Source organism: Rissa tridactyla, chromosome 27 (genome assembly GCF_028500815.1).
Source record: "Rissa tridactyla isolate bRisTri1 chromosome 27, bRisTri1.patW.cur.20221130, whole genome shotgun sequence".
In the NCBI taxonomy this organism is placed as follows: domain Eukaryota; kingdom Metazoa; phylum Chordata; class Aves; order Charadriiformes; family Laridae; genus Rissa; species Rissa tridactyla.
In genome coordinates, this window is record NC_071492.1 from 664,494 (window position 1) to 801,118 (window position 136,625).

Below are 136,625 nucleotides of genomic sequence, written 5' to 3' on the forward strand. Positions count from 1 at the left end.
GGGGGGGTCACGGGAGGTCGGGGGTGTCGCAGACACCTGAGTTCCTTGGGGGGGGGGGGTCACGGGGCTGGGGGGGGGGGTCCTGGGTACTTGGGTCCCTTGAGAGGGGGGGGGGTCCCGGACACCTGGGTCCCTTTTGGGGTGGTGGTGGGGGGGGGGAGGGTTCACGGCCACCTGGGTCAGCCCATGGGGGGGGGGGGGGGCGGCCACCTACGCCCCCCCCCGCCCCCGACCCCCTGACCCCCCCCCCTTTTTCCTCTCTCCATCCCCCCCCCCCAGGCCGTCCATTACGTCAAGGTCTTCATCATCAGCTCGGCCACCTTCTCCGTGCCGGTGGCCGAATCCTTCCCATGAGCCTTTGCGAGGGGGGGGGGGGACGACAAGATGGTGGCCAGGATGGGGGGGGGGGATGTCACCTCACCCCTGGGTGTGTCTGACCCCCCCCTCCTCCCCAAAAGAAGCAATAAACCTCCCCCCCCCCCGGCCATGGCTGCCCCGGCCACCTGGGTCCCCTTTGGGTGGGGAACGGGAGCGTCACGGCCGGTGGCCACCGGCGAGCCCGGGCTTGTCACCGGCTTGGGGACAGCGGGTCCGGACAAAGAGTCATTGTCCCCAAGGTGCCACCGCAGGGGGGGGGTGAGGGGGTGGGGGTGGCCATCGGGGCTCAGCCACGCGCCGGGGACATGGGGATGGGGGGGGGGGGGTGGGCACCAGGGAGGGTTTGGGGACATCAGGCCCCTGGGGAGCCTGGGGACACCAGGGAGGGTTTGGGACACCTGGACTCTGGGGACATCTGGACACTGGGGACACCAGGAAGGGTTTGGGGACACCCGGACTCTGGGGACACCAGGGAGGGTTTGGGGACACCTGGACTCTGGGGACATCTGGACATTGGGGACACCAGGAAGGGCTTGGGGACACCAGGACACTGGGGACATCAGGAAGGGTTTGGGGACATCAGGCCCCTGGGGAGCCTGGGGACACCAGGGAGGGTTTGGGGACACCTGGACTCTGGGCACATCAGGACACTGGGGACATCAGGAAGGGCTTGAGGACACCAGGACACTGGGGATGCCGGGGAAGATTTGGGGACATCTGGACTCTGGGGACACTGGGGACACCAGGGAGGGTTTGGGGGACATCAGGACACCGGGGACACCAGGGAGGGTTTGGGGACACCTGGGGACATCAGGACACTGGGGAGAATTTGGGGACACTGGAGATGCTGGGGAGGGGTTTGGGGACATTGGGGACACTGGGGACACCAGGAGGGGTTTGGGGACACCAAGGACGCTGGGCAGGGTTTGGGGACATGAGGCCGCGGGGGACACCGGCGAGGCTGGGGACATTAGGGAGAGTTTGGGGACACCAAGGACGCTGGGGGGGGACATCAGAAAGGCTTCGGGGACAGCAGGACTCTGGGGACACTGAGGACATCAAGGAAGGTTTGGGGACATCGGGGACGGTTTGGGGACAGCAGGACACTGGGGACACCAGGGACATGGGGGAGGATTTGGGGACATCGGGGAGCCTGGGGACATCTAGGGATGGTTTGGGGACAGCAGGACTCTGGGGACACGGGGAAAACTGGGGACAGCGAGGAGGGACTGGGAGGACTGGGGACACTGGGGAGGGTTTGGGGACATCGGGACACAGGGGACACGTGACACGGGGGAGGCTTTGGGGACACTGGAAGTGGGGGGGGGAGGGGCTGCGAGGACTGGGGACACCGGGGAGGGTTTGGGGACACCGGGGACACCAGGAGGGGGTGGGGTCCTTGGGGACACTGGGGTGGAACTGGGAGGACTGGGGACACCGGGGAGGTTGGGGACACGGGAGACTTTGGGGACACTGGGGGACATGGCGGGGGGGGCTCAGGGACCGTCCGTTGTCACCCGGCCCTGGGAGGGTGTGGGGACAGCCACGTCCCTTGTCCCCGCCCCGGGGCAAGGCCACCCCCCCCGTTGTCCCCCACCCGGGGGATGTCCCCACGCCTATAAGTGGGGGACACCGAGGGGAGCCGGGGCAGCAGCCATGGGGGTGACGGGGACACTCGCGGTGGCACTGGGGACGCTGCTGCTGCTGCTGGGGGGGTGAGGGGACGCGTGGGGACACGGGGACAAAGGGGGACATGGGACAAAGGGGACATGGGGGGACATGGGGGGATAAGGGGGGCATGGGGGGACAATGGGGGACAAGGGGACACTGGGGACACGGAGACAAAGGGGGGAAAAGGGGGGCATGGGTGGGGACAGTGGGGGACGTGGGGGACACAGGGACATTGGGGACATGGGGACACATGGGGAGAAAGGGGACATGGGGGACACTGGGGGACACAGGGACAGTGGGGACATGGGGGACACGGGGACAGTGGGGACATGGGGACATTGAGGACATGGGGACACATGGGGACATGGGGGACAGTGGGGGACGTGGGGGACATGGGGACATTGGGGACATGGGGACACATGAGAAGAACGGACATGGGGACAGTGGGGACGTGGGGACAAAGGGGACATGGGGGGACATGGGGACAGTGGGGACAAGGGGGACATGGGGGGACATGGGGACAGTAGGGACATGGGGACAAGGGGGACATGGGGACATTAGGGACAAAGGGGACATAGGGACAGTGGGGACACGGGGACATGGGGACATGGGGGGGGACATGGGGACATTGGGGACATGGGGGGGACACTGGGGGACATGGGGACAAGGCCACCGGGGGGGACCATGGGGTCTGTGGGGCCGGGGGACCCCGTCCCTGCCCGTGTCACCTCCCCCCCCCCTCCCCCCCCAGGACCCACCGAGACTGTCCCCGTCCCTGTCCCCGTCCCCGTCCCCGAGCAGCCTTGGGGACAAGCCCTGGCCTCGCTGCTCCGGCTCTTCCACCTCATCCCGGGTGGCCCCTCGGGGACGGTGGCGTCCCCAGGGCCACCCTCCGGCTTGGGGACATTGGAGTCACCCCCCGGTTTGGAACCGTCACCCCAAGGCCCCGAGGGACGTCCCCATGGACAGGGGACACGTCTCCGAGGTCCCCCCCGACGTCCCCACGTGCCGGGGATGCGGCTCCGAGGTTCGGGGACGTGGGGTCAGGGACCCGAGGGACGTCCCCAAGGACCGGGGAGGTGGCCCCGAAGACAGGGGACACGTCCCCAAGGATGGGGGAGGTGGCCCCAAGGACCAGCTCGACGTCCCCAAGGAACGGGGACGTGTCCCCAAGAGCCGGAGATGGATCCCCAAGAACCAGGGACACGTCCCCAAGGTCAGGAGACACGTCCCCAAGAACCAGGGACACGTCCCCAAGGACCAGGGACACGTCCCCAAGGAGATGGGACACATCCCCAAGAACCAGGGACACGTCCCCAAGGAGATGGGACGCGTCCCCATGGTGATGGGACACGTCCCCAAGGTCAGGAGACACGTCCCCAAGAGGTTGGGACACGTCCCCAAGGACCAGGGACACGTCCCCAAGGACCAGAGGCTCATCCCCAAGGTCCCCAAGGACCATCCCAACGTCCCCCGGGACAGGGGACACGTCCCCAAGGACGTCCCCCACACCGGGGGTGGCCGGGGACCCTGGGCGAGGGCCGGAGCGGGGCGGCGTCACCAAGCTCCAACCTTGGGGACATCGGGGACACCGGGAGCCAGGCCGCGTCCAGGGACGTCGAGGACAGCGGGAGCCACGGTATGGGGATGGGTGGGGACATGGGGGGGGGGGGGGCGTGAGGGACCTTGGGGACACGGAGGGGACCTGGCGTCCAGCCTCATCCCTCACCCTGTCCCCTCTCCAGGTTGGGGACACTCGGGGGGAACGGCGGGAAGCGCCGTAGAGCCGAGGGACACCACGTCACTGTCACCGCGTCCCCGTCCCCGTGTCCCCATCCGTGTCCCCGTGTCCCCATCCTGTCCTGATGTCCCCACCCTACCCCCATGTCCCCATGTCCCCGTCCCATCCCCATGTCCCCGTCCCCATGTCCCTGTCCCCATCCTGTCCCCATGATCTTGTCCCCATCCTGTCCCCATGTCCCCATCCCATTCCTGTGTCCCCATCCCGTCCCCATGTCCCCGTCCCCATGTCCCTGTCCCCATCCTATCCCCATGGTCCTGTCCCCATCCCGTCCCCATGTCCCCATCCTGTCCCCGTGTCCCCCTCCTGTCCCCATGTCCCCGTCCCCATGTCCCTGTCCCCCTCCTGTCCTGATGTCCCCATCCTCACGTCCCCATGTCCCCGTCCTCATGTCCCCATCCCCGTGTCCCCGTCCCCATGTCCCTGTTCCTGTGTCCCTGTCCTGTCCCCATGTCCCCGTCCCCATGTCCCTGTCCCCATCCCATCCCCATGTCCCCGTCCCCATGTCCCTGTCCCCATCGTGTCCCTGTGCTGTCCCCGTGTCTCTGTCCCCATGTCCCTGTTCCCGTGTCCCCTTCCCGTCCCCATGTCCCCGTCCCCATCCTGTCCCCGTGTCCCCATCCCCGTGTCCCTGTCCCCGTGTCCCTGTCCCCATCCTGTCCCCGTGTCCCCGTCCCCATGTCCCCATTAAAGATGGAAGCAGCGTCACCTTTGTCCCCCCGTCTCTGGGCTGGTCCCCGCGGGGACAGGGAGGGGACACCCCGGGGGGGTGCCTGGCTCGTGTGTGTCCCTCCCCACCCCCCCCCCGACCTGTCACGAGCACGTCAGGTCTCAGCCCTGCCCCCGCCCCCGATGGCAGCAGCAAGAGTGGGGCCAGACGGGTCTTTAATTGGGGACATCTGTGGGGCCAGGACAATGGTGGCTCTTGGGGACATCTGTGGGGTCAACAGGACGATGGGGACATCTATGGGGTCAATGGGGCCAGGACAAAAGTGGCTCTCCTTGGGGACCTCTATGGGGTCAACAGGATGACGGTGGCTCTTCTTGGGGACATCTGTGGGGCCAGTACGTTAGTGGCTCTCAGTGGGGACATCTGTGGGGTCTGTGGGGCCAGTACGTTGGTGGCTCTCCTTGGGGACATCTATGGGGTCAACAGGATGATGGTGGCTCTTCTTGGGGACATTTGTGGGTCCAAGACGATGGTGGCTCTTTTTGGGGACATCTGTGGGGCCAGGACGATGGTGGCTCTCGTTGGGGACATCTATGGGGTCTGTGGGTCCAGGATGATGGTGGCTCTTCTTGGGGACATTTGTGGGTCCAAGACGATGGTGGCTCTTCTTGGGGACATCTGTGGGGCCAATACATTGGTGGGTCTCATTGGGGACATCTATGGGGTCAACAGGATGATGGTGGCTCTTCTTGGGGACATCTATGGGGTCTGTGGGGCCAGGACAACTGTGGCTCTTCTTGGGGACATTTGTGGGTCCAAGACGATGGTGGCTCTTTTTGGGGACATCTGTGGGGCCAGGACGATGGTGGCTCTCGTTGGGGACATCTATGGGGTCTGTGGGTCCAGGATGACGGTGGCTCTTCCTGGGGACATTTGTGGGTCCAAGACGATGGTGGCTCTTCTTGGGGACATCTGTGGGGCCAATACATTGGTGGCTCTCATTGGGGACATCTATGGGGTCAACAGGATGATGGTGGCTCTTCTTGGGGACATCTATGGGGTCTGTGGGGCCAGGACAACTGTGGCTCTTCTTGGGGACATTTGTGGGTCCAAGACGATGGTGGCTCTTGGGGACATCTATGGGGTCTGTGGGTCCAGGATGGCGGTGGCTCTTCTTGGGGACATCTATGGGGTCTGTGGGGTCCAGGATGATGGTGGCTCTTCTTGGGGACATTTGTGGGTTCAAGACGATGGTGGCTCTTCTTGGGGACATCTGTGGGTCCAGGACGACGGTGACTCTCGTTGGGGACATCTATGGGGTCTGTGGGTCCAGGACGACGGTGGCTCCTCTCGGGGACGTCCATGGGGCCAAGGTGGGGCCCGGGTCAGTGGTGGCTCCATGGGGCGGGTGACGACCCCCGGCTGGGCTCAGCGGCTGCTCCTCGTCCCCGACGTCCCCTCACGGCCCGGGGGTGGCTCGTCCCCGTCCCCGCCCCACTCGGGGATGGGTGGCCACGGGGCCACCGGGATCCCGGGCATCGGTGGGTCGGGATCGTCGGGGCGGGGGGGGCTCTGGGGGGCCGGGGGGGAGCCCGAGGGGGGGGACTGGGGTTGGGGGGGGGGCGGGGGGCGCCGTGGGGCGGCGTTCGGACATGCTGGGGGGAGGGGGGGGGAGAGAGAGGGGTCGGGGGGGGGGGCTCGGGGGGGGCACACAGGCGTCCGGGGACAGTCCCCAGTGCCCGCCCAGTGCCCCCCCAGTAGCCCCCAGTGCCCCCCCAGTGCCCCCCCAGCGACCCCCAGTGGCCCCCAGTGGCCCCCCAGTGGCCCCCCCAGTGCCCCCCAGACATGGGGTCCCCAGGGCCATCCAGTGCCCCCCCAGTGCCCCCCAGTGCCCCCCCAGTGCCCCCCAGTAGCCCCAAGTGACCCTCAGTGCCGCCCAGTAGCCCCCCGGTGCCCCCCAGTAGCCCCCCAGTAGCCCCCCAGTGCCCCCCAGTAGCCCCCAGTGACCCCCAGTGCCCCCCCAGTGCCCCACTAGTGACCCCCCAGTGACCCTCCAGTGACCCCCAGTGATCCCCCAGTGACCCCCAGTAGCCCCCAGTAGCCCCCCCACTGCCCCACAGTGACCCCCAGTGCCCCCAGTAGCCCCCAGTGACCCCCAGTAGCCCCCCAGTGGCCCAGTCCTACCTTTTGTCGGCGTCAGCCGGCTCCAGTGCGGCACTGGGAGCACTGGGAGCACTGGGAGGGGCCCCCCCCCCACCCCCCGCCTCTTATAACCACCCCAGGGGTGGGTGGGGCCCGTGGGGCAGGGATGTGGGGCTGGGTGACCCCCCCGGGGGGGGGTTGTGGGGCGGTTGTGGGGCTGAATGACACCCCCCCCGGGGGTGGTTGTGGGGCTGGGTGCCCCCCGGGGGGGGGGGGTTGGGGGGTGGTTGTGGGGCTCGATGACCCCCCCGGGGGAGGTTGGGGGGTGGGGACCCACAGGGACCGGCCGGGCCGGAAGGGTGTGGGGGGAGGGGGGGGGGGTGTCACCCCGTGAGTCACCCCATTGCGGCGGCAGCGCCCCGCCCTATAGCTCAGGCCCTATAGACTCACCCTATGGCTCACCCGAGAGCCCAGCCCCGATAGCCCACCCCATAGATCACCCCATAGATCGACCCTAGAGCCCACCCTATAGATCACCCCATAGATCAGAACCTATAGCCCAGTCTCCCTATAGCCCACCCCATAGATCACCCCATAGATCAGACCCTATAGCCCAGTCCCTATAGCCCACCCCATAGATCACCCCATAGATCAGGCCCTATAGCCCACCCCATAGATCACCCCATAGATCACCCCATAGATCAGACCCTATAGCCCGGCCCCTATAACCTCACCCCATAGCCCCCCCCTCCTCCCCCCCTATAGCCCCCCCCCCCCCATAGCCAGGTCCCTATGGCCCCCCCACCCCATAGCCCAGCCCCTCTGGATCCCCATAGCCCCCCCCCGCCCCCCACCAAGCGGGGCCATGCCGTGGGGCTGCATCGTTTATTGAGCTGGGGGGGGGCGACGGGGGGGGAACGTGACAGAGGGGGTGGGGGGGGCCCAGGCGGACGGGACCCCCCAAAAAAGGACCCAGGTGTTTGGGATCCCCAAGACCCCCCCCAAAAAAAAAGGACCCAGGCGTCTGGGACCCCCAAGACCCCCCCAAAAAGGGACCCAGGAGTCCGGGACCCCCCCAAATGGTGTCGGGGACGGTGTCGGGGACAACGGTGGGGACGGGGACGGTGTCGGGGACGGTGTTGGAGATGGTGGACGGTGTTGGGGACAACGGTGGGGATGGGGACGGTGGTGGGGACGGTGTCGGGGACAGGGATGGTGTCGGGGACAGGGACGGTGTTGGGGACAACGGTGGGGACGGGGACGGTGTCAGGGACACTCTTGGGGACAATCTTAGGGACAGTCCCAGGAGGGGTGACAGGGAGGGTGTCAGGGACGGTGTCGGGGACAACGGTGGGGACGGGGATGGTGTCGGGGACAGGGATGGTGTCAGGGACAACGGTGGGGACGGGGATGGTGGCGGGGGACACTCTTGGGGACAATCTTGGGGACGGTGACAGGGAGGGTGTCAGGGACAACGGTGGGGACGGGGACGGTGTTGGGGACAGGGACGGTGTTGGGGACAACAGTGGGGATGGGGATGGTGGCAGGGGACACTCTTGGGGACAATCTTGGGGACAGTCCCAGGAGGGGTGACAGGGAGGGTGTCAGGGACGGTGTTGGGGACAACGGTGGGGACGGGGACGGTGTTGGGGACAGGGACGGTGTTGGGGACAACGGTGGGGATGGGGATGGTGGCAGGGGACACTCTTGGGGACAATCTTGGGGACGGTCCCAGGAGGGGTGACGGGGACGGTGTCGGGGACAGTGTTGGGGGCAACGCTGGGGATGGGGACGGTGGCGGGGATGGGGACGGTGGCAGGGACGCTCTCGGGGACAATCTTGGGGACAGGGATGGTGTCGGGGACAACAGTGGGGACGGGGACGGTGTCGGGGACAGTGTCGGGGACGGTGTCGGGGGCAACGGTGGGGACGGGGACGGTGTTGGGGACAGGGATGGTGTCGGGGACAACAGTGGGGACAGGGACGATGTCGGGGACGGGCAGGGTGCAGGCGGTGACACCTGAGGAGACAAAGGGGTCAGTGATGGGGACACGGGACCCAGGCGTCCGGGACCCCCAAGTGACCCATAGAGGGGACTCAGGCGTCCTGGACCCCCAAAAACACCCCATAGAGGGGACCCAGAAATCCAAGACCCCCCAAATTCCCCCCCCATAGAGGGGACCCGGGCGTCCCGGACCCCCAACTGACCCACAGAGGGGACCTAGGCGTCCGGGACCCCCAAGTCACCCCCATAGAGGGGACCCAGGTGTCTGGGACCCCCAGGTGACCCATAGAGGGGACACAGAAGTCCAAGACCCCCCACATTCCACCCCCAAAGAGGGGACCCAGGCGTCAGGGACCCCCAAATTCCCCCACCCAAAGAGGGGACCCAGGTGTCTGGGACCCCCAACTGACCCATAGAGGGGACCCAGGCGTCAGGGACCCCCAACTGACCCATAGAGGGGACCCAGAAGTCCAAGACCCCCCAAAATTCCCCCCACATAGAGGAGACCAAAACGTCCAGGACCCCCAGCTGACCCATAGAGGGGACCCAGGCATCCGGGACCCCCAAGTCACCCCCATAGAGGGGACCCAGGTGTCCCGGACCCCCAACTGACCCATAGAGGGGACCCAGAAGCCCAAGACCACCCAAATTTCCCCCCATAGAGGGGACCCAGGCATCAGGGATCCCCAAATTCCCCCCCCCAAAGAGGGGACCCAGGTGTCTGGGACCCCCAACTGACCCATAGAGGGGACCCAGGCGTCAGGGACCCCCAAGTGACCCATAGAGGGGACCCAGAAGTCCAAGACCCCCCAAAATTCCCCCCGCATAGAGGAGACCAAGACATCCAGGACCCCCAGCTGACCCATAGAGGGGACCCAGGTGGCTGGGACCCCCAAGTCATCCCCCCAAAGAGGGGACCCAGGTGTCTGGGACCCCCAAGTGACCCATAGAGGGGACCCAGGCATCCGGGACCCCCAACTGACCCATAGAGGAGACCCAGGCGTCCGGGACCCCCAAATTCCCCCCCCCAAAGAGGGGGCCCAGGTGTCTGGGACCCCCAAGTGACCCATAGAGGGGACCCAGGCGTCCGGGACCCCCAAGTCACCGCCATAGAGGGGACCCAGGTGTCCGGGACCCCCAACTGACCCATAGAGGGGACCCAGAAGTCCAAGACCCCCCCAAATTTCCCCCCATAGAGGGGACCCAGGTGTCAGGGACCCCCAAGTGACCCATAGAGGGGACCTAGAAGTCCAGGACCCCCAAATTCCCCCCCCATAGAGGGGACCCAGGCATCTGGGACCCCCAACTGACCCATAGAGGGGACCCAGGTGTCAGGGACCCCCCCAGATCCCTCCATCCCCCCACCCAAAGAGGGCACCCAAGTATCTGGGACCCCCAATTCCCCCCCCCCCCTCCCCCCATAGAGGGCACCCAGGCGTCGGGGACACCCAAAATCCCCCCATAGAGGGCACCCGGGACCCCCAAGTCCCTCCATCCCCCCACCCAAAGAGGTGTCCCCCCCCCCACCCCCCCCCCCACCCCCACCCCCCCATCGGGGAGGGCACCTACCGCGGGGGGAGGGGCCCATCCGGGCGAGCAGGGAGAGCAGGACCCCCAGGGGGTCCCGGAGGCACCCATGGGTGCTGCTGGTGGGGTAGGACTGGGAGCACTGGGAGCACTGGGAGCACTGGGAGCACCGGTTTTTTTGGGGGTTTGTGGTTTTTTTTTTCCGGAAGGGTGCGGGGGAGGGGATCCTCCCGCCCGTCGGTTTCGACCCAACCCCGGGGCGCGGCCGCCCACGGAGGGTGGGGGGCACCCAGGGGTGCGGGGACGGGGACGGGGCGGGCACCCCCCACCCACCCACCCACACGGGGGGGACCCTTTGGGGTCATACTGGTCTCCTCAGGGCTTATACTGGTCTCTTTAGGGCCCATACTGGTCTCCTTTGGGGTTATACTGGTCCCTCTGGGCTCTTACTGGTCCCTCTGGGCCCATACTGGTCCCTCTGGGGCCATACTGGTCTCCTTTGGGGCCATACTGGTCCCTTTTGGGATCATACTGGTCCCTCTGGGGCCATACTGGTCCCTTTGGGGCCATACTGGTCTCTTTAGGGATCATACTGGTCCACACGGGGCCATACTGGTCTCCTTTGGGGCCATACTGGTCCCTTTTGGGATCATACTGGTCCCTCTGGGGCCATACTGGTCTCTTTAGGGCTCATACTGGTCCACACGGGGCCATACTGGTCTCCTTTGGGGCTCATACTGGTCCACACGGGCCATACTGGTCTCCTTTGGGGTCATACTGGTCCATTTGGGCTCATACTGGTCCCTTTGGGGTCATACTGGTCCCTTTGGGGCCATACTGGTCTCTTTAGGGCTCATACTGGTCCACACGGGGCCATACTGGTCTCCTTTGGGGCTCATACTGGTCCACACGGGCCATACTGGTCTCCTTTGGGGTCATACTGGTCCATTTGGGCTCATACTGGTCCCTTTGGGGTCATACTGGTCCCTTTGGGGCCATACTGGTCTCTTTAGGGCTCATACTGGTCCACATGGGGCCATACTGGTCTCCTTTGGGGCCATACTGGTCCCTTTAGGGCTCATACTGGTCCATACGGGGCCATACTGGTCCCTTTGGGGCCATACTGGTCTCCTTAGGGCTCATACTGGTCCCTTTAGGGCTCATACTGGTCCACACGGGGCCATACTGGTCTCCTTTGGGGCCATACTGGTCTCTTTAGGGCCCATACTGGTCTCCTTTGGGGTCATACTGGTCCCTTTGGGCTCATACTGGTCTCCTTTGGGGTCATACTGGTCCCTTTGGGCTCATACTGGTCTCCTCAGGGCTCATACTGGTCCCTTTTGGGATCACACTGGTCTCCTCAGGGCTCATACTGGTCCCTTTGGGCTCATACTGGTCTCCATTGGGGCCATACTGGTCCATCTGGGGTCATACTGGTCTCCTTTGGGCTCATACTGGTCTCCTTTGGGGTCATACTGGTCCCTCTGGGCTCATACGGGTCCCTTTGGGGTCATACTGGTCTCCTTTGGGGTCATACTGGTCCCTTTGGCGTCCCCAGTGTCCCCCATGTCCCCATCCCACCCCTGATGTCCCTGTCCCCGATGTCCCCATCCCCAGTGTCCCCATCCCATCCCCGATGTCCCCGTCCCCTGTGTCCCCATCCCGTCCCTGATGTCCCGGTCCCTGATGTCCCCATCCGTGGTGTCCCCATCCCACCCCTGATGTCCCCATCCCGTCCCTGATGTCCCCGTCCCCTGGATGTCCCTGTGCCCCGTGTCCCCCTGGGTGTCCCCATCCCATTCCTGATGTCCCTGTCCCCAGTGTCCCCCACACCCCCATCCCATCCCTGATGTCCCCGTCCCCTGGATGTCCCTGTCCCCAGTGTCCCCGTGGGTGTCCCCATCCCGTCCCCGATGTCCCCGTCCTCCATGTCCCCATCCCACCCCTGATGTCCCCGTCCGCTGGATGTCCCTGTCCCCAGTGTCCCCGTGGGTGTCCCCATCCCGTCCCCGATGTCCCCGTCCTCCGTGTCCCCATCCCGTCCCTGATGCCCCCATCCCCTGGATGTCCCTGTGCCCCGTGTCCCCCTGGGTGTCTCCATCCCATTCCTGATGTCCCTGTCCCCAGTGTCCCCAGTGTCCCCATCCCGTCCCTGATGTCCCTGTCCCCGCGGGTGTCCCCATCGCGTCCCTGATGTCCCCATCCCCTGGATGTCCCTGTGCCCCGTGTCCCCGTGGGTGTCCCCATCCCACCCCTGATGTCCCCGTCCCCTGGATGTCTCTGTCCCCAGTGTCCCCATCCCGTCCCTGATGTTCCCTGTCTTCCGTGTCCCCATCCCGTCCCTGATGTCCCCGTCCCCTGGATGTCCCTGTACCCCGTGTCCCCAGTGTCCCCATGGGTGTCCCCATCCCACCCGTGACGTCCCCGTCCCCGAGCGCGGGCACGGACCGGCCCCACCGGCTCAGCCAGTGCCGGGCCAGGCAGGGACACGCTGGGACGCGTGTGGGTGTGGGGCCACGTGTGGGGCCACGCGTGGGAGTGGGGGGGACCCGTGCGGGGACAGGGACGGAGCCGGTGCCACCATCCGACCACTTTATTGGGACACGGAGCCGGGGGGGGGGGGGGTCCCCTATTTGTCACAGCCCCCGCAGCTGGCCTGGGATTGGCCGGATCCCGTCCCGGAGCCGCTGCTGGATCCCATCCCTGAGCTGTAGGTCTCGGATCCCGAGTTGGATCCCGCACTGGGACGGGATCCCCAAGTGGAACCAGATCCCAAACGGGATCCAGAGCTGGAGCCGGAGCCGGATCCTTGAGGGGATCCCGCGGAGGGGCCCCGGCGCACAGGGATGTAACCCCCGATCCGGGCGGGATCCCGCAGCCCCGGTATGAAGGGGATCCCGGGATTCTTGTACCCGGGGCGTCGGGTACCCCCGTAGGATCCTGATCCCCCAGAAGATCCCGATCCACCTCCATAGGATCCCGATCCCCCATAGGATCCCGATCCCCCATGGGATCCCGATCCGCCCCCGTAGGATCCCCATCCCCCATAAGATCCCGATCCGTCCCCATGGGATCCTGGTCTGCCGTAGGATCCCGATCCGACTCCGTAGGATCCTGATCCCCCAGATGATCCCGACCCACCCCCATAAGATCCCGATCCGCCCCCATAGGATCCCGACTCCCCGTAGGATCCCGAATCATCCCCGTAGGCCTCGGGGAGCCCGTAGGATCCCGAGCTGTCCCCATAGGAGCCTGATCCCCTATCGGATCCGGATCCGCTGCCCCCCTGGGATCCGCTGCCTCCGTGGCCTCCGGGTCTGCCCGATCCGGATCCGCTGCCCCCCTGGGAACCGGGTCTGCCCGATCCTGAACTGGATCCTCCATACGATCCCCCATAGGATCCCGGCACCCCTCCATAGGATCCAGATCCTCCATAAGAACCAGATCCCCCATAGGATCCAGATCCCCCATAGGATCCTGGCCTGCCTCCATAGGATCCAGATCCGCTTCCTCCTTGGGATCCGGGTCTCCCCGATCCCGATCCGGTCCCAGAGGATCCCGAACTGGATCCTCCTTGAGATGAACCGGGTCTGCCCGATCCGGAACCGCTTCCCCCCTGGGATCCAGGTCTGCCCGATCCAGAACCACTTCCCCCCTGGGATCCAGGTCTGCCTGATCCGGATCCGCTTTCCCCCTGGGATCCAGGTCTGCCTGATCCAGAACCACTTCCCCCCTGGGATCCAGGTCTGCCTGATCCGGATCCGCTTTCCCCCTGGGATCCAGGTCTGCCCGATCCGGATCCACTTCCCCCCTGGGATCCAGGTCTTCCCGATCCAGAACCACTTCCCCCCTGGGATCCAGGTCTGCCTGATCCAGAACTGCTACCCCCCTGGGATCCAGGTCTGCCCGATCCGGAACCGCTTCCGTAGGATCCCGAACTGGGTCCTCCATAGGATCCACTTCCCCCGTGTGAGCTGGGTCTCGCCGATCCGGATCCACCCCCATATGGCCCGAGTCCGTAGGATCCCGAGGGCCCACCAGATCCCGGTCTGCCATAGGCTCCCAATCCGCCCCCGTAGGATCCTGATCCGTCCCCGTAGGATCCCGAGCCGCCTCCGTAGGATCCGGCCGCATCCCCACCCAGTTGGGGGCTGAGGAATCCAGCGGGATCCTTGCAGGGATCCACCCCGGCCGTCAGTGGGACCAACTGGGAGCTCGAGTCGCAGCGGCCGGAGGCGACTGGGCCAAAGGTGGTGGGGGGGGGGGGGTCAGCAGCTGTCCCGGCTCCCAGTCCATCCCAGTTCATCCCAGTAACCCCCCCGTCTCCATCCCAGTCCATCCCAGTTCATCCCAGTAACCCCCCATCTCCATCCCAGTCCATCCCAGTCCATCCCACTAACCCCCCCATCTCCATCCCAGTCCTTCCCGGTCCCTCCCAGTTCCCATCCCAGTCCCTCCCAATCCATCCCAGTCACCCGCAGTCCATCCCAGTCTCCGTCCCAGTTCCCCACAGTCTCCATCCCAGTCCATCCCAGTCTCCCTCCCGGTTCCTCCCGGTCACTCCAGTTCCTTCCAGTTCCCTCCCAGTCCTCGCAGTCCCCATCCCAGTCCCCTGGGTGGGAAGGGAAACTCGGTCTCCATCCCAGTCCCTCCCAGTATATCCCAGTTCCCCATCATAGTTCCCCATCCCAGTCCCCTGGGTGAGAAGAGGGACCCAGTCTCCATCTCAGTCCCTCCCAGTATATTCCAGTCCCCATCCCAGTCCCCATCCCAGTCCCCTGGGCGAGAAGGGGGACCCAGTCTCCATCCCAGTCCCTCCCAGTGTATCCCAGTCCCCATCCCAGTCCCCTGGGTGAGAAGAGGGACCCAGTCTCCATCCCAGTCCCTCCCAGTATATCCCAGTTCCCCATCATAGTTCCCCATCCCAGTCCCCTGGGCAAGAAGGGGGACCCAGTCTCCATCCCAGTCCCTCCCAGTGTATCCCAGTCCCCATCCCAGTTCCCTGGGCGAGAAGGGGGACCCACTCTCCATCCCAGTCCCTCCCAGTATATCCCAGTTCCCTATCCTGGTTCCCCATCCCAGTCCCCTGGGCGAGAAGGGGGACCCAGTCTCCATCCCAGTCCCTCCCAGTCTATTCCAGTCCCCATCCCAGTCCCTCCCAGTCCCTCCCAGTCCCACCTGGGAGGCACAGGCACAGCAGCAGGAGCCCGAGGGCTGACGGCAGCCGGGGACCGGCCATGGCCGGGGACACGGGGGGACTTCGGGGACACGGGGGGACAGCGGGGGAAGGGCCTTAAATAGGGTCCTGGTGGGGTGGGGCAGCCCCGGGGGGTGCCACCTCCGGGGGAGGGGGAGGGGAGGGGCCCCACCCGCGTAAACCTCTGAGTCACCGGGATTGACCCGCTTGGCCCGGACACCCGGATACCTGGACGTACACAAGCCGATGGGGGCGGGACGGGACGGGATCCGCCCAAGGGAGCTGGTGGAAATGCTCCCTCCACCCCCACCCCGAGCCGCCCTCCACCATCCCAGCAAAGTGGGGGGATCCCAAGTTGACCGACGGAGGCGTGCCGGAGGGTGGGATGGATGGATCTACGGAGGGATTCAGAAGTGTTGGAGGGATGGGCCCAAGGCGTTGGTGGGAGCGTTGACGTGCCGGAGGGTGGGATGGATGGATCTATGGAGGGATCCGGTTGGATGGATGGGTCCAAGGCGTTGGTGGGAGCGTTGACGTGCCGGAGGGTGGGATGGACGGATCTACGGAGGGATCTGGAGCTGTCGGATGGATGGATCCAAGGCGTTGGTGGGAGCGTTGATGTGCTGGAGGGTGGGATGGACGGATCTACGGAGGGATCTGGAGCTGTCGGATGGATGAGCCCAAGGCGTTGGTGGGAGCGTTGACGTGCCGGAGGGTGGGATGGATGGATCTACGGAGGGATCCGGAAATGTCGGATGGATGGGTCCAAGGCATTGGTGGGAGCGTTGACGTGCCGGAGGGTGGGATGGATGGATCTATGGAGGGATCCGGTTGGATGGATGGGTCCAAGGCGTTGGTGGGAGCGTTGACGTGCCGGAGGGTGGGATGGATGGACCTACGGAGGGATTCGGAAGTGTCAGAGGGATGGGCCCAAGGCGTTGGTGGGAGCATTGATGTGCCGGAGGGTGGGATGGACGGATCTACGGAGGGGTCTGGAGCTGTCGGATGGATGGGTCCAAGGCGTTGGTGGGAGCGTTGATGTGCTGGAGGGTGGGATGGATGGATCTACGGAGGGATCCGGAAGTGTCGGATGGATGGGTCCAAGGCATTGGTGGGAGCGTTGACGTGCCGGAGGGTGGGATGGATGGATCTATGGAGGGATCCGGTTGGATGGATGGGTCCAAGGCGTTGGTGGGAGCGTTGACGTGCCGGAGGGTGGGATGGATGGATCTACGGAGGGATTCAGAAGTGTTGGAGGGATGGGCCCAAGGCGTTGGTGGGAGCGTTGATGTGCCGGAGGGTGGGATGGACGGATCTACGGAGGGATCTGGAGGTGTCGGATGGATGGGTCCAAGGCGTTGGTGGGAGCGTTGATGTGCTGGAGGGTGGGATGGATGGATCTACGGAGGGATCGGAGACATCAGATGGATAAGCCCAAGGCATTGGTGGGAGCGTTGACGTGCCGGAGGGTGGGATGGATGGATCTACGGAGGGATCCAGTTAGATGGATGGGCCCAAGCCATTGGTGGGAGTGTTGATGTGCCAGAGGGTGGGATGGATGGATCTACGGAGGGATCCGGAGGTGTCAGATGGATGGGCCCAAGGCATTGGTGGGATGTTGCCCAAGGCCAAGTGCCGGGTCCTGCCCATGGGTCACACCAACCCCATGGACGCCGGGGGCTGGGGGAGGAGCGGCTGGAGCCCTCCCCGGCAGAAAAGGATCTGGGGGTGTTGGTCGAGAGATGGACGAATGCGCGCCCAGGTGGCCGAGGTGGCCACCAGCGTCCCGGCCTGTCTCAAGACCGGCGTGGCCAGCAGCACCGGGGCCACGACCGTCCCCCCGTCCTGGGCACTGGGGAGGTTCCACCACTTTTCTTCTTCTTTTCCTGCTTTTCTTCTTCTTTTTCCACTTTTCTTCTTCTTTTTCCACTTTTCTTCTTCCTTTTCCTGCTTTTCTTCTTCTTTTTCCCACTTTTCTTCTTCTTTTCCTGCTTTTCTTCTTCTTTTTCCCACTTTTCTTCTTCTTTTCCTACTTTTCTTCTTCTTTTTTTTCCACTTTTCTTCTTCTTTTCCTGCTTTTCTTCTTCTTTTTCCTACTTTTCTTCTTCTTTTTCCTACTTTTCTTCTTCTTTTTTCCACATTTCTTCTTCTTCTTCCTACATCTCTTCTTCTCTTTCCACTTTTCTTCTCTTTTCCACTTTTCTTCTTCTTTTTCCCACTTTTCTTCTTTTTTTCAGTTTTCTTCTTCTTTTCCTACTTTTCTCCTTCTTTTTCCACTTTTCTTCTTTTTACGACTTTTCTTCTTCTTTTTTCCATTTTTCTTCTTCTTTTTCCTACTTTTCTTCTTTTCCTACTTTTCTTCTTCTTTTTCCCACTTTTCTTCTTCTTTTCCTACTTTTCTTCGTCTTTTTTCCACTTTTCTTCTTCTTTTCCTACTTTTCTCCTTCTTTTTCCACTTTTCTTCTTTTTCCTACTTTTCTCCTTTTTCCTACTTTTCTTCTTCCTTTTCCTACTTTTCTTCTTTTTTCCTACTTTTCTTCTTCTTTTTTCCACTTTTCTTCTTCTTTTCCTACTTTTCTTCTTCTTTTTCCACTCTTCCTCTTCTTTTTCCACTTTTCTTCTTTTCCTGCTTTTCTTCTTCTTTTTACCACTTTTTTCTTCTTTTCCTAATTTTCTTCTTCTTTTTTCCACTTTTCTTCTTCTTTTCCTACTTTTCTCCTTCTTTTTCCTACTTTTCTTCTTCTTTTCCTACTTTTCTTCTTCTTTTTCCAGTTTTCTTCTTTCTCCTACTTTTCTTCTTCTTTTTTCCATTTTTCTTCTTCTTTTTCCTTCTTTTCCTCTTCTTTTCCTACTTTTCTGCTTCTTTTTCCCACTTTTCATCTTCTTTTTCCCACTTTTCTTGTTCTTTTTCCTACTTTTCTTCTTCTTTTTTCCAGTTTTCTTCTTTTTCCTACTTTTCTTCTTCTTTTTCCCACTTTTCTTCTTGTTTTCCCACGTTTCTTCTTCTTTTTCCTACTTTCATTCTTCTTCTTTTTCCCCTGGCCTCGGGGGTGGGGTGGAGCCTGGAGTCACTCCAAAGCCCATAATTCTGCACCTGGAAAACCGGACAAAGCTTGGAGGTGTTGGGAGTTACCAGGTGCCTCCTGCAGATGGTACCCGTCCGGTGAGTGAATTTCCTTTCCGCAGGGCATTAAGAATCTCTAATTAATTTAAAGTCTCGTATAAGGGGTTCAGAAGAAACCCAGGGGGGAGGGGGGCAGTGGGGCAGAGCAGGGGCTGCAGCGGGAGCCGCGGCGTGGGCCCGTCCTGCCCTCGACCGACGGTTCCTCCCGACGACAGGGTGCGGGGGGTTTGGTGGGATTTCTGGAGCCTCCCTGGGGGCCGGTGCAGCCCTTCTTCCCCATCCCCTCCCCGGCGGCTCTAACCCCCCCTTGCCCTCCCTCTGCCTCCCTTCCCACCCTCTTCTCCAGCTGCGCCCGCAGATGGGGTTCCCCGCCAGCCCCAGGGGCCTCCTGAGCTATTTCCTGACTCTCCACGTGCTCCGCCTGGGATCAGGTAGGGATCCTGCAGGGCTGGGGGCGCTGAGCCCGCTGCGGGGGGCAGATGTGGGGCAGGGGAGGTGCCGTGGGGCAGGAGGAGCTGAGCCCAGAGCTCGGCCGCGGATGGGTTTCACTTTCCCTTGGGCTCTTGATGCCACCCCCACGTCCCTTGCCCTGGGACACCTTCAGTCCCGTCCCGCAGTGCTCCCCTAAAGCGTTTGTCCCTTCTCCCAGGGCTGGCCGAGCTGCGGGTCATTTTCGGGGGTGGGGGTGACTTTCTGGAGCAGGATCCCACTCCCAGGGAACCTCCTTCTCCTTGGAGTCCTCCCACTCCCTCTCCAGGTTCTCCAGGCTCTTTGGAGCACAGATGGGGGAACAGCGACGCCCGGGGGATGCAGCGGGCACCGCTCACGCCACGCTCGCCCCTTGCCATGCAACGCCCCGAATTAACGTGGGCGCAATCTCCGTCTCTCTGTGTCCTTCTCCGTCCCCAAGCTGAGTTCAGAGTGGTGGGACCAGATCGACCTGGTGTTTTTGGGGGCAGAGCGGCACAAACGAGGTGGCTTTGTGTCTCTGTGGTGTCCTCGAGGTGTTGTGAGGGCACAGGGGAGAAGCTGCTGAGCAGCTGCTTGGGCTCAGGGCCTGGGCTGCCAAGCGAGCCCAGGATGGGAGCTACCACTGTGCCTGGCGTTGGGAAGAGCCCTCTTCCCAGGTCCCACCAGCTGGATCCTTGCTTTGCCTTTGCCGTTTGTGCCGGAGGAGACCTGGCGCCTCGTCTGGAAGCCTCAGGGCTTCTTGGACAAGGCCGGGAGAGGGCAGAGACCTTGCTCGGCCTCTGGGTCCTCCTCTGCCGGGCTGTTTTATGGGCGATGTGGGGTCATTGGGCATCAATGCTCTCCGGTTCCTGCACACGTTGGGGTGGTTTGGGTGGTGTGAGGAGCACGTGCGCGGTCCCACAGCCCCCTCGGGACAATGGGATGTGTCTGGTACGGGGTTGGGTCTTTGCCTTTGAGCCGAGTCCATCCCTAACTCAGCCCAATGGCGCGTTCTTCCCCCAGCCATGGGCTCCGTCCCTCTCCTCTCTCTGGAGGCTCACCAGGACGGAGGCATCCGGGTGGTGTGTGGATCGGCCGGCTGGTACCCACAACCGCAGGTGCTGTGGAAGGCTGCCAACGGGCAGCGTCTGCCCTCGGTCTCCCAGAGACGTTCCTCTGACGAGAGGGGCCTGTTTGAGATCCAAGATGTCGTCGTGGTGAGCGGGAAGGGCGATGGGAACTTGTCGTGCGTGGTGAGGAACAGCCGCCTGGAGCAGGATCAGGCGTCGTCCCTGCACATCTCAGGTGCAGGATGGCAGCGGGGCTGGGGTTGACTGCGCTTGGGGGGCGGGTGGTTTGATCTCGGGGGGCTGGAGAGACGTGCGGGGGGTGGGGGAATGGGAGGGGATGCACCCGCAGGTGAGCTTTAGCGCAGGAGATAACCTGAGCCTGGCGGGCTTCAGGGGAGCATTGGGATGGCCGTGGGCTGGAGAGGACGATGTCCCCTTGAGCCCGGGGCTCCCAGCACAAGGCTTTAGGAGTGGGGTGGTGTAATCCCAGCCCAGAGCCGGCACCGCGCAGCCCCTTGCTCATTCCCCACCGTTGGGATGGGATAGAGAATGGGAAGAGTAACAGGTTTCGTCCCAGCTGTTTGCGCCCCCAAGCCCACTCGCTGGTGGGGCGGTGTGAGGAGCAGACCATTCCTCGACTGCCCAGCGACACCCAAAACCATCAGTGCGCTCCCATCGCTGCTCCTCATCCCAAATCCAAAACATCCCATCCCTCAATAGCTGCAAGCGATGACGTCCACTTGTTCATTCCATCCCAGCCAAAACCCTGACGATGAGTTAGAACTTGGAGTTTTTCTTTCTCCCTTTCATTTTCCTCCTACACAGGAGTGCAAAGTGAGCCCTTTTCCTGCTGTGTTTTTGTTTCTCAGCTCCCTTTTTCCACAACGCCCATCACTGGATGGCAGCTCTGGGTGTCTTCCTCGTGCTTTCAGTGGTGTCACTTGGCGTCATCGCTTATCTCTGGCGAAGGAAAGGTGAGTTTGTCACGGGGGGGATGGAATGGAGGGGATCGGGGTGGAGCAAGGCCGAGCCCTGGCCCATGGACGTACGTAGAAGGGGATGACAGTCGTGTCAAAAGGTGTTTTGCCTTCATTAAAGAAGCTCTTTGGGCACAGGAAGGATGGGGACAAGGACCCGGGGCGTGGGTGGGAGGCCAGGGAGCGTGGCCAGAGCACCTGGCTGGTGGGACAGTGCAAGAGTCCCTGGTGAGATGTTAGCGCCGATGAAGCAGCTGCTCTCCTGACCTCCTCTTCCTCTGCCTTTGCTTTGCAGTGGGGCTGTCCAGAGCGCTGGGTGAGTCCTTCTGGCCCCTGCCACCAGCGAAGCCTCCTGAGAAAGGAGCCCCCTGGGAGGGACGTGGCTCTGGGTGGTTCTTGATCGCCCTGTGGTCGTTGGTCTGGGTTGATGGAGCCCAGAAGGGGACTGGAGAGCACTGGGTCTGGGAACGGGGCCCAGGAGGTGACCTAAGTCATGGGGAGAAGTGGGGACCCGTAATCAGTCAGCTTAAATCAGGCTGAGCCTTAAATCTCTGCTCAAGTCAGGCTTCAATGCAGGGTGCCTGGGAGGGGTGGCTGGGGGGGAAGGGAGGCAGGGAACCTGCTCTGGGACCCACACAGTCTTTTCCCACTCCCCAAACACAAGGAGTCTGGGGTCTCGCCAGCTCTGCCTGCTGCTGCAGGAACAGCCATGGGACGAGAAGCTGTCCCCTCTCATCACTGATTGACTTTCTTTATCCTTTCCAGGGGAACGAGACACAGCACTGAGTGAGTCTCCGTGATCTCCTCTTGGCTCGGTGTCCTCTCCCGGGTGCTCTGTGCTCGGCCCTTTCCCCCTTTGCCCGTCCCCTCCATCCCTCCATCCCCTGGGGGTGGGGAAACCCCAAGGGGAGGTGCCTGGGAGGGTGGGCAGTTGGGGGACACCAGCCCAGGGATGGACCCTCTCCCCTGCCCAGACCCACTGGCCACCATCCATGGGACATAACCAGGCTGGAGGGAGCCCCCCCGGGAGCCAAGGGGTCTTTTCCCCCTCCCCCAACAGAAGGACTCTGCCAACTCCTGCGGGTGCAGTTGTGGGATGAGAAGCTGTCCCCTCTCATCACTGATTGACTTTCTTTATCCTTTCCAGAGGAACGAGACGCGGCACTGGGTGAGTCTCCGTGATCTCCTCCTGCCTCGGTGTCCTCTCCCGGGTGCTCTGTGCTTGGCCCTGTCCCCCTTTGCCCGTCCCCTCCATCCCTCCATCCCCTGGCTCCGCAGAAACTCCAAGGGGAGGTGCCTGCCTGGGAGGGTGGGCAGCTCGGGGACACCAGCCCAGGGATGGACCCTCTCCCTTGGCCAGACTCCCTGGGGACCAGCCGTGGGACATGACCTGGCTGGAGGGAGCCCCCCCGGGAGCCAAGGGCTCTTTTCCCCCGCCCCAAACAGAAGGGCTCTGCCTGCTCCTGCGGGTGCAGTTGTGGGATGAGAAGCTGTCCCCTCTCATCATGATTGACTTTCTTTTTCCTTTCCAGAGGAACGAGACGCGGCACTGGGTGAGTCTCCGTGATCTCCTCTTGGCTCGGTGTCCTCTCCCGGGCGCTCTGTGCTCGGCCCTTTCCCACGTTGCCCGTCCCCTCCATCCCTCCATCCCCTGGGTGTGGGGAAACCCCAAGGGGATGTGCCTGGGAGGGTGGGCAGCTGGGGGACACCAGCCCAGGGATGGACCCTCTCCCTTGGCCAGACTCCCTGGGGACCGGCCGTGGGACATGACCTGGTTGGAGGGGGCCATTCACAGGGTTTTGTGGTCTTTTCCCACTCCCCAAACTCTCTGAGCTCTCCTCGAGCTCTGTGCGCTCCTAAAGGAGCAGCCATGGGATGAGAAGCCGTCCCCTCTCATCACTCAGCGCTTCTTTTTTTCCATTCCAGAGGAACAAGCTGCACGGTTGGGTGAGTCTCCGTGATCTCCTCTTGCCTCGGTGTCCTCTCCCGGGTGCTCTCTGCTCGGCCCTTTCCCGCTGTGTCCGTCCCCTCCATCCCCTCCATCCCCTGGATCTGAGCAAACCCCCAGGGGACATGCCCGGGAGGGTGGGCGGCCGGGGGACACCAGCCCAGGGATGGACCCTCTCCCCTGCCCCGAGTCCCTGGGGACCGGCCGTGGGACGTGACCTTGCTCTCGTCCCTCCTTGTAGCGTGGAGAAAGTTCCTGCTTCCTGAAAATCCAGGTAATTGCGTATTTTACTGTATTTTATGGGTGGTTCTCCTCCCTTTCCCTCTGCGGGAGGTGTAACTGGGTGGCCAGTGAAGGCGCTGGGTGGCCACTGAAGGGGGACTGGCCATCCCAGGTCGTATTGGTGACTCAGACCCCCCCAGACCATGGCACTGGGCTGTATCTCGCCCCGTTTTCTTGCCGTTTCGCCCCATTCTGAGTCACCCCCTTGGGCCCCAGAGGAGCCACCACCCCCTGAGACCCCGTGCGCTGCCCAGCCCAGCCCCTGCCTCCCCGTCCTGCTCCTCCCTGCGCGGGCTGCAGCCCCACCGGTGCCTCTTCCCACGGGACCGAGCTCGGCCGTGGCCGTGCTGGGGCCGGCCCCACGGTGGGGATGGAGAGGAGGAAGGAGATGCCCAGTCTCCTGCCCCGCGGGGCAGGTCCTGTCCCCGAGGGGGTGAAACCTGCCCGGGGACTGAGCTCTGATGCTGCGGCTCCTCCTGTCCCCTGCAGACGTGGTGACCCTGGATCCAAACACGGCTCATTCCCAACTCGTCCTGTTGGACGATCGGAGGCGTGTGAGGTGGCAAAGAGAACGGCAGGACCTGCCCAACCTCCCAGAGAGATTTACCTATTATTGCTGCGTTTTGGGCCGGGAGGGGTTCCGGGAGGGGAGACACTGCTGGGAGGTGGAGGTGGAGGGGGAGGTGGGAGGTGACTCATGGTGGGGTGTTGGGGTGGCCAGGGAGTCTGTGGAGAGGAAGGGGAGCACGGTCATGAGCCCTGAAGGAGGGATCTGGGCAGTGCAGCACTGCTATGGGCAGTTTGTGTCTCTCACCTCTCCTCGCACCTTCCTCCCCCAGTCCCCGCTCCCCAGCAGGATCTGGGTCTGTCTGGACTGCGCCCGCGGGCTGGTGACTTTCCTCCATGCCGACACCGGGGTCGAGATCTTCACGTTCCCACCAGCCTCGTTCAAAGGGGAGACCCTGCGCCCCTTGTTTTGGGTAGAAACAGAGAAAACCCAGCTGTGCCTGAGGGGCAGCGCCCCCCAGACCCTCATCCCCCCTTCCCTCCCCTCCCCGGCCGCCGGCAGCCCCTGCCCTTCTCCAGAGACTCCCCGCTCTCCTCTCCTGGATCCCGCGGGAGACGTCCATCCCTGTGCCCCAGCCCAGGGAGCAGAGGGGGAGTGAGGGGCAGGGGACGGGGGCTGCCTCGGACGCTGTCTGGCCTCACAAACACCAGTTTTTGGCTGGGTGGGATTTTGGGGACGTTTTCTGGGTGCTGAGCCGTGGGTTTGGGCTCTTCTTCCCCTTACACGCAGCGTGTCCTGCTCCGGCACAGCAGGGTTGGTGTCAATAAAGATTTGTTGGTGAACACGGAGCCTGGCTGTGATGGTTCCGGGGGGTTTTTGTCCTGGTTCCTTGCTGCCCGCCAAGAGGATTTGCAGGCACCCACCAGTCTCCGTGCTGGGGAGTCCCCAGTGGGGCATGAGCCTTGTCCCCGGGGTGCCCCACTTCTGGGAGCATCCTCCTAAACCACGTCATCCTTTACTGCAGAGAAGGGTTTTCCGCACCCAGTTCCCTTCCCAGTTGGGCGTTGGGTGAAGGCGGCAGCGGCTCTTTGCTTATTTGGGGGATTTTGGCTCTGTGCGCGAAAGCGTCTTTGTCCCAGAGCGGCTTCAGGTGCAGCAGAAGAGGAAACTTCTGAACGTGGGAGGCGTTTTCCAAGCTGGGCTTGTTTCAGACGGATATTTCACAATATTGATGGCTGCTGCTGCTCCGGGGTTGGGTGTTGAACTGGGGACGGGCACCCCGGTGCCCCTCCCCAGGGCTGGGGACCGTCCCCAGGCCCCCCAGAGTTGGGTATGACCCCACTCAGCACCCCCGTACCCACCCCCTGCTATGGCTACGGCCCCCCACCCCCAATATTTTGAGTATGGATGAGGGTGGGACATCGGGGACAGCAGGGGACACGTCCTCCCAGGGGATGTGAGGTCCCCAAGTTGACAGGGCAGAGGGACAGGGCACAGCTGAGGCGTCCTGACACTTGAAGCCCCCCCCAAACCCTTCTTGTCCGCGTGTCCCTCACTCCCCACAAGCTCCTTGCTCTTGTAGGGCTGCAGGGACACTGCTGGGCTCCTCCACCATCTCCAAAAATCACGACGAAGCTGGGTTTAACCTGCTCGCACCCAAATGCCCATCTTTTCATGGTTTCCTTCTTTTTTTTTTTCCTTTTTTTTTTTTTTTTTGGATTCCTGAGGCTGATGGGCTGCCGCATTTTACTCCCCAACAGACAAATGTCCTGAAAGAACGCAAAAAACCTCCAGAGAGAGAGAGAGAGCGGAACCGGTGCGGGTGAACCACCATCATGGTGTGGTCTGGGGCTTGCTCCGGAGGTGGGGCAGGCCAGAGAGCGAAAGGAGAGATGATGAGCAGGAAAACAAGATACATTCCTTCAGCGACAATGGCCGTAGGAAAGAAAATCATCCCCTTTCGGGAAAGGAAATGCTTCTTTATGGATGCAAAACCTCGCCGAGGTCTCTGCCCCAGCACAGGCTGCCAGGAGAGGTGCAGCCCTGGGAAAAGACACCTCCACCACCTCCCACCCAGGAACGGGGAGGGTGATGGTTTCTCTTTGGCATTTTGAGCTTGGAGGTTTATTTTATGACTCTAACCCCGCTGACAGGGAGCAGCGCTGGGTGAGGAACCTCAGCTCAAGGCGTGGGGGGGGGTGGTGGTGGACCTTGAAGTCATTCCGAAGTCCATAAATCTGCACCCGGCAACTAGAAAAAGGTTGGAGATGTTGGGTGCAACTTGTACACGTCGGGTGAGTGATTTTTCTTTTTGCAGGGGATTTAGAATCTCTAATTAATTTAAAGTCTTGAAAGGGGTTCAGCGCAAATGCTGGGGAAGGGCAGTGGGGCAGAGCAGGGGCTGCAGCGGGAGCCGCAGCGTGGGCCCGTCCTGCCCTCGACCGACGGTTCCTCCCGACGGCAGGGTGCGGGGGGTTTGGTGGGATTTCTGGAGCCTCCCTGGGGGCCGGTGCAGCCCTTCTTCCCCATCCCCTCCCCAGCGGCTCTAACCCCCCCTTGCCCTCCCTCTGCCTCCCTTCCCACCCTCTTCTCCAGCTGCGCCCGCAGATGGGGTTCCCCGCCAGCCCCAGGGGCCTCCTGAGTTATTTCCTGACTCTCCACGTGCTCCGCCTGGGATCAGGTAGGGATCCTGCAGGGCTGGGGGCGCTGAGCCCGCTGCGGGGGGCAGATGTGGGGCAGGGGAGGTGCCGTGGGGCAGGAGGAGCTGAGCCCAGAGCTCGGCCGCGGATGGGTTTCACTTTCCCTTGGGCTCTTGATGCCACCCCCACGTCCCTTGCCCTGGGACACCTTCAGTCCCGTCCCGCAGTGCTCCCCTAAAGCCTTTGTCCCTTCTCCCAGGGCTGGCCGGGCTGGGGGCTATTTTCGGGGTTGGGGGTGACTTTCTGGAGCAGGTTCCCACTCCCAGGGAACCTCCTTCTCCTTGGAGTCCTCCCACTCCCTCTCCAGTTTCTCCAGGCTCTTTGGAGCACGGGGAGGGCAAAGCGACGCCCGCGGGATGGAGCGGGAACCGCTCACACCACGCTCGCCCCTTGCCATGCAACGCCCCAAATTAACGTGGGCGCAATCTCCGTCTCTCTGTGTCCTTCTCCGTCCCCAAGCTGAGTTCAGAGTGGTGGGACCAGACCGACCTCTCCTTGCCACCGTGGGGCAGGACGTTGTGCTGCCGTGTCACTTGTCCCCACGCACAGACGCTCGGAGCTTGGAGATCAGGTGGATCCGGCACCAGTTCTCTGAAATCGTGCATCTCTACCGAAATGGAGAGGACCTGGTCGGGGCACAGATACAGGAATACATTGGAAGGACAGAGTTGGTCAGAGATGGTCTCTCCGGTGGGACCCTGGACTTGCGACTCGCTGGGGTGAGACCCTCTGATGATGGCCAGTACGTCTGCACTGTGCAAAATGCTACCACTTATGGAGAAGCCATGGTGGAGCTGGAGGTGGCAGGTTTGTGGCTGATGCGGTGTTTCCTGGGGGTGGCTCAGGTGTCCCTGGGTTGGTGTGTCCCTCCCAGACCTCTGTCCCATCCTCACGTCCATCCATCCAATGCCAAAGGCCAATAGACCTTGACAGAGGGTGGGTTGAAGGGGACCCTTCTCATCCGTGCCTGCCCAGGATGGAGCACAGACATGGTGCTGGAGGTGTTTTTGGGGGCAGAGTGGCACAAACGAGGTGGCTTTGTGTCTCTGTGGTGTCCTCGAGGTGTTGTGAGGGCACAGGGGAGAAGCTGCTGAGCAGCTGCTTGGGCTCAGGGCCTGGGCTGCCAAGCGAGCCCAGGATGGGAGCTACCACTGTGCCTGGCGTTGGGAAGAGCCCTCTTCCCAGGTCCCACCAGCTGGATCCTTGCTTTGCCTTTGCCGTTTGTGCCGGAGGAGACCTGGCGCCTCGTCTGGAAGCCTCAGGGCTTCTTGGACAAGGCCGGGAGAGGGCAGAGACCTTGCTCGGCCTCTGGGTCCTCCTCTGCCGGGCTGTTTTATGGGCGATGTGGGGTCATTGGGCATCAATGCTCTCCGGTTCCTGCACACGTTGGGGTGGTTTGGGTGGTGTGAGGAGCACGTGTGCGGTCCCACAGCCCCCTCGGGACAATGGGATGTGTCTGGTACGGGGTTGGGTCTTTGCCTATGAGCCGAGTCCATCCCTAACTCAGCCCAACGGCGGGCTCTTCACCCAGCCACGGGCTCCGTCCCTCTCCTCTCTCTGGAGGCTCACCAGGACGGAGGCATCCGGGTGGTGTGTGGATCGGCCGGCTGGTACCCGCAACCGCAGGTGCTGTGGAAGGCTGCCAACGGGCAGCGTCTGCCCTCGGTCTCCCAGAGACGTTCCTCTGACGAGAGGGGCCTGTTTGAGATCCAAGATGTCGTCGTGGTGAGCGGGAAGGGCGATGGGAACTTGTCGTGCGTGGTGAGGAACAGCCGCCTGGAGCAGGAGCAGGCGTCGTCCCTGCACATCTCAGGTGCAGGATGGCAGCGGGGCTGGGGTTGGCTGCACTTGGGGGCGGGGGCGGTTTGATCTCGGGGGGCTGGAGAAACGTGCGGGGGGTGGGGGAATGGGAGGGGATGCACCCGCAGGTGAGCTTTAACGCAGGAGATAACCTGAGCCTGGCGGGCTTCAGGGCAGCATTGGGATGGCCGTGGGCTGGAGAGGACGATGTCCCCTTGAGCCCGGGGCTCCCAGCACAAGGCTTTAGGAGTGGGGTGGTGTAATCCCAGCCCAGAGCCGGCACCGCGCAGCCCCTCGCTCATTCCCCACCGTTGGGATGGGATAGAGAATGGGAAGAGTAACAGGTTTCGTCCCAGCTGTTTGCGCCCCCAAGCCCACTCGCTGGTGGGGTGGTGTGAGGAGCAGACCATTCCTCGACTGCCCAGCGACACCCAAAACCATCAGTGCGCTCCCATCGCTGCTTCTCATCCCAAATCCAAAACATCCCATCCCTCAATAGCTGCAAGCGATGACGTCCACTTGTTCATTCCATCCCAGCCAAAACCCTGACGATGAGTTAGAACTTGGAGTTTTTCTCTCTCCCTTTCATTTTCCTCCTACACAGGAGTGCAAAGTGAGCCCTTTTCCTGCTGTGTTTTTGTTTCTCAGCTCCCTTTTTCCACAACGCCCGTCCTTGGATGGCAGCTCTGGGTGTCTCCCTCGTGCTTTCAGTGGTGTCATTTGGTCTCAATGTTTATCTCTGGCGAAGGAAAGGTGAGTTTGTCACGGGGGGGATGGAATGGAGGGGATCGGGGTGGAGCAAGGCCGAGCCCTGGCCCATGGACGTACGTAGAAGGGGATGACAGTCGTGTCAAAAGGTGTTTTGCCTTCATTAAAGAAGCTCTTTGGGCACAGGAGGGATGGGGACAAGGACCCGGGGCGTGGGTGGGAGGCCAGGGAGCGTGGCCAGAGCACCTGGCTGGTGGGACGGTGCAAGAGTCTCTGGTGAGATGTTAGCGCCGATGAAGCAGCTGCTCTCCTGACCTCCTTTTCCTCTGCCTTTGCTTTGCAGTGGGGCTGTCCAGAGCGCTGGGTGAGTCCTTCTGGCCCCTGCCACCAGCGAAGCCTCCTGAGAAAGGAGCCCCCTGGGAGGGACGTGGCTCTGGGTGGCTCTTGATCGCCCTGTGGTCATTGGTCTGGGTTGATGGAGCCCAGAAGGGGACTGGAGAGCACTGGGTCTGGGAACGGGGCCCAGGAGGTGACCTAAGTCATGGGGAGAAGTGGGGACCCGTAATCAGTCAGCTTAAATCAGGCTGAGCCTTAAATCTCTGCTCAAGTCAGGCTTCAATGCAGGGTGCCTGGGAGGGGTGGCTGGGGGAGAAGGGAGGCAGGGAACCTGCTCTGGGACCCACACGGTCTTTTCCCACTCCCCAAACACAAGGAGTTTGGGGTCTCGCCAGCTCTGCCTGCTGCTGCAGGAACAGCCATGGGATGAGAAGCCGTCCCCTCTCATCACTCATCGTTTCTTTTTTTCCATTCCAGAGGAACAAGCTGCACGGTTGGGTGAGTCTCCGTGATCTCCTCTTGGCTCGGTGTCCTCTCCCGGGAGCTCTCTGATCGGCCCTTTCCCCCTTTGCCCGTCCCCTCCATCCCTCCATCCCCTGGGTGTGGGGAAACCCCAAGGGGATGTGCCTGGGAGGGTGGGCAACTGGGGGACACCAGCCCAGGGATGGACCCTCTCCCTTGGCCAGACTCCCTGGGGACCGGCCATGGGACATGACCTGGTTGGAGGGGGCCATTCACAGGGTTTTGTGGTCTTTTCCCACTCCCCAAACTCTCTGAGCTCTCCTCGAGCTCTGTGCGCTCCTAAAGGAGCAGCCATGGGATGAGAAGCCGTCCCCTCTCATCACTCATGGCTTCTTTTTTTCCATTCCAGAGGAACAAGCTGCACGGTTGGGTGAGTCTCCGTGATCTCCTCTTGCCTCGGTGTCCTCTCCTGGGAGCTCTGTGCTCGGCCCTTTCCCCCTTTGCCCGTCCCCTCCATCCCTCCATCCCCTGGGGGTGGGGAAACCCCAAGGGGATGTGCCTGGGAGGGTGGGCAGCTGGGGGACACCAGCCCTGGGATGGACCCTCTCCCCTGCCCTGAGTCCCTGGGGACCAGCCGTGGGACATGACCTGGCTGGAGGTGGACACTCACAGGGTGTAGGGGTCTTTTCCCACTCCCCAAACTCTCTGAGCTCTCATCGAGCTCTGTGCGCTCCTAAAGGAGCAGCCATGGGATGAGAAGCCGTCCCCTCTCATCATTCATCGCTTCTTTTTTTCCATTCCAGAGGAACAAGCTGCACGGTTGGGTGAGTCTCCGTGATCTCCTCTTGCCTCGGTGTCCTCTCCTGGGAGCTCTGTGCTCGGCCCTTTCCCCCTTTGCCCGTCCCCTCCATCCCTCCATCCCCTGGGTGTGGGGAAACCCCAAGGGGATGTGCCTGGGAGGGTGGGCAGCTGGGGGACACCAGCCCAGGGATGGACCCTCTCCCCTGCCCAGACCCACTGGCCACCATCCGTGGGACATAACCAGGCTGGAGGGAGCCCCCCCGGGAGCCAAGGGGTCTTTTCCCCCTCCCCAAACAGAAGGGCTCTGCCAACTCCTGCGGGTGCAGTTGTGGGATGAGAAGCTGTCCCCTCTCATCACTGATTGACTTTCTTTATCCTTTCCAGGGGTACAAAACAAAGCACTGAGTGAGTCTCCGTGATCTCCTCCTGCCTCGGTGTCCTCTCCCGGGTGCTCTGTGCTCAGCCCTTCCCCCGCTTCCTCGTCTCCTCCATCCCTCCATCCCCTGACTCCGCAGAAATCCCAAGGGGAGGTGCCTGGGAGGGTGGGCAGCTGGGGGACACCAGCCCAGGGATGGACCCTCTCCCTTGGCCAGACTCCCTGGGGACGGGCTGTGGGACATGACCTGGCTGGAGGGGGCCATTCACAGGGTTTTGTGGTCTTTTCCCACTCCCCAAACTCTCTGAGCTCTCCTCCAGCTCTGTGCGCTCCTAAAGGAGCAGCCATGGGATGAGAAGCCGTCCCCTCTCATCACTCATCACTTCTTATTTTCCCTTCCAGAGAAACAAGCTGCACAGTTGGGTGAGTCTCCGTGATCTCCTCTTGGCTCGGTGTCCTCTCCCGGGAGCTCTCTGCTCGGCCCTTTCCCCCTTTGCCCGTCCCCTCCATCCCTCCATCCCCTGGGTGTGGGGAAACCCCAAGGGGATGTGCCTGGGAGGGTGGGCAGCGGGGGGACACCAGCCCAGGGATGGACACTCTCCCTTGGCCAGACTCCCTGGGGACCGGCCATGGGACATGACCTGGCTGGAGGGGGCCATTCACAGGGTTTTGTGGTCTTTTCCCAATCCCCAAACTCTCTGAGCTCTCCTCGAGCTCTGTGCGCTCCTAAAGGAGCAGCCATGGGATGAGAAGCCGTCCCCTCTCATCACTCAGCGCTTCTTTTTTTCCATTCCAGAGGAACAAGCTGCACGGTTGGGTGAGTCTCCGTGATCTCCTCTTGCCTCGGTGTCCTCTCCTGGGAGCTCTGTGCTCGGCCCTTTCCCCCTTTGCCCGTCCCCTCCATCCCTCCATCCCCTGGGGGTGGGGAAACCCCAAGGGGATGTGCCTGGGAGGGTGGGCAGCTGGGGGACACCAGCCCAGGGATGGACCCTCTCCCTTGGCCAGACTCCCTGGGGACAGGCCGTGGGACATGACCTGGCTGGAGGTGGACACTCACAGGGTGTAGGGGTCTTTTCCCACTCCCCAAACTCTCTGAGCTCTCCTCCAGCTCTGTGCGCTCCTAAAGGAGCAGCCATGGGATGAGAAGCCGTCCCCTCTCATCACTCATCGCTTCTTATTTTCCATTCCAGAGGAACAAGCTGCACAGTTGGGTGAGTCTCCGTGATCTCCTCTTGGCTCGGTGTCCTCTCCTGGGAGCTCTGTGCTCGGCCCTTTCCCCCTTTGCCCGTCCCCTCCATCCCTCCATCCCCTGGGTGTGGGGAAACCCCAAGGGGATGTGCCTGGGAGGGTGGGCAGCTGGGGGACACCAGCCCAGGGATGGACCCTCTCCCCTGCCCAGACCCACTGGCCACCATCCGTGGGACATAACCAGGCTGGAGGGAGCCCCCCCGGGAGCCAAGGGCTCTTTTCCCCCTCCCCAAACAGAAGGGCTCTGCCAACTCCTGCGGGTGCAGTTGTGGGATGAGAAGCTGTCCCCTCTAATCACTGATTGACTTTCTTTATCCTTTCCAGGGGTACAAAACAAAGCACTGAGTGAGTCTCCGTGATCTCCTCCTGCCTCGGTGTCCTCTCCCGGGTGCTCTGTGCTCAGCCCTTCCCCCACTTCCTCGTCTCCTCCATCCCTCCATCCCCTGGCTCCGCAGAAATCCCAAGGGGAGGTGCCTGGGAGGGTGGGCAGCGGGGGGACACCAGCCCTGGGATGGACCCTCTCCCTTGGCCAGACTCCCTGGGGACCGGCCGTGGGACATGACCTGGCTGGAGGGGGCCATTCACAGGGTTTTGTGGTCTTTTCCCAGTCCCCAAACTCTCTGAGCTCTCCTCCAGCTCTGTGCGCTCCTAAAGGAGCAGCCATGGGATGAGAAGCCGTCCCCTCTCATCACTCATCGCTTCTTTTTTTCCATTCCAGAGGAACAAGCTGCACGGTTGGGTGAGTCTCCGTGATCTCCTCCTGCCTCGGTGTCCTCTCCCGGGTGCTCTGTGCTCGGCCCTTTCCCCCTTTGCCCGTCCCCTCCATCCCTCCATCCCCTGGGGGTGGGGAAACCCCAAGGGGATGTGCCTGGGAGGGTGGGCAGCTGGGGGACACCAGCCCAGGGATGGACCCTCTCCCCTGCCCAGACCCACTGGCCACCATCCATGGGACATAACCAGGCTGGAGGGAGCCCCCCCGGGAGCCAAGGGGTCTTTTCCCCCTCCCCAAACAGAAGGGCTCTGCCTGCTCCTGCGGGTGCAGTTGTGGGATGAGAAGCTGTCCCCTCTCATCACTGATTGACTTTCTTTATCCTTTCCAGAGGAACGAGACGCGGCACTGGGTGAGTCTCCGTGATCTCCTCCTGCCTCGGTGTCCTCTCCCGGGTGCTCTGTGCTCAGCCCTTCCCCCACTTCCTCGTCCCCTCCATCCCTCCATCCCCTGGCTCCGCAGAAACCCCAAGGGGATGTGCCTGGGAGGGTGGGCAGCTGGGGGACACCAGCCCTGGGATGGACCCTCTCCCTTGGCCAGAGTCCCTGGGGACCGGCCGTGGGACATGACCTGGCTGGAGGGGGCCATTCACAGGGTGTGGGGGTCTTTTCCCACTCCCCAGACTCCCTGAGCTCTCCTCGAGCTCTGTGCGCTCCTAAAGGAGCAGCCATGGGATGAGAAGCCGTCCCCTCTCATCACTCATCGCTTCTTTTTTTCCCTTCCAGAGGAACAAGCTGCACGGTTGGGTGAGTCTCCATGATCTCCTCTTGGCTCGGTGTCCTCTCCCGGGTGCTCTGTGCTCGGCCCTGTCCCCCTGTGCCCGTCCCCTCCATCCCTCCATCCCCTGGGTGTGGGGAAACCCCAAGGGGATGTGCCTGGAAGGGTGGGCAGCTGGGGGACACCAGCCCAGGGATGGACCCTCTCCCCTGCCCAGACCCACTGGCCACCATCCATGGGACATAACCAGGCTGGAGGGAGCCCCCCCGGGAGCCAAGGGCTCTTTTCCCCCTCCCCAAACAGAAGGGCTCTGCCAACTCCTGCGGGTGCAGTTGTGGGATGAGAAGCTGTCCCCTCTCATCACTGATTGACTTTCTTTATCCTTTCCAGGGGTACAAGACACAGCACTGGGTGAGTCTCCGTGATCTCCTCCTGCCTCGGTGTCCTCTCCCGGGTGCTCTGTGCTCAGCCCTTCCCCCGCTTCCTCGTCTCCTCCATCCCTCCATCCCCTGGCTCCGCAGAAACCCCAAGGGGATGTGCCTGGGAGGGTGGGCAGCGGGGGGACACCAGCCCTGGGATGGACCCTCTCCCTTGGCCAGACTCCCTGGGGACCGGCCATGGGACATGACCTGGCTGGAGATGGACATTCACAGGGTGTGGGGGTCTTTTCCCACTCCCCAAACTCTCTGAGCTCTCCTCCAGCTCTGTGCGCTCCTAAAGGAGCAGCCATGGGATGAGAAGCCGTCCCCTCTCATCACTCATCGCTTCTTATTTTCCATTCCAGAGAAACAAGCTGCACGGTTGGGTGAGTCTCCGTGATCTCCTCTTGGCTCGGTGTCCTCTCCCGGGTGCTCTGTGCTCAGCCCTTTCCCCCTTTGCCCGTCCCCTCCATCCCTCCATCCCCTGGGGGTGGGGAAACCCCAAGGGGACGTGCCTGGGAGGGTGGGCAGCTGGGGGACACCAGCCCAGGGATGGACCCTCTCCCTTGGCCAGACTCCCTGGGGACCGGCCATGGGACATGACCTGGCTGGAGATGGACATTCACAGGGTGTGGGGGTCTTTTCCCACTCCCCAAACTCTCTGAGCTCTCCTCGAGCTCTGTGCGCTCCTAAAGGAGCAGCCATGGGATGAGAAGCCGTCCCCTCTCATCACTCAGCGCTTCTTTTTTTCCATTCCAGAGGAACAAGCTGCTTTGTTTTGTGAGTCTCCGTGATCTCCTCCTGCCTCGGTGTCCTCTCCCGGTGCTCTGTGCTCGGCCCTTTCCCCCTTTGCTCGTCCCCTCCATCCCTCCATCCCCTGGGGGTGGGGAAACCCCAAGGGGATGTGCCTGGGAGGGTGGGCAGCTGGGGGACACCAGCCCAGGGATGGACCCTCTCCCCTGCCCAGACCCTCTGGCCACCATCCATGGGACATAACCAGGCTGGAGGGAGCCCCCCCGGGAGCCAAGGGGTCTTTTCCCCCTCCCCAAACAGAACGGCTCTGCCTCCTCCTGTAGGAGCAGCCATGGGACGAGAAGCTGTCCCCTCTCATCACTGATTGACTTTCTTTATCCTTTCCAGGGGTACAAAACACAGCACTGAGTGAGTCTCTGTGATCTCCTCCTGCCTCGGTGTCCTCTCCCGGGTGCTCTGTGCTCAGCCCTTTCCCCCCTTCCTCATCCCCTCCATCCCTCCATCCCCTGGCTCCGCAGAAACCCCAAGGGGAGGTGCCTGGGAAGGTGGGCAGCGGGGGGACACCAGCCCAGGGATGGACCCTCTCCCTTGGCCAGAGTCCCTGGGGACCAGCCGTGGGACATGACCTGGCTGGAGGGAGCCCCCCCGGGAGCCAAGGGCTCTTTTCCCCCTCCCCAAACAGAAGGGCTCTGCCAACTCCTGCGGGTGCAGTTGTGGGACGAGAAGCTGTCCCCTCTCATCACTGATTGACTTTCTTTATCCTTTCCAGAGGAACGAGACGCGGCACTGGGTGAGTCTCCGTGATCTCCTCCTGCCTCGGTGTCCTCTCCCGGGTGCTCTGTGCTCAGCCCTTCCCCCGCTTCCTCGTCCCCTCCATCCCTCCATCCCCTGGCTCCGCAGAAACCCCAAGGGGATGTGCCTGGGAGGGTGGGCAGCGGGGGGACACCAGCCCTGGGATGGACCCTCTCCCTTGGCCAGAGTCCCTGGGGACCGGCCGTGGGACGTGACCTGGCTGGAGGGGGCCATTCACAGGGTGTGGGGGTCTTTTCCCACTCCCCAAACTCTCTGAGCTCTCCTCGAGCTCTGTGCGCTCCTCAAGGAGCAGCCATGGGATGAGAAGCCGTCCCCTCTCATCACTCATCGCTTCTTTTTTTCCATTCCAGAGGAACAAGCTGCACGGTTGGGTGAGTCTCCGTGATCTCCTCCTGCCTCGGTGTCCTCTCCCGGGCGCTCTCTGCTCGGCCCTTTCCCGCTGTGTCCGTCCCCTCCATCCCCTCCATCCCCTGGATCTGAGCAAACCCCCAGGGGACATGCCCGGGAGGGTGGGCGGCCTGGGGACACCAGCCCAGGGATGGACCCTCTCCCCTGCCCCGAGTCCCTGGGGACCGGCCGTGGGACATGACCTGGCTGGAGGGGGCCATTCACAGGGTTTTGTGGTCTTTTCCCACTCCCCAAACTCTCTGAGCTCTCCCTGAGCTCTGTGCGCTCCTAAAGGAGCATCCATGGGATGAGAAGCCGTCCCCTCTCATCACTCATCGCTTCTTTTTTTCCATTCCAGAGGAACAAGCTGCACGGTTGGGTGAGTCTCCGTGATCTCCTCTTGGCTCGGTGTCCTCTCCCGGGTGCTCTGTGCTCGGCCCTTTCCCCCTTTGCCCGTCCCCTCCATCCCTCCATCCCCTGGGGGTGGGGAAACCCCAAGGGGATGTGCCTGGGAGGGTGGGCAGCTGGGGGACACCAGCCCAGGGATGGACCCTCTCCCCTGCCCAGACCCACTGGCCACCATCCGTGGGACATAACCAGGCTGGAGGGAGCCCCCCCGGGAGCCAAGGGGTCTTTTCCCCCTCCCCAAACAGAAGGGCTCTGCCAACTCCTGCGGGTGCAGTTGTGGGATGAGAAGCTGTCCCCTCTCATCACTGATTGACTTTCTTTATCCTTTCCAGAGGAACGAGACGCGGCACTGGGTGAGTCTCCGTGATCTCCTCCTGCCTCGGTGTCCTCTCCCGGGCGCTCTGTGCTCGGCCCTTTCCCACGTTGCCCGTCCCCTCCATCCCTCCATCCCCTGGGTGTGGGGAAACCCCAAGGGGATGTGCCTGGGAGGGTGGGCAGCTGGGGGACACCAGCCCAGCAATGGACCCTCTCCCTTGGCCAGACTCCCTGGGGACCGGCCGTGGGACATGACCTGGTTGGAGGGGGCCATTCACAGGGTTTTGTGGTCTTTTCCCACTCCCCAAACTCTCTGAGCTCTCCTCGAGCTCTGTGCGCTCCTAAAGGAGCAGCCATGGGATGAGAAGCCGTCCCCTCTCATCACTCATCGCTTCTTTTTTTCCATTCCAGAGGAACAAGCTGCACGGTTGGGTGAGTCTCCGTGATCTCCTCTTGCCTCGGTGTCCTCTCCCGGGCGCTCTCTGCTCGGCCCTTTCCCGCTGTGTCCGTCCCCTCCATCCCCTCCATCCCCTGGATCTGAGCAAACCCCCAGGGGACATGCCCGGGAGGGTGGGCGGCCGGGGGACACCAGCCCAGGGATGGACCCTCTCCCCTGCCCCGAGTCCCTGGGGACCGGCCGTGGGACGTGACCTTGCTCTTGTCCCTCCTTGTAGCGTGGAGAAAGTTCCTGCTTCCTGAAAATCCAGGTAATTGCGTATTTTACTGTATTTTATGGGTGGTTCTCCTCCCTTTCCCTCTGCGGGAGGTGTAACTGGGTGGCCAGTGAAGGCGCTGGGTGGCCACTGAAGGGGGACTGGCCATCCCAGGTCGTATTGGTGACTCAGACCCCCCCAGACCATGGCACTGGGCTGTATCTCGCCCCGTTTTCTTGCCGTTTCGCCCCATTCTGAGTCACCCCCTTGGGCCCCAGAGGAGCCACCACCCCCTGAGACCCCGTGCGCTGCCCAGCCCAGCCCCTGCCTCCCCGTCCTGCTCCTCCCTGCGCGGGCTGCAGCCCCACCGGTGCCTCTTCCCACGGGACCGAGCTCGGCCGTGGCCGTGCTGGGGCCGGCCCCACGGTGGGGATGGAGAGGAGGAAGGAGATGCCCAGTCTCCTGCCCCGCGGGGCAGGTCCTGTCCCCGAGGGGGTGAAACCTGCCCGGGGACTGAGCTCTGATGCTGCGGCTACTCCTGTCCCCTGCAGACGTGGTGACCCTGGATCCAAACACGTCTCATTCCCAACTCGTCCTGTTGGACGATCGGAGGCGTGTGAGGTGGCAAAGAGAACGGCGGGACCTGCCCAACCTCCCAGAGAGATTTACCTATTATTGCTGCGTTTTGGGCCGGGAGGGGTTCCGGGAGGGGAGACACTGCTGGGAGGTGGAGGTGGAGGGGGAGGTGGGAGGTGACTCATGGTGGGGTGTTGGGGTGGCCAGGGAGTCTGTGGAGAGGAAGGGGAGCACGGTCATGAGCCCTGAAGGAGGGATCTGGGCAGTGCAGCACTGCTATGGGCAGTTTGTGTCTCTCACCTCTCCTCGCACCTTCCTCCCCCAGTCCCCGCTCCCCAGCAGGATCTGGGTCTGTCTGGACTGCACACAGGGGCTGGTGACTTTCCTCCATGCCGACACCGGGGTCGAGATCTTCACGTTCCCACCAGCCTCGTTCAAAGGGGAGACCCTGCGCCCCTTGTTTTGGGTAGAAACAGAGAAAACCCAGCTGTGCCTGAGGGGCAGCGCCCCCCAGACCCTCATGCCCCCTTCCCTCCCCTCCCCGGCCGCCGGCAGCCCCTGCCCTTCTCCAGAGACTCCCCGCTCTCCTCTCCTGGATCCCGCGGGAGACGTCCATCCCTGTGCCCCAGCCCAGGGAGCAGAGGGGGAGTGAGGGGCAGGGGACGGGGGCTGCCTCGGACGCTGTCTGGCCTCACAAACACCAGTTTTTGGCTGGGTGGGATTTTGGGGACGTTTTCTGGGTGCTGAGCCGTGGGTTTGGGCTCTTCTTCCCCTTACACGCAGCGTGTCCTGCTCCGGCACAGCAGGGTTGGTGTCAATAAAGATTTGTTGGTGAACACGGAGCCTGGCTGTGATGGTTCCGGGGGGTTTTTGTCCTGGTTCCTTGCTGCCCGCCAAGAGGATTTGCAGGCACCCACCAGTCTCCGTGCTGGGGAGTCCCCAGTGGGGCATGAGCCTTGTCCCCGGGGTGCCCCACTTCTGGGAGCATCCTCCTAAACCACGTCATCCTTTACTGCAGAGAAGGGTTTTCCGCACCCAGTTCCCTTCCCAGTTGGGCGTTGGGTGAAGGCGGCAGCGGCTCTTTGCTTATTTGGGGGATTTTGGCTCTGTGCGCGAAAGCATCTTTGTCCCAGAGCGGCTTCAGGTGCAGCAGAAGAGGAAACTTCTGAACGTGGGAGGCGTTTTCCAAGCTGGGCTTGTTTCAGACGGATATTTCACAATATTGATGGCTGCTGCTGCTCCGGGGTTGGGTGTTGAACTGGGGACGGGCACCCCGGTGCCCCTCCCCAGGGCTGGGGACCGTCCCCAGGCCCCCCAGAGTTGGGTATGACCCCCCTCAGCACCCCCCTACCCACCCCCTGCTATGGCTACGGCCCCCCACCCCCAATATTTTGAGTATGGATGATGGTGGGACATCGGGGACAGGAGGGGACACGTCCTCCCAGGGGATGTGAGGTCCCCAAATTGACAGGGCAGAGGGACAGGGCACAGCTGAGGTGTCCTGACACTTGAAGCCCCCCCCAAACCCTTCTTGTCCGCGTGTCCCTCGCTCCCCACAAGCTCCTTGCTCTTGTAGGGCTGCAGGGACACTGCTGGGCTCCTCCACCATCTCCAAAAATCACGACGAAGCTCGGTTTAACCTGCTCGCACCCAAATGCCCATCTTTTCATGGTTTCCTTCTTTTTTTTTTTTCCTTTTTTTTTTTTTTTTTGGATTCCTGAGGCTGATGGGCTGCCGCGTTTTACTCCCCAACAGACAAATGTCCTGAAAGAACGCAAAAAACCTCCAGAGAGAGAGAGAGAGCGGAACCGGTGCGGGTGAACCACCATCATGGTGTGGTCTGGGGTTTGCTCCGGAGGTGGGGCAGGCCAGAGAGCGAAAGGAGAGATGCTGAGCAGGAAAACAAAATAGATTCCTTCAGCGACAATGGCCGTAGGAAAGAAAATCATCCCCTTTCGGGAAAGGAAATGCTTCTTTATGGATGCAAAACCTCGCCGAGGTCTCTGCCCCAGCACAGGCTGCCAGGAGAGGTGCAGCCCTGGGAAAAGACACCTCCACCACCTCCCACCCAGGAACGGGGAGGGTGATGGTTTCTCTTTGGCATTTTGAGCTTGGAGGTTTATTTTATGACTCTAACCCCGCTGACGGGGATCAGCGCTGGGTGAGGAACCTCAGCTCAAGGCGTGGGAGGGGGGTGGTGGACCTTGAAGTCATTCCGAAGTCCATAATTCTGCACCCGGCAACTAGAAAAAGGTTGGAGATGTTGGGTGCAACTTGTACACGTCGGGTGAGTGATTTTTCTTTTTGCAGGGGATTTAGAATCTCTAATTAATTTAACGTCTTGAAAGGGGTTCAGCGCAAATGCTGGGGAAGGGCAGTGGGGCAGAGCAGGGGCTGCAGCGGGAGCCGCGGCGTGGGCCCGTCCTGCCCTCGACCGACGGTTCCTCCCGACGGCAGGGTGCGGGGGGTTTGGTGGGATTTCTGGAGCCTCCCTGGGGGCCGGTGCAGCCCTTCTTCCCCATCCCCTCCCCAGCGGCTCTAACCCCCCCTTGCCCTCCCTCTGCCTCCCTTCCCACCCTCTTCTCCAGCTGCGCCCGCAGATGGGGTTCCCCGCCAGCCCCAGGGGCCTCCTGAGTTATTTCCTGACTCTCCACGTGCTCCGCCTGGGATCAGGTAGGGATCCTGCAGGGCTGGGGGCGCTGAGCCCGCTGCGGGGGGCAGATGTGGGGCAGGGGAGGTGCCGTGGGGCAGGAGGAGCTGAGCCCAGAGCTCGGCCGCGGATGGGTTTCACTTTCCCTTGGGCTCTTGATGCCACCCCCACGTCCCTTGCCCTGGGACACCTTCAGTCCCGTCCCGCAGTGCTCCCCTAAAGCCTTTGTCCCTTCTCCCAGGGCTGGCCGGGCTGGGGGCTATTTTCGGGGTTGGGGGTGACTTTCTGGAGCAGTTCCCACTCCCAGGGAACCTCCTTCTCCTAGGAGTCCTCCCACTCCCTCTCCAGTTTCTCCAGGCTCTTTGGAGCACGGGGAGGGCAAAGCGACGCCCGTGGGATGGAGCAGGCACCGCTCACGCCACGCTCGCCCCTTGCCATGCAACGCCCCGAATTAACGTGGGCGCAATCTCCATCTCTCTGTGTCCTTCTCCGTCCCCAAGCTGAGTTCAGAGTGGTGGGACCAGATCGACTTGGTGTTTTTGGGGGCAGAGTGGCACAAACGAGGTGGCTTTGTGTCTCTGTGGTGTCCTCGAGGTGTTGTGAGGGCACAGGGGAGAAGCTGCTGAGCAGCTGCTTGGGCTCAGGGCCTGGGCTGCCAAGCGAGCCCAGGATGGGAGCTATCGCTGTGCCTGGCGTTGGGAAGAGCCCTCTTCCCAGGTCCCACCAGCTGGATCCTTGCTTTGCCTTTGCCGTTTGTGCCGGAGGAGACCTGGCGCCTCGTCTGGAAGCCTCAGGGCTTCTTGGACAAGGCCGGGAGAGGGCAGAGACCTTGCTCGGCCTCTGGGTCCTCCTCTGCCGGGCTGTTTTATGGGCGATGTGGGGTCATTGGGCATCAATGCTCTCCGGTTCCTGCACACGTTGGGGTGGTTTGGGTGGTGTGAGGAGCACGTGCGCGGTCCCACAGCCCCCTCGGGACAATGGGATGTGTCTGGTACGGGGTTGGGTCTTTGCCTTTGAGCCGAGTCCATCCCTAACTCAGCCCAACGGCGCGTTCTTCCCCCAGCCATGGGCTCCGTCCCTCTCCTCTCTCTGGAGGCTCACCAGGACGGAGGCATCCGGGTGGTGTGTGGATCGGCCGGCTGGTACCCGCAACCGCAGGTGCTGTGGAAGGCTGCCAACGGGCAGCGTCTGCCCTCGGTCTCCCAGAGACGTTCCTCTGACGAGAGGGGCCTGTTTGAGATCCAAGATGTCGTCGTGGTGAGCGGGAAGGGCGATGGGAACTTGTCGTGCGTGGTGAGGAACAGCCGCCTGGAGCAGGAGCAGGCATCGTCCCTGCACATCTCAGGTGCAGGATGGCAGCGGGGCTGGGGTTGGCTGCGCTTGGCGGGGGGGGGGGCGGTTTGATCTCGGGGGGCTGGAGAAATGTGCCGGGGGTGGGGGAATGGGAGGGGATGCACCCGCAGGTGAGCTTTAGCGCAGGAGATAACCTGAGCCTGGCGGGCTTCAGGGCAGCATTGGGATGGCCGTGGGCTGGAGAGGACGATGTCCCCTTGAGCCCGGGGCTCCCAGCACAAGGCTTTAGGAGTGGGGTGGTGTAATCCCAGCCCAGAGCCGGCACCGCGCAGCCCCTCGCTCATTCCCCACCGTTGGGATGGGATAGAGAATGGGAAGAGTAACGGGTTTTGTCCCAACTGTTTGCGCCCCCGCCAAGCCCACTCGCTGGTGGGGCGGTGTGAGGAGCAGACCATTCCTCGACTGCCCAGCGACACCCAAAACCATCAGTGCGCTCCCATCGCTGCTTCTCATCCCAAATCCAAAACATCCCATCCCTCAATAGCTGCAAGCGATGACGTCCACTTGTTCATTCCATCCCAGCCAAAACCCTGACGATGAGTTAGAACTTGGAGTTTTTCTCTCTCCCTTTCATTTTCCTCCTACACAGGAGTGCAAAGTGAGCCCTTTTCCTGCTGTGTTTTTGTTTCTCAGCTCCCTTTTTCCACAACGCCCGTCCTTGGATGGCAGCTCTGGGTGTCTCCCTCGTGCTTTCAGTGGTGTCATTTGGTCTCAATGTTTATCTCTGGCGAAGGAAAGGTGAGTTTGTCACGGGGGGGATGGAATGGAGGGGATCGGGGTGGAGTGAGGCCGAGCCCTGGCCCATGAACGTACGTAGAAGGGGATGACAGTCGTGTCAAAAGGCGTTTTTGCCTTCATTAAAGACGCTCTTTGTGCACAGGAAGGAGGGGGACAAGGACCCGGGGCGTGGGTGGGAGGCCAGGGAGCGTGGCCAGAGCACCTGGCTGGTTGGGACGGTGCAAGAGTCTCTGGTGAGATGTTAGCGCCGATGAAGCAGCTGCTCTCCTGACCTCCTCTTCCTCTGCCTTTGCTTTGCAGTGGTGCTGTCCAGAGCGCTGGGTGAGTCCTTCTGGCCCCTGCCACCAGCGAAGCCTCCTGAGAAAGGAGCCCCCTGGGAGGGACGTGGCTCTGGGTGGCTCTTGATCGCCCTGTGGTCATTGGTCTGGGTTGATGGAGCCCAGAAGGGGACTGGAGAGCACTGGGTCTGGGAACGGGGCCCAGGAGGTGACCTAAGTCATGGGGAGAAGTGGGGACCCGTAATCAGTCAGCTTAAATCAGGCTGAGCCTTAAATCTCTGCTCAAGTCAGGCTTCAATGCAGGGTGCCTGGGAGGGGTGGCTGGGGGAGAAGGGAGGCAGGGAACCTGCTCTGGGACCCACACGGTCTTTTCCCACTCCCCAAACACAAGGACTCTGGGGTCTCGCCAGCTCTGCCTGCTGCTGCAGGAACAGCCATGGGATGAGAAGCCGTCCCCTCTCATCACTCATTAATTTGATTTTTGCTTTCCAGGGAAACGAGATGCAGCACTAGGTGAGTCTCCAGGAGCTTTGTCATGGCTCGGTGTCCTCTCCCGGGTGCTCTGTGCTCGGCCCTGTCCCCCCGTGCCCGTCCCCTCCATCCCTCCATCCCCTGGGTGTGGGGAAACCCCAAGGGGATGTGCCTGGGAGGGTGGGCAGCTGGGGGACACCAGCCCAGGGATGGACCCTCTCCCTTGGCCAGACTCCCTGGGGACCGGCCGTGGGACATGACCTGGCTGGAGGGGGCCATTCACAGGGTTTTGTGGTCTTTTCCCACTCCACAAACTCTCTGAGCTCTCCTCGAGCTCTGTGCGCTCCTAAAGGAGCAGCCATGGGATGAGAAGCCGTCCCCTCTCATCACTCACCGCTTCTTTTTTTCCATTCCAGAGGAACAAGCTGCACGGTTGGGTGAGTCTCCGTGATCTCCTCTTGGCTCGGTGTCCTCTCCCGGGCGCTCTCTGCTCAGCCCTTTCCCGCTGTGTCCGTCCCCTCCATCCTCCATCCCCTGGATCCGAGCAAACCCCCAGGGGACATGCCTGGGAGGGTGGGCAGCTGGGGGACACCGGCCCAGGGATGGACCCTCTCCCCTGCCCCGAGTCCCTGGGGACCGGCCGTGGGACGTGACCTTGCTCTTGTCCCTCCTTGTAGCATGGAGAAAGTTCCTGCTTCCTGAAAATCCAGGTAATTGCGTATTTTACTGTATTTTTACGGGTGGTTCTCCTCCCTTTCCCTCTGCGGGAGGTGTATCTGGGTGGCCAATGAAGGCACTGGGTGGCCACTGAAGGGGGACTGGCCGTCCCGGGTCGTGTTGGTGACTCAGAGCCCCCCAGACCATGGCACTGGGCTGTATCTCGCCCCGTTTTCTTGCCGTTTCGCCCCATTCTGAGTCACCCCCTCGGGCCCCAGAGGAGCCACCACCCCCTGAGACCCCGTGCACTGCCCAGCCCAGCCCCTGCCTCCCCGTCCTGCTCCTCCCTGCGCGGGCTGCAGCCCCACCGGTGCCTCTTCCCACGGGACCGAGCTCGGCCGTGGCCGTGCTGGGGCCGGCCCCACGGTGGGGATGGAGAGGAGGAAGGAGATGCCCAGTCTCCTGCCCCGCGGGGCAGGTCCTGTCCCCGAGGGGGTGAAACCTGCTCGGGGACTGAGCTCTGATGCTGCGGCTCCTCCTGTCCCCTGCAGACGTGGTGACCCTGGATCCAAACACGGCTCATTCCCAACTCGTCCTGTCGGACGATCGGAGGCGTGTGAGGTGGCAAAGAGAACGGCAGGACCTGCCCAACCTCCCAGAGAGATTTACCTATTATTGCTGCGTTTTGGCCCGGGAGGGGTTCCGGGAGGGGAGACACTGCTGGGAGGTGGAGGTGGAGGGGGAGGTGGGAGGTGACTCATGGTGGGGTGTTGGGGTGGCCAGGGAGTCTGTGGAGAGGAAGGGGAGCACGGTCATGAGCCCTGAAGGAGGGATCTGGGCAGTGCAGCACTGCTATGGGCAGTTTGTGTCTCTCACCTCTCCTCGCACCTTCCTCCCCCAGTCCCCGCTCCCCAGCAGGATCTGGGTCTGTCTGGACTGCGCCCGCGGGCTGGTGACTTTCCTCCATGCCGACACCGGGGTCGAGATCTTCAAGTTCCCACCAGCCTCGTTCAAAGGGGAGACCCTGCGCCCCTTGTTTTGGGTAGAAACAGAGAAAACCCAGCTGTGCCTGAGGGGCAGTGCCCCCCAGCCCCTCATCCCCCCTTCCCTCCCCTCCCCGGCCGCCGGCAGCCCCTGCCCTTCTCCAGAGACTCCCCGCTCTCCTCTCCTGGATCCCGCGGGAGACATCCATCCCTGTGCCCCAGCCCAGGGAGCAGAGGGGGAGTGAGGGGCAGGGGACGGGGGCTGCCTCGGACGCTGTCTGGCCTCACAAACACCAGTTTTTGGCTGGGTGAGATTTTGGGGACGTTTTCTGGGTGCTGAGCCGTGGGTTTGGGCTCTTCTTCCCCTTACACGCAGCGTGTCCTGCTCCGGCACAGCAGGGTTGGTGTCAATAAAGATTTGTTGGTGAACACGGAGCCTGGCTGTGATGGTTCCGGGGGGTTTTTGTCCTGGTTCCTTGCTGCCCGCCAAGAGGATTTGCAGGCACCCACCAGTCTCCGTGCTGGGGAGTCCCCAGTGGGGCATGAGCCTTGTCCCCGGGGTGCCCCACTTCTGGGAGCATCCTCCTAAACCACGTCATCCTTTACTGCAGAGAAGGGTTTTCCGCACCCAGTTCCCTTCCCAGTTGGGCGTTGGGTGAAGGCGGCAGCGGCTCTTTGCTTATTTGGGGGATTTTGGCTCTGTGCGCGAAAGCGTCTTTGTCCCAGAGCGGCTTCAGGTGCAGCAGAAGAGGAAACTTCTGAACGTGGGAGGCGTTTTCCAAGCTGGGCTTGTTTCAGATGGATATTTCACAATATTGATGGCTGCTGCTGCTCCGGGGTTGGGTGTTGAACTGGGGACGGGCACCCCGGTGCCCCTCCCCAGGGCTGGGGACCGTCCCCAGGCCCCCCAGAGTTGGGTATGACCCCCCTCAGCACCCCCCTACCCACCCCCTGCTATGGCTACGGCCCCCCATACCCGATATTTTGAGTATGGATGAGGGTGGGACATCGGGGACAGCAGGGGACACGTCCTCCCAGGGGATGTGAGGTCCCCAAGTTGACAGGGCAGAGGGACAGGGCACAGCTGAGGTGTCCTGACACTTGAAGCCCCCCCCAAACCCTTCTTGTCCGCGTGTCCCTCGCTCCCCACAAGCTCCTTGCTCTTGTAGGGCTGCAGGGACACTGCTGGGCTCCTCCACCATCTCCAAAAATCACGACGAAGCTGGGTTTAACCTGCTCGCACCCAAATGCCCATCTTTTCATGGTTTCCTTCTTTTTTTTTTTCCTTTTTTTTTTTTTTTTGGATTCCTGAGGCTGATGGGCTGCCGCGTTTTACTCCCCAACAGACAAATGTCCTGAAAGAACGCAAAAAACCTCCAGAGAGAGAGAGAGAGCGGAACCGGTGCGGGTGAACCACCATCATGGTGTGGTCTGGGGTTTGCTCCGGAGGTGGGGCAGGCCAGAGAGCGAAAGGAGAGATGATGAGCAGGAAAACAAAATAGATTCCTTCAGCGACAATGGCCATAGGAAAGAAAATCATCCCCTTTCGGGAAAGGAAATGCTTCTTTATGGATGCAAAACCTCGCCGAGGTCTCTGCCCCAGCACAGGCTGCCAGGAGAGGTGCAGCCCTGGGAAAAGACACCTCCACCACCTCCCACCCAGGAACGGGGAGGGTGATGGTTTCTCTTTGGCATTTTGAGCTTGGAGGTTTATTTTATGACTCTAACCCCGCTGACGGGGATCAGCGCTGGGTGAGGAACCTCAGCTCAAGGCGTGGGAGGGGGGTGGTGGACCTTGAAGTCATTCCGAAGTCCATAATTCTGCACCCGGCAACTAGAAAAAGGTTGGAGATGTTGGGTGCAACTTGTACACGTCGGGTGAGTGATTTTTCTTTTTGCAGGGGATTTAGAATCTCTAATTAATTTAACGTCTTGAAAGGGGTTCAGCGCAAATGCTGGGGAAGGGCAGTGGGGCAGAGCAGGGGCTGCAGCGGGAGCCGCGGCGTGGGCCCGTCCTGCCCTCGACCGACGGTTCCTCCCGACGGCAGGGTGCGGGGGGTTTGGTGGGATTTCTGGAGCCTCCCTGGGGGCCGGTGCAGCCCTTCTTCCCCATCCCCTCCCCGGCGGCTGTAACCCCCCCTTGCCCTCCCTCTGCCTCCCTTCCCACCCTCTTCTCCAGCTGCGCCCGCAGATGGGGTTCCCCGCCAGCCCCAGGGGCCTCCTGAGTTATTTCCTGACTCTCCACCTGCTCCGCCTGGGATCAGGTAGGGATCCTGCAGGGCTGGGGGCACTGAGCCCGCTGCGGGGGGCAGATGTGGGGCAGGGGAGGTGCCGTGGGGCAGGAGGAGCTGAGCCCAGAGCTCGGCCGCGGATGGGTTTCACTTTCCCTTGGGCTCTTGATGCCACCCCCACGTCCCTTGCCCTGGGACACCTTCAGTCCCGTCCCGCAGTGCTCCCCTAAAGCGTTTGTCCCTTCTCCCAGGGCTGGCCGGGCTGGGGGCTATTTTCGGGGTTGGGTTGACTTTCTGGAGCAGTTCCCACTCCCAGGGAACCTCCTTCTCCTTGGAGTCCTCCCACTCCCTCTCCAGTTTCTCCAGGCTCTTTGGAGCACAGGGAGGGCAAAGCGACGCCCGCGGGATGGAGCGGCCACTGCTCACGCCACGCTCGCCCCTTGCCATGCAACGCCCCGAATTAACGTGGGCGCAATCTCCATCTCTCTGTGTCCTTCTCCGTCCCCAAGCTGAGTTCAGAGTGGTGGGACCAGACCGACCTCTCCTTGCCACCGTGGGGCAGGATGTCGTGCTGCCGTGTCACTTGTCCCCACGCACAGACGCTCGGAGCTTGGAGATCAGGTGGATCCGGCACCAGTTCTCTGAAATCGTGCATCTCTACCGAAATGGAGAGGACCTGGTCGGGGCACAGATACAGGAATACATTGGAAGGACAGAGTTGGTCAGAGATGGTCTCTCCGGTGGGACCCTGGACTTGCGACTCGCTGGGGTGAGACCCTCTGATGATGGCCAGTACGTCTGCACCGTGCAAAATGCTACCACTTATGGAGAAGCCATGGTGGAGCTGGAGGTGGCAGGTTTGTGGCTGATGCGGTGTTTCCTGGGGGTGGTTCAGGTGTCCCTGGGTCGGTGTGTCCCTCCCAGACCTCTGTCCCACCCTCACGTCCATCCATCCAATGCCAAAGGCCAATAGACCTTGACAGAGGGTGGGTTGAAGGGGACCCTTCTCATCCGTGCCTGCCCAGGATGGAGCACAGACATGGTGCTGGAGGTGTTTTTGGGGGCAGAGTGGCACAAACGAGGTGGCTTTGTGTCTCTGTGGTGTCCTCGAGGTGTTGTGAGGGCACAGGGGAGAAGCTGCTGAGCAGCTGCTTGGGCTCAGGGCCTGGGCTGCCAAGCGAGCCCAGGATGGGAGCTACCACTGTGCCTGGCGTTGGGAAGAGCCCTCTTCCCAGGTCCCACCAGCTGGATCCTTGCTTTGCCTTTGCCGTTTGTGCCGGAGGAGACCTGGCGCCTCGTCTGGAAGCCTCAGGGCTTCTTGGACAAGGCCGGGAGAGGGCAGAGACCTTGCTCGGCCTCTGGGTCCTCCTCTGCCGGGCTGTTTTATGGGCGATGTGGGGTCATTGGGCATCAATGCTCTCCGGTTCCTGCACACGTTGGGGTGGTTTGGGTGGTGTGAGGAGCACGTGTGCGGTCCCACAGCCCCCTCGGGACAATGGGATGTGTCTGGTACGGGGTTGGGTCTTTGCCTATGAGCCGAGTCCATCCCTAACTCAGCCCAACGGCGGGCTCTTCACCCAGCCACGGGCTCCGTCCCTCTCCTCTCTCTGGAGGCTCACCAGGACGGAGGCATCCGGGTGGTGTGTGGATCGGCCGGCTGGTACCCGCAACCGCAGGTGCTGTGGAAGGCTGCCAACGGGCAGCGTCTGCCCTCGGTCTCCCAGAGACGTTCCTCTGACGAGAGGGGCCTGTTTGAGATCCAAGATGTCGTCGTGGTGAGCGGGAAGGGCGATGGGAACTTGTCGTGCGTGGTGAGGAACAGCCGCCTGGAGCAGGAGCAGGCGTCGTCCCTGCACATCTCAGGTGCAGGATGGCAGCGGGGCTGGGGTTGGCTGCACTTGGGGGCGGGGGCGGTTTGATCTCGGGGGGCTGGAGAAACGTGCGGGGGGTGGGGGAATGGGAGGGGATGCACCCGCAGGTGAGCTTTAGCGCAGGAGATAACCTGAGCCTGGTGGGCTTCAGGGGAGCATTGGCATGGCCGTGGGCTGGAGAGGACGATGTCCCCTTGAGCCCGGGGCTCCCAGCACAAGGCTTTAGGAGTGGGGTGGTGTAATCCCAGCCCAGAGCCGGCACCGCGCAGCCCCTCGCTCATTCCCCACCGTTGGGATGGGATCGAGAATGGGAAGAGTAACAGGTTTCGTCCCAGCTGTTTGCGCCCCCAAGCCCACTCGCTGGTGGGGCGGTGTGAGGAGCAGACCATTCCTCGACTGCCCAGCGACACCCAAAACCATCAGTGCGCTCCCATCGCTGCTCCTCATCCCAAATCCAAAACATCCCATCCCTCAATAGCTGCAAGCGATGACGTCCACTTGTTCATTCCATCCCAGCCAAAACCCTGACGATGAGTTAGAACTTGGAGTTTTTCTCTCTCCCTTTCATTTTCCTCCTACACAGGAGTGCAAAGTGAGCCCTTTTCCTGCTGTGTTTTTGTTTCTCAGCTCCCTTTTTCCACAACGCCCGTCCTTGGATGGCAGCTCTGGGTGTCTCCCTCGTGCTTTCAGTGTTGTCATTTGGTCTCAATGTTTATCTCTGGCGAAGGAAAGGTGAGTTTGTCACGGGGGGGATGGAATGGAGGGGATCGGGGTGGAGCAAGGCCGAGCCCTGGCCCATGGACGTACGTAGAAGGGGATGACAGTCGTGTCAAAAGGTGTTTTGCCTTCATTAAAGAAGCTCTTTGGGCACAGGAGGGATGGGGACAAGGACCCGGGGCGTGGGTGGGAGGCCAGGGAGCGTGGCCAGAGCACCTGGCTGGTGGGACGGTGCAAGAGTCTCTGGTGAGATGTTAGCGCCGATGAAGCAGCTGCTCTCCTGACCTCCTCTTCCTCTGCCTTTGCTTTGCAGTGGTGCTGTCCAGAGCGCTGGGTGAGTCCTTCTGGCCCCTGCCACCAGCGAAGCCTCCTGAGAAAGGAGCCCCCTGGGAGGGACGTGGCTCTGGGTGGCTCTTGATCGCCCTGTGGTCATTGGTCTGGGTTGATGGAGCCCAGAAGGGGACTGGAGAGCACTGGGTCTGGGAACGGGGCCCAGGAGGTGACCTAAGTCATGGGGAGAAGTGGGGACCCGTAATCAGTCAGCTTAAATCAGGCTGAGCCTTAAATCTCTGCTCAAGTCAGGCTTCAATGCAGGTTGCCTGGGAGGGGTGGCTGGGGGAGAAGGGAGGCAGGGAACCTGCTCTGGGACCCACACGGTCTTTTCCCACTCCAAAAACACAAGGAGTTTGGGGTCTCGCCAGCTCTGCCTGCTGCTGCAGGAACAGCCATGGGATGAGAAGCCGTCCCCTCTCATCACTCATCGTTTCTTTTTTTCCATTCCAGAGGAACAAGCTGCACGGTTGGGTGAGTCTCCGTGATCTCCTCTTGGCTCGGTGTCCTCTCCCGGGAGCTCTCTGCTCGGCCCTTTCCCCCTTTGCCCGTCCCCTCCATCCCTCCATCCCCTGGGTGTGGGGAAACCCCAAGGGGATGTGCCTGGGAGGGTGGGCAACTGGGGGACACCAGCCCAGGGATGGACCCTCTCCCTTGGCCAGACTCCCTGGGGACCGGCCATGGGACATGACCTGGTTGGAGGGGGCCATTCACAGGGTTTTGTGGTCTTTTCCCACTCCCCAAACTCTCTGAGCTCTCCTCGAGCTCTGTGCGCTCCTAAAGGAGCAGCCATGGGATGAGAAGCCGTCCCCTCTCATCACTCATGGCTTCTTTTTTTCCATTCCAGAGGAACAAGCTGCACGGTTGGGTGAGTCTCCGTGATCTCCTCTTGCCTCGGTGTCCTCTCCTGGGAGCTCTGTGCTCGGCCCTTTCCCCCTTTGCCCGTCCCCTCCATCCCTCCATCCCCTGGGGGTGGGGAAACCCCAAGGGGATGTGCCTGGGAGGGTGGGCAGCTGGGGGACACCAGCCCAGGGATGGACCCTCTCCCTTGGCCAGACTCCCTGGGGACAGGCCGTGGGACATGACCTGGCTGGAGGTGGACACTCACAGGGTGTAGGGGTCTTTTCCCACTCCCCAAACTCTCTGAGCTCTCATCGAGCTCTGTGCGCTCCTAAAGGAGCAGCCATGGGATGAGAAGCCGTCCCCTCTCATCATTCATCGCTTCTTTTTTTCCATTCCAGAGGAACAAGCTGCACGGTTGGGTGAGTCTCCGTGATCTCCTCTTGGCTCGGTGTCCTCTCCTGGGTGCTCTGTGCTCGGCCCTTTCCCCCTTTGCCCGTCCCCTCCATCCCTCCATCCCCTGGGGGTGGGGAAACCCCAAGGGGATGTGCCTGGGAGGGTGGGCAGCTGGGGGACACCAGCCCAGGGATGGACCCTCTCCCCTGCCCAGACCCACTGGCCACCATCCGTGGGACATAACCAGGCTGGAGGGAGCCCCCCCGGGAGCCAAGGGCTCTTTTCCCCCTCCCCAAACAGAAGGGCTCTGCCAACTCCTGCGGGTGCAGTTGTGGGATGAGAAGCTGTCCCCTCTCATCACTGATTGACTTTCTTTATCCTTTCCAGGGGTACAAAACAAAGCACTGAGTGAGTCTCCGTGATCTCCTCCTGCCTCGGTGTCCTCTCCCGGGTGCTCTGTGCTCAGCCCTTCCCCCACTTCCTCGTCTCCTCCATCCCTCCATCCCCTGGCTCCGCAGAAATCCCAAGGGGAGGTGCCTGGGAGGGTGGGCAGCGGGGGGACAGCAGCCCAGGGATGGACCCTCTCCCTTGGCCAGACTCCCTGGGGACCGGCCGTGGGACATGACCTGGCTGGAGGGGGCCATTCACAGGGTTTTGTGGTCTTTTCCCACTCCCCAAACTCTCTGAGCTCTCCTCCAGCTCTGTGCGCTCCTAAAGGAGCAGCCATGGGATGAGAAGCTGTCCCCTCTCATCACTCATCACTTCTTATTTTCCATTCCAGAGAAACAAGCTGCACGGTTGGGTGAGTCTCCGTGATCTCCTCTTGGCTCGGTGTCCTCTCCCGGGTGCTCTCTGCTCGGCCCTTTCCCCCTTTGCCCGTCCCCTCCATCCCTCCATCCCCTGGCGGTGGGGAAACCCCAAGGGGATGTGCCTGGGAGGGTGGGCAGCTGGGGGACACCAGCCCAGGGATGGACCCTCTCCCCTGCCCAGACCCACTGGCCACCATCCGTGGGACATAACCAGGCTGGAGGGAGCCCCCCCGGGAGCCAAGGGCTCTTTTCCCCCTCCCCAAACAGAAGGGCTCTGCCAACTCCTGCGGGTGCAGTTGTGGGATGAGAAGCTGTCCCCTCTCATCACTGATTGACTTTCTTTATCCTTTCCAGGGGTACAAAACAAAGCACTGAGTGAGTCTCCGTGATCTCCTCTTGGCTCGGTGTCCTCTCCCGGGTGCTCTGTGCTCAGCCCTTCCCCCGCTTCCTCGTCTCCTCCATCCCTCCATCCCCTGACTCCGCAGAAATCCCAAGGGGAGGTGCCTGGGAGGGTGGGCAGCTGGGGGACACCAGCCCAGGGATGGACCCTCTCCCTTGGCCAGACTCCCTGGGGACGGGCTGTGGGACATGACCTGGCTGGAGGGGGCCATTCACAGGGTTTTGTGGTCTTTTCCCACTCCCCAAACTCTCTGAGCTCTCCTCGAGCTCTGTGCGCTCCTAAAGGAGCAGCCATGGGATGAGAAGCCGTCCCCTCTCATCACTCATCACTTCTTATTTTCCCTTCCAGAGAAACAAGCTGCACGGTTGGGTGAGTCTCCGTGATCTCCTCTTGGCTCGGTGTCCTCTCCCGGGAGCTCTCTGCTCGGCCCTTTCCCCCTTTGCCCGTCCCCTCCATCCCTCCATCCCCTGGGTGTGGGGAAACCCCAAGGGGATGTGCCTGGGAGGGTGGGCAGCTGGGGGACACCAGCCCAGGGATGGACACTCTCCCTTGGCCAGACTCCCTGGGGACCGGCCATGGGACATGACCTGGCTGGAGGGGGCCATTCACAGGGTTTTGTGGTCTTTTCCCAATCCCCAAACTCTCTGAGCTCTCCTCGAGCTCTGTGCGCTCCTAAAGGAGCAGCCATGGGATGAGAAGCCGTCCCCTCTCATCACTCATGGCTTCTTTTTTTCCATTCCAGAGGAACAAGCTGCACGGTTGGGTGAGTCTCCGTGATCTCCTCTTGCCTCGGTGTCCTCTCCTGGGAGCTCTGTGCTCGGCCCTTTCCCCCTTTGCCCGTCCCCTCCATCCCTCCATCCCCTGGGGGTGGGGAAACCCCAAGGGGATGTGCCTGGGAGGGTGGGCAGCTGGGGGACACCAGCCCAGGGATGGACCCTCTCCCTTGGCCAGACTCCCTGGGGACCGGCCGTGGGACATGACCTGGCTGGAGGTGGACACTCACAGGGTGTAGGGGTCTTTTCCCACTCCCCAAACTCTCTGAGCTCTCCTCCAGCTCTGTGCGCTCCTAAAGGAGCAGCCATGGGATGAGAAGCCGTCCCCTCTCATCACTCATCGCTTCTTATTTTCCATTCCAGAGGAACAAGCTGCACAGTTGGGTGAGTCTCCGTGATCTCCTCTTGGCTCGGTGTCCTCTCCTGGGTGCTCTGTGCTCGGCCCTTTCCCCCTTTGCCCGTCCCCTCCATCCCTCCATCCCCTGGGGGTGGGGAAACCCCAAGGGGATGTGCCTGGGAGGGTGGGCAGCTGGGGGACACCAGCCCAGGGATGGACCCTCTCCCCTGCCCAGACCCACTGGCCACCATCCGTGGGACATAACCAGGCTGGAGGGAGCCCCCCCGGGAGCCAAGGGCTCTTTTCCCCCTCCCCAAACAGAAGGGCTCTGCCAACTCCTGCGGGTGCAGTTGTGGGATGAGAAGCTGTCCCCTCTCATCACTGATTGACTTTCTTTATCCTTTCCAGGGGTACAAAACAAAGCACTGAGTGAGTCTCCGTGATCTCCTCCTGCCTCGGTGTCCTCTCCCGGGTGCTCTGTGCTCAGCCCTTCCCCCACTTCCTCGTCTCCTCCATCCCTCCATCCCCTGGCTCCGCAGAAATCCCAAGGGGAGGTGCCTGGGAGGGTGGGCAGCGGGGGGACACCAGCCCAGGGATGGACCCTCTCCCTTGGCCAGACTCCCTGGGGACCGGCCGTGGGACATGACCTGGCTGGAGGGGGCCATTCACAGGGTTTTGTGGTCTTTTCCCAGTCCCCAAACTCTCTGAGCTCTCCTCCAGCTCTGTGCGCTCCTAAAGGAGCAGCCATGGGATGAGAAGCCGTCCCCTCTCATCACTCATCGCTTCTTTTTTTCCATTCCAGAGGAACAAGCTGCACGGTTGGGTGAGTCTCCGTGATCTCCTCCTGCCTCGGTGTCCTCTCCCGGGTGCTCTGTGCTCGGCCCTTTCCCCCTTTGCCCGTCCCCTCCATCCCTCCATCCCCTGGCGGTGGGGAAACCCCAAGGGGATGTGCCTGGGAGGGTGGGCAGCTGGGGGACACCAGCCCAGGGATGGACCCTCTCCCCTGCCCAGACCCACTGGCCACCATCCATGGGACATAACCAGGCTGGAGGGAGCCCCCCCGGGAGCCAAGGGCTCTTTTCCCCCTCCCCAAACAGAAGGGCTCTGCCAACTCCTGCGGGTGCAGTTGTGGGATGAGAAGCTGTCCCCTCTCATCACTGATTGACTTTCTTTATCCTTTCCAGAGGAACGAGACGCGGCACTGGGTGAGTCTCCGTGATCTCCTCCTGCCTCGGTGTCCTCTCCCGGGCGCTCTGTGCTCAGCCCTTCCCCCACTTCCTCGTCCCCTCCATCCCTCCATCCCCTGGCTCCGCAGAAACCCCAAGGGGATGTGCCTGGGAGGGTGGGCAGCTGGGGGACAGCAGCCCTGGGATGGACCCTCTCCCTTGGCCAGAGTCCCTGGGGACCGGCCGTGGGACATGACCTGGCTGGAGGGGGCCATTCACAGGGTGTGGGGGTCTTTTCCCACTCCCCAGACTCCCTGAGCTCTCCTCGAGCTCTGTGCGCTCCTAAAGGAGCAGCCATGGGATGAGAAGCCGTCCCCTCTCATCACTCAGCGCTTCTTTTTTTCCCTTCCAGAGGATCAAGCTGCACGGTTGGGTGAGTCTCCATGATCTCCTCTTGGCTCGGTGTCCTCTCCCGGGTGCTCTGTGCTCGGCCCTGTCCCCCTGTGCCCGTCCCCTCCATCCCTCCATCCCCTGGGGGTGGGGAAACCCCAAGGGGATGTGCCTGGAAGGGTGGGCAGCTGGGGGACACCAGCCCAGGGATGGACCCTCTCCCCTGCCCAGACCCACTGGCCACCATCCATGGGACATAACCAGGCTGGAGGGAGCCCCCCCGGGAGCCAAGGGCTCTTTTCCCCCTCCCCAAACAGAAGGGCTCTGCCAACTCCTGCGGGTGCAGTTGTGGGATGAGAAGCTGTCCCCTCTCATCACTGATTGACTTTCTTTATCCTTTCCAGGGGTACAAGACACAGCACTGGGTGAGTCTCCGTGATCTCCTCCTGCCTCGGTGTCCTCTCCCGGGTGCTCTGTGCTCAGCCCTTCCCCCGCTTCCTCGTCCCCTCGATCCCTCCATCCCCTGGCTCCGCAGAAACCCCAAGGGGATGTGCCTGGGAGGGTGGGCAGCGGGGGGACACCAGCCCTGGGATGGACCCTCTCCCTTGGCCAGACTCCCTGGGGACCGGCCATGGGACATGACCTGGCTGGAGATGGACATTCACAGGGTGTGGGGGTCTTTTCCCACTCCACAAACTCTCTGAGCTCTCCTCCAGCTCTGTGCGCTCCTAAAGGAGCAGCCATGGGATGAGAAGCCGTCCCCTCTCATCACTCAGCGCTTCTTTTTTTCCATTCCAGAGGAACAAGCTGCTTTGTTTTGTGAGTCTCCGTGATCTCCTCCTGCCTCGGTGTCCTCTCCCGGTGCTCTGTGCTCGGCCCTTTCCCCCTTTGCTCGTCCCCTCCATCCCTCCATCCCCTGGGTGTGGGGAAACCCCAAGGGGATGTGCCTGGGAGGGTGGGCAGCTGGGGGACACCAGCCCAGGGATGGACCCTCTCCCCTGCCCAGACCCTCTGGCCACAATCCATGGGACATAACCAGGCTGGAGGGAGCCCCCCCGGGAGCCAAGGGGTCTTTTCCCCCTCCCCAAACAGAACGGCTCTGCCTCCTCCTGTAGGAGCAGCCATGGGACGAGAAGCTGTCCCCTCTCATCACTGATTGACTTTCTTTATCCTTTCCAGGGGTACAAAACACAGCACTGAGTGAGTCTCTGTGATCTCCTCCTGCCTCGGTGTCCTCTCCCGGGTGCTCTGTGCTCAGCCCTTTCCCCCCTTCCTCATCCCCTCCATCCCTCCATCCCCTGGCTCCGCAGAAACCCCAAGGGGAGGTGCCTGGGAAGGTGGGCAGCGGGGGGACACCAGCCCAGGGATGGACCCTCTCCCTTGGCCAGAGTCCCTGGGGACCAGCCGTGGGACATGACCTGGCTGGAGGGAGCCCCCCCGGGAGCCAAGGGCTCTTTTCCCCCTCCCCAAACAGAAGGGCTCTGCCTGCTCCTGCGGGTGCAGTTGTGGGATGAGAAGCTGTCCCCTCTCATCACTGATTGACTTTCTTTATCCTTTCCAGAGGAACGAGACGCGGCACTGGGTGAGTCTCCGTGATCTCCTCCTGCCTCGGTGTCCTCTCCCGGGTGCTCTGTGCTCAGCCCTTCCCACGCTTCCTCGTCCCCTCCATCCCTCCGTCCCCTGGCTCCGCAGAAACCCCAAGGGGATGTGCCTGGGAGGGTGGGCAGCGGGGGGACACCAGCCCTGGGATGGACCCTCTCCCTTGGCCAGAGTCCCTGGGGACCGGCCGTGGGACGTGACCTGGCTGGAGGGGGCCATTCACAGGGTGTGGGGGTCTTTTCCCACTCCCCAAACTCTCTGAGCTCTCCTCGAGCTCTGTGCGCTCCTCAAGGAGCAGCCATGGGATGAGAAGCCGTCCCCTCTCATCACTCATCGCTTCTTTTTTTCCATTCCAGAGGAACAAGCTGCACGGTTGGGTGAGTCTCCGTGATCTCCTCTTAGCTCGGTGTCCTCTCCCGGGCGCTCTCTGCTCGGCCCTTTCCCGCTGTGTCCGTCCCCTCCATCCCCTCCATCCCCTGGATCTGAGCAAACCCCCAGGGGACATGCCCGGGAGGGTGGGCGGCCTGGGGACACCAGCCCAGGGATGGACCCTCTCCCCTGCCCCGAGTCCCTGGGGACCGGCCGTGGGACATGACCTGGCTGGAGGGGGCCATTCACAGGGTTTTGTGGTCTTTTCCCACTCCCCAAACTCTCTGAGCTCTCCCTGAGCTCTGTGCGCTCCTAAAGGAGCATCCATGGGATGAGAAGCCGTCCCCTCTCATCACTCATCGCTTCTTTTTTTCCATTCCAGAGGAACAAGCTGCACGGTTGGGTGAGTCTCCGTGATCTCCTCTTGGCTCGGTGTCCTCTCCCGGGTGCTCTGTGCTCGGCCCTTTCCCCCTTTGCCCGTCCCCTCCATCCCTCCATCCCCTGGGGGTGGGGAAACCCCAAGGGGATGTGCCTGGGAGGGTGGGCAGCTGGGGGACACCAGCCCAGGGATGGACCCTCTCCCCTGCCCAGACCCACTGGCCACCATCCGTGGGACATAACCAGGCTGGAGGGAGCCCCCCCGGGAGCCAAGGGGTCTTTTCCCCCTCCCCAAACAGAAGGGCTCTGCCAACTCCTGCGGGTGCAGTTCTGGAATGAGAAGCTGTCCCCTCTCATCACTGATTGACTTTCTTTATCCTTTCCAGAGGAACGAGACGCGGCACTGGGTGAGTCTCCGTGATCTCCTCCTGCCTCGGTGTCCTCTCCCGGGCGCTCTGTGCTCGGCCCTTTCCCACGTTGCCCGTCCCCTCCATCCCTCCATCCCCTGGGTGTGGGGAAACCCCAAGGGGATGTGCCTGGGAGGGTGGGCAGCTGGGGGACACCAGCCCAGCAATGGACCCTCTCCCTTGGCCAGACTCCCTGGGGACCGGCCGTGGGACATGACCTGGCTGGAGGGGGCCATTCACAGGGTGTGGGGGTCTTTTCCCACTCCCCAAACTCTCTGAGCTCTCCTCGAGCTCTGTGCGCTCCTAAAGGAGCAGCCATGGGATGAGAAGCCGTCCCCTCTCATCACTCATCGCTTCTTTTTTTCCATTCCAGAGGAACAAGCTGCACGGTTGGGTGAGTCTCCGTGATCTCCTCTTGCCTCGGTGTCCTCTCCCGGGTGCTCTCTGCTCGGCCCTTTCCCGCTGTGTCCGTCCCCTCCATCCCCTCCATCCCCTGGATCTGAGCAAACCCCCAGGGGACATGCCCGGGAGGGTGGGCGGCCGGGGGACACCAGCCCAGGGATGGACCCTCTCCCCTGCCCCGAGTCCCTGGGGACCGGCCGTGGGACGTGACCTTGCTCTTGTCCCTCCTTGTAGCGTGGAGAAAGTTCCTGCTTCCTGAAAATCCAGGTAATTGCGTATTTTACTGTATTTTATGGGTGGTTCTCCTCCCTTTCCCTCTGCGGGAGGTGTAACTGGGTGGCCAGTGAAGGCGCTGGGTGGCCACTGAAGGGGGACTGGCCATCCCAGGTCGTATTGGTGACTCAGACCCCCCCAGACCATGGCACTGGGCTGTATCTCGCCCCGTTTTCTTGCCGTTTCGCCCCATTCTGAGTCACCCCCTTGGGCCCCAGAGGAGCCACCACCCCCTGAGACCCCGTGCGCTGCCCAGCCCAGCCCCTGCCTCCCCGTCCTGCTCCTCCCTGCGCGGGCTGCAGCCCCACCGGTGCCTCTTCCCACGGGACCGAGCTCGGCCGTGGCCGTGCTGGGGCCGGCCCCACGGTGGGGATGGAGAGGAGGAAGGAGATGCCCAGTCTCCTGCCCCGCGGGGCAGGTCCTGTCCCCGAGGGGGTGAAACCTGCCCGGGGACTGAGCTCTGATGCTGCGGCTCCTCCTGTCCCCTGCAGACGTGGTGACCCTGGATCCAAACACGGCTCATTCCCAACTCGTCCTGTCGGACGATCGGAGGCGTGTGAGGTGGCAAAGAGAACGGCAGGACCTGCCCAACCTCCCAGAGAGATTTACCTATTATTGCTGCGTTTTGGGCCGGGAGGGGTTCCGGGAGGGGAGACACTGCTGGGAGGTGGAGGTGGAGGGGGAGGTGGGAGGTGACTCATGGTGGGGTGTTGGGGTGGCCAGGGAGTCTGTGGAGAGGAAGGGGAGCACGGTCATGAGCCCTGAAGGAGGGATCTGGGCAGTGCAGCACTGCTATGGACAGTTTGTGTCTCTCACCTCTCCTCGCACCTTCCTCCCCCGGTCCCCGCTCCCCAGCAGGATCTGGGTCTGTCTGGACTGCACACAGGGGCTGGTGACTTTCCTCCATGCCGACACCGGGGTCGAGATCTTCACGTTCCCACCAGCCTCGTTCAAAGGGGAGACCCTGCGCCCCTTGTTTTGGGTAGAAACAGAGAAAACCCAGCTGTGCCTGAGGGGCAGCGCCCCCCAGACCCTCATGCCCCCTTCCCTCCCCTCCCCGGCCGCCGGCAGCCCCTGCCCTTCTCCAGAGACTCCCCGCTCTCCTCTCCTGGATCCCGCGGGAGACGTCCATCCCTGTGCCCCAGCCCAGGGAGCAGAGGGGGAGTGAGGGGCAGGGGACGGGGGCTGCCTCGGACGCTGTCTGGCCTCACAAACACCAGTTTTTGGCTGGGTGAGATTTTGGGGACGTTTTCTGGGTGCTGAGCCGTGGGTTTGGGCTCTTCTTCCCCTTACACGCAGCGTGTCCTGCTCCGGCACAGCAGGGTTGGTGTCAATAAAGATTTGTTGGTGAACACGGAGCCTGGCTGTGATGGTTCCGGGGGGTTTTTGTCCTGGTTCCTTGCTGCCCGCCAAGAGGATTTGCAGGCACCCACCAGTCTCCGTGCTGGGGAGTCCCCAGTGGGGCATGAGCCTTGTCCCCGGGGTGCCCCACTTCTGGGAGCATCCTCCTAAACCACGTCATCCTTTACTGCAGAGAAGGGTTTTCCGCACCCAGTTCCCTTCCCAGTTGGGCATTGGGTGAAGGCGGCAGCGGCTCTTTGCTTATTTGGGGGATTTTGGCTCTGTGCGCGAAAGCGTCTTTGTCCCAGAGCGGCTTCAGGTGCAGCAGAAGAGGAAACTTCTGAACGTGGGAGGCGTTTTCCAAGCTGGGCTTGTTTCAGACGGATATTTCACAATATTGATGGCTGCTGCTGCTCCGGGGTTGGGTGTTGAACTGGGGACGGGCACCCCGGTGCCCCTCCCCAGGGCTGGGGACCGTCCCCAGGCCCCCCAGAGTTGGGTATGACCCCCCTCAGCACCCCCCTACCCACCCCCTGCTATGGCTACGGCCCCCCACCCCCAATATTTTGAGTATGGATGATGGTGGGACATCGGGGACAGGAGGGGACACGTCCTCCCAGGGGATGTGAGGTCCCCAAATTGACAGGGCAGAGGGACAGGGCACAGCTGAGGTGTCCTGACACTTGAAGCCCCCCCCAAACCCTTCTTGTCCGCGTGTCCCTCGCTCCCCACAAGCTCCTTGCTCTTGTAGGGCTGCAGGGACACTGCTGGGCTCCTCCACCATCTCCAAAAATCACGACGAAGCTCGGTTTAACCTGCTCGCACCCAAATGCCCATCTTTTCATGGTTTCCTTCTTTTTTTTTTTTCCTTTTTTTTTTTTTTTTTGGATTCCTGAGGCTGATGGGCTGCCGCGTTTTACTCCCCAACAGACAAATGTCCTGAAAGAACGCAAAAAACCTCCAGAGAGAGAGAGAGAGCGGAACCGGTGCGGGTGAACCACCATCATGGTGTGGTCTGGGGTTTGCTCCGGAGGTGGGGCAGGCCAGAGAGCGAAAGGAGAGATGCTGAGCAGGAAAACAAAATAGATTCCTTCAGCGACAATGGCCGTAGGAAAGAAAATCATCCCCTTTCGGGAAAGGAAATGCTTCTTTATGGATGCAAAACCTCGCCGAGGTCTCTGCCCCAGCACAGGCTGCCAGGAGAGGTGCAGCCCTGGGAAAAGACACCTCCACCACCTCCCACCCAGGAACGGGGAGGGTGATGGTTTCTCTTTGGCATTTTGAGCTTGGAGGTTTATTTTATGACTCTAACCCCGCTGACGGGGATCAGCGCTGGGTGAGGAACCTCAGCTCAAGGCGTGGGAGGGGGGTGGTGGACCTTGAAGTCATTCCGAAGTCCATAATTCTGCACCCGGAAACTAGAAAAAGGTTGGAGATGTTGGGTGCAACTTGTACACGTCGGGTGAGTGATTTTTCTTTTTGCAGGGGATTTAGAATCTCTAATTAATTTAAAGTCTTGAAAGGGGTTCAGCGCAAATGCTGGGGAAGGGCAGTGGGGCAGAGCAGGGGCTGCAGCGGGAGCCGCGATGTGGGCCCGTCCTGCCCTCGACCAACGGTTCCTCCCGACGGCAGGGTGCGGGGGGTTTGGTGGGATTTCTGGAGCCTCCCTGGGGGCGGGTGCAGCCCTTCTTCCCCATCCCCTCCCCGGCGGCTCTAACCCCCCCTTGCCCTCCCTCTGCCTCCCTTCCCACCCTCTTCTCCAGCTGCGCCCGCAGATGGGGTTCCCCGCCAGCCCCAGGGGCCTCCTGAGTTATTTCCTGACTCTCCACCTGCTCCGCCTGGGATCAGGTAGGGATCCTGCAGGGCTGGGGGCGCTGAGCCCGCTGCGGGGGGCAGATGTGGGGCAGGGGAGGTGCCGTGGGGCAGGAGGAGCTGAGCCCAGAGCTCGGCCGCGGATGGGTTTCACTTTCCCTTGGGCTCTTGATGCCACCCCCACGTCCCTTGCCCTGGGACACCTTCAGTCCCGTCCCGCAGTGCTCCCCTAAAGCGTTTGTCCCTTCTCCCAGGGCTGGCCGGGCTGGGGGCTATTTTCGGGGTTGGGGGTGACTTTCTGGAGCAGGATCCCACTCCCAGGGAACCTCCTTCTCCTTGGAGTCCTCCCACTCCCTCTCCAGGTTCTCCAGGCTCTTTGGAGCACAGATGGGGGAACAGCGACGCCCGGGGGATGGAGCGGGCACCGCTCACGCCACGCTCGCCCCTTGCCATGCAACGCCCCGAATTAACGTGGGCGCAATCTCCATCTCTCTGTGTCCTTCTCCGTCCCCAAGCTGAGTTCAGAGTGGTGGGACCAGATCGACTTGGTGTTTTTGGGGGCAGAGTGGCACAAACGAGGTGGCTTTGTGTCTCTGTGGTGTCCTCGAGGTGTTGTGAGGGCACAGGGGAGAAGCTGCTGAGCAGCTGCTTGGGCTCAGGGCCTGGGCTGCCAAGCGAGCCCAGGATGGGAGCTATCGCTGTGCCTGGCGTTGGGAAGAGCCCTCTTCCCAGGTCCCACCAGCTGGATCCTTGCTTTGCCTTTGCCGTTTGTGCCGGAGGAGACCTGGCGCCTCGTCTGGAAGCCTCAGGGCTTCTTGGACAAGGCCGGGAGAGGGCAGAGACCTTGCTCGGCCTCTGGGTCCTCCTCTGCCGGGCTGTTTTATGGGCGATGTGGGGTCATTGGGCATCAATGCTCTCCGGTTCCTGCACACGTTGGGGTGGTTTGGGTGGTGTGAGGAGCACGTGCGTGGTCCCACAGCCCCCTCGGGACAATGGGATGTGTCTGGTACGGGGTTGGGTCTTTGACTTTGAGCCGAGTCCATCCCTAACTCAGCCCAACGGCGGGCTCTTCCCCCAGCCATGGGCTCCGTCCCTCTCCTCTCTCTGGAGGCTCACCAGGACGGAGGCATCCGGGTGGTGTGTGGATCGGCCGGCTGGTACCCGCAACCGCAGGTGCTGTGGAAGGCTGCCAACGGGCAGCGTCTGCCCTCGGTCTCCCAGAGACGTTCCTCTGACGAGAGGGGCCTGTTTGAGATCCAAGATGTCGTCGTGGTGAGCGGGAAGGGCGATGGGAACTTGTCGTGCGTGGTGAGGAACAGCCGCCTGGAGCAGGAGCAGGCGTCGTCCCTGCACATCTCAGGTGCAGGATGGCAGCGGGGCTGGGGTTGGCTGCACTTGGGGGCGGGGGCGGTTTGATCTCGGGGGGCTGGAGAAACGTGCGGGGGGTGGGGGAATGGGAGGGGATGCACCCGCAGGTGAGCTTTAGCGCAGGAGATAACCTGAGCCTGGCGGGCTTCAGGGCAGCATTGGCATGGCCGTGGGCTGGAGAGGACGATGTCCCCTTGAGCCCGGGCCTCCCAGCACAAGGCTTTAGGAGTGGGGTGGTGTAATCCCAGCCCAGAGCCGGCACCGCGCAGCCCCTCGCTCATTCCCCACCGTTGGGATGGGATCAAGAATGGGAAGAGTAACGGGTTTTGTCCCAACTGTTTGCGCCCCCGCCAAGCCCACTCGCTGGTGGGGTGGTGTGAGGAGCAGACCATTCCTCGACTGCCCAGCGACACCCAAAACCATCAGTGCGCTCCCATCGCTGCTTCTCATCCCAAATCCAAAACATCCCATCCCTCAATAGCTGCAAGCGATGACGTCCACTTGTTCATTCCATCCCAGCCAAAACCCTGACGATGAGTTAGAACTTGGAGTTTTTCTCTCTCCCTTTCATTTTCCTCCTACACAGGAGTGCAAAGTGAGCCCTTTTCCTGCTGTGTTTTTGTTTCTCAGCTCCCTTTTTCCACAACGCCCATCACTGGATGGCAGCTCTGGGTGTCTCCCTCGTGCTTTCAGTGTTGTCATTTGGTCTCAATGTTTATCTCTGGCGAAGGAAAGGTGAGTTTGTCACGGGGGGGATGGAATGGAGGGGATCGGGGTGGAGCGAGGCCGAGCCCTGGCCCATGGACGTACGTAGAAGGGGATGACAGTCGTGTCAAAAGGTGTTTTGCCTTCATTAAAGAAGCTCTTTGGGCACAGGAGGGATGGGGACAAGGACCCGGGGCGTGGGTGGGAGGCCAGGGAGCGTGGCCAGAGCACCTGGCTGGTGGGACGGTGCAAGAGTCTCTGGTGAGATGTTAGCGCCGATGAAGCAGCTGCTCTCCTGACCTCCTCTTCCTCTGCCTTTGCTTTGCAGTGGGGCTGTCCAGAGCGCTGGGTGAGTCCTTCTGGCCCCTGCCACCAGCGAAGCCTCCTGAGAAAGGAGCCCCCTGGGAGGGACGTGGCTCTGGGCGGCTCTTGATCGCCCTGTGGTCGTTGGTCTGGGTTGATGGAGCCCAGAAGGGGACTGGAGAGCACTGGGTCTGGGAACGGGGCCCAGGAGGTGACCTAAGTCATGGGGAGAAGTGGGGACCCGTAATCAGTCAGCTTAAATCAGGCTGAGCCTTAAATCTCTGCTCAAGTCAGGCTTCAATGCAGGGTGCCTGGGAGGGGTGGCTGGGGGAAAAGGGAGGCAGGGAACCTGCTCTGGGACCCACACGGTCTTTTCCCACTCCCCAAACACAAGGAGTTTGGAGTCTCGCCAGCTCTGCCTGCTGCTGCAGGAACAGCCATGGGATGAGAAGCCGTCCCCTCTCATCACTCATCGCTTCTTTTTTTCCCTTCCAGAGGAACAAGCTGCACGGTTGGGTGAGTCTCCGTGATCTCCTCTTGCCTCGTTGTCCTCTCCCGGGCGCTCTCTGCTCTGCCCTTTCCCGCTGTTTCCTTCCCCTCCATCCCCTCCATCCCCTGGATCTGAGCAAACCCCCAGGGGACATGCCCGGGAGGGTGGGCGGCCGGGGGACACCAGCCCAGGGATGGACCCTCTCCCCTGCCCCGAGTCCCTGGGGACCAGCCGTGGGACATGACCTGGCTGGAGGGGGCCATTCACAGGGTGTGGGGGTCTTTTCCCACTCCCCAAACTCTCTGAGCTCTCCTCGAGCTCTGTGCGCTCCTAAAGGAGCAGCCATGGGATGAGAAGCCGTCCCCTCTCATCACTCAGCGCTTCTTTTTTTCCATTCCAGAGGAACAAGCTGCACGGTTGGGTGAGTCTCCGTGATCTCCTCCTGCCTCGGTGTCCTCTCCCGGGTGCTCTGTGCTCGGCCCTTTCCCCCTTTGCCCGTCCCCTCCATCCCTCCATCCCCTGGGGGTGGGGAAACCCAAAGGGGATGTGCCCGGGAGGGTGGGCAGCTGGGGGACACCAGCCCAGGGATGGACCCTCTCCCCTGCCCAGACCCACTGGCCACCATCCGTGGGACATAACCAGGCTGGAGGGAGCCCCCCCGGGAGCCAAGGGGTCTTTTCCCCCTCCCCAAACAGAACGGCTCTGCCTGCTCCTGTAGGAGCAGCCATGGGACGAGAAGCTGTCCCCTCTCATCACTGATTGACTTTCTTTATCCTTTCCAGGGGTACGAGGCAAAGCATTGAGTGAGTCTCCGTGATCTCCTCCTGCCTCGGTGTCCTCTCCCGGGTGCTCTGTGCTCAGCCCTTCCCCCGCTTCCTCGTCCCCTCCATCCCTCCATCCCCTGGCTCCGCAGAAACCCCAAGGGGATGTGCCTGGGAGGGTGGGCAGTTTGGGGACACCAGCCCAGGGATGGACCCTCTCCCTTGGCCAGACTCCCTGGGGACCGGCCGTGGGACGTGACCTGGCTGGAGGGGGCCATTCACAGGGTTTTGTGGTCTTTTCCCACTCCCCAAACTCTCTGAGCTCTCCTCCAGCTCTGTGCGCTCCTAAAGGAGCAGCCATGGGATGAGAAGCCGTCCCCTCTCATCACTCACCGCTTCTTTTTTTCCATTCCAGAGGAACAAGCTGCACGGTTGGGTGAGTCTCCGTGATCTCCTCTTGGCTCGGTGTCCTCTCCTGGGCGCTCTCTGCTCGGCCCTTTCCCGCTGTGTCCGTCCCCTCCATCCTCCATCCCCTGGATCTGAGCAAACCCCCAGGGGACATGCCCGGGAGGGTGGGCGGCCAGGGGACACCGGCCCAGGGATGGACCCTCTCCCCTGCCCCGACTCCCTGGGGACCGGCCGTGGGACGTGACCTTGCTCTTGTCCCTCCTTGTAGCGTGGAGAAAGTTCCTGCTTCCTGAAAATCCAGGTAATTGCGTATTTTACTGTATTTTTACGGGTGGTTCTCCTCCCTTTCCCTCTGCGGGAGGTGTAACTGGGTGGCCAGTGAAGGCACTGGGTGGCCACTGAAGGGGGACTGGCCATCCTGGGTCGTGTTGGTGACTCAGACCCCCCCAGACCATGGCACTGGGCTGTATCTCGCCCCGTTTTCTTGCCGTTTCGCCCCATTCTGAGTCACCCCCTTGGGCCCCAGAGGAGCCACCACCCCCTGAGACCCCGTGCGCTGCCCAGCCCAGCCCCTGCCTCCCCGTCCTGCTCCTCCCTGCGCGGGCTGCAGCCCCACCGGTGCCTCTTCCCACGGGACCGAGCTCGGCCGTGGCCGTGCTGGGGCCGGCCCCACGGTGGGGATGGAGAGGAGGAAGGAGATGCCCAGTCTCCTGCCCCGCGGGGCAGGTCCTGTCCCCGAGGGGGTGAAACCTGCCCGGGGAATGAGCTCTGATGCTGCGGCTCCTCCTGTCCCCTGCAGATGTGGTGACCCTGGATCCGAACACGGCTCATTCCCAACTCGTCCTGTCAGAGGATTTGAGGCGCGTGAGGTGGCAAAGAGAAGGGCGGGTCCTGCCCGACATCCCGGAGAGATTTATGTATTCATCCTGCGTGCTGGGCCGGGAGGGGTTCCGGGAGGGGAGGCACTGCTGGGAGGTGGAGGTGGAGGGGGAGGTGGGAGGTGACTCGTGGTGGGGCATTGGGGTGGCCAAGGAGTCTGTGCAGAGGAAGAGGTTCTCGGACTGGAGCCCTGAAGGAGGGATCTGGGCAGTGCAGCACCATTTAGGGCGTTTCGTGTCTCTCACCTCTCCTCCCACCCTCCTCCCCCGGTCCCCGCTCCCCAGCAGGATCTGGGTCTGTCTGGACTGCGCCCGCGGGCTGGTGACTTTCCTCCATGCCGACACCGGGGTCGAGATCTTCACGTTCCCACCAGCCCCGTTCAAAGGGGAGACCCTGCGCCCCTGGTTTTGGGTAGAAACAGAGAAAACCCAGCTGTGCCTGAGGGGCAGCGCCCCCCAGACCCTCATGCCCCCTTCCCTCCCCTCCCCGGCCGCCGGCAGCCCCTGCCCTTCTCCAGAGACTCCCCGCTCTCCTCTCCTGGATCCCGCGGGAGACGTCCATCCCTGTGCCCCAGCCCAGGGAGCAGAGGGGGAGTGAGGGGCAGGGGACGGGGGCTGCCTCGGACGCTGTCTGGCCTCACAAACACCAGTTTTTGGCTGGGTGGGATTTTGGGGACGTTTTCTGGGTGCTGAGCCGTGGGTTTGGGCTCTTCTTCCCCTTACACGCAGCGTGTCCTGCTCCGGCACAGCAGGGTTGGTGTCAATAAAGATTTGTTGGTGAACACGGAGCCTGGCTGTGATGGTTCCGGGGGGTTTTTGTCCTGGTTCCTTGCTGCCCGCCAAGAGGATTTGCAGGCACCCACCAGTCTCCGTGCTGGGGAGTCCCCAGTGGGGCATGAGCCTTGTCCCCGGGGTGCCCCACTTCTGGGAGCATCCTCCTAAACCACGTCATCCTTTACTGCAGAGAAGGGTTTTCCGCACCCAGTTCCCTTCCCAGTTGGGCGTTGGGTGAAGGCGGCAGCGGCTCTTTGCTTATTTGGGGGATTTTGGCTCTGTGCGCGAAAGCGTCTTTGTCCCAGAGCGGCTTCAGGTGCAGCAGAAGAGGAAACTTCTGAACGTGGGAGGCGTTTTCCAAGCTGGGCTTGTTTCAGACGGATATTTCACAATATTGATGGCTGCTGCTGCTCCGGGGTTGGGTGTTGAACTGGGGACGGGCACCCCGGTGCCCCTCCCCAGGGCTGGGGACCGTCCCCAGGCCCCCCAGAGTTGGGTATGACCCCCCTCAGCACCCCCCTACCCACCCCCTGCTATGGCTACGGCCCCCCATAACCGATATTTTGAGTATGGATGAGGGTGGGACATCGGGGACAGCAGGGGACACGTCCTCCCAGGGGATGTGAGGTCCCCAAATTGACAGGGCAGAGGGACAGGGCACAGCTGAGGTGTCCTGACACTTGAAGCCCCCCCCAAACCCTTCTTGTCCGCGTGTCCCTCGCTCCCCACAAGCTCCTTGCTCTTGTAGGGCTGCAGGGACACTGCTGGGCTCCTCCACCATCTCCAAAAATCACGACGAAGCTGGGTTTAACCTGCTCGCACCCAAATGCCCATCTTTTCATGGTTTCCTTCTTTTTTTTTTTTCCTTTTTTTTTTTTTTTTTGGATTCCTGAGGCTGATGGGCTGCCGCGTTTTACTCCCCAACAGACAAATGTCCTGAAAGAACGCAAAAAACCTCCAGAGAGAGAGAGAGAGCGGAACCGGTGCGGGTGAACCACCATCATGGTGTGGTCTGGGGTTTGCTCCGGAGGTGGGGCAGGCCAGAGAGCGAAAGGAGAGATGCTGAGCAGGAAAACAAAATAGATTCCTTCAGCGACAATGGCCGTAGGAAAGAAAATCATCCCCTTTCGGGAAAGGAAATGCTTCTTTATGGATGCAAAACCTCGCCGAGGTCTCTGCCCCAGCACAGGCTGCCAGGAGAGGTGCAGCCCTGGGAAAAGACACCTCCACCACCTCCCACCCAGGAACGGGGAGGGTGATGGTTTCTCTTTGGCATTTTGAGCTTGGAGGTTTATTTTATGACTCTAACCCCGCTGACGGGGATCAGCGCTGGGTGAGGAACCTCAGCTCAAGGCGTGGGAGGGGGGTGGTGGACCTTGAAGTCATTCCGAAGTCCATAATTCTGCACCCGGCAACTAGAAAAAGGTTGGAGATGTTGGGTGCAACTTGTACACGTCGGGTGAGTGATTTTTCTTTTTGCAGGGGATTTAGAATCTCTAATTAATTTAAAGTCTTGAAAGGGGTTCAGCGCAAATGCTGGGGAAGGGCAGTGGGGCAGAGCAGGGGCTGCAGCGGGAGCCGCGATGTGGGCCCGTCCTGCCCTCGACCGACGGTTCCTCCCGACGGCAGGGTGCGGGGGGTTTGGTGGGATTTCTGGAGCCTCCCTGGGGGCGGGTGCAGCCCTTCTTCCCCATCCCCTCCCCGGCGGCTGTAACCCCCCCTTGCCCTCCCTCTGCCTCCCTTCCCACCCTCTTCTCCAGCTGCGCCCGCAGATGGGGTTCCCCGCCAGCCCCAGGGGCCTCCTGAGTTATTTCCTGACTCTCCACCTGCTCCGCCTGGGATCAGGTAGGGATCCTGCAGGGCTGGGGGCGCTGAGCCCGCTGCGGGGGGCAGATGTGGGGCAGGGGAGGTGCCGTGGGGCAGGAGGAGCTGAGCCCAGAGCTGGGCCGCGGATGGGTTTCACTTTCCCTTGGGCTCTTGGTGCCACCCCCACGTCCCTTGCCCTGGGACACCTTCAGTCCCGTCCCGCAGTGCTCCCCTAAAGCGTTTGTCCCTTCTCCCAGGGCTGGCCGGGCTGGGGGCTATTTTCGGGGGTGGGGGTGACTTTCTGGAGCAGTTCCCACTCCCAGGGAACCTCCTTCTCCTTGGAGTCCTCCCACTCCCTCTCCAGTTTCTCCAGGCTCTTTGGAGCACGGGGAGGGCAAAGCGACGCCCGCGGGATGGAGCGGGCACTGCTCACGCCACGCTCGCCCCTTGCCATGCAACGCCCCGAATTAACGTGGGCACAATCTCCGTCTCTCTGTGTCCTTCTCCATCCCCAAGCTGAGTTCAGAGTGGTGGGACCAAATCGACCTCTCCTTGCCACCGTGGGGCAGGATGTCGTGCTGCCGTGTCACTTGTCCCCACGCACAGACGCTCGGAGCTTGGAGATCAGGTGGATCCGGCACCAGTTCTCTGAAATCGTGCATCTCTACCGAAATGGAGAGGACCTGGTCGGGGCACAGATACAGGAATACATTGGAAGGACAGAGTTGGTCAGAGATGGTCTCTCCGGTGGGACCCTGGACTTGCGACTCGCTGGGGTGAGACCCTCTGATGATGGCCAGTACGTCTGCACTGTGAGAGATGCTGCCTCTTATGGAGAAGCTACAGTGGACCTGGAGGTGGCAGGTTTGTGGGTGGTGTGGTGTTTCCTGGGGGTGGTTCAGGTGTCCCTGGGTTGGTGTGTCCCTCCCAGACCTCTGTCCCACCCTCATGTCCATCCATCCAATGCCAAAGGCCAATAGACCTTGACAGAGGGCGGGTTGAAGGGGACCCTTCTCATCCGTGCCTGCCCAGGAAGGAGCACAGACATGGTGCTGGAGGTGTTTTTGGGGGCAGAGTGGCACAAACGAGGTGGCTTTGTGTCTCTGTGGTGTCCTCGAGGTGTTGTGAGGGCACAGGGGAGAAGCTGCTGAGCAGCTGCTTGGGCTCAGGGCCTGGGCTGCCAAGTGAGCCCAGGATGGGAGCTACCGCTGTGCCTGGCGTTGGGAAGAGCCCTCTTCCCAGGTCCCACCAGCTGGATCCTTGCTTTGCCTTTGCCGTTTGTGCCGGAGGAGACCTGGCGCCTCGTCTGGAAGCCTCAGGGCTTCTTGGACAAGGCCGGGAGAGGGCAGAGACCTTGCTCGGCCTCTGGGTCCTCCTCTGCCGGGCTGTTTTATGGGCAATGTGGGGTCATTGGGCATCAATGCTCTCCGGTTCCTGCACACGTTGGGGTGGTTTGGGTGGTGTGAGGAGCACGTGCGCGGTCCCACAGCCCCCTCGGGACAATGGGATGTGTCTGGTACGGGGTTGGGTCTTTGCCTTTGAGCCGAGTCCATCCCTAACTCAGCCCAACGGCGGGCTCTTCCCCCAGCCATGGGCTCCGTCCCTCTCCTCTCTCTGGAGGCTCACCAGGACGGAGGCATCCGGGTGGTGTGTGGATCGGCCGGCTGGTACCCGCAACCGCAGGTGCTGTGGAAGGCTGCCAACGGGCAGCGTCTGCCCTCGGTCTCCCAGAGACGTTCCTCTGACGAGAGGGGCCTGTTTGAGATCCAAGATGTCGTCGTGGTGAGCGGGAAGGGCGATGGGAACTTGTCGTGTGTGGTGAGGAACAGCCGCCTGGAGCAGGAGCAGGCGTCGTCCCTGCACATCTCAGGTGCAGGATGGCAGCGGGGCTGGGGTTGGCTGCGCTTGGCGGGGGGGGGATGGTTTGATCTCGGGGGGCTGGAGAAACGTGCGGGGGGTGGGGGAATGGGAGGGGATGCACCCGCAGGTGAGCTTTAGCGCAGGAGATAACCTGAGCCTGGCGGGCTTCAGGGCAGCATTGGGATGGCCGTGGGCTGGAGAGGACGATGTCCCCTTGAGCCCGGGGCTCCCAGCACAAGGCTTTAGGAGTGGGGTGGTGTAATCCCAGCCCAGAGCCGGCACCGCGCAGCCCCTCGCTCATTCCCCACCGTTGGGATGGGATAGAGAATGGGAAGAGTAACGGGTTTTGTCCCAACTGTTTGCGCCCCCCAAGCCCACTCGCTGGTGGGGCGGTGTGAGGAGCAGACCATTCCTCGACTGCCCAGCGACACCCAAAACCATCAGTGCGCTCCCATCGCTGCTTCTCATCCCAAATCCAAAACATCCCATCCCTCAATAGCTGCAAGCGATGACGTCCACTTGTTCATTCCATCCCAGCCAATACCCTGACGATGAGTTAGAACTTGGAGTTTTTCTCTCTCCCTTTCATTTTCCTCCTACACAGGAGTGCAAAGTGAGCCCTTTTCCTGCTGTGTTTTTGTTTCTCAGCTCCCTTTTTCCACAACGCCCATCACTGGATGGCAGCTCTGGGTGTCTTCCTCGTGCTTTCAGTGTTGTCATTTGGTCTCAATGTTTATCTCTGGCGAAGGAAAGGTGAGTTTGTCACGGGGGGGATGGAATGGAGGGGATCGGGGTGGAGTGAGGCCGAGCCCTGGCCCATGAACGTACGTAGAAGGGGATGACAGTCGTGTCAAAAGGTGTTTTGCCTTCATTAAAGAAGCTCTTTGGGCACAGGAAGGAGGGGGACAAGGACCCGGGGCGTGGGTGGGAGGCCAGGGAGCGTGGCCAGAGCACCTGGCTGGTGGGACGGTGCAAGAGTCTCTGGTGAGATGTTAGCGCCGATGAAGCAGCTGCTCTCCTGACCTCCTCTTCCTCTGCCTTTGCTTTGCAGTGGGGCTGTCCAGAGCACTGGGTGAGTCCTTGTGGCCCCTGCCACCAGCGAAGCCTCCTGAGAAAGGAGCCCCCTGGGAGGGACGTGGCTCTGGGCGGCTCTTGATCGCCCTGTGGTCGTTGGTCTGGGTTGATGGAGCCCAGAAGGGGACTGGAGAGCACTGGGTCTGGGAACGGGGCCCAGGAGGTGACCTAAGTCATGGGGAGAAGTGGGGACCCGTAATCAGTCAGCTTAAATCAGGCTGAGCCTTAAATCTCTGCTCAAGTCAGGCTTCAATGCAGGGTGCCTGGGAGGGGTGGCTGAGGGAGAAGGGAGGCAGGGAACCTGCTCTGGGACCCACACGGTCTTTTCCCACTCCCCAAACACAAGGAGATTGGGGTCTCGCCAGCTCTGCCTGCTGCTGCAGGAACAGCCATGGGACGAGAAGCCGTCCCCTCTCATCACTCAGCGCTTCTTTTTTTCCATTCCAGAGGAACAAGCTGCACGGTTGGGTGAGTCTCCGTGATCTCCTCTTGGCTCGGTGTCCTCTCCTGGGTGCTCTGTGCTCGGCCCTTTCCCCCTTTGCCCGTCCCCTCCATCCCTCCATCCCCTGGGTGCAGGGAAACCCCAAGGGGATGTGCCTGGGAGGGTGGGCAGCTGGGGGACACCAGCCCAGGGATGGACCCTCTCCCCTGACCAGACCCACTGGCCACCATCCGTGGGACATAACCAGGCTGGAGGGAGCCCCCCCGGGAGCCAAGGGGTCTTTTCCCCCTCCCCAAACAGAACGGCTCTGCCTCCTCCTGTAGGAGCAGCCATGGGACGAGAAGCTGTCCCCTCTCATCACTGATTGACTTTCTTTATCCTTTCCAGGGGTACAAGACACAGCACTGAGTGAGTCTCCGTGATCTCCTCCTGCCTCGGTGTCCTCTCCCGGGCGCTCTGTGCTCGGCCCTTTCCCACGTTGCCCGTCCCCTCCATCCCTCCATCCCCTGGGGGTGGGGAAACCCCAAGGGGAGGTGCCTGGGAGGGTGGGCAGCTGGGGGACACCAGCCCAGCGATGGACACTCTGCCTTGGCCAGACTCCCTGGGGACCGGCCATGGGACATGACCTGGCTGGAGGGCGCCATTCACAGGGTGTGGGGGTCTTTTCCCACTCCCCAAACTCTCTGAGCTCTCCTCGAGCTCTGTGCGCTCGTAAAGGAGCAGCCATGGGATGAGAAGCCATCCCCTCTCATCACTCATTGCTTCTTTTTTTCCATTCCAGAGGAACAAGCTGCACGGTTGGGTGAGTCTCCGTGATCTCCTCTTAGCTCGGTGTCCTCTCCTGGGTGCTCTGTGCTCAGCCCTTTCCCCCTTTGCCCGTCCCCTCCATCCCTCCATCCCCTGGGGGTGGGAAAACCCCAAGGGGATGTGCCTGGGAGGGTGGGCAGCTGGGGGACACCAGCCCAGGGATGGACCCTCTCCCCTGACCAGACCCACTGGCCACCATCCATGGGACATAACCTGGCTGGAGGGAGCCCCCCCGGGAGCCAAGGGCTCTTTTCCCCCTCCCCAAACTGAAGGGCTCTGCCTGCTCCTGCGGGTGCAGTTGTGGGATGAGAAGCTGTCCCCTCTCATCACTGATTGACTTTCTTTATCCTTTCCAGGGGTACAAGACACAGCACTGAGTGAGTCTCCGTGATCTCCTCCTGCCTCGGTGTCCTCTCCCGGGTGCTCTGTGCTCAGCCCTTCCCCCGCTTCCTCATCCCCTCCATCCCTCCATCCCCTGGCTCCGCAGAAACCCCAAGGGGATGTGCCTGGGAGGGTGGGCAGCTGGGGGACACCAGCCCAGGGATGGACCCTCTCCCTTGGCCAGACTCCCTGGGGACCGGCCGTGGGACATGACCTGGCTGGAGGGGGCCATTCACAGGGTTTTGTGGTCTTTTCCCACTCCCCAAACTCTCTGAGCTCTCCTCCAGCTCTGTGCGCTCCTAAAGGAGCAGCCATGGGATGAGAAGCCGTCCCCTCTCATCACTCAGCGCTTCTTTTTTTCCATTCCAGAGGAACAAGCTGCACGGTTGGGTGAGTCTCCGTGATCTCCTCTTGCCTCGGTGTCCTCTCCCGGGCGCTCTGTGCTCGGCCCTTTCCCGCTGTGTCCGTCCCCTCCATCCCTCCATCCCCTGGATCCGAGCAAACCCCCAGGGGACATGCCCGGGATGGTGAGCGGCCGGCGGACACCGGCCCAGGGATGGATCCTCTCCCCAGCCCCGAGTCCCTGGGGACCGGCCGTGGGACGTGACCTTGCTCTTGTCCCTCCTTGTAGCATGGAGAAAGTTCCTGCTTCCTGAAAATCCAGGTAATTGCGTATTTTATTGTATTTTACGGGTGGTTCTCCTCCCTTTCCCTCTGCGGGAGGTGTAACTGGGTGGCCAGTGAAGGCACTGGGTGGCCACTGAAGGGGGACTGGCCATCCCGGGTCGTGTTGGTGACTCAGACCCCCCAGACCATGGCACTGGGCTGTATCTCGCCCCGTTTTCTTGCCGTTCCACCCCATTCTGAGTTACCCCCTTGGGCCCCAGAGGAGCCACCGCCCCCTGAGACCCCGTGCGCTGCCCAGCCCAGCCCCTGCCTCCCCGTCCTGCTCCTCCCTGCGCGGGCTGCAGCCCCACCGGTGCCTCTTCCCACGGGACCGAGCTCGGCCGTGGCCGTGCTGGGGCCGGCCCCGCGGTGGGGATGGAGAGGAGGAAGGAGATGCCCAGTCTCCTGCCCCGCGGGGCAGGTCCTGTCCCCGAGGGGGTGAAACCTGCCCGGGGACTGAGCTCTGATGCTGCGGCTCCTCCTGTCCCCTGCAGACGTGGTGACCCTGGATCCAAACACGGCTCATTCCCAACTCGTCCTGTCGGACGATCGGAGGCGCGTGAGGTGGCAAAGCGAAGAGCGGGACCTGCCCGACATCCCGGAGAGATTTACCTATTATTGCTGCGTTTTGGCCCGGGAGGGGTTCCGGGAGGGGAGACACTGCTGGGAGGTGGAGGTGGAGGGGGAGGTGGGAGGTGACTCGTGGTGGGGTGTTGGGGTGGCCAGGGAGTCTGTGGAGAGGAAGGGGAGCACGGTCATGAGCCCTGAAGGAGGGATCTGGGCAGTGCGGCACTGCTATGGGCAGTTTGTGTCTCTCACCTCTCCTCGCACCTTCCTCCCCCAGTCCCCGCTCCCCAGCAGGATCTGGGTCTGTCTGGACTGCGCCCGGGGGCTGGTGACTTTCCTCAATGCCGACACCGGGGTCGAGATCTTCACGTTCCCACCAGCCTCGTTCAAAGGGGAGACCCTGCGCCCCTGGTTTTTGGTAGGAACAGAGAAAACCCAGCTGTGCCTGAGGGGCAGCGCCCCCCAGACCCTCATCCCCCCTTCCCTCCCCTCCCCGGCCACTGGCATCCCCTGCCCTTCTCCAGAGACTCCCCGCGCTCCTCTCCTGGATCCCGCGGGAGACATCCATCCCTGTGCCCCAGCCCAGGGAGCAGAGGGGGAGTGAGGGGCAGGGGACAGAGGGGGGTCGCTGCGGGGTGTCGTGTCCCCTCCCGCTGCGAGCGGCTGGCGGGAGGGTGTCGTCCTTTCAGCTTTGATGGAGGGAATTTTCCTTCGGCTCTCGGTTGCCGTTTTGGATTTAGTGGGCGAGAACACGACGTCGGGACGCGGCCGAGAGCCGTTTCCGTCCGTCAGTCAAGGGCTTTTTTCTTTTTTTTCGCCTTCCCCGTTGCAGCCCAGCGGGAGCGCGGCCGGGAGAAGGCGCCCAAAAGGGATATTCCGCCCCACGGGCGTCCCGCTGGGGATAGAAACGGGGGGTCGCTGCCGGGGGTGGGGTGGGGGGGCCGGGACCCGCCGTCGCCGCTGGGGACGGGCCGGGCAACCAGCGCTCGGGTGGGGAGGGCAACTCGGCGTTGGGTCGCTTTATCCCGTACGTTATTTTACAATAAATATCGGTCTTTTCCTCGCCCGTTGCTCCTCTATTCAGCCGCCTGGCCCCCAACCCGCGAGGGTCTTTTTCCCGCCCCTTTTCTCCCTCTTCTCCCCTCCCCACCCCCCCACCCCCCAACGCGGGGGGATGGGCAACGGCGCGGGAGCCGCTGCCTGGTCCTACATTGCTGATGTGGGGTTAAACCCCCCACCTCCCACCCCGGGGGGAGTCCAAGGGGGCCAGGACCCCCTGGGAACCACTTGGAAACCCTTGGGGACCCCCGTTGGAACACCTTAGGACCCCTTGGAAACCCCTGGACCCCCTGGGAACCCTGGAGACCCCTTGGAACCCCTTGGAACCCCTTGGAACATCTTGGAGACCCCTTGGAAACCCTGGAGACCCTCTTGGAAACCCTTGGGGACCCCCTTGGGAACGCTTAGGCCCCCCCTGGAACCACTTGGGACCCCTTGGAAACCCTTGGGACCCCTTGGGAACCCTGGAGACCCCTTGGAACCCCTTGAGACCCCTTGGAAACCCTTGGGGACCCCCTTGGAACCTCTTGGGACCCCTTGGAAACCCTGGAGACCCTTTTGGAAACCCTTGGGGACCCCCTTGGGACCCCTCGGAACCCCTTGGGACCCCTTGGAAAACCTTGGGACCCCCCTGGAGACCCTCTTGGAAACCCTTGAGGACCCCCTTGGAAACCCTTGTGGACCCCTCGGAACCCCTTGGGACCCCTTGGAAACCCTTGGGACTCCTTGGAAACCCTGAAGGCCCCTCGGAACCCCTTGGGACCACTTGGAAACCCTTGGGATCTCTTGGAACCCCTTGGGACCCCTTGGAAACCCTTGGGGACCCCCTTGGGAACCCTGGAGACCCCTTGGAAACCCTTGGGACCCCTTCGGGACCCCTTGGGGACCCCTTGGAAGCCCCTGGGACCCCTTGGAAACCATAGGGGACACCTAGGAACCCCTTGGGACCCCTTGGAAACCCTTGGGGACCCCTCGGAACCCCTTGGGACCCCTTGGAAACCCTTGGGACACCTTGGAAACCCTTGGAAACCCTTATGAACCCCCTGGACACCCTCTTGGAAACCCTTGGGACCCCTTGGGACCCCTTGGAAGCCCTTGGGACACCTTGAAGCCCCTGGGACGCCTTGGAATGCCGCGATTGAGAGACGGGACGCTGCTTGATGCAAGCACAATGTCCATTTGTTAGACGCGTCGGAAAGCCTTTTATACAGCTACTTCATTACAGTTACGTAAATTCTGTCGTTTCTGATTGGCTGAGCTCTCAACGTTTCATTACAATAATCCCTCCTGCTGGCGGTTTCGCTACACGCCAGAAGCTACAGTTTTGCTACGTGTTGGAGCTACAGTTATAACTCGTTGCTTAACTCCCTACATCCTCAAGGTTATTTGTCCCGGATCTGCGAGGTCGGCATGCCCTCGAGTTTCTTCCATCCTTGTACTTTTCCGCTGGCCGCCCCGACATTGGAAACCATCGGGGACCCTTCGGAAACCCTGTGGACCCCTTGGAAACCTTTGGGGACCCCCTTGGAAACCCTTGGGACCCCTTGGAAACACTTGGGACCCCTTGGAAACACTGGAGACCCTCTTGGAAGCCCTTGGGACCCCTTGGAAACACTTAGGGACCCCTCGGAACCCCTTGGGACCACTTGGAAACCCTTGGGACACCCATGGAACCCCTTGGGACCCCTCGGAACCCCTTGGGACCCCTTGGAAACCCTTGGGACACCCATGGAACCCTTTGGGACCCCTCGGAACCCCTTGGGACCCCGTGGAAACGCTGGAGACCCTCTTGGAAACCCTTGGGACCCCTTGGAAACCCTTGGGGACCACCTTGGAACCCCTTGGGACCCCTAGAAACCCCTTGGGACCCCTAGGAAACCCTTGGTACCCCTTGGAACCCCCTTGGAAACCCTTAGGGACCCACTTGGGACCCCTTGGAACCCCTTGGGACCCCTTGGAAACCCTTGGGACCCCTTGGAAACCCTTGGGGACCCCCTTGGAAACCCTTGGGACGCCCTTGGAAACCCTTGGGGACCCCCTTGGAACCTCTTGGAACCCCTTGGAATCCCTGGAGACCCCCTTGGAACCTCTTGGGACCCCTTGGAATCCCTGGAGACCCTCCTGGAAACCCTTGGGACCCCCTTGGTAACCCTTGGGGATTCCTCGGAATCCTTTGGGACCCCTTGGAAACCCTTGGAACCCCTTGGAACCCGCTTGGAAACCCTTGGGGACCCCCTTGGGAACCCTGGAGACCCCTTGGAAACCCTTGAGACCCCTTGGGGACCCCTTGGAAGCCCCTGGGACCCCTTGGAAACCATTGGGGACCCCTTGGAACCCCTTGGGACCCCTCGGGACCCCTTGGGACCCCTTTGAAACCCTTGGGACCCCCGTGGAGACCGTCTTGGAAACCCTTGGGACCCCTTCGAGACCCCTTGGGGACCCCTTGGAAGGCCCTGGGACCCCTTGGAAACCGTTGGGGACCCCTTGGAACCCCTTGGGACCCCTTGGAACCCCTTGTGACCCCTTGGAAACCCTTGGGGACCCCCTTGGAACCTCTTGGGAACCCTTGGAAACCCTGGAGACCCTCTTGGAAGCCCTTGGGACCCCTTGGAAACCCTTGGGGACCCCTCGGAACCCCTTGGGACCGCTTGGAAACCCTTGGGACCCCCATGGAACCCCTTGGGACCCCTTGGATACCCTTGGGACCCCCTTGGAAAGCCTTGGGACCCCCCTGGAACCCCTTTGGGACCTCCTTGGAAACCCTTGGGACTCCTTGGAAACCCTTGGGGACTCCCTTGGGACCCTTTGGAACACCTTGGGACACCTCGGAACCCCTTGGGACCCCTTGGAAACCCTTGGAGACCACTTGCAACCCCTTGGGACCCCTTGGAAACACTTGGGACTCCTTGGAAACACTGGAGACAACTCGGAAGCCCTTGGGACCTCTTGGAAACCCTTCGGACCCCTTGGAAAACCTTGGGACCCCCCTGGAGACCCTCTTGGAAACCCTTGGGGACCCTCTTGGGAACCCTGGAGACCCCTTGGAAACCGTTGGGGACCCCTTGGAACGCCTTGGGACCCCTTGGAAACCTTCGGGACCCCCTTGGAAACCCTTGGGACCCCCTTGGAAACCCTTGGGGACCCCTTGGAACCTCTTGGCACCCCTTGGAAACCCTGGAGACCCTCTTGGAAGCCCTTGGGACCTCTTGGAAACCATTGGGGACCCCTCGGAACCCCTTGGGACCCCTTCGAAACCTATTGGGGACCCCTCAGAACCCCTTGGGACGCCTTGGAAACCCTTGGGACCCCCATGGAAGCCCTTGGGACCTCTTGGAAACCCTTGGGGACCCCTCGGAACCCCTTGGGACCCCTTCGAAACCTATTGGGGACCCCTCAGAACCCCTTGGGACGCCTTGGAAACCCTTGGGACCCCCATGGAAGCCCTTGGGACCCCTTGGAAACCCTGGAGACCCCCTTGGAAAGCCTTGGGACCCCCCCGGAACCCATTGGGGACCCCCTTGGAAACCCTTGGGACCCCTAGGAAACCCTTGGAACCCCTTGGAACCCCCTTGGAAACCCTTGGGGACCCCCTTGGGACCCCTTGGAACCCCTTGGGACCCCTTGGAAACCCTTGGGACCCCTCGGAAACCCTTGGGGACTCCCTTGGGACCCCTTGGAACACCTTGGGACCCCTCGGAAACCCTTGGAGACCCCTTGGAACCCCTTGGGACCCCTTGGAAACCCTTGGGACCCCCCTGGAGACCCTCTTGGAAACCCTTGGGGACCCTCTTGGGAACCCTTGAGACCCCTTGGAAACCGTTGGGGACCCCTTGGAAACCCTTAAGACCCCCTTGGAAACCCTTGGGGACCCCCTTGGAACCTCTTGGCACCCCTTGGAAACCCTGGAGACCCTCTTGGAAACCCTTGGGACCCCTTGGAAACCCTTGGGGACCCCTCGGAACCCCTTGGGACCCCTTGGAAACCCTTCGGACCCCTTGGAACCCCCTTGGAAACCCTTGGGGACCCCCTTTGTGACCCCTTGGAACCCCTTGGGACCCCTTGGAAACCCTTGGGACCCCCCTGGAGACCCTCTTGGAAACCCTTGGGGACGCCCTTGGGAACCCTGGAGACCCCTTGGAAACCCTTGGGACCCCTTGGGGACCCCTTGGAAGCCCCTGGGACCCCTAGGAAACCATTGGGGACCCCTTCGAAGCCCTTGGGACCCCTTGGAACCCCTTGGATTCCCTTGGAAACCCTAGGGGACCCCCCTGGAACCCCTTGGAAACCCCTGGGGACCCTCTTGGAAACCCTTGGGACTCCTTGGAACCCCTTGGAGACCCCTCGGAACCCCTTGGAGACCCCTCGGAAACCCTTGGGGACCCCCTTTGTGACCCCTTGGAACCCCTTGGGACCCCTCGGAACCCCTTCGGACCCCTTGGAAACACTTGGAACCCCTTGGAGCCCCTTGGGACCCCTTGGAAACCCTTGGAACACCCCTGCAGACCCTCTTGGAAACCCTTGGGGACCCCTTGGAAACCCTTGGGGACCCCTCGGAACCCCTTGGGACCCCTTGGAAACCCTTGGAACCCATTGGAACCCCCTTGGAAACCCTTGGGGACCCCCTTTGGGACCCCTTGGAACCCCTGGGGACCCCTCGGAACCTCTTGGGACCCCTTGGAATCACTTGGAATCCTTGGAACCCCTTGGGACCCCTTGGAAACCTTTGGGACTCCTTGGAAACCCTGGAGGCCCCTCGGAACCCCTTGGGACCCCTTGGAAACCCTTGGGACCCCCTGGAGACCCTCTTGGAAACCCTTGGGGACCCCCTTGGGAACCCTGGAGACCCCTTGGAAACCCTTGAGACCCCTTGGGGACCCCTTGGAAGCCCCTGGGACCCCTTGGAAATCATTGGGGACCCCTTGGAACCCCTTGGGACCCCTTGAAAACACTTGGAACCCCTTGGAACCCCTTAGGACCCCCCTGGAGACCCTCTTGGAAACCCTTGAGACCCCTTGGAAACCCTTGGGACACATTCGGAACCCCTTGGGGACACCTTGGAAGCCCCTGGGACCCCTTGGAAACCCTTGGGGACCCCCTTGGGACCCCTTGGGACCCCTAGGAAACCCTTGGAACCCCTTGGAACCCCCTTGGAAACCCTTGGGGACCCCCTTGGGACCCCTTGGAACCACTTGGGACCCCTTGGAAACCTTTGGGACTCCTTGGAAACCCTGGAGGCCCCTCGGAACCCCTTGGGACCCCTTGGGAACCCCTGGGACCCCCCTGGAGAGCCTCTTCGAAACCCTTGGGGTCCCCCTTGGGAACCCTGGAGACCCCTTGAAAACCCTTGAGACCCCTTGGGGACCCCTTGGAAGCCCCTGGGACCCCTTGGAAACCATTGGGGACCCCTTGGAACCCCTTGGGATCCTCGGGACCCCTTGGGACCCCTTGGAAACCCTTGGGACCCCCCTGGAGACCCTCTTGGAAACCCTTTCGGACCCCCTTGGGAACCCTGGAGACCCCTTGGAAACCCTTGGGACACCTTCGGGACCCCTTGGGGACCCCTTGGAAGCCCCTGGGACCCCTTGGAAACCGTTGGGGACCCCTTGGAACCCCTTGGGACCCCTTGGAAACCCTTGGGGACCCCCTTGGAAGCCCTTGGGACCCCTTGGAACCCCTTGGGACCCCCTGGAGACCCTCTTGGAAACCCTTGGGGACCCCCTTGGGAACCCTGGAGACCCCTTGGAAACCCTTGAGACCCCTTGGGGACCCCTTGGAAGCCCCTGGAACCCCTTGGAAACCATTGGGGACCCCTTGGAAACCCTTGGGACCCCTCGGGACCCCTTGGAACCCCTTGGAAACCCTTGGGACCCCCCTGGAGACCCTCTTGGAAACCCTTGGGGACCCCCTTGGGAACCCTGGAGACCCCTTGGAAACCCTTGGGACACCTTGGGGACCCCATGGAAGCTCCTGGCACCCCATAGAAACCATTGGGGACCCCTCAGAACCTCTTGGGACCCCTTGAAAACACTTGGAACCCCTTGGAACCCCTTGGGACCCCTTGGAAACCCTTGGGACCCCCCTGGAGACCCTCTTGGAAACCCTTGAGACCCCTTGGAAACCCTTGGGACACATTCGGAACCCCTTGGGGACACCTTGGAAGCCCCTGGGACCCCTTGGAAACCGTTGGGGACCCCTTGGAACCCCTTGGGACCCCTTGGAAACCCTTGGGGACCCCCTTGGGAACCCTGGAGACCCCTCGGAACCCCTTGGGACCACTTGGAAACCCTTGGGATCTCTTGGAACCCCTTGGGACCCCTTGGAAACCCTTGGGGACCCCCTTGGGAACCCTGGAGACCCCTTGGAAACCCTTGGGACCCCTTCGGGACCCCTTGGGGACCCCTTGGAAGCCCCTGGGACCCCTTGGAAACCATAGGGGACACCTAGGAACCCCTTGGGACCCCTTGGAAACCCTTGGGGACCCCTCGGAACCCCTTGGGACCCCTTGGAAACCCTTGGGACACCTTGGAAACCCTTGGAAACCCTTATGAACCCCCTGGACACCCTCTTGGAAACCCTTGGGACCCCTTGGGACCCCTTGGAAGCCCTTGGGACACCTTGAGGCCCCTGGGACGCCTTGGAATGCCGCGATTGAGAGACGGGACGCTGCTTGATGCAAGCACAATGTCCGTTTGTTAGACGCGTCGGAAAGCCTTTTATACAGCTACTTCATTACAGTTACGTAAATTCTGTCGTTTCTGATTGGCTGAGCTCTCAACGTTTCATTACAATAATCCCTCCTGCTGGCGGTTTCGCTACACGCCAGAAGCTACAGTTTTGCTACGTGTTGGAGCTACAGTTATAACTCGTTGCTTAACTCCCTACATCCTCAAGGTTATTTGTCCCGGATCTGCGAGGTCGGCATGCCCTCGAGTTTCTTCCATCCTTGTACTTTTCCGCTGGCCGCCCCGACATTGGAAACCATCGGGGACCCTTCGGAAACCCTGTGGAACCCTTGGAAAACTTTGGGGACCCCCTTGGAACCGCTTGGGACCCCCTTGGAAACCCTTGGGACCCCTTGGAAACCCTTGGGACCCCTTGGAAACACTGGAGACCCTCTTGGAAGCCCTTGGGACCCCTTGGAAACACTTAGGGACCCCTCGGAACCCCTTGGGACCACTTGGAAACCCTTCGGACACCCATGGAACCCCTTGGGACCCCTCGGAACCCCTTGGGACCCCTTGGAAACCCTGGAGACCCTCTTGGAAAGCCTTGGGACCCCTTGGAAACCCTTGGAGACCACCTTGGAACCCCTTGGGACCCCTAGAAACCCCTTGGGACCCCTAGGAAACCCTTGGTACCCCTTGGAACCCCCTTGGAAACCCTTAGGGACCCACTTGGGACCCCTTGGAACCCCTTGGGACCCCTTGGAAACCCTCGGAAACCCTTGGGACCCCCCTGGAGACCCCCTTGGAAACCCTTGGGACGCCCTTGGAAACCGTTGGGGACCCCCTTGGAACCTCTTGGAACCCCTTGGAATCCCTGGAGACCCCCTTGGAACCTCTTGGGACCCCTTGGAATCCCTGGAGACCCTCCTGGAAACCCTTGGGACCCCCTTGGTAACCCTTGGGGATTCCTCGGAACCCTTTGGGACCCCTTGGAAACCCTTGGAACCCCTTGGAACCCGCTTGGAAACCCTTGGGGACCCCCTTTGTGACCCCTTGGAACCCCTTGGGACCCGTTGGAAACCCTTGGGACCCCCCTGGAGACCCTCTTGGAAACCCTTGGGGACCCCCTTGGGAACCCTGGAGACCCCTTGGAAACCCTTGAGACCCCTTGGGGACCCCTTGGAAGCCCCTGGGACCCCTTGGAAACCATTGGGGACCCCTTGGAACACCTTGGGACCCCTCGGGACCCCGTGGGACCCATTGGAAACCCTTGGAACCCCCTGGAGACCCTCTTGGAAACCCTTGGGGACCCCCTTGGGAACCCTGGAGACCCCTTGGAAACCCTTGGGACCCCTTCGGGACCCCTTGGGGACCCCTCGGAACCCCTTGGGACCCCCATGGAACCCCTTGGGACCCCTTGGAAACCCTGGAGACCACCTTGGAAAGCCTTGGGACCCACCTGGAACCCCTTGGGGACCCCCTTGGAACCCGTTGGAACCGTCTTGGAAACCCTTGGGGACACCCTTGGGACCCCTTGGAAACCCTTGGGACCCCTTGGAAACCCTGGAGACCCCTCGGAACCCCTTGGGACCCCTTGGAAACCCTTGGGACCACCCTGGAGACCCTCTTGGAAACCCTTGGGGACCCCCTTGGGAACCCTGGAGACCCCTTGGAAACCCTTGAGACCCCTTGGGGACCCCTTGGAAGCCCCTGGGACCCCTAGGAAACCATTGGGGACCCCTTGGAACCCCTTGGGACCCCTCGGAACCCCTTGGGACCCCTTGGAAACCCTTGGGGACCCCATTGGAATCCCTTGGAAACCCTTCGGGACCCCCCTGGAACCCCTTGGAAACTCCTGGGGACCATCTTGGAAACCCTTGGGACCCCTTGGAAACCCTTGGGGACCCCCCGGAACCCCTTGGGACCCCTTGGAAACCTTTGGAACCCCTTGGAACCCCCTTGGAAACCCTTGGGGACCCCCTTTGTGACCCCTTGGAACCCCTTGGGACCCCTTGGAAACCCTTGGGGACCCCCTTGGAACCTCTTGGGAACCCTTGGAAACCCTGGAGACCCTCTTGGAAGCCCTTGGGACCCCTTGGAAACCCTGGGGGACCCCTCGGAACCCCTTGGGACCGCTTGGAAACCCTTGGGACCCCCATGGAACCCCTTGGGACCCCTTGGAAACCCTGGAGACCCCCTTGGAAAGCCTTGGGACCCCCCTGGAACCCCTATGGGACCTCCTTGGAAACCCTTGGGACTCCTTGGAAACCCTTGGGGACTCCCTTGGGACCCCTTGGAACCACTTGGGACACCTCGGAACCCCTTGGGACCCCTTGGAAACCCTTGGAGACCCCTTGCAACCCCTTGGGACCCCTTGGAAACCCTTGGGACTCCTTGGAAACCCTGGAGACAACTCGGAACCCCTTGGGACCCCTTGGAAACCCTACGGACCCCTTGGAAATCCTTGGGACCCCCCTGGAGACCCCTTGGAAACCATTGGGGACCCCTTGGAACCCCTTGGGACCCCTCGGAACCCCTTGGGACCCCTTGGAAACCCTTGGGGACCCCCTTGGAAACCCTTGGGACCCCCTTGGAAACCCTTGGGGACCCCTTGGAACCTCTTGGCACCCCTTGGAAAGCCTGGAGACCCTCTTAGAAGCCCTTGGGACCTCTTGGAAACCCTTGGAGACCCCTCGGAACCCCTTGGGACCCCTTCGAAACCTATTGGGGACCCCTCGGAACCCCTTGGGACCCCTTGGAAACCCTTGGGACCCCCATGGAACCCCATGGGACCCCTTGGAAACCCTGGAGACCCCCTTGGAAAGCCTTGGGACCCCCCTGGAACCCATTGGGGACCCCCTTGGAAACCCTTGGGACCCCTAGGAAACCCTTGGAACCCCTTGGAACCCCCTTGGAAACCCTTGGGGACCCCCTTGGGACCCCTTGGAACCCCTTGGGACCCCTTGGAAACCCTTGGGACCCCTCCGAAACCCTTGGGGACTCCCTTGGGACCCCTTGGAACACCTTGGGACCCCTCGGAAACCCTTGGGACCCCCCTGGAGACCCTCTTGGAAACCCTTGGGGACCCTCTTGGGAACCCTGGAGACCCCTTGGAAACCGTTGGGGACCCCTTGGAAACCCTTAAGACCCCCTTGGAAACCCTTGGGGTCCCCCTTGGAACGTCTTGGCACCCCTTGGAAACCCTGGAGACCCTCTTGGAAACCCTTGGGACCCCTTGGAAACCCTTGGGGACCCCTCGGAACCCCTTGGGACCCCTTGGAAACCCTTGGGACCCCTTGGAACCCGCTTGGAAACCCTTGGGGACCCCCTTTGTGACCCCTTGGAACCCCTTGGGACCCCTTGGAAACCCTTGGGACCCCCCTGGAGACCCTCTTGGAAACCCTTGGGGACCCCCTTGGGAACCCTGGAGACCCCTTGGAAACCCTTGGGACCCCTTGGGGAACCCTTGGAAGCCCCTGGGACCCCTTAGAAACCATTGGGGACCCCTTGGAAGCCCTTGGGACCCCTTGGAACCCCTTGGAAACCCTTGGGGACCCCCCTGGAACCCCTTGGAAACCCCTGGGGACCCTCTTGGAAACCCTTGGGACTCCTTGGAACTTCTGGAGACCCCTTGGAACCCCTTGGAGACCCCTCGGAAACCCTTCGTGACCCCCTTTGGGACCCCTTGGAACCCCTTGGGACCCCTCGGAACCCCTTCGGACCCCTTGGAAACACTTGGAACCCCTTGGAACCACTTGGGACCCCTTGGAAACCCTTGGGACCCCCCTGGAGACCCTCTTGAAAACCCTTGGGGACCCCTTGGAAACCCTTGTGGACCCCTCGGAACCCCTTGGGACCCCTTGGAAACCCTTGGAACCCATTGGAACCCCCTTGGAAACCCTTGGGGACCCCCTTTGGGACCCCTTGGAACCCCTTGGGACCCCTCAGAACCTCTTGGGACCCCTTGGAATCACTTGGAATCCTTGGAACCCCTTGGGACCCCTTGGAAACCTTTGGGACTCCTTGGAAACCCTCTTGGAAACCCTTGGGGACCCCCTTGGGAACCCTGGAGACCCCTTGGAAACCCTTGAGACCCCTTGGGGACCCCTTGGAAGCCCCTGGGACCCCTTGGAAACCATTGGGGACCCCTTGGAACCCCTTGGGACCCCTCGGGACCCCTTGGGACCCCTTGGAAACCCTTGGGACCCCCCTGGAGACCCTCCTGGAAACCCTTGGGGACCCCCTTGGGAATCCTAGAGACCCCTTGGAAACGCTTGGGACACCTTGTGGACCCCTTGGAAGCCCCTGGCACCCCATAGAAACCATTGGGGACCCCTCGGAACCACTTGGGACCCCTTGAAAACACTTGGAACCCCTTGGAACCCCTTGGGACCCCTTGGAAACCCTTGGGACCCCCCTGGAGACCCTCTTGGAAACACTTGAGACCCCTTGGAAACCCTTGGGACACATTCGGAACCCCTTGGGGACACCTTGGAACCCCCTGGAGACCCTCTTGGAAACCCTTGGGGACCCCCTTGGGAACCCTGGAGACCCCTTGGAAACCCTTGGGACCCCTTCGGGACCCCTTGGGGACCCCTCGGAACGCCTTGGGACCCCCATGGAACCCCTTGGGACCCCTTGGAAACCCTGGAGACCACCTTGGAAAGCCTTGGGACCCACCTGGAACCCCTTGGGGACCCCCTTGGAACCCGTTGGAACCGCCTTGGAAACCCTTGGGGACACCCTTGGGACCCCTTGGAACCCCTTGGGACCCCTTGGAAACCCTGGAGACCCCTTGGAAACCCTTGGGGACCCCCTTGGAACCTCTTGGGAACCCTTGGAAACCCTGGAGACCCTCTTGGAAGCCCTTGGGACCCCTTGGAAACCCTGGGGGACCCCTCGGAACCCCTTGGGACCGCTTGGAAACCCTTGGGACCCCCATGGAACCCCTTGGGACCCCTTGGAAACCCTGGAGACCCCCTTGGAAAGCCTTGGGACCCCCCTGGAACCCCTATGGGACCTCCTTGGAAACCCTTGGGACTCCTTGGAAACCCTTGGGGACTCCCTTGGGACCCCTTGGAACCACTTGGGACACCTCGGAACCCCTTGGGACCCCTTGGAAACCCTTGGAGACCCCTTGCAACCCCTTGGGACCCCTTGGAAACCCTTGGGACTCCTTGGAAACCCTGGAGACAACTCGGAACCCCTTGGGACCCCTTGGAAACCCTACGGACCCCTTGGAAAACCTTGGGACCCCCCTGGAGACCCCTTGGAAACCGTTGGGGACCCCTTGGAACCCCTTGGGACCCCTCGGAACCCCTTGGGACCCCTTGGAAACCCTTGGGGACCCCCTTGGAAACCCTTGGGACCCCCTTGGAAACCCTTGGGGACCCCTTGGAACCTCTTGGCACCCCTTGGAAACCCTGGAGACCCTCTTGGAAGCCCTTGGGACCTCTTGGAAACCCTTGGGGACCCCTCGGAACCCCTTGGGACCCCTTCGAAACCTATTGGGGACCCCTCGGAACCCCTTGGGACCCCTTGGAAACCCTTGGGACCCCCATGGAACCCCATGGGACCCCTTGGAAACCCTGGAGACCCTCTTGGAAAGCCTTGGGACCCCCCTGGAACCCATTGGGGACCCCCTTGGAAACCCTTGGGACCCCTAGGAAACCCTTGGAACCCCTTGGAACCCCCTTGGAAACCCTTGGGGACCCCCTTGGGACCCCTTGGAACCCCTTGGGACCCCTTGGAAACCCTTGGGACCCCTCGGAAACCCTTGGAACCCCTTGGAACCCCCTTGGAAACCCTTGGGGACCCCCTTGGGACCCCTTGGAACCCCTTGGGACCCCTCGGAAACCCTTGGGACCCCTCGGAAACCCTTGGGGACTCCCTTGGGACCCCTTGGAACACCTTGGGACCCCTCGGAAACCCTTGGGACCCCCCTGGAGACCCTCTTGGAAACCCTTGGGGACCCCTTGGAAACCCTTAAGACCCCCTTGGAAACCCTTGGGGACCCCCTTGGAACGTCTTGGCACCCCTTGGAAACCCTGGAGACCCTCTTGGAAACCCTTGGGACCCCTTGGAAACCCTTGGGGACCCCTCGGAACCCCTTGGGACCCCTTGGAAACCCTTGGGACCCCTTGGAACCCGCTTGGAAACCCTTGGGGACCCCCTTTGTGACCCCTTGGAACCCCTTGGGACCCCTTGGAAACCCTTGGGACCCCCCTGGAGACCCTCTTGGAAACCCTTGGGGATCCCCTTGGGAACCCTGGAGACCCCTTGGAAACCCTTGGGACCCCTTGGGGAACTCTTGGAAGCCCCTGGGACCCCTTAGAAACCATTGGGGACCCCTTGGAAGCCCTTGGGACCCCTTGGAACCCCTTGGAAACCCTTGGGGACCCCCCTGGAACCCATTGGAAACCCCTGGGGACCCTCTTGGAAACCCTTGGGACTCCTTGGAACTTCTGGAGACCCCTTGGAACCCCTTGGAGACCCCTCGGAAACCCTTGGTGACCCCCTTTGGGACCCCTTGGAACCCCTTGGGACCCCTCGGAACCCCTTCGGACCCCTTGGAAACACTTGGAACCCCTTGGAACCCCTTGGGACCCCTTGGAAACCCTTGGGACCCCCCTGGAGACCCTCTTGGAAACCCTTGGGGACCCCTTGGAAACCCTTGTGGACCCCTCGGAACCCCTTGGGACCCCTTGGAAACCCTTGGAACCCATTGGAACCCCCTTGGAAACCCTTGGGGACCCCCTTTGGGACCCCTTGGAACCCCTTGGGACCCCTCAGAACCTCTTGGGACCCCTTGGAATCACTTGGAATCCTTGGAACCCCTTGGGACCCCTTGGAAACCTTTGGGACTCCTTGGAAACCCTCTTGGAAACCCTTGGGGACCCACTTGGGAACCCTGGAGACCCCTTGGAAACCCTTGAGACCCCTTGGGGACCCCTTGGAAGCCCCTGGGACCCCTTGAAAACACTTGTAACCCCTTGGAACCCCTTGGGACCCCTTGGAAACCCTTGGGACCCCCCTGGAGACCCTCTTGGAAACACTTGAGACCCCTTGGAAACCCTTGGGACACATTCGGAACCCCTTGGGGACACCTTGGAACCCCCTGGAGACCCTCTTGGAAACCCTTGGGGACCCCCTTGGGAACCCTGGAGACCCCTTGGAAACCCTTGGGACCCCTTCGGGACCCCTTGGGGACCCCTCGGAACCCCGTGGGACCCCCATGGAACCCCTTGGGACCCCTTGGAAACCCTGGAGACCACCTTGGAAAGCCTTGGGACCCACCTGGAACCCCTTGGGGACCCCCTTGGAACCCGTTGGAACCGCCTTGGAAACCCTTGAGGACACCCTTGGGACCCCTTGGAACCCCTTGGGACCCCTTGGAAACCCTGGAGACCCCTCGGAACCCCTTGGGACCCCTTGGAAACCCTTGGGACCCCCCTGGAGACCCTCTTGGAAACCCTTGGGGACCCCCTTGGGAACCCTGGAGACCCCTTGGAAACCCTTGAGACCCCTTGGGGACCCCTTGGAAGCCCCTGGGACCCCTAGGAAACCATTGGGGACCCCTTGGAACCCCTTGGGACCCCTCGGAACCCCTTGGGACCCCTTGGAAACCCTTGGGGACCCCATTGGAATCCCTTGGAAACCCTTCGGGACCCCCCTGGAACCCCTTGGAAACTCCTGGGGACCATCTTGGAAACCCTTGGGACCCCTTCGAAACCCTTGGGGACTCCCCGGAACCCCTTGGGACCCCTTGGAAACCTTTGGAACCCCTTGGAACCCCCTTGGAAACCCTTGGGGACCCCCTTTGTGACCCCTTGGAACCCCTTGGGACCCCTTGGAAACCCTTGGGACTCCTTGGAAACCCTGGAGGCCCCTCGGAACCCCTTGGGACCCCTTGGAAACCCTTGGAACCCCCCTGGAGACCCTCTTGGAAACCCTTGGGGTCCCCCTTGGGAACCCTGAAGACCCCATGGAAACCCTTGGGACCCCTTCGGGACCTCTTGGGGATGCCTTGGAAGCCCCTGGGACCCCTTGGAAACCGTTGGAGACCCCTTGGAACCCCTTGGGACCCCTTGGAAACCCTTGGGGTCCCCCTTGGAACCTCTTGGCACCCCTTGGAAACCTTGGAGACCCTCTTGGAAACCCTTGGGGAACCCCTTTGTGACCCCTTGGCACCCCTTGGAAACCCTTGGGACCCCCCTGGAGACCCTCTTGGAAACCCTTGGGGACCCCCTTGGGAACCCTGGACACCCCTTGGAAACCCTTGAGACCCCTTGGGGACCCCATGGAAGCCCCTGGGAACCCTTGGAAACCATTGGGGACCCCTTGGAACCCCTTGGGACCCCTCAGGACCCCTTGGGACCCCTTGGAAACCCTTGGGACCCCCGTGGAGACCGTCTTGGAAACCCTTGGGACCCCTTCGGGACCCCTTGGGGACCCCTTGGAAGGCCCTGGGACCCCTTGGAAACCGTTGGGGACCCCTTGGAACCCCTTGGGACCCCTTGGAACCCCTTGTGACCCCTTGGAAACCCTTGGGGACCCCCTTGGAACCTCTTGGGAACCCTTGGAAACCCTGGAGACCCTCTTGGAAGCCCTTGGGACCCCTTGGAAACCCTGGGGGACCCCTCGGAACCCCTTCGGACCGCTTGGAAACCCTTGGGACCCCCATGGAACCCCTTTGGACCCCTTGGAAACCCTGGAGACCCCCTTGGAAAGCCTTGGGACCCCCCTGGAACCCCTATGGGACCTCCTTGGAAACCCTTGGGACTCCTTGGAAACCCTTGGGGACTCCCTTGGGACCCCTTGGAACCACTTGGGACACCTCGGAACCCCTTGGGACCCCTTGGAAACCCTTGGAGACCCCTTGCAACCCCTTGGGACCCCTTGGAAACCCTTGGGACTCCTTGGAAACCCTGGAGACAACTCGGAACCCCTTGGGACCCCTTGGAAACCCTTCGGACCCCTTGGAAACCCTTGGGACCCCCCTGGAGACCCTCTTGGAAACCCTTGGGGACCCTCTTGGGAACCCTGGAGACCCCTTGGAAACCGTTGGGGACCCCTTGGAACCCCTTGGGACCCCTCGGAACCCCTTGGGACCCCTTGGAAACCCTTGGGGACCCCCTTGGAAACCCTTGGGACCCCCTTGGAAACCCTTGGGGACCCCTTGGAACCTCTTGGCACCCCTTGGAAACCCTGGAGACCCTCTTGGAAGCCCTTGGGACCTCTTGGAAACCCTTGGGGACCCCTCGGAACCCCTTGGGACCCCTTGGAAACCCTTGGGACACCCATGGAACCCCTTGGGACCCCTTGGAAACCCTTGGGACCCCTTTGAAACCCTTGGGGACCCCCTTGGAAACCCTTGGGACGCCCTTGGAAACCGTTGGGGACCCCCTTGGAACCTCTTGGAACCCCTTGGAATCCCTGGAGACCCCCTTGGAACCTCTTGGGACCCCTTGGAATCCCTGGAGACCCTCCTGGAAACCCTTGGGACCCCCTTGGTAACCCTTGGGGATTCCTCGGAACCCTTTGGGACCCCTTGGAAACCCTTGGAACCCCTTGGAACCCGCTTGGAAACCCTTGGGGACCCCCTTTGTGACCCCTTGGAAGCCCTTGGGACCCCTTGGAAACCCTTGGGACCCCCCTGGAGACCCTCTTGGAAACCCTTGGGGACCCCCTTGGGAACCCTGGAGACCCCTTGGAAACCCTTGAGACCCCTTGGGGACCCCTTGGAAGCCCCTGGGACCCCTTAGAAACCATTGGGGACCCCTTGGAACCCCTTGGGACCCCTCGGGACCCCTTGGGACCCATTGGAAACCCTTGGAACCCCCTGGAGACCCTCTTGGAAACCCTTGGGGACCCCCTTGGGAACCCTGGAGACCCCTTGGAAACCCTTGGGACCCCTTCGGGACCCCTTGGGGACCCCTCGGAACCCCTTGGGACCCCCATGGAACCCCTTGGGACCCCTTGGAAACCCTGGAGACCACCTTGGAAAGCCTTGGGACCCACCTGGAACCCCTTGGGGACCCCCTTGGAACCCGTTGGAACCGCCTTGGAAACCCTTGGGGACACCCTTGGGACCCCTTGGAACCCCTTGGGACCCCTTGGAAACCCTGGAGACCCCTCGGAACCCCTTGGGACCCCTTGGAAACCCTTGGGACCCCCCTGGAGACCCTCTTGGAAACCCTTGGGGACTCCCTTGGGAACCCTGGAGACCCCTTGGAAACCCTTGAGACCCCTTGGGGACCCCTTGGAAGCCCCTGGGACCCTTAGGAAACCATTGGGGACCCCTTGGAACCCCTTGGGACCCCTCGGAACCCCTTGGGACCCCTTGGAAACCCTTGGGGACCCCATTGGAATCCCTTGGAAACCCTTCGGGACCCCCCTGGAACCCCTTGGAAACTCCTGGGGACCATCTTGGAAACCCTTGGGACCCCTTGGAAACCCTTGGGGACCCCCCGGAACCCCTTGGGACCCCTTGGAAACCTTTGGAACCCCTTGGAACCCCCTTGGAAACCCTTGGGGACCCCCTTTGGGACCCCTTGGAACCACTTGGGACCCCTTGGAAACCCTTGGGACTCCTTGGAAACCCTGGAGGCCCCTCGGAACCCCTTGGGACCCCTTGGAAACCCTTGGAACCCCCCTGGAGACCCTCTTGGAAACCCTTGGGGTCCCCCTTGGGAACCCTGGAGACCCCATGGAAACCCTTGGGACCCCTTCGGGACCTCTTGGGGATGCCTTGGAAGCCCCTGGGACCCCTTGGAAACCGTTGGAGACCCCTTGGAACCCCTTGGGACCCCTTGGAAACCCTTGGGGTCCCCCTTGGAACCTCTTGGCACCCCTTGGAAACCCTGGAGACCCTCTTGGAAACCCTTGGGGAACCCCTTTGTGACCCCTTGGCACCCCTTGGAAACCCTTGGGACCCCCCTGGAGACCCTATTGGAAACCCTTGGGGACCCCCTTGGGAACCCTGGACACCCCTTGGAAACCCTTGAGACCCCTTGGGGACCCCATGGAAGCCCCTGGGAACCCTTGGAAACCATTGGGGACCCCTTGGAACCCCTTGGGACCCCTCAGGACCCCTTGGGACCCCTTGGAAACCCTTGGGAGCCCCGTGGAGACCGTCTTGGAAACCCTTGGGACCCCTTCGGGACGCCTTGGGGACCCCTTGGAAGGCCCTGGGACCCCTTGGAAACCGTTGGGGACCCCTTGGAACCCCTTGGGACCCCTTGGAACCCCTTGTGACCCCTTGGAAACCCTTGGGGACCCCCTTGGAACCTCTTGGGAACCCTTGGAATCCCTGGAGACCCTCTTGGAAGCCCTTGGGACCCCTTGGAAACCCTGGGGGACCCCTCGGAACCCCTTGGGACCGCTTGGAAACCCTTGGGACCCCCATGGAACCCCTTTGGACCCCTTGGAAACCCTGGAGACCCCCTTGGAAAGCCTTGGGACCCCCCTGGAACCCCTATGGGACCTCCTTGGAAACCCTTGGGACTCCTTGGAAACCCTTGGGGACTCCCTTGGGACCCCTTGGAACCACTTGGGACACCTCGGAACCCCTTGGGACCCCTTGGAAACCCTTGGAGACCCCTTGCAACCCCTTGGGACCCCTTGGAAACCCTTGGGACTCCTTGGAAACCCTGGAGACAACTCGGAACCCCTTGGGACCCCTTGGAAACCCTTCGGACCCCTTGGAAACCCTTGGGACCCCCCTGGAGACCCCTTGGAAACCGTTGGGGACCCCTTGGAACCCCTTGGGACCCCTCGGAACCCCTTGGGACCCCTTGGAAACCCTTGGGGACCCCCTTGGAAACCCTTGGGACCCCCTTGGAAACCCTTGGGGACCCCTTGGAACCTCTTGGCACCCCTTGGAAACCCTGGAGACCCTCTTGGAAGCCCTTGGGACCTCTTGGAAACCCTTGGGGACCCCTCGGAACCCCTTGGGACCCCTTCGAAACCTATTGGGGACCCCTCGGAACCCCTTGGGACCCCTTGGAAACCCTTGGGACCCCCATGGAACCCCATGGGACCCCTTGGAAACCCTGGAGACCCCCTTGGAAAGCCTTGGGACCCCCCTGGAACCCATTGGGGACCCCCTTGGAAACCCTTGGGACCCCTAGGAAACCCTTGGAACCCCTTGGAACCCCCTTGGAAACCCTTGGGGACCCCCTTGGGACCCCTTGGAACCCCTTGGGACCCCTTGGAAACCCTTGGGACCCCTCGGAAACCCTTGGGGACTCCCTTGGGACCCCTTGGAACACCTTGGGACCCCTCGGAAACCCTTGGGACCCCCCTGGAGACCCTCTTGGAAACCCTTGGGGACCCTCTTGGGAACCCTGGAGACCTCTTGGAAACCGTTGGGGACCCCTTGGAAACCCTTAAGACCCCCTTGGAAACCCTTGGGGACCCCCTTGGAACCTCTTGGCACCCCTTGGAAACCCTGGAGACCCTCTTGGAAACCCTTGGGACCCCTTGGAAACCCTTGGGGACCCCTCGGAACCCCTTGGGACCCCTTGGAAACCCTTGGGACCCCTTGGAACCCGCTTGGAAACCCTTGGGGACCCCCTTTGTGACCCCTTGGAACCCCTTGGGACCCCTTGGAAACCCTTGGGACCCCCCTGGAGACCCTCTTGGAAACCCTTGGGGACCCCCTTGGGAACCCTGGAGACCCCTTGGAAACCCTTGGGACCCCTTGGGGAACCCTTGGAAGCCCCTGGGACCCCTTAGAAACCATTGGGGACCCCTTGGAAGCCCTTGGGACCCCTTGGAACCCCTTGGAAACCCTTGGGGACCCCCCTGGAACCCCTTGGAAACCCCTGGGGACCCTCTTGGAAACCCTTGGGACTCCTTGGAACTTCTGGAGACCCCTTGGAACCCCTTGGAGACCCCTCGGAAACCCTTGGTGACCCCCTTTGGGACCCCTTGGAACCCCTTGGGACCCCTCGGAACCCCTTGGGACCCCTTGGAAACCCTTGGGGACCCCATTGGAATCCCTTGGAAACCCTTCGGGACCCCCCTGGAACCCCTTGGAAACTCCTGGGGACCATCTTGGAAACCCTTGGGACCCCTTGGAAACCCTTGGGGACCCCCCGGAATCCCTTGGGACCCCTTGGAAACCTTTGGAACCCCTTGGAACCCCCTTGGAAACCCTTGGGGACCCCCTTTGTGACCCCTTGGAACCCCTTGGGACCCCTTGGAAACCCTTGGGACTCCTTGGAAACCCTGGAGGCCCCTCGGAACCCCTTGGGACCCCTTGGAAACCTTTGGAACCCCCCTGGAGACCCTCTTGGAAACCCTTGGGGTCCCCCTTGGGAACCCTGGAGACCCCATGGAAACCCTTGGGACCCCTTCGGGACCTCTTGGGGATGCCTTGGAAGCCCCTGGGACCCCTTGGAAACCGTTGGAGACCCCTTGGAACCCCTTGGGACCCCTTGGAAACCCTTGGAGTCCCCCTTGGAACCTCTTGGCACCCCTTGGAAACCTTGGAGACCCTCTTGGAAACCCTTGGGGAACCCCTTTGTGACCCCTTGGCACCCCTTGGAAACCCTTGGGACCCCCCTGGAGACCCTCTTGGAAACCCTTGGGGACCCCCTTGGGAACCCTGGACACCCCTTGGAACCCTTGAGACCCCTTGGGGACCCCATGGAAGCCCCTGGGAACCCTTGGAAACCATTGGGGACCCCTTGGAACCCCTTGGGACCCCTCGGGACCCCTTGGGACCCCTTGGAAACCCTTGGGACCCCCGTGGAGACCGTCTTGGAAACCCTTGGGACCCCTTCGGGACCCCTTGGGGACCCCTTGGAAGGCCCTGGGACCCCTTGGAAACCGTTGGGGACCCCTTGGAACCCCTTGGGACCCCTTGGAACCCCTTGTGACCCCTTGGAAACCCTTGGGGACCCCCTTGGAACCTCTTGGGACCCCTTGGAAACCCTGGGGGACCCCTCGGAACCCCTTGGGACCGCTTGGAAACCCTTGGGACCCCCATGGAACCCCTTGGGACCCCTTGGAAACCCTGGAGACCCCCTTGGAAAGCCTTGGGACCCCCCTGGGACCCCTATGGGACCTCCTTGGAAACCCTTGGGACTCCTTGGAAACCCTTGGGGACTCCCTTGGGACCCCTTGGAACCACTTGGGACACCTCGGAACCCCTTGGGACCCCTTGGAAACCCTTGGAGACCCCTTGCAACCCCTTGGGACCCCTTGGAAACCCTTGGGACTCCTTGGAAACCCTGGAGACAACTCGGAACCCCTTGGGACCCCTTGGAAACCCTTCGGACCCCTTGGAAACCCTTGGGACCCCCCTGGAGACCCTCTTGGAAACCCTTGGGGACCCTCTTGGGAACCCTGGAGACCCCTTGGAAACCGTTGGGGACCCCTTGGAACCCCTTGGGACCCCTCGGAACCCCTTGGGACCCCTTGGAAACCCTTGGGGACCCCCTTGGAAACCCTTGGGGACCCCTTGGAACCTCTTGGCACCCCTTGGAAACCCTGGAGACCCTCTTGGAAGCCCTTGGGACCTCTTGGAAACCCTTGGGGACCCCTCGGAACCCCTTGGGACCCCTTGGAAACCCTTGGGACACCCATGGAACCCCTTGGGACCCCTTGGAAACCCTTAGGACCCCTTGGAAACCCTTGGGGACCCCCTTGGAAACCCTTGGGACGCCCTTGGAAACCGTTGGGGACCCCCTTGGAACCTCTTGGAACCCATTGGAATCCCTGGAGACCCCCTCGGAACCTCTTGGGACCCCTTGGAATCCCTGGAGACCCTCCTGGAAACCCTTGGGACCCCCTTGGTAACCCTTGGGGATTCCTCGGAACCCTTTGGGACCCCTTGGAAACCCTTGGGACCCCTTGGAACCCGCTTGGAAACCCTTGGGGACCCCCTTTGTGACCCCTTGGAAGCCCTTGGGACCCCTTGGAAACCCTTGGGACCCCCCTGGAGACCCTCTTGGAAACCCTTGGGGACCCCCTTGGGAACCCTGGAGACCCCTTGGAAACCCTTGAGACCCCTTGGGGACCCCTTGGAAGCCCCTGGGACCCCTTAGAAACCATTGGGGACCCCTTGGAACCCCTTGGGACCCCTCGGGACCCCTTGGGACCCATTGGAAACCCTTGGAACCCCCTGGAGACCCTCTTGGAAACCCTTGGGGACCCCCTTGGAATCCCTTGGAAACCCTTCGGGACCCCCCTGGAACCCCTTGGAAACTCCTGGGGACCATCTTGGAAACCCTTGGGACCCCTTGGAAACCCTTGGGGACCCCCCGGAACCCCTTGGGACCCCTTGGAAACATTTGGACCCCCTTGGAACCCCCTTGGAAACCCTTGGGGACCCCCTTTGTGACCCCTTGGAACCCCTTGGGACCCCTTGGAAACCCTTGGGACTCCTTGGAAACCCTGGAGGCCCCTCGGAACCCCTTGGGACCCCTTGGAAACCCTTGGAACCCCCCTGGAGACCCTCTTGGAAACCCTTGGGGTCCCCCTTGGGAACCCTGGAGACCCCATGGAAACCCTTGGGACCCCTTCGGGACCTCTTGGGGATGCCTTGGAAGCCCCTGGGACCCCTTGGAAACCGTTGGAGACCCCTTGGAACCCCTTGGGACCCCTTGGAAACCCTTGGGGTCCCCCTTGGAACCTCTTGGCACCCCTTGGAAACCCTGGAGACCCTCTTGGAAACCCTTGGGGAACCCCTTTGTGACCCCTTGGCACCCCTTGGAAACCCTTGGGACCCCCCTGGAGACCCTCTTGGAAACCCTTGGGGACCCCCTTGGGAACCCTGGACACCCCTTGGAAACCCTTGAGACCCCTTGGGGACCCCTTGGAAGCACCTGGGAACCCTTGGAAACCATTGGGGACCCCTTGGAACCCCTTGGGACCCCTCGGGACCCCTTGGGACCCCTTGGAAACCCTTGGGACCCCCGTGGAGACCGTCTTGGAAACCCTTGGGACCCCTTCGGGACCCCTTGGGGACCCCTTGGAAGGCCCTGGGACCCCTTGGAAACCGTTGGGGACCCCTTGGAACCCCTTGGGACCCCTTGGAACCCCTTGTGACCCCTTGGAAACCCTTGGGGACCCCCTTGGAACCTCTTGGGACCCCTTGGAAACCCTGGGGGACCCCTCGGAACCCCTTGGGACCGCTTGGAAACCCTTGGGACCCCCATGGAACCCCTTGGGACCCCTTGGAAACCCTGGAGACCCCCTTGGAAAGCCTTGGGACCCCCCTGGAACCCCTATGGGACCTCCTTGGAAACCCTTGGGACTCCTTGGAAACCCTTGGGGACTCCCTTGGGACCCCTTGGAACCACTTGGGACACCTCGGAACCCCTTGGGACCCCTTGGAAACCCTTGGAGACCCCTTGCAACCCCTTGGGACCCCTTGGAAACCCTTGGGACTCCTTGGAAACCCTGGAGACAACTCGGAACCCCTTGGGACCCCTTGGAAACCCTTCGGACCCCTTGGAAACCCTTGGGACCCCCCTGGAGACCCTCTTGGAAACCCTTGGGGACCCTCTTGGGAACCCTGGAGACCCCTTGGAAACCGTTGGGGACCCCTTGGAACCCCTTGGGACCCCTCGGAACCCCTTGGGACCCCTTGGAAACCCTTGGGGACCCCCTTGGAAACCCTTGGGGACCCCTTGGAACCTCTTGGCACCCCTTGGAAACCCTGGAGACCCTCTTGGAAGCCCTTGGGACCTCTTGGAAACCCTTGGGGACCCCTCGGAACCCCTTGGGACCCCTTGGAAACCCTTGGGACACCCATGGAACCCCTTGGGACCCCTTGGAAACCCTTGGGACCCCTTTGAAACCCTTGGGGACCCCCTTGGAAACCCTTGGGACGCCCTTGGAAACCGTTGGGGACCCCCTTGGAACCTCTTGGAACCCATTGGAATCCCTGGAGACCCCCTCGGAACCTCTTGGGACCCCTTGGAATCCCTGGAGACCCTCCTGGAAACCCTTGGGACCCCCTTGGTAACCCTTGGGGATTCCTCGGAACCCTTTGGGACCCCTTGGAAACCCTTGGGACCCCTTGGAACCCGCTTGGAAACCCTTCGGGACCCCCTTTGTGACCCCTTGGAAGCCCTTGGGACCCCTTGGAAACCCTTGGGACCCCCCTGGAGACCCTCTTGGAAACCCTTGGGGACCCCCTTGGGAACCCTGGAGACCCCTTGGAAACCCTTGAGACCCCTTGGGGACCCCTTGGAAGCCCCTGGGACCCCTTAGAAACCATTGGGGACCCCTTGGAACCCCTTGGGACCCCTCGGGACCCCTTGGGACCCATTGGAAACCCTTGGAACCCCCTGGAGACCCTCTTGGAAACCCTTGGGGACCCCCTTGGAATCCCTTGGAAACCCTTCGGGACCCCCCTGGAACCCCTTGGAAACTCCTGGGGACCATCTTGGAAACCCTTGGGACCCCTTGGAAACCCTTGGGGACCCCCCGGAACCCCTTGGGACCCCTTGGAAACATTTGGACCCCCTTGGAACCCCCTTGGAAACCCTTGGGGACCCCCTTTGTGACCCCTTGGAACCCCTTGGGACCCCTTGGAAACCCTTGGGACTCCTTGGAAACCCTGGAGGCCCCTCGGAACCCCTTGGGACCCCTTGGAAACCCTTGGAACCCCCCTGGAGACCCTCTTGGAAACCCTTGGGGTCCCCCTTGGGAACCCTGGAGACCCCATGGAAACCCTTGGGACCCCTTCGGGACCTCTTGGGGATGCCTTGGAAGCCCCTGGGACCCCTTGGAAACCGTTGGAGACCCCTTGGAACCCCTTGGGACCCCTTGGAAACCCTTGGGGTCCCCCTTGGAACCTCTTGGCACCCCTTGGAAACCCTGGAGACCCTCTTGGAAACCCTTGGGGAACCCCTTTGTGACCCCTTGGCACCCCTTGGAAACCCTTGGGACCCCCCTGGAGACCCTCTTGGAAACCCTTGGGGACCCCCTTGGGAACCCTGGACACCCCTTGGAAACCCTTGAGACCCCTTGGGGACCCCATGGAAGCCCCTGGGAACCCTTGGAAACCATTGGGGACCCCTTGGAACCCCTTGGGACCCCTCAGGACCCCTTGGGACCCCTTGGAAACCCTTGGGACCCCCGTGGGGACCGTCTTGGAAACCCTTGGGACCCCTTCGGGACGCCTTGGGGACCCCTTGGAAGGCCCTGGGACCCCTTGGAAACCGTTGGGGACCCCTTGGAACCCCTTGGGACCCCTTGGAACCCCTTGTGACCCCTTGGAAACCCTTGGGGACCCCCTTGGAACCTCTTGGGAACCCTTGGAAACCCTGGAGACCCTCTTGGAAGCCCTTGGGACCCCTTGGAAACCCTGGGGGACCCCTCGGAACCCCTTGGGACCGCTTGGAAACCCTTGGGACCCCCATGGAACCCCTTGGGACCCCTTGGAAACCCTGGAGACCCCCTTGGAAAGCCTTGGGACCCCCCTGGAACCCCTATGGGACCTCCTTGGAAACCCTTGGGACTCCTTGGAAACCCTTGGGGACTCCCTTGGGACCCCTTGGAACCACTTGGGACACCTCGGAACCCCTTGGGACCCCTTGGAAACCCTTGGAGACCCCTTGCAACCCCTTGGGACCCCTTGGAAACCCTTGGGACTCCTTGGAAACCCTGGAGACAACTCGGAACCCCTTGGGACCCCTTGGAAACCCTACGGACCCCTTGGAAACCCTTGGGACCCCCCTGGAGACCCCTTGGAAACCGTTGGGGACCCCTTGGAACCCCTTGGGACCCCTCGGAACCCCTTGGGACCCCTTGGAAACCCTTGGGGACCCCCTTGGAAACCCTTGGGACCCCCTTGGAAACCCTTGGGGACCCCTTGGAACCTCTTGGCACCCCTTGGAAACCCTGGAGACCCTCTTGGAAGCCCTTGGGACCTCTTGGAAACCCTTGGAGACCCCTCGGAATCCCTTGGGACCCCTTCGAAACCTATTGGGGACCCCTCGGAACCCCTTGGGACCCCTTGGAAACCCTTGGGACCCCCATGGAACCCCATGGGACCCCTTGGAAACCCTGGAGACCCCCTTGGAAAGCCTTGGGACCCCCCTGGAACCCATTGGGGACCCCCTTGGAAACCCTTGGGACCCCTAGGAAACCCTTGGAACCCCTTGGAACCCCCTTGGAAACCCTTGGGGACCCCCTTGGGACCCCTTGGAACCCCTTGGGACCCCTTGGAAACCCTTGGGACCCCTCCGAAACCCTTGGGGACTCCCTTGGGACCCCTTGGAACACCTTGGGACCCCTCGGAAACCCTTGGGACCCCCCTGGAGACCCTCTTGGAAACCCTTGGGGACCCTCTTGGGAACCCTGGAGACCCCTTGGAAACCGTTGGGGACCCCTTGGAAACCCTTAAGACCCCCTTGGAAACCCTTGGGGACCCCCTTGGAACGTCTTGGCACCCCTTGGAAACCCTGGAGACCCTCTTGGAAACCCTTGGGACCCCTTGGAAACCCTTGGGGACCCCTCGGAACCCCTTGGGACCCCTTGGAAACCCTTGGGACCCCTTGGAACCCGCTTGGAAACCCTTGGGGACCCCCTTTGTGACCCCTTGGAACCCCTTGGGACCCCTTGGAAACCCTTGGAGACCCCTTGCAACCCCTTGGGACCCCTTGGAAACCCTTGGGACTCCTTGGAAACCCTGGAGACAACTCGGAACCCCTTGGGACCCCTTGGAAACCCTACGGACCCCTTTGAAACCCTTGGGACCCCCCTGGAGACCCCTTGGAAACCGTTGGGGACCCCTTGGAACCCCTTGGGACCCCTCGGAACCCCTTGGGACCCCTTGGAAACCCTTGGGGACCCCCTTGGAAACCCTTGGGACCCCCTTGGAAACCCTTGGGGACCCCTTGGAACCTCTTGGCACCCCTTGGAAACCCTGGAGACCCTCTTGGAAGCCCTTGGGACCTCTTGGAAACCCTTGGAGACCCCTCGGAATCCCTTGGGACCCCTTCGAAACCTATTGGGGACCCCTCGGAACCCCTTGGGACCCCTTGGAAACCCTTGGGACCCCCATGGAACCCCATGGGACCCCTTGGAAACCCTGGAGACCCCCTTGGAAAGCCTTGGGACCCCCCTGGAACCCATTGGGGACCCCCTTGGAAACCCTTGGGACCCCTAGGAAACCCTTGGAACCCCTTGGAACCCCCTTGGAAACCCTTGGGGACCCCCTTGGGACCCCTTGGAACCCCTTGGGACCCCTTGGAAACCCTTGGGACCCCTCGGAAACCCTTGGGGACTCCCTTGGGACCCCTTGGAACACCTTGGGACCCCTCGGAAACCCTTGGGACCCCCCTGGAGACCCTCTTGGAAACCCTTGGGGACCCTCTTGGGAACCCTGGAGACCCCTTGGAAACCGTTGGGGACCCCTTGGAAACCCTTAAGACCCCCTTGGAAACCCTTGGGGACCCCCTTGGAACGTCTTGGCACCCCTTGGAAACCCTGGAGACCCTCTTGGAAACCCTTGGGACCCCTTGGAAACCCTTGGGGACCCCTCGGAACCCCTTGGGACCCCTTGGAAACCCTTGGGACCCCTTGGAACCCGCTTGGAAACCCTTGGGGACCCCCTTTGTGACCCCTTGGAACCCCTTGGGACCCCTTGGAAACCCTTGGGACCCCCCTGGAGACCCTCTTGGAAACCCTTGGGGACCCCCTTGGGAACCCTGGAGACCCCTTGGAAACCCTTGGGACCCCGTGGGGAACCCTTGGAAGCCCCTGGGACCCCTTAGAAACCATTGGGGACCCCTTGGAAGCCCTTGGGACCCCTTGGAACCCCTTGGAAACCCTTGGGGACCCCCCTGGAACCCCTTGGAAACCCCTGGGGACCCTCTTGGAAACCCTTGGGACTCCTTGGAACTTCTGGAGACCCCTTGGAACCCCTTGGAGACCCCTCGGAAACCCTTGGTGACCCCCTTTGGGACCCCTTGGAACCCCTTGGGACCCCTCGGAACCCCTTCGGACCCCTTGGAAACACTTGGAACCCCTTGGAACCCCTTGGGACCCCTTGGAAACCCTTGGGACCCCCCTGGAGACCCTCTTGGAAACCCTTGGGGACCCCTTGGAAACCCTTGTGGACCCCTCGGAACCCCTTGGGACCCCTTGGAAACCCTTGGAACCCATTGGAACCCCCTTGGAAACCCTTGGGGACCCCCTTTGGGACCCCTTGGAACCCCTTGGGACCCCTCAGAACCTCTTGGGACCCCTTGGAATCACTTGGAATCCTTGGAACCCCTTGGGACCCCTTGGAAACCTTTGGGACTCCTTGGAAACCCTCTTGGAAACCCTTGGGGACCCCCTTGGGAACCCTGGAGACCCCTTGGAAACCCTTGAGACCCCTTGGGGACCCCTTGGAAGCCCCTGGGACCCCTTGGAAACCATTGGGGACCCCTTGGAACCCCTTGGGACCCCTCGGGACCCCTTGGGACCCCTTGGAAACCCTTGGGACCCCCCTGGAGACCCTCCTGGAAACCCTTGGGGACCCCCTTGGGAATCCTAGAGACCCCTTGGAAACGCTTGGGACACCTTGTGGACCCCTTGGAAGCCCCTGGCACCCCATAGAAACCATTGGGGACCCCTCGGAACCACTTGGGACCCCTTGAAAACACTTGGAACCCCTTGGAACCCCTTGGGACCCCTTGGAAACCCTTGGGACCCCCCTGGAGACCCTCTTGGAAACACTTGAGACCCCTTGGAAACCCTTGGGACACATTCGGAACCCCTTGGGGACACCTTGGAACCCCCTGGAGACCCTCTTGGAAACCCTTGGGGACCCCCTTGGGAACCCTGGAGACCCCTTGGAAACCCTTGGGACCCCTTCGGGACCCCTTGGGGACCCCTCGGAACGCCTTGGGACGCCCATGGAACCCCTTGGGACCCCTTGGAAACCCTGGAGACCACCTTGGAAAGCCTTGGGACCCACCTGGAACCCCTTGGGGACCCCCTTGGAACCCGTTGGAACCGCCTTGGAAACCCTTGGGGACACCCTTGGGACCCCTTGGAACCCCTTGGGACCCCTTGGAAACCCTGGAGACCCCTTGGAAACCCTTGGGGACCCCCTTGGAACCTCTTGGGAACCCTTGGAAACCCTGGAGACCCTCTTGGAAGCCCTTGGGACCCCTTGGAAACCCTGGGGGACCCCTCGGAACCCCTTGGGACCGCTTGGAAACCCTTGGGACCCCCATGGAACCCCTTGGGACCCCTTGGAAACCCTGGAGACCCCCTTGGAAAGCCTTGGGACCCCCCTGGAACCCCTATGGGACCTCCTTGGAAACCCTTGGGACTCCTTGGAAACCCTTGGGGACTCCCTTGGGACCCCTTGGAACCACTTGGGACACCTCGGAACCCCTTGGGACCCCTTGGAAACCCTTGGAGACCCCTTGCAACCCCTTGGGACCCCTTGGAAACCCTTGGGACTCCTTGGAAACCCTGGAGACAACTCGGAACCCCTTGGGACCCCTTGGAAACCCTACGGACCCCTTGGAAAACCTTGGGACCCCCCTGGAGACCCCTTGGAAACCGTTGGGGACCCCTTGGAACCCCTTGGGACCCCTCGGAACCCCTTGGGACCCCTTGGAAACCCTTGGGGACCCCCTTGGAAACCCTTGGGACCCCCTTGGAAACCCTTGGGGACCCCTTGGAACCTCTTGGCACCCCTTGGAAACCCTGGAGACCCTCTTGGAAGCCCTTGGGACCTCTTGGAAACCCTTGGGGACCCCTCGGAACCCCTTGGGACCCCTTTGAAACCTATTGGGGACCCCTCGGAACCCCTTGGGACCCCTTGGAAACCCTTGGGACCCCCATGGAACCCCATGGGACCCCTTGGAAACCCTGGAGACCCTCTTGGAAAGCCTTGGGACCCCCCTGGAACCCATTGGGGACCCCCTTGGAAACCCTTGGGACCCCTAGGAAACCCTTGGAACCCCTTGGAACCCCCTTGGAAACCCTTGGGGACCCCCTTGGGACCCCTTGGAACCCCTTGGGACCCCTTGGAAACCCTTGGGACCCCTCGGAAACCCTTGGAACCCCTTGGAACCCCCTTGGAAACCCTTGGGGACCCCCTTGGGACCCCTTGGAACCCCTTGGGACCCCTCGGAAACCCTTGGGACCCCTCGGAAACCCTTGGGGACTCCCTTGGGACCCCTTGGAACACCTTGGGACCCCTCGGAAACCCTTGGGACCCCCCTGGAGACCCTCTTGGAAACCCTTGGGGACCCCTTGGAAACCCTTAAGACCCCCTTGGAAACCCTTGGGGACCCCCTTGGAACGTCTTGGCACCCCTTGGAAACCCTGGAGACCCTCTTGGAAACCCTTGGGACCCCTTGGAAACCCTTGGGGACCCCTCGGAACCCCTTGGGACCCCTTGGAAACCCTTGGGACCCCTTGGAACCCGCTTGGAAACCCTTGGGGACCCCCTTTGTGACCCCTTGGAACCCCTTGGGACCCCTTGGAAACCCTTGGGACCCCCCTGGAGACCCTCTTGGAAACCCTTGGGGACCCCCTTGGGAACCCTGGAGACCCCTTGGAAACCCTTGGGACCCCTTGGGGAACTCTTGGAAGCCCCTGGGACCCCTTAGAAACCATTGGGGACCCCTTGGAAGCCCTTGGGACCCCTTGGAACCCCTTGGAAACCCTTGGGGACCCCCCTGGAACCCCTTGGAAACCCCTGGGGACCCTCTTGGAAACCCTTGGGACTCCTTGGAACTTCTGGAGACCCCTTGGAACCCCTTGGAGACCCCTCGGAAACCCTTGGTGACCCCCTTTGGGACCCCTTGGAACCCCTTGGGACCCCTCGGAACCCCTTCGGACCCCTTGGAAACACTTGGAACCCCTTGGAACCCCTTGGGACCCCTTGGAAACCCTTGGGACCCCCCTGGAGACCCTCTTGGAAACCCTTGGGGACCCCTTGGAAACCCTTGTGGACCCCTCGGAACCCCTTGGGACCCCTTGGAAACCCTTGGAACCCATTGGAACCCCCTTGGAAACCCTTGGGGACCCCCTTTGGGACCCCTTGGAACCCCTTGGGACCCCTCAGAACCTCTTGGGACCCCTTGGAATCACTTGGAATCCTTGGAACCCCTTGGGACCCCTTGGAAACCTTTGGGACTCCTTGGAAACCCTCTTGGAAACCCTTGGGGACCCACTTGGGAACCCTGGAGACCCCTTGGAAACCCTTGAGACCCCTTGGGGACCCCTTGGAAGCCCCTGGGACACCTTGGAAACCATTGGGGACCCCTTGGAACCCCTTGGGACCCCTCGGGACCCCTTGGGACCCCTTGGAAACCCTTGGGACCCCCCTGGAGACCCTCCTGGAAACCCTTGGGGACCCCCTTGGGAATCCTAGAGACCCCTTGGAAACGCTTGGGACACCTTGTGGACCCCTTGGAAGCCCCTGGCACCCCATAGAAACCATTGGGGACCCCTCGGAACCACTTGGGACCCCTTGAAAACACTTGGAACCCCTTGGAACCCCTTGGGACCCCTTGGAAACCCTTGGGACCCCCCTGGAGACCCTCTTGGAAACACTTGAGACCCCTTGGAAACCCTTGGGACACATTCGGAACCCCTTGGGGACACCTTGGAACCCCCTGGAGACCCTCTTGGAAACCCTTGGGGACCCCCTTGGGAACCCTGGAGACCCCTTGGAAACCCTTGGGACCCCTTCGGGACCCGTTGGGGACCCCTCGGAACCCCTTGGGACCCCCATGGAACCCCTTGGGACCCCTTGGAAACCCTGGAGACCACCTTGGAAAGCCTTGGGACCCACCTGGAACCCCTTGGGGACCCCCTTGGAACCCGTTGGAACCGCCTTGGAAACCCTTGGGGACACCCTTGGGACCCCTTGGAACCCCTTGGGACCCCTTGGAAACCCTGGAGACCCCTCGGAACCCCTTGGGACCCCTTGGAAACCCTTGGGACCCCCCTGGAGACCCTCTTGGAAACCCTTGGGGACCCCCTTGGGAACCCTGGAGACCCCTTGGAAACCCTTGAGACCCCTTGGGGACCCCTTGGAAGCCCCTGGGACCCCTAGGAAACCATTGGGGACCCCTTGGAAACCCCTTGGGACCCCTCGGAACCCCTTGGGACCCCTTGGAAACCCTTCGGACCCCTTGGAAACCCTTGGGACCCCCCTGGAGACCCTCTTGGAAACCCTTGGGGACCCTCTTGGGAACCCTGGAGACCCCTTGGAAACCGTTGGGGACCCCTTGGAACCCCTTGGGACCCCTCGGAACCCCTTGGGACCCCTTGGAAACCCTTGGGGACCCCCTTGGAAACCCTTGGGACCCCCTTGGAAACCCTTGGGGACCCCTTGGAACCTCTTGGCACCCCTTGGAAACCCTGGAGACCCTCTTGGAAGCCCTTGGGACCTCTTGGAAACCCTTGGGGACCCCTCGGAACCCCTTGGGACCCCTTGGAAACCCTTGGGACACCCATGGAACCCCTTGGGACCCCTTGGAAACCCTTGGGACCCCTTGGAAACCCTTGGGGACCCCCTTGGAAACCCTTGGGACGCCCTTGGAAACCGTTGGGGACCCCCTTGGAACCTCTTGGAACCCCTTGGAATCCCTGGAGACCCCCTTGGAACCTCTTGGGACCCCTTGGAATCCCTGGAGACCCTCCTGGAAACCCTTGGGACCCCCTTGGTAACCCTTGGGGATTCCTCGGAACCCTTTGGGACCCCTTGGAAACCCTTGGAACCCCTTGGAACCCGCTTGGAAACCCTTGGGGACCCCCTTTGTGACCCCTTGGAAGCCCTTGGGACCCCTTGGAAACCCTTGGGACCCCCCTGGAGACCCTCTTGGAAACCCTTGGGGACCCCCTTGGGAACCCTGGAGACCCCTTGGAAACCCTTGAGACCCCTTGGGGACCCCTTGGAAGCCCCTGGGACCCCTTAGAAACCATTGGGGACCCCTTGGAACCCCTTGGGACCCCTCAGGACCCCTTGGGACCCATTGGAAACCCTTGGAACCCCCTGGAGACCCTCTTGGAAACCCTTGGGGACCCCCTTGGAATCCCTTGGAAACCCTTCGGGACCCCCCTGGAACCCCTTGGAAACTCCTGGGGACCATCTTGGAAACCCTTGGGACCCCTTGGAAACCCTTGGGACCCCTTCGGGACCCCTTGGGGACCCCTCGGAACCCCTTGGGACCCCCATGGAACCCCTTGGGACCCCTTGGAAACCCTGGAGACCACCTTGGAAAGCCTTGGGACCCACCTGGAACCCCTTGGGGACCCCCTTGGAACCCGTTGGAACCGCCTTGGAAACCCTTGGGGACACCCTTGGGACCCCTTGGAACCCCTTGGGACCCCTTGGAAACCCTGGAGACCCCTCGGAACCCCTTGGGACCCCTTGGAAACCCTTGGGACCCCCCTGGAGACCCTCTTGGAAACCCTTGGGGACTCCCTTGGGAACCCTGGAGACCCCTTGGAAACCCTTGAGACCCCTTGGGGACCCCTTGGAAGCCCCTGGGACCCCTAGGAAACCATTGGGGACCCCTTGGAACCCCTTGGGACCCCTCGGAACCCCTTGGGACCCCTTGGAAACCCTTGGGGACCCCATTGGAATCCCTTGGAAACCCTTCGGGACCCCCCTGGAACCCCTTGGAAACTCCTGGGGACCATCTTGGAAACCCTTGGGACCCCTTGGAAACCCTTGGGGACCCCCCGGAACCCCTTGGGACCCCTTGGAAACCTTTGGAACCCCTTGGAACCCCCTTGGAAACCCTCGGGGACCCCCTTTGGGACCCCTTGGAACCACTTGGGACCCCTTGGAAACCCTTGGGACTCCTTGGAAACCCTGGAGGCCCCTCGGAACCCCTTGGGACCCCTTGGAAACCCTTGGAACCCCCCTGGAGACCCTCTTGGAAACCCTTGGGGTCCCCCTTGGGAACCCTGGAGACCCCATGGAAACCCTTGGGACCCCTTCGGGACCTCTTGGGGATGCCTTGGAAGCCCCTGGGACCCCTTGGAAACCGTTGGAGACCCCTTGGAACCCCTTGGGACCCCTTGGAAACCCTTGGGGTCCCCCTTGGAACCTCTTGGCACCCCTTGGAAACCCTGGAGACCCTCTTGGAAACCCTTGGGGAACCCCTTTGTGACCCCTTGGCACCCCTTGGAAACCCTTGGGACCCCCCTGGAGACCCTATTGGAAACCCTTGGGGACCCCCTTGGGAACCCTGGACACCCCTTGGAAACCCTTGAGACCCCTTGGGGACCCCATGGAAGCCCCTGGGAACCCTTGGAAACCATTGGGGACCCCTTGGAACCCCTTGGGACCCCTCAGGACCCCTTGGGACCCCTTGGAAACCCTTGGGACCCCCGTGGAGACCGTCTTGGAAACCCTTGGGACCCCTTCGGGACCCCTTGGGGACCCCTTGGAAGGCCCTGGGACCCCTTGGAAACCGTTGGGGACCCCTTGGAACCCCTTGGGACCCCTTGGAACCCCTTGTGACCCCTTGGAAACCCTTGGGGACCCCCTTGGAACCTCTTGGGAACCCTTGGAAACCCTGGAGACCCTCTTGGAAGCCCTTGGGACCCCTTGGAAACCCTGGGGGACCCCTCGGAACCCCTTGGGACCGCTTGGAAACCCTTGGGACCCCCATGGAACCCCTTTGGACCCCTTGGAAACCCTGGAGACCCCCTTGGAAAGCCTTGGGACCCCCCTGGAACCCCTATGGGACCTCCTTGGAAACCCTTGGGACTCCTTGGAAACCCTTGGGGACTCCCTTGGGACCCCTTGGAACCACTTGGGACACCTCGGAACCCCTTGGGACCCCTTGGAAACCCTTGGAGACCCCTTGCAACCCCTTGGGACCCCTTGGAAACCCTTGGGACTCCTTGGAAACCCTGGAGACAACTCGGAACCCCTTGGGACCCCTTGGAAACCCTTCGGACCCCTTGGAAACCCTTGGGACCCCCCTGGAGACCCCTTGGAAACCATTGGGGACCCCTTGGAACCCCTTGGGACCCCTCGGAACCCCTTGGGACCCCTTGGAAACCCTTGGGGACCCCCTTGGAAACCCTTGGGACCCCCTTGGAAACCCTTGGGGACCCCTTGGAACCTCTTGGCACCCCTTGGAAACCCTGGAGACCCTCTTGGAAGCCCTTGGGACCTCTTGGAAACCCTTGGGGACCCCTCGGAACCCCTTGGGACCCCTTCGAAACCTATTGGGGACCCCTCGGAACCCCTTGGGACCCCTTGGAAACCCTTGGGACCCCCATGGAACCCCATGGGACCCCTTGGAAACCCTGGAGACCCCCTTGGAAAGCCTTGGGACCCCCCTGGAACCCATTGGGGACCCCCTTGGAAACCCTTGGGACCCCTAGGAAACCCTTGGAACCCCTTGGAACCCCCTTGGAAACCCTTGGGGACCCCCTTGGGACCCCTTGGAACCCCTTGGGACCCCTTGGAAACCCTTGGGACCCCTCGGAAACCCTTGGGGACTCCCTTGGGACCCCTTGGAACACCTTGGGACCCCTCGGAAACCCTTGGGACCCCCCTGGAGACCCTCTTGGAAACCCTTGGGGACCCTCTTGGGAACCCTGGAGACCCCTTGGAAACCGTTGGGGACCCCTTGGAAACCCTTAAGACCCCCTTGGAAACCCTTGGGGACCCCCTTGGAACCTCTTGGCACCCCTTGGAAACCCTGGAGACCCTCTTGGAAGCCCTTGGGACCCCTTGGAAACCCTTGGGGACCCCTCGGAACCCCTTGGGACCCCTTGGAAACCCTTGGGACCCCTTGGAACCCGCTTGGAAACCCTTGGGGACCCCCTTTGTGACCCCTTGGAACCCCTTGGGACCCCTTGGAAACCCTTGGGACCCCCCTGGAGACCCTCTTGGAAACCCTTGGGGATCCCCTTGGGAACCCTGGAGACCCCTTGGAAACCCTTGGGACCCCTTGGGGAACCCTTGGAAGCCCCTGGGACCCCTTAGAAACCATTGGGGACCCCTTGGAAGCCCTTGGAAACCCTTGGGGACCCCCCTGGAACCCCTTGGAAACCCCTGGGGACCCTCTTGGAAACCCTTGGGACTCCTTGGAACTTCTGGACACCCCTTGGAACCCCTTGGAGACCCCTCGGAAACCCTTGGGGACCCCCTTTGGGACCCCTCGGAACCCCTTCGGACCCCTTCGGACCCCTTGGAACCCCTTGGAACCCCTTGGGACCCCTTGGAAACCCTTGGGACCCCCCTGCAGACCCTCTTGGAAACCCTTGGGGACCCCTTGGAAACCCTTGGGGACCCCTCGGAACCCCTTGGGACCCCTTGGACACCCTTGGAACCCCTTGGAACCCCCTTGGAAACCCTTGGGGACCCCCTTTGGGACCCCTTGGAACCCCTTGGGACCCCTCAGAACCTCTTGGGACCCCTTGGAATCACTTGGAATCCTTGGAACCCCTTGGGACCCCTTGGAAACCTTTGGGACTCCTTGGAAACCCTGGAGGCCCCTCAGAACCCCTTGGGACCCCTTGGAAACCCCTGGGACCCCCTGGAGACCCTCTTGGAAACCCTTGGGGACCCACTTGGGAACCCTGGAGACCCCTTGGAAACCCTTGAGACCCCTTGGGGACCCCTTGGAAGCACCTGGGACCCCTTGGAAACCATTGGGGACCCCTTGGAACCCCTCGGGACCCCTTGGGACCCCTTGGAAACCCTTGGGACCCCCCTGGAGACCCTCCTGGAAACCCTTGGGGACCCCCTTGGGAATCCTAGAGACCCCTTGGAAACGCTTGGGACACCTTGTGGACCCCTTGGAAGCCCCTGGCACCCCATAGAAACCATTGGGGACCCCTCGGAACCACTTGGGACCCTGCCATGGTTTAGCCTCAGACGGCAACAAAGAACCACGTGCCGCTCGCTCGTGCCTTCCAAACACAGGAAGAATCGTAAGAAAAGGCAAGACTCTTGGGTTGAGACAAAGGCAGTTTAATAGAACAGCAAAGGGAACAGGCAAACAACAACAACAACAACACCACGGATAGGGGAATATACAAACGCGATTACGGAACCGCCGCTCCCCCCGCCGCTTGCCGCTCGCCGGCCGGACCCGGGCCGCCCCAGCCCGCTTTTAAGCAGCAACTTCCTGCCCCCTCCCCCGGCAGCTCAGGGTGGGCGTGGCTCACATGGCATGGAATACCAGGAAAAGTTAACCCTATCCCCACCGGAACCAGGACATTATCCACCCCTTATTCCATACCATCTATGCCATGCCCAGCAGGTTCCAATGAATTGCCACCACTTTCCCCTGTTATATATATATATATATATATACACACATATAATACCCTTAGTTTATGGGTCATCCCTCCAAAGTGTCCGTTGAGTTCTTTTAATCCACGGCTTTGGGCTCCATCTGTTAGAACAGTCTCTCAGGGCAGGTGAGATGCTGGGTGGTGCTGGTCTGTTGCATGCTGTATTTTTCGGAGCTTGTGACTGGTGCACCTGGTGTGGCTCATGCACGCAGTCTGTAGGCTGAAGATGTAGATCTTGAGGAAACTGCTGGGCGCCGGCTGCTGAGATCAGTTCTTATCCCATCACCCCTGTGCCTTACTTGTAGTACAACTGATAGCAATTATAGCAATTAACAGCACACAATCTGATTCATTGGCTATTCTCACCCAAAATCAGATCCCCATGAGGTACACATCGGACTTCCCCATCCTTCCGCATCACCCACCAAGTGCACGCAGGTCCTTGGGCAAAAGCAATCCCACGGATGGGTTTGCCTTTGCCTGAGGCAGGACTAACCCAGACTGTCTTCCCTAGCATATTCTTCATGTGCACTATGGGGACTTTATCCCCTTCTACAGTACGTGGAAGTTTTGATTGGGCAGGGCCAGCCCGATTGTTAGATCCCCTGGTGTTAACTAGCCAGGTAGCTTTTGCTAAATGCGTATCCCAGTGTTTGAAAGTCCCACCACCCATTGCTCTCAGTGTAGTTTTTAACAGTCCATTGTATCGTTCCATCTTCCCAGAGGCTGGTGCGTGATAGGGGATGTGATACACCCACTCGATACCATGCTCTTTGGCCCAGGTGTCTATGAGGCTGTTTCGGAAATGAGTCCCGTTGTCCGACTCAATTCTCTCTGGGGTACCATGTCGCCACAGAACTTGCTTTTCAAGGCCCAGGATAGTGTTCCGGGCAGTGGCATGGGGCACAGGGTATGTTTCCAGCCATCCAGTGGTTGCTTCCACCATTGTGAGCACACGGCGCTTGCCTTGACGGGTTTGTGGCAGCGTGATATAATCAATCTGCCAGGCCTCCCCATATTTGTATTTCAGCCATCGCCCTCCATACCAAAGAGGCTTCAAACGCTTGGCTTGTTTGATCGCAGCGCATGTCTCACATTCATGGATGACCTGTGCAATAGTGTCCATGGTCAAGTCCACCCCTCGGTCACGAGCCCATCTATATGTCGCATCTCTCCCTTGATGGCCTGAGGAGTCATGGGCCCACCGAGCTATGAATAGTTCACCCTTATGTTGCCAGTCCAGATCCACCTGAGCCACTTCAATCCTAGCGGCCCGATCCACCTGCTGGTTGTTCTGATGTTCCTCTGTGGCCCGATTCTTTGGTACGTGGGCATCTACATGGCGTACTTTCACAACCAGATTCTCTATCCGGGCAGCAATATCTTGCCATAGCTCAGCAGCCCAGATGGGTTTGCCTCTGCGCTGCCAGTTGCCCTGCTTCCGCTGCTGTAGCCACCCCCACAGAGCATTTGCCACCATCCATGAGTCAGTGTAGAGATAAAGTACTGGCCATTTTTCTCGCTCAGCAATGTCCAAAGCCAGCTGAATGGCTTTCACCTCTGCAAACTGGCTCGATTCACCCTGTCCCTCACTGGCTTCTGCAACCCGTCGTGTAGGACTCCACACAGCAGCCTTCCACTTTCGATGCTATCCCACAATCCGGCAGGACCCATCAGTGAACAGGGCATATTTCTTCTCATTTTCTGGCAGTTTATTATATGGTGGGGCCTCTTCTGCACGCGTCACCTCCTCCTCTGGTGACATTCCGAAATCCTTGCCTTCTGGCCAGTCCATGATCACTTCCAGAATTCCTGGGCGACTGGGGTTTCCCATTCGAGTTCGCTGCGTGATCAGTGCAATCCACTTACTCCATGTAGCATCGGTTGCATGATGTGTGGTGGGGACCCTTTCTTTGAACACCCAGCCCAGCACCGGCAGTCGAGGTGCTGAGAGGAGCTGTGCTTCTGTGCCAACCACTTCCGAAGCAGCTCGAACCCCTTCATATGCTGCCAATATCTCTTTTTCTGTTGGAGTGTAGCGGGCTTCGGATCCTCTGTATCCACGACTCCAAAACCCTAGGGGTCGACGTCGGGTCTCCCCTGGTGCTTTCTGCCAGAGGCTCCAGGTAGGGCCGTTCTCCCCGGCTGCGGTGTAGAGCACATTTTTAACATCTTGTCCTGCCCGGACTGGCCCCAGGGCCACTGCATGGACTATTTCCTGTTTGATTTGTTCAAAAGCTTGTCGTTGCTCAGGACCCCATTTAAAATCATTCTTCTTCCGGGTTACTTGATACAGAGGGCTTGCAATTTGACTGTAATCTGGGATATGCATTCTCCAAAAACCCACAATGCCTAAGAAAGCCTGTGTTTCCTTTTTACTAGTTGGTGGAGACATAGCTGCTATTTTGTTGATCACATCCATTGGAATCTGACGGCGTCCATCTTGCCATTTTATTCCTAAAAACTGGATCTCCTGCGCAGGTCCCTTGACCTTACTTCGCTTTATAGCAAAACCAGCGTTCAGAAGGATTTGGACTATTTTACTCCCTTTCTCAAAAACTTCTTCTGCTGTGTTTCCCCATACAATGATGTCATCAATGTACTGCAGATGTTCTGGAGCTTCACCCTGTTCCAGTGCAGTCTGGATCAGTCCATGGCAAATGGTGGGGCTGTGTTTCCACCCCTGGGGCAGTCGATTCCAGGTGTATTGGACGCCCCTCCAAGTGAAAGCAAACTGTGGCCTGCACTCTGCTGCCAAAGGGATTGAGAAAAATGCATTCGCTATATCAATCGTGGCATACCACTTGGCTGCCTTGGACTCCAGTCCGTACTGGAGTTCTAGCATGTCTGGCACAGCAGCACTCAGCGGTGGCGTGACTTCATTCAGACCACGATAGTCTACAGTTAGCCTCCACTCTCCATTAGATTTTCGCACCGGCCATATGGGACTGTTAAAGGGTGAGCGAGTCTTGCTGATCACTCCTTGAACCTCTAGTTGACGAATCAGCTCATGGATGGGAATCAGAGAGTCTCGGTTAGTGCGATACTGCCGCCGATGCACCGTTGTGGTAGCAATCGGCACCTGTTGTTCTTTGACCCTCAACAACCCCACAACAGCAGAATCCTCCGAGAGACCAGGCAAGGCAGACAACTGTTTAACTTCCTCTGTCTCCAAAGCAGCTATGCCAAAGGCCCAACAGTACCCTTTTGGGTCCTTAAAATACCCTCTCCTGAGGTAATCTATACCAAGGATGCATGGAGCCTCTGGGCCAGTCACAATGGGATGCTTTTGCCACTCATTCCCAGTTAGGCTCACTTCTGCCTCCAGTACAGTCAACTCTTGGGATCCCCCTGTCACCCCAGAAATACAAATGGGTTCTGCCCCTCTATAGCTTGATGGTATTAAAGTACACTGCGCACCCGTGTCCACTAGAGCCTTATACTCCTGTGGGTCTGATGTGCCAGGCCATCGAATCCACACCGTCCAATAAACCCGGTTGTCCCTTTCCTCCACCTGGCCGGAGGCAGGGCCCCCCTAATACTGGTCATAGTATCCATTACTCACTTCTTGCATAAATGACTTGGAAGTTCCTTCAAGAGGATCAGAAGCAAGATCAGGCCTTCTGCTCTGTCTGGGGAACGGCCCACTGGAAACTGGGGCGGCACTTTTCCTGGAGGGATCCCCTTTTGTGGTTGTCCTTCCTTGCAACTCCTGTACCCGTGTCCGCAGGATCGAAGTAGGTTGTCCATCCCACTTCCTCATGTCCTCTCCGTGGTCCCGCAGGTAGAACCACAGGGTGCCTCGTGGTGTGTACCCTCTGTACTCTCTCTCTTGAGTGGGGAAATGCCTGCTTCTAATAGCTGAGATGCTGGCCCGTGCAGGTGGGGAGTAGGACATATTCTCTTCAAGTTGCTGGACCTTCCGCGACAGTTTCTCCACAGCTGAGACAAGGGGGGAAGAGAGACTTTCTTCATATCGCCGGAGCCGGCCAGCTACCTCATCCACCGTTGGTCCCTCTTCACCTTTCCATTCCATTACTGCCAGGGAGTTGGCATATGACGATGGTGCGCTCCGTACAAACTTCCGCCACATGGGCCTTGTGCATCGCACCTCATCAGGGTCTGTGGGTAAGTCTGCATTGTCCAAGTCATAATAAATCATCTCCCGCACGGCTAATTCTCTCAGGTACTGGATACCTCTTTCCATGGTAGTCCACTTGCTTGGCTGACATACAACATCCTCGCTGAAGGGGTACCTCTCCCTCACGCCTAACAGGAGTCGTTTCCAGAGGCTGAGGGCTTGGGTCTTTTTCCCGATTGCCTTGTCAATGCCGCCTTCCCTAGACAGGGATCCCAGCTGCCTGGCCTCCCTACCCTCTAATTCCAGGCTACTGGCCCCATTATCCCAGCACCGGAGCAGCCAGGTGACAATGTGCTCGCCTGAAAGTCGGCTAAAATCTTTTCGCATATCCCGCAGCTCACTCAAGGACAGGGATCGAGTAATTATCTCTGGTTCTGCCTCTTCCTCCTGCTCTCGTGATGGCCCTGGTTCATCATCATCTCTTACTAAGAGAACTGATTTCTTTGTGTACTTCTTCTTCTGTATGGGGGCAACTGATACCGGCACGGGTTGGTTCCCTGGTTCAGTGGCAGTGGCTACCACGGGGGTTGCAGTAGCCGCAGTGTCTGTCGCAAGGATTGCAGTAGCCGCAGTGTCCGTCGCAAGGATTGCAGCAGCCACAGGGGCCGCCGCAGGGGCTGCAGCAGGGGCTGCAGCAGCCGCAGGGGCCGCCGCAGGTCTGGTTTCCATCTCTTCCCCTTGAGGGTGCTGCATAATTCTGAGCAGTGCCTGGTAGATACTGGCCAGGGCCCAGCACAGCGCGGTGAGTTGTGCCTCTCTAGAATAGCCACAGCATTTTCCCTTCAAATATTCTACCACTTTATCAGGGTCCTGTAATTGTTCAGGGGTGAAGTCCCAGACCATTGGAGGTGAGTAGTTCTCTAGGTACCTGCCCATGCTCTCCCACATGCCATGCCACCCCTGACTATCCAGCCTCGGAGCAGATCTCCGGGTGGTAGTCTTAAATAGTCGCTTAACCCTAAACAAGACCTGGAACGTATTCAGGAGACATAGCACTAGGAACACGCTAGTTTGAGTATCCCAAGGATATTCAAAATTCTCAAAAGCTGTCATACCTGACCCGAAGGAGAAAAGGGAGGCAAAAGGGCTGGGGAAATTATTAACAAATTCTGAGAGACGGTGTCCAATGTACGGACAGGACAGCAAAACCACATAAACACCCCAAAATAGCCGTCTGAACAGTGATGTTATCATATCATAAACAGATATCGCACAGGACAGCAGAATGATAATCCTCATCCCTGTTCCAGACATGGTAAACAGCATCGCAGGGAGTACATAAGCCATATAGGAATTTATGTAACACAGCCATGAGAACAAACCAAGCAACATGATGACCAGTGACTACTTACCTAATAAAATAAATGCATACAAAAAAAAAACCAAAACCGTTTTTTCCACGTTCTAGTTGGATTCTGTCGTTATCTCAACCCTTCGAGCCCCACGTTGGGCGCCAAAAAGGACTGTCGTGGTTTAGCCTCAGACGGCAACAAAGAACCACGTGTCGCTCGCTCGTGCCTTCCTAATACAGGAAGAATCGTAAGAAAAGGCAAGACTCTTGGGTTGAGACAAAGGCAGTTTAATAGAACAGCAAAGGGAACAGGCAAACAACAACAACAACAACAACACGGATAGGGGAATATACAAACGCGATTACGGAACCGCCGCTCCCCCGCCGCTCGCCGCTCGCCGGCCGGACCCGGGCCGCCCCAGCCCGCTTTTAAGCAGCAACTTCCTGCCCCCTCCCCCGGCAGCTCAGGGTGGGCGTGGCTCACATGGCATGGAATACCAGGAAAAGTTAACCCTATCCCCACCGGAACCAGGACAGGGACACCAGCCCAGCGATGGACACTCTGCCTTGGCCAGACTCCCTGGGGACCGGCCATGGGACATGACCTGGCTGGAGGGGGCCATTCACAGGGTTTTGTGGTCTTTTCCCACTCCCCAAACTCTCTGAGCTCTCCTCGAGCTCTGTGCACTCCTAAAGGAGCAGCCATGGGATGAGAAGCCGTCCCCTCTCATCACTCAGCTCTTCTTTTTTTCCATTCCAGAGGAACAAGCTGCACGGTTGGGTGAGTCTCCGTGATCTCCTCTTGGCTTGGTGTCCTGTCCCGGGTGCTCTGTGCTCGTCCCTTTCCCCCTTTGCCCGTCCCCTCCATCCCTCCATCCCCTGGGTGTGGGGAAACCCCAAGGGGATGTGCCTGGGAGGGTGGGCAGCTGGGGGACACAAGCCCAGGGATGGACCCTCTCCCTTGGCCAGACTCCCTGGGGACCGGCCGTGGGACATGACCTGGCTGGAGGGGGCCATTCACAGGGTTTTGTGGTCTTTTCCCACTCCCCAAACTCTCTGAGCTCTCCTCGAGCTCTGTGCGCTCCTAAAGGAGCAGCCATGGGATGAGAAGCCGTCCCCTCTCATCACTCAGCTCTTCTTTTTTTCCATTCCAGAGGAACAAGCTGCACGGTTGGGTGAGTCTCCGTGATCTCCTCTTGCCTCGGTGTCCTCTCCCGGGCGCTCTCTGCTCGGCCCTTTCCCGCTGTGTCTGTCCCCTCCATCCCCTCCATCCCCTGGATCTGAGCAAACCCCCAGGGGACATGCCCGGGAGGGTGGGCGGCCGGGGGACACCAGCCCAGGGATGGACCCTCTCCCCTGCCCCGAGTCCCTGGGGACCGGCCGTGGGACGTGACCTTGCTCTTGTCCCTCCTTGTAGCGTGGAGAAAGTTCCTGCTTCCTGAAAATCCAGGTAATTGCGTATTTTACTGTATTTTACGGGTGGTTCTCCTCCCTTTCCCTCTGTGGGAGGTGTAACTGGGTGGCCAGTGAAGGCACTGGGTGGCCACTGAAGGGGGACTGGCCATGCCGAGTCGTGTTGGTGACTCAGACCCCCCCAGACCATGGCACTGGGCTGTATCTCGCCCCGTTTTCTTGCCGTTTCGCCCCATTCTGAGTCACCCCCTTGGGCCCCAGAGGAGCCACCACCCCCTGAGACCCCGTGCACTGCCCAGCCCAGCCCCTGCCTCCCCGTCCTGCTCCTCCCTGCGCGGGCTGCAGCCCCACCGGTGCCTCTTCCCACGGGACCGAGCTCGGCCGTGGCCGTGCTGGGACCGGCCCCGTGGTGGGGATGGAGAGGAGGAAGGAGATGCCCAGTCTCCTGCCCCGCGGGGCAGGTCCTGTCCCCGAGGGGGTGAAACCTGCCCGGGACTGAGCTCCGACGCTGCGGCTCCTCCTGTGCCCTGCAGACGTGGTGACCCTGGATCCGAACACGGCTCATTCCCAACTCGTCCTGTCGGCCGATCGGAGGCGCGTGAGGCGGCAAAGGGAAGAGCGGGACCTGCCCGACATCCCGGAGAGATTTACCTATTGGTTCTGCGTTTTGGGCCGGGAGAGGTTCCGGGAGGGGAGACACTGCTGGGAGGTGGAGGTGGAGGGGGAGGTGGGAGGTGACTCATGGTGGGGTGTTGGGGTGGCCAGGGAGTCTGTGGAGAGGAAGACGTTCTCGAACTGGAGCCCTGAAGGAGGGATCTGGGCAGTGCGGTACTGCTATGGGCAGTTCGCGTCTCTCACCTCTCGTCGCACCTTCCTCCCCCGGTCCCCGCTCCCCAGCAGGATCTGGGTCTGTCTGGACTGCACACAGGGGCTGGTGACTTTCCTCCATGCCGACACCGGGGTCGAGATCTTCACGTTCCCACCAGCCTCGTTCAAAGGGGAGACCCTGCGCCCCTGGTTTTTGGTAGAAACAGAGAAAACCCAGCTGTGCCTGAGGGGCAGCGCCCCCCAGACCCTCATCCCCCCTTCCCTCCCCTCCCCGGCCGCCGGCAGCCCCTGCCCTTCTCCAGAGACTCCCCGCGCTCCTCTCCTGGATCCCGCGGGAGACGTCCATCCCTGTGCCCCAGCCCAGGGAGCAGAGGGGGAGTGAGGGGCAGGGGACAGAGGGGGGTCGCTGCGGGGTGTCGTGTCCCCTCCCGCTGCGAGCGGCTGCGGGGGGTGTCGTCCTTTCAGCTTTGATGGAGGGAATTTTCCTTCGGCTCTCGGTTGCCGTTTTGGATTTAGCGGGCGAGAACACGACGTCGGGACGCGGCTGAGAGCCGTTTCCGTCCGTCAGTCGAGGGCTTTTTTCTTTTTTTTCGCCTTCCCCGTCGCAGCCCAGTGGGAGCGCGGCCGGGAGAAGGCGCCAAAAAGGGATATTCCACCCCACGGGCGTCCCGCTGGGGATAGAAACGGGGGGTCGCTGCCGGAGGTGGGGTGGGGGGGCCGGGACCCGCCGTCGCCGCTGGGGACGGGCCGGGCAACCAGCGCTCGGGTGGGGAGGGCAACTCGGCGTCGGGTCGCTTTATCCCGTACGTTATTTTACAATAAATATCGGTCTTTTCCTCGCCCGTTGGTCCTCTATTCGGCCGCCTGCCCCCCAACCCGCGAGGGTCTTTTTCCCGCCCCTTTTCTCCCTCTTCTCCCCTCCCCACCCCCCCACCCCCCAACACGGGGGGATGGGCAACGGCGCGGGAGCCGCTGCCTGGTCCTACATTGCTGATGTGGGGTTAAACCCCCCCCCTCCCACCCCGGGGGGAGTCCAAGGGGGCCAGGACCCCCTGGGAACCACTTGGAAACCCTTGGGGACCCTCGTTGGAACACCTTGGGACCCCTTGGAAACCCCTGGACCCCTTGGGAACCCTGGAGACCCCTTGGAACCCCTTGGAACCCCTTGGAACCCCTTGGAGACCCCTTGGAAACCCTGGAGACCCTCTTGGAAACCCTTGGGGACCCCCTTGGGAACGCTTAGGCCCCCCCTGGAACCACTTGGGACCCCTTGGAAACCCTTGGGACCCCTTGGGAACCCTGGAGACCCCTTGGAACCCCTTGAGACCCCTTGGAAACCCTTGGGGACCCCCTTGGAACCTCTTGGGACCCCTTGGAAACCCTGGAGACCCTTTTGGAAACCCTTGGGGACCCCCTTGGGACCCCTCGGAACCCCTTGGGACCCCTTGGAAAACCTTGGGACCCCCCTGGAGACCCTCTTGGAAACCCTTGGGGACCCCCTTGGAAACCCTTGTGGACCCCTCGGAACCCCTTGGGACCCCTTGGAAACCCTTGGGACCCCTTGGAAACCCTTGGGACCCCTTGGAACCCCTTGGGACCCCTTGGAAACCCTTGGGAACCCCCTTGGGAACCCTGGAGACCCCTTGGAAACACTTGGGACCCCTTCGGGACCCCTTGGGGACCCCTTGGAAGCCCCTGGGACCCCTTGGAAACCATAGGGGACACCTCGGAACCCCTTGGGACCCCTTCGAAAACCCTGGAACCCCTTGGAACTCCCTTGGAAACCATTGGGGACCCCCTTTGTGACACCTTGGAACCCCTTGGGACCCCTTGGAAACCCTTGAGGACCGCCTTGGAATCCCTTGGAATCCCTTGGGGTCCCCCCTGGAACCCCTTGGGAACAACTGGGGACTCTCTTGGAAACCCTTGGGACTCCTTGGAAATCCTGGAGACCCTTTGGAACCCTGTGGAGACCCCTTGGAAACCCTTGGGGACCCCATTTGTGACCCCTTGGAACCCCTTGGGAACCCTCGGAACCCCTTGGGACCCCTTGCAATCACTTGGAACCCCTTGGAACCCCTTGGGACCCCTTGGAAACCCTTGGGACCCCCTGGACGCCCTCTTGGAAACCCTTGGGGACCCCCTTGGGAACCCTGGAGACCCCTTGGAAACCCTTGAGACCCCTTGGGGACCCCTTGGAAGCCCCTGGGACCCCTTGGAAACCGTTGGGGACCCCTTGGAACCCCTTGGGACCCCTTGGAAACCCTTGGGGACCCCCTTGGAACCTCTTGGGACCCCTTGAAAACCCTGGAGACCCTCTTGGAACCCCTTGGGACCCCTTGGAAACCCTTGGGGACCCCTCAGAACCCCTTGGGACCCCCTTGGAACCCCTTGGGACCCCTTGGAAACCCTGGAGACCCTCTTGGAAAGCCTTGGGACCCCCCTGGAACCCCTTGGGGACCCCCTTGGAACCCCTTGGGTCTCCTAGGAACCCCTTGGAACCCCTTGGAACCCCCTTGGAAACCCTTGGGGACCCCCTTGGAACCCCTTGGGACCCCTTGGAAACCCTTGGGACTCCTTGGAAATCCTTGGGGACTCCCTTGGGACCCCTTGGAACCCCTTGGGACCCCTCGGAACCCCTTGGAACCCCTTGGAAACCCTTGGAGACCCCTTGGAAACGCTTGGGGACCCCCTTGGAACCTCTTGGGAACCCTTGGAAACCCTGGAGACCCTCTTGGAAGCCCTTGGGACCCCTTGGAAAACCTTGGGGACACCTCGGAACCCCTTGGGACCCCTTGGAAACCCTGGAGACCCCTCGGAACCCATTGGGACCCCTTGGAAACCCTTGGGACCCCCATGGAACCCCTTGGGACCCCTTGGAAACCCTGGAGACCCCCTTGGAAACCCTTGGGGACCCCCTTGGGACCCCTTGGAACCCCTCGGGACCCCTCGGAACCTTTTGGGACCCCTTGGAAACCCTTGGAGACCCCTTGGAACCCCTTGGGACACCTTGGAAACCCTTGGACTCCTTGGAAACCCTGGAGACCCCTCGGAACCCCTTGGGACCCATTGGAAACCCTTGGGACCCCCCTGGAGACCCTCTTGGAAACCCTTGGGGACCCTCTTGGGAACCCTGGAGACCCCTTGGAAACCGTTGGGGACCCCTTGGAACCCCTTGGGACCCCTCGGAACCCCTTGGGACCCCTTGGAAACCCTTGGGGACCCCCTTGGAAACCCTTGGGACCTCCTTGGAAACCCTTGGGGACCCCCTTGGAACCTCTTGGCACCCCTTGGAAACCGTTGGGGACCCCTTGGAACCCCCTTGGAAACCCTTGGGGACCCCCTTTGTGACCCATTGGAACCCCTTGGGACCCCTTGGAAACCCTTGGGACCCCCCTGGAGACCCTCTTGGAAACCCTTGGGGACCCTCTTGGGAACCCTGGAGACCCCTTGGAAACCGTTGGGGACCCCTTGGAAATCCTTAAGACCCCCTTGGAAACCCTTGGGGACCCCCTTGGAACCTCTTGGGACCCCTTGGAACCCCTTGGGGACCCCTCGGAACCCCTTGGGACCCCTTGGAAACCCTTGGGACCCCTTGGAACCCTCTTGGAAACCCTTGGGACCCCCTTTGTGACCCCTTGGAACCCCTTGGGACCCCTTGGAAACCCTTGGGACCCCCCTGGAGACCCTCTTGGAAACCCTTGGGGACCCCCTTGGGAACGCTGGAGACCCCTTGGAAACCCTTGGGACCCCTTGGGGACCCCTTGGAAGCCCCTGGGACCCCTTAGAAACCATTGGGGACCCCTTGGAACCCCTTGGGACCCCTTGGAAACCCTTCAGGACCGCCTTGGAATCCGTTGGAAACCCTTGGGGACCCCCCTGGAGACCCTCTTGGAAACCCCTGGGGACCCCCCTGGAACCCCTTGGAAACCCCTGGGGACCCTCTTGGAAACCCTTGGGACTCCTTGGAAACCCTGGAGACCACTTGGAACCCCTTGGAGACCCCTTGGAACCCCTTGGGGACCCCCTTGTGACCCCTTGGAACCCCTTGGGACCCCTCGGAACCCCTTCGGACCCCTTGGAAACACTTGGAACCCCTTGGAACCCCTTGGGACCCCTTGGAAACCCTTGGGACCCCCCTGCACACCCTCTTGGAAACCCTTGGGGACCCCTTGGAAACCCTTGGGGACCCCTCGGAACCCCTTGGGACCCCTTGGAAACCCTTGGAACCCCTTGGAACCCCCTTGGAAACCCTTGGGGACCCCCTTTGGGACCCCTTGGAACCCCTTGGGGACCCCTTGGAAACCCTTGGGACTCCTTGGAAACCCGGGAGGCGCCTCGGAACCCCTTGGGACCCCTTGGAAACCCTTGGGACCCCCTGGAGACCCTCTTGGAAACCCTTAGGGACCCCCTTGGGAACCCTGGAGACCGCTTGGAAACCCTTGAGACCCCTTGGGGACCCCTTGGAAGCCCCTGGGACCCCTTGGAAACCATTGGGGACCCCTTGGAACCCCTTGGGACCCCTCGGGACCCCTTGGGACCCTTTGGAAACCCTTGGGACCCCCCTGGAGACCCTCTTGGAAACCCTTGGGGACCCCCTTGGGAACCCTAGAGACCCCTTGGAAACGCTTGGGACACCTTGGGGACCCCTTGGAAGCCCCTGGGACCCCATAGAAACCATTGGGGACCCCTCGGAACCCCTTGGGACCCCTTGAAAACACATGGAACCCCTTGGAACCCCTTGGGACCCCTTGGAAACCCTTGGGACCCCCCTGGAGACCCTCTTGGAAACCCTTGAGACCCCTTGGAAACCCTTGGGACACATTCGGAACCCCTTGGGGACCCCTTGGAAGCACCTGGGACCCCTTGGAAACCCTTGGAGACCCCTTGGAACCCCTTGGGACCCCTTGGAAACCCTTGGGGACCCCCTTGGAACCCCTTGGGACCGCTTGGAAACCCTTGGAACCCCTTGGAACCCCCTTGGAAACCCTTGGGGTCCCCCTTGGGAACCCTGGAGACCCCTTGGAAACCCTTGAGACCCCTTGGGGACCCCTTGGAAGCCCCTGGGACCCCTTGGAAACCATTGGGGACCCCTTGGAACCCCTTGGGACCCCTCGGGACCCCTTGGGACCCCTTGGGACCCCTTGGAAACGCTTGGGACCCCCCTGGAGACCCTCTTGGAAACCCTTTGGGACCCCCTTGGGAAACGTGGAGACCCCTTGGAAACCCTTGGGACACCTTCGGGATCCCTTGGGGACCCCTTGGAAGCCCCTGGGACCCCTTGGAAAACGTTGGGGACCCCTTGGAACCCCTTGGGACCCCTCGGGACCCCTTCGGACCCCTTGGGACGCCTTGGAAACGCTTGGGACCCCCCTGGAGACCCTCTTGGAAACCCTTTGGGACCCCCTTGGGAAACGTGGAGACCCCTTGGAAACCCTTGGGACACCTTCGGGACCCCTTGGGGACCCCTTGGAAGCCCCTGGGACCCCTTGGAAAACGTTGGGGACCCCTTGGAACCCCTTCGGACCCCTTGGAAACCCTTGGGGACTCCCTTGGAACCCCTTGGGACCCCTAGGAAACCCTTGGAACCCCTTAGAACCCCCTTGGAAACCCTTGGGGACCCCTTGGAAACCCTTGGGACCCCTTGGAAACCCTTGGGGACTCCCTTGGGACCCCTTGGAACCACTTGGGACCCCTCGGAACCCCTTGGGACCCCTTGGAAACCCTTGGAGACCCCTTGCAACCCCTTGGGACCCCTTGGAACCCTTTGGGACCCCTTGGAAACCCTTGGGACTCCTTGGAAACCCTTGGGACCCCCCTGGAGACCCTCTTGGAAACCCTTGGGGACCCTCTTGGGAATCCTGGAGACCCCTTGGAAACCGTTGGGGAGCCCCTGGAACCCCTTGGGACCCCTCGGAACCACTTGGGACCCCGTGGAAACCCTTGGGGTCCCCCTTGGAAACCCTTGGGACCCCCTTGGAAAACCTTGGGGACCCCCTTGGGACCTCGTGGGACCCCTTGGAAACCTTCGAAACCCCTGGAACCCCTTGGAACTCCCTTGGAAACCCTTGGGGACCCCCTTTGTGACACCTTGAAACCCCTTGGGACCCATTGGAAACCCTTGGGACTCCTTGGAAACCCTGGAGGCCCCTCGGAAATCCCTTGGGACCCCTTGGAAAGCCTTGGGACCCCCCTGGAGACCCTCTTGGAAACCGTTGGGGACCCCCTTGGGAACCCTGGAGACCTCTTGGAAACACTTGGGACCCCTTCAGGACCCCTTTAGGGACCCCTTGGAAGCCCCTGGGACCCCTTGGAAACCCTTGGGACTCCTTGGAAACCCTGGAGACCCCTTGGAACCCTGTGGAGACCCCTTGGAAACCCTTGGGGACCCCATTTGTGACCCCTTGGAACCCCTTGGGACCCCTCGGAACCCCTTGGGACCCCTTGCAATCACTTGGAACCCCTTGGAACCCCTTGGGACCCCTTGGAAACCCTTGGGACCCCCTGGAGACCCTCTTGGAAACCCTTGGGGACCCCCTTGGGAACCCTGGAGACCCCTTGGAAACCCTTGAGACCCCTTGGAGACCCCTTGGAAGCCCCTGGGACCCCTTGGAAACCATTGGGGACCCCTTGGAACCCCTTGGGACCCCTCGGGACCCCTTGGGACCCTTTGGAAACACTTGGGGACCCCCTTGGAAACCCTGGAGACCCCTTGGAAACCCTTGGGACCAGTTCGGGACCCCTTGGGGACCCCTTGGAAGCCCCTGGGACCCCTTGGAAACCCTTGGGGACCCCTCAGAACCCCTTGGGACCCCCTTGGAACCCCTTGGGACCCCTTGGAAACCCTGGAGACCCTCTTGGAAAGCCTTGGGACCCCCCTGGAACCCCTTGGGGACCCCCTTGGAACCCCTTGGGTCTCCTAGGAACCCCTTGGAACCCCTTGGAACCCCCTTGGAAACCCTTGGGGACCCCCTTGGAACCCCTTGGGACCCCTTGGAAACCCTTGGGACTCCTTGGAAATCCTTGGGGACTCCCTTGGGACCCCTTGGAACCCCTTGGGACCCCTCGGAACCCCTTGGAACCCCTTGGAAACCCTTGGAGACCCCTTGGAAACGCTTGGGGACCCCCTTGGAACCTCTTGGGAACCCTTGGAAACCCTGGAGACCCTCTTGGAAGCCCTTGGGACCCCTTGGAAACCCTTGGGGACACCTCGGAACCCCTTGGGACCCCTTGGAAACCCTGGAGACCCCTCGGAACTCATTGGGACCCATTGGAAACCCTTGGGACCCCCATGGAACCCCTTGGGACCCCTTGGAAACCCTGGAGACCCCCTTGGAAAGCCTTGGGACCCCCCTGGAACCCCTTGGTGACCCCCTTAAAACCCCTTGGGATCCCTAGGAAACCCTTGGAACCCCTTGGAACCCCCTTGGAAACCCTTGGGGACCCCCTTGGGACCCCTTGGAACCCCTCGGGACCCCTCGGAACCTTTTGGAACCCTTGGAAACCCTTGGAGACCCCTTGGAACCCCTTGGGACCCCTTGGAAACCCTTGGGACTCCTTGGAAACCCTGGAGACCCCTCGGAACCCCTTGGGACCCATTGGAAACCCTTGGGACCACCCTGGAGACCCTCTTGGAAACCCTTGGGGACCCTCTTGGGAACCCTGGAGACCCCTTGGAAACCGTTGGGGACCACTTGGAACCCCTTGGGAACCCTCGGAACCCCTTGGGACCCCTTGGAAACCCTTGGGGACCCCATTGGAAACCCTTGAGGCCCCTTGGGGACCCCTTGGAAGCCCCTGGGACCCCCTAGAAACCATTGGGGACCCCTTGAAACCCCTTGGGACCACTCGGAACCCCTTGGGACCCCTTGGAATCCCTTGGGGACCGCCTTGGAATCCCTTGGAAACCCTTGGAGACCCCCCTGAAACCCCTTGGAAACTCCTGGGGACCCTCTTGGAAACCCTTGGGACTCCTTGGAAACCCTGGAGACCCCTCGGAGCCCCTTGGGACCCCTTGGAAACCCTTGGGACCCCCCTGGAGGCCCACTTGGAAACCCTTGGGGACCATCTTGGGAACCCTGTAGACCCCTTGGAACCCCTTGGGGACCCCTTGGAACCCCTTAAGACCCCTCGGAACCCCTTGGGACCCCTTGGAACCCCTTGGGACCCCTTGGAAACCCTTGGGACCCCCCTGGAACCCCTTGGAAACCCCTGGGGACCCTCTTGGAAACCCTTGGAACCCCTTGGAAACCCTGGAGACCCCTTGGAACCCCTTGTATCATAGAATCATAGAATTGTTGAGGTTGGAAGGGACCTTTAAGATCATCGAGTCCAACCTTTGGCCTACCCTGACAAGAGCCACTTCTAAACCATGTCCCTCAGTGCCACATCCACCCTTTTTTTAAACACCTCCAGGGATGGTGAATCCACCACCTCCCTGGGCAGCCTATTCCAATGTTTAATAACCCTTTCAGTGAAAAAATGTCTCCTAATATCTAATCTAAACCTCCCCTGACGTAACTTGAACCCGTTTCCCCTCGTCCTATCACTTGTCACCAGGGAGAAGAGGTCAGCCCCCATCTCTCTACACCCTCCTTTCAGGGAGCTGTAGAGGGTGATGAGGTCTCCCCTCAGCCTCCTCTTCTCCAGGCTAAACACCCCCAGCTCCCTCAGTCGTTCCTCATAAGGTTTGTCCTCCAGACCCCTCACCAGCTTTGTAGCCCTTCTCTGGACACTCTCCAACACCTCAATGTCCCTCTTGTAGCGAGGGGCCCAAAACTGAACGCGGTACTCGAGGTGGGGCCTCACCAGTGCCGAGTACAGGGGGATGATCACTGCCCTAGTCCGGCCCACCACACTCTTCCTGATACAGGCCAGGATGCTGTTGGCCTTCTTGGCCACCTGGGCACACTGCTGGCTCATATTCAGCCGGCTGTCCACCAACACCCCCAGGTCCTTTTCTGCCGGGCTGCTTTCGAGCCACTCTGCCCCAATCCTGTAGCGCTGCATGGGGTTGGTGTGACCCAAGTGCAGGACCCGGCACTTGGCCTTGTTGAACCTCACACCATTGGTCTCAGCCCATCGGTCCAGCCTGTCCAGATCCCTCTGCAGAGCCAACCTACCCTCAAGCAGATCAACACGCCCGCCCAGCTTAGTGTCATCTGCGAACTTGCTGAGGGTGCATTCGATCCCTTCATCCAGATCATTGATAAAGATATTAAAGAGAACCGGCCCCAGCACCGAGCCCTGGGGGACACCACTCGTGACCAGACACCAACTGGATTGAACTCCATTGACCACCACTCTCTGGGCACGGCCATCCAGCCAGTTTTTTACCCAGCGCAGGGTACACCTGTCCAGGCCACGAGCAGCCGGTTTCTCCAGGAGAATGCTGTGGGAAACGGTGTCAAACGCTTTGCAAAAATCCAAGTAGATAACATCCACAGCTTTTCCCTCATCCACCAAGTGGGTCACCTTATCATAGAAGGAGATCAGGTTTGATAGGCATGACCTGCCCTTCACAAACCCATGCTGACTGGGCCTGATCACCCTGTTCTCCTGCATGTGCCGTGTAATGGCACTGAGGAGGATCTGTTCCATGACCTTCCCAGGCACCGAGGTCAGACTGACTGGCCTGTAGCTCCCCGGATCCTCCTTCCAGCCCTTCTTGTGGATGGGTGTCACATTTGCCAACCTCCACTCAGCTGGGACCTCCCCGGTTGTCCAGGACTGCTCATAAATGATGCAAAGTGGCCTGGCGAGCACCTCCGCCAGCTCTTTCAATACCCTTGGGTGGATCCCATCCGGCCCCACAGATTTGTGCACCTCCAGGTGCTGAAGCAGGTCCCTCACCGTTTCCCTTTGGATTACGGGGGCTTCATTCTGCTCCCCATCCCTGTCTTCCAGCTCAGGGCTCTGGGTGCTCAGGGAACAACTGGTCCTACTGCTGAAGACTGAGGCAAAGACGGCATTAAGTGCCTCAGACTTCTCCTCATCCTTGGTCACTATGTTGCCGGCCCCATCTACTAGAGGACAGAGATAATCCTTAGTCCTCTTCTTATTGCTAATATATTTATAGAAGCTTTTTTTGTTGTCCTTGACAACAGAAGCCAGGTTTAGCTCCAGCTGGGCTTTGGCCCTCCTGATTTTTTCCCTCCGTAGCTTCACTACCTCTTTGTAGTCCTCTTGAGTGGCCTGCCCTTCCTTCCAGAGGCCATAGATCCTCTTTTTTTCCCTAAGTTGCAACACTAGCTCCCTGTTTAGCCAGGCCGGCCTTTTTCCCCGACGGCTTGTCTTCCGGCACATGGGGACAGCCTGCTCCCGCGCCTTTAAGACTTCCTTCTTGAGAATCATCCAGGCTTCCTGGGCTCCTTTGCCCTGGAGGCCTCCCAGGGGACTTTGTCAACCAGGCTCCTGAAAAGCCCAAAGTCCGCCCTCCGGAAGTCCAAGGTAGCAGTTCTGCTGAGCCCTCTCCTTGCTTCTCCCAGAATCGAAAACTCTTATCATTTCATGGTCACTGTTCCCGAGACGGCCTCCAACCCTCACATCCCCCACAAGACCTTCCCTGTTCACAAACCACAGATCCAGCAGGGCACCTTCCCTAGTTGGCTCTCTCACCACCTGCGTCAGGAAGTTATCCCCAGTGCATTCCAGGAACCTTCTAGACTCTTCCCTCCCTGCTCTATTGTATTCCCAGCAGATGTCCGGCAAATTGAAGTCCCCCACGAGGACAAGAGCTCGCGATCTTGAGACTTCGCCCAGCCGTTTATAGAATATTTCGTCTGCCTCCTCATCCCGGTTGGGCGGCCCGTAACAGACTCCTACTACGATATCCGCCTTGTCAGCCCTGCCCCCGGTTCTTACCCAGAAACACTCGGTCTCATTAGCACCATCGTTAAGTTCAAAGCATCCATAACACTCCTTAACATACAGGGCCACCCCCCCGCCTCTCCTTGCTCGCCTGTCCTTCCTGAAGAGCCTATAGGCATCCCTGGCGGCACTACAGCTACGGGAGTCATCCCACCACGTTCCTGTGATGGCGACTACGTCATAATTACCCTGCTGCACAATGGCTTCCAGCTCCTCCTCTTTGTTGCCCGTGCTACGTGCATTAGTGACGTACTAATTAGCTACGTGCATTGTAGACCCCTTGGAAACCCTTGGGGACCCCCTTTGTGACCCCTCGGAACCCCTTGGGACCCCTTGGAAACCATTGGGACTCCTTGGTAACCCTGGAGGCCCCTCGGAACCCCTTGGGACTCCTTGGAAACCCTTGGAACCCCCTTGGAAACCCTTGGGGACCCCCTTTGTAACCCCTTGGAACCCCTTGGGACCCCTTGGAAACCCTTGGGACCCCCCTGGAGACCCTCTTGGAAACTCTTGGGGTCCCAATTGGGAACCCTGGAGACCCCTTGGAAACCCTTGAGACCCCTTGGAAACCCTTGGAAGCCCCTGGGACCCCTTGGAAACCGTTGGGGACCCCTTGGAACCCCTTGGGACCCCTTGGAACCCCTTGGGACGCCTTGGAAACCTTTGGGGACCCCCTTGGAACTTCTTGGGAACCCTTGGAAACCCTGAAGACCCTCTTGGAAGCCCTTGGGACCCCTTGGAAACCCTTGGGGACCCCTCGGAACCCCTTGGGACCCCTTGGAACCCCTTGGGACCCCTTGGAAACACTTGGAACCCCTTGGAACCCCTTGGGACCCCTTGGAAACCCTTGGGACCCCCCTGGAGACCCTCTTGGAAACCCTTGGGGACCCCTTGGAAACCCTTGGGACTCCTTGGAAACCCTGGAGACCCCTCGGAACCCCTTGGGACCACTTGGAAACCCTTGGGACCCCTCGGAACACCTTGGGACCCCTTGGAAACCCTTGGGGACCCCCTTGGAAACCCTTGGGACCCCCTTGGAAACCCTTGGGGACCCCCTTGGAACCCCTTGGGACCCCTTGGAAACCCTTGGGACCCCCCTGGAGACCCTCTTGGAAACCCTTGGGAACCCCCTTGGGAACCCTGGAGACCCCTTGGAAACGCTTGAGACCCCTTGGGGATCCCTTGGAAGCCCCTGGGACCCCTTGGAAACCCTTGGGGACCCCCTTGGAACTTCTTGGGACCCCTTGGAAACCCTTGCGGACCACTCGGAACCCCTCGGGACCCCTTGGAACCCCTTGGGACCCCTAGGAAACCCTTGGAGACCCCTTGGAACCCCTTGGAAACCCTTCGGGACCCCCCTGGAACCCCTTGGAAACCCCTGGGGCCCCTCTTGGAAACTCTTGGGGACCCCCTTGGAACCTCTTGTGACCCCTTGGAACCCCTTGGGACCCCTTGGAAACCCTTGGGACCCCCCCGGAGACGCTCTTGGAAACCCTTGGGGACCCCCTTGGGAACCCTTGGGGACCCCCTTGGAACCCCTTTGAACCCCTTGGGACCCCTTGGAAACCCTTGGGACCCCCCTGGAGACCCTCTTGGAAACCCTTGGGGACGCTCTTCGGAACCCTGGAGACCCCTTGGAAACCGTTGGGGACCCCTTGGAACCCCTTGGCACCCCTCGGAACCCCTTGGGACCCCTTGGAAACCCTTGGGACCCCCTTGGAAACCCTTGGGGACCCCCTTGGAACCTATTGGGACCCCTTGGAAACCCTGGAGACCCCCTTGGAAACCCTTGGGACCCCCTTGGAAACCCTTGGGACCACTTGGAAACCTGGAGACCCCCCTGGAGACCCTCTTGGAAACCCTTGGGGACCCCCTTGGAACCCTGGAGACCCCTTGGAAACGCTTGAGACCCCTTGGGGACCCCTTGGAAGCCCCTGGGACCCCTTGGAAACACTGGAGACTGGGAGCAGGGATGGAGGATAGAGGAGGATGGAGGAGGGTTGGAGGGACAGGGAGGGATGGAAGGAGAAGGGATGGAGGGATGGAGGGATGAGCGATGGATTGAGGGAGGAGGGATGAGGATGGAGGAGGGAATAGGAATGGAGGAGGGATGGAGGGAGGAGGGATGAGGGATGCCGGGATGGAGGGAGGGAGGAGGGATGAGGATGGAGGAGGGATGAAGGAGGAGGGATGAGGATGGAGGAGGGAGGGATGAGGATGGATGGAGGGAGGGGGAAGGGATGAGGCTGGAGGAGGGATGAGGCTGGAGGGAGGAGGGATGAGGGATGCCGGGATGGAGGGATGGAGGAGGGATGGATGGAGGTGGGAGGGAGGAGGGATGCAGGGATGGAGGGATGGAGGAGGGATGAAGCTGGAGGAGGGATGAGGATGGAGGGATGAGGATGGAGGGAAGGGAAGAGGGATGAGGATGGAGAAGGGATGGAGGAGGGATGGAGGGAGAAGGGATGAGGGATGGACTGAGGGAGGAGGGATGAGGATGGAGGAGGGATGGAGGGATGGGGAGGGATGGAAGGAGGAGGGATGAGGCTGGAGGAGGGATGAAGGAGGAGGGATGAGGATGATGGAGGGAGGGAGGAGGGATGAAGGAGGAGGGATGAGGATGATGGAGGAGGAGGGATGAGGCTGGAGGAGGCGCCGCCGTCCCGCCCCCCCCGCTCCCCCCGCCGGAGGCTGCACTTCCCGGGTCACCGCCGCCTCCTCCATCCGGCGCCCGGACCGGAGCCGCCGCCGCCGCCTCCCCGGGACCCCCCCCCCGCAAACCCCGGACCCCCCCCCCGGGAACAACCCCCCCCCCCCCCCCCCACCCCGGGACACCCCCTTCCCCCCCCCTCCCCAGGGCTCCCGGGGGGGGGGGTCCCTCTCGCCGTCGAGTTTTTGGGGGGGGGGGGGGGGGGGGGCGATGCTCGGGCGCTCCCTGTAACAACCCCCCCCCCCCCCCCCCCCCGGGAGGAGCCGCCCCGAGCGAGGGGGGGGTCGCGGGGTGGTGGGGGGGGGGGGGTGGGGTTTGGGGGGGGGACACACCCTTCCCCCCCCCCCCTTTTGTCTCCGAGGGGGCTTTTTTTTTGGGGGGGGGGGGGCACCGGCGAGATGCAGGAGAGCTTCGAGTCCCTCCTCCTGATGGGTAAGGACCGGCCACGCCCCGGCCACGCCCGGCCACGCCCCGGCCACGCCCGGCCACGCCCCCCCTCCTCCCCCCCCCCCCCCCCCCCCCCCCCGTATCCCCCCCCGGGTTCAGCATCGCGCGGGGTGGGGGGGGGGGTGGGGGGGAAGGGGGAGGAAAAGGGGGGAGAAAGGGCCATTTTGGGGGGATTTGGGGTTTTTTTGGGGGGGGGGAGAAAGTGCCATTTTGGGGGGATTTGGGGGGTTTTTAGGAGGGGGGGGGTGGGGGGGGGTGGAGGTGCCATTTTGGGGGGATTTGGGGTTTTCTTTGGGTGGAAGTGCTGTTTTGGGGGGATTTGGGGGTTTTTTTTTGGGGGGGAGAAAGTGTCATTTTGGGGGGATTTGGGGGGTTTTTAGGCCGGGGGGGGTGGGGGGGGGGAGGTGCCATTTTGGGGGGATTTGGCGTTTTTTTTTGGGGGGGGGGGGGAAGTGCCATTTTGGGGGGATTTGGGGGTTTTCTTTGGGGGAAAAAGTGCCATTTTGGGGGGATTTGGGGTTTTCTTGGGGGGGGGGAAGTGCATTTTGGGGGGATTTGGGGTTTTCTTGGGGGGGGGGAAGTGCATTTTGGGGCCACTTGGCGTTTTTTTGGGGGGGGGGAAGTGCCATTTTGGGGGGATTTGAGGTTTTCTTTGGGGGGGGGAGTACCATTTTGGGGGGATTTGGGTTTTTTTTGGGGGGGAAGTGCCATTTTGAGGGGATTTGGTGTTTTTTTAAGGCATTGGAGGGGGAAAAAGTGCCATTTTGGGGGCATTTGGGATTTTCTTTGGGGGGGGAAGTGCCATTTTGGGGCCACTTGGCCTTTTTTTGGGGGGGGGAAATGCCATTTTGGGGGGATTTGGGGTTTTCTTTGGGGGGGGAAGTGCCATTTTGAGGGGATTTAGGGTTTTTTTAAGGCATCGGAGGGGAGAAAGTGCCATTTTGGGGGGATTTGGGGTTTTCTTGGGGGGGGGGGGAGTGCATTTTGGGGCACTTGGCTTTTTTTTTGGGGGGGAAGTGCCATTTTGGGGGGATTTGGGGTTTTTTTTAAGGCATCGGAGGGGGAAAAAGTGCCATTTTGGGGGGATTTGGGGTTTTCTTGGGGGGGGGGGAGTGCATTTTGGGGCACTTGGCGTTTTTTTTTGGGGGGGAAGTGCCATTTTGGGGGGATTTGGCTTTTTTGGGGGGGGGAAGTGCCATTTTGAGGGGATTTAGGGTTTTTTTAAGGCATCGGAGGGGGAGAAAGTGCCATTTTGGGGGGATTTGGGTTTTTTTGTGGGGGGGAAAGTGCCATTTTGGGGGGATTTGGGTTTTTTTGTGGGGGGGGAAGTGCCATTTTGGGGGGGTTTGGGTTTTTTGGGGGGGGGGAAGTGCCATTTTGGGGGGATTTGGGTGGTTTTTTGGGGGGGGAAGTGCCATTTTGGGGGGGGATTTGGGTATTTTTTAGGGCGTTGGGGGAGGGGGGAAAGGAGGAAAGTGCCATTTTGGGGGGATTTGGGGGTATTTTTAAGGTGGGGGGGGGGGGAATGTGGCACTGGTGGCCGGGGGGGGGGGGGGGCACATCCCGCCCAGGGAGGTGGGAGAAGCCCCGGCGGGAAACGGCTTTTGTGGCCTTTTATCCGAAAAAAAAAAAATAATAGATATTTATAGCGTTTAATATCAATTTCACCCCCCCCCCCCCCCAAACACTCACC

The 136,625-nt window shown here is 61.5% G+C and overlaps 7 protein-coding genes and 1 long non-coding RNA gene across 8 annotated transcripts; 7 read left to right on the forward strand and 1 right to left on the reverse strand.

Moving 5' to 3' along the window:
• Positions 1–2,733: 2,733 nt before the first annotated feature.
• On the forward strand, positions 2,734–3,833 carry LOC128901594 (basic salivary proline-rich protein 2-like). The gene is given in 3 exon segments (XM_054183666.1): positions 2,734–3,227; positions 3,229–3,688; positions 3,795–3,833. Coding segments are annotated over 3 exon segments (993 nt in total).
• An 895-nt stretch (positions 3,834–4,728) lies between these two features.
• On the reverse strand, positions 4,729–6,072 carry LOC128901732 (uncharacterized). The gene is made up of 2 exons (XM_054183885.1): positions 4,903–6,072; positions 4,729–4,860 (listed from the first exon to the last, which is right to left on the reverse strand). The coding sequence occupies exon 1, from the start codon at positions 5,830–5,832 to the stop codon at positions 4,921–4,923; it is 912 nt and encodes a 303-aa protein (XP_054039860.1). The 5' UTR covers positions 5,833–6,072; the 3' UTR covers positions 4,729–4,860; positions 4,903–4,920.
• A 12,406-nt stretch (positions 6,073–18,478) lies between these two features.
• LOC128901672 (butyrophilin subfamily 3 member A2-like) lies at positions 18,479–29,713 on the forward strand. The gene is made up of 6 exons (XM_054183799.1): positions 18,479–18,554; positions 26,346–26,430; positions 26,909–27,256; positions 27,981–28,262; positions 28,898–29,002; positions 29,301–29,713. The coding sequence occupies exons 2-6, from the start codon at positions 26,358–26,360 to the stop codon at positions 29,543–29,545; spliced, it is 1,053 nt and encodes a 350-aa protein (XP_054039774.1). The 5' UTR covers positions 18,479–18,554; positions 26,346–26,357; the 3' UTR covers positions 29,546–29,713.
• On the forward strand, positions 19,987–25,576 carry LOC128901595 (butyrophilin subfamily 1 member A1-like). Its single transcript, XM_054183667.1, has 7 exons — positions 19,987–20,270; positions 20,905–21,009; positions 21,778–21,798; positions 23,202–23,234; positions 23,732–23,796; positions 24,082–24,222; positions 25,511–25,576. Exons 1-7 carry the CDS (start codon positions 19,991–19,993, stop codon positions 25,574–25,576), a joined length of 711 nt encoding a protein of 236 aa, XP_054039642.1. The 5' UTR covers positions 19,987–19,990.
• Positions 29,714–40,549: 10,836 nt separating the features above from the next.
• LOC128901596 (butyrophilin subfamily 1 member A1-like) lies at positions 40,550–75,744 on the forward strand (the record flags this gene model as incomplete). Its single annotated transcript, XM_054183668.1, has 7 exons — positions 40,550–40,663; positions 69,971–70,318; positions 71,043–71,324; positions 71,963–72,067; positions 72,366–72,386; positions 74,551–74,682; positions 75,179–75,744. Coding segments are annotated over exons 1-7 (1,527 nt in total), but the record flags the coding sequence as incomplete, so codon positions are not given.
• LOC128901673 (butyrophilin subfamily 3 member A2-like) lies at positions 47,230–64,656 on the forward strand. The gene is made up of 5 exons (XM_054183800.1): positions 47,230–47,384; positions 47,861–48,208; positions 63,040–63,321; positions 63,960–64,064; positions 64,363–64,656. Exons 1-5 carry the CDS (start codon positions 47,312–47,314, stop codon positions 64,605–64,607), a joined length of 1,053 nt encoding a protein of 350 aa, XP_054039775.1. The 5' UTR covers positions 47,230–47,311; the 3' UTR covers positions 64,608–64,656.
• Positions 58,076–59,378, forward strand: LOC128901720 (uncharacterized). The gene is made up of 3 exons (XR_008463503.1): positions 58,076–58,133; positions 58,770–58,802; positions 59,300–59,378. It is a non-coding gene; the product is annotated as an uncharacterized LOC128901720 (long non-coding RNA).
• A 681-nt stretch (positions 75,745–76,425) lies between the features above and the next one.
• Positions 76,426–121,589, forward strand: LOC128901597 (butyrophilin subfamily 1 member A1-like). The gene is made up of 3 exons (XM_054183669.1): positions 76,426–76,470; positions 119,962–120,115; positions 120,612–121,589. The coding sequence occupies exons 1-3, from the start codon at positions 76,426–76,428 to the stop codon at positions 121,286–121,288; spliced, it is 876 nt and encodes a 291-aa protein (XP_054039644.1). The 3' UTR covers positions 121,289–121,589.
• Positions 121,590–136,625: the final 15,036 nt, after the last annotated feature.

Coding starts and splice junctions, on each gene's coding strand:
- LOC128901732 (XM_054183885.1), bottom strand. CDS start 5,832: ATGTCCCCAACGAGAGTCACCGTCGTCCTGGACCCACAGATGTCCCCA.
- LOC128901595 (XM_054183667.1), top strand. CDS start 19,991: ATGGGCTCCGTCCCTCTCCTCTCTCTGGAGGCTCACCAGGACGGAGGC. Junction 21,799..23,201: donor GGAACGAGACACAGCACTGA/GTGAGTCTCCGT, acceptor CCCTCCTTGTAG/CGTGGAGAAAGTTCCTGCTT. Junction 23,235..23,731: donor CCTGCTTCCTGAAAATCCAG/GTAATTGCGTAT, acceptor TGTCCCCTGCAG/ACGTGGTGACCCTGGATCCA.
- LOC128901672 (XM_054183799.1), top strand. CDS start 26,358: ATGGGGTTCCCCGCCAGCCCCAGGGGCCTCCTGAGTTATTTCCTGACT. Junction 27,257..27,980: donor GGTGGAGCTGGAGGTGGCAG/GTTTGTGGCTGA, acceptor CTCTTCACCCAG/CCACGGGCTCCGTCCCTCTC. Junction 28,263..28,897: donor GTCGTCCCTGCACATCTCAG/GTGCAGGATGGC, acceptor TTTGTTTCTCAG/CTCCCTTTTTCCACAACGCC.
- LOC128901673 (XM_054183800.1), top strand. CDS start 47,312: ATGGGGTTCCCCGCCAGCCCCAGGGGCCTCCTGAGTTATTTCCTGACT. Junction 47,385..47,860: donor CCTGCTCCGCCTGGGATCAG/GTAGGGATCCTG, acceptor TCCGTCCCCAAG/CTGAGTTCAGAGTGGTGGGA. Junction 63,322..63,959: donor GTCGTCCCTGCACATCTCAG/GTGCAGGATGGC, acceptor TTTGTTTCTCAG/CTCCCTTTTTCCACAACGCC.
- LOC128901597 (XM_054183669.1), top strand. CDS start 76,426: ATGGGCAACGGCGCGGGAGCCGCTGCCTGGTCCTACATTGCTGAT. Junction 76,471..119,961: donor CCTGGTCCTACATTGCTGAT/GTGGGGTTAAAC, acceptor GCAAACCCCCAG/GGGACATGCCCGGGAGGGTG. Junction 120,116..120,611: donor CCTGCTTCCTGAAAATCCAG/GTAATTGCGTAT, acceptor TGTGCCCTGCAG/ACGTGGTGACCCTGGATCCG.